General features: G+C 45.8%; 3 protein-coding genes, 1 long non-coding RNA gene and 1 other non-coding gene across 16 annotated transcripts; 2 read left to right on the forward strand and 3 right to left on the reverse strand.

Moving 5' to 3' along the window:
• The first annotated feature begins 1,550 nt into the window (after positions 1 to 1,550).
• FBXW4 (F-box and WD repeat domain containing 4) lies at positions 1,551 to 82,047 on the forward strand. Of its 2 annotated transcripts, XM_045568568.1 has the most exons (9): positions 1,551 to 2,406; positions 20,803 to 20,898; positions 23,657 to 23,842; positions 24,292 to 24,424; positions 29,460 to 29,554; positions 67,642 to 67,707; positions 80,205 to 80,345; positions 80,922 to 81,063; positions 81,281 to 82,047. In XM_045568568.1, the coding sequence occupies exons 1-9, from the start codon at positions 1,580 to 1,582 to the stop codon at positions 81,398 to 81,400; spliced, it is 1,806 nt and encodes a 601-aa protein (XP_045424524.1). In that variant the 5' UTR covers positions 1,551 to 1,579; the 3' UTR covers positions 81,401 to 82,047. The 2 variants fall into 2 exon arrangements, with proteins under 2 accessions (XP_045424524.1, XP_045424525.1); XM_045568569.1 differs by lacking the exon at positions 20,803 to 20,898 and having other exon boundaries at positions 1,633 to 2,406.
• Positions 69,452 to 69,561, reverse strand: LOC123650487. The gene has a single exon (XR_006739357.1). It is a non-coding gene; the product is annotated as a U6 spliceosomal RNA (small nuclear RNA).
• LOC123650107 lies at positions 70,046 to 76,433 on the reverse strand. Its single transcript, XR_006739260.1, has 3 exons — positions 76,314 to 76,433; positions 73,024 to 73,150; positions 70,046 to 70,563 (listed from the first exon to the last, which is right to left on the reverse strand). It is a non-coding gene; the product is annotated as an uncharacterized LOC123650107 (long non-coding RNA).
• A 695-nt stretch (positions 82,048 to 82,742) lies between the features above and the next one.
• On the reverse strand, positions 82,743 to 102,398 carry DPCD (deleted in primary ciliary dyskinesia homolog (mouse)). Of its 3 annotated transcripts, XM_045568580.1 has the most exons (6): positions 102,271 to 102,387; positions 97,453 to 97,533; positions 91,061 to 91,185; positions 90,597 to 90,730; positions 83,453 to 83,555; positions 82,743 to 83,035 (listed from the first exon to the last, which is right to left on the reverse strand). In XM_045568580.1, the coding sequence occupies exons 1-6, from the start codon at positions 102,332 to 102,334 to the stop codon at positions 82,931 to 82,933; spliced, it is 612 nt and encodes a 203-aa protein (XP_045424536.1). In that variant the 5' UTR covers positions 102,335 to 102,387; the 3' UTR covers positions 82,743 to 82,930. The 3 variants fall into 3 exon arrangements, with proteins under 3 accessions (XP_045424536.1, XP_045424537.1, XP_045424538.1); XM_045568581.1 differs by lacking the exon at positions 97,453 to 97,533 and having other exon boundaries at positions 102,271 to 102,388; XM_045568582.1 differs by lacking the exons at positions 82,743 to 83,035; positions 83,453 to 83,555; positions 90,597 to 90,730; positions 91,061 to 91,185 and adding an exon at positions 94,217 to 95,616 and having other exon boundaries at positions 102,271 to 102,398.
• A 33-nt stretch (positions 102,399 to 102,431) lies between these two features.
• Positions 102,432 to 111,009, forward strand: POLL (DNA polymerase lambda). Of its 9 annotated transcripts, none has more exons than XM_045568570.1 (9): positions 102,432 to 102,475; positions 103,242 to 103,451; positions 104,239 to 104,533; positions 104,722 to 104,881; positions 105,244 to 105,561; positions 106,313 to 106,486; positions 107,079 to 107,207; positions 109,532 to 109,700; positions 110,109 to 111,009. In XM_045568570.1, exons 2-9 carry the CDS (start codon positions 103,337 to 103,339, stop codon positions 110,471 to 110,473), a joined length of 1,725 nt encoding a protein of 574 aa, XP_045424526.1. In that variant the 5' UTR covers positions 102,432 to 102,475; positions 103,242 to 103,336; the 3' UTR covers positions 110,474 to 111,009. The 9 variants fall into 9 exon arrangements, with proteins under 9 accessions (XP_045424526.1, XP_045424528.1, XP_045424534.1 ...); XM_045568572.1 differs by having other exon boundaries at positions 102,438 to 102,475; positions 103,315 to 103,451; XM_045568571.1 differs by lacking the exon at positions 102,432 to 102,475 and adding an exon at positions 102,496 to 102,554 and having other exon boundaries at positions 103,315 to 103,451.
• The last annotated feature ends 350 nt before the right edge of the window (positions 111,010 to 111,359 follow it).

Below are 111,359 nucleotides of genomic sequence, written 5' to 3' on the forward strand. Positions count from 1 at the left end.
TGACATCACCTCAATTTGCAGTATTCCTATGTCAGTAGTATCTTAACAGTATGATACCTGTGAATAAGTAAATTTCTTGTTAATGATCTCTAAAAGATGATCTAAATTCTTTGGTTGTACTGTATCGAATATTGCTTTTAATAAACCACTGTCTGGAGTTTAGAAATTGTTTTCTACACAATTTAAGCCTTTGTTGCATTTTTTTTGGGGGGGAGTATTTTTTTGTAACAGGATTTGACCTGTAACTATTATTGAGAATTTTCTTAGAGGAGTTCAAAGCATTTTACAGGGATCATCTCATTTATCCCTCAAAAGTAAGGCAGAGGCATTAGCTCCACTACAGACTGAGAACACTAAAAGGCCAAGATAGGTGGGGTTTTTGTTGCTGTTTTTCTAAGATCAAAAAGTAATTCCAGGGCAAAGCCAGATTCCGGTCTGACCTTGTTACATGATGCTTCTGCAGCACCATAATACAATGTCGTTGCTTTCCTAGATCTCTCCTTGGGTATGCTAGGTGTTGAATGAGTTCTTATTCATTGCTCCCTGAAAATGGGTATTAAGATGCAGATGAATATAAATGGAAACCCCCAATTCCTTCCTATCTGGATTTGGGGTATAGGATAAGCAGACAGGGATAGGCATCTTCTTCCCCTCCTCCAAATCTTACTGCCTAGCCCAGTACTGTCTAATAAAAAAATAATACGAAGCACAAATGCAAGTCACATGTATAATTTAAAATTTTCTGGTAGTTACATTAAAATATATAGTATTTAGCCCAATACAATATATCCAAAATATTATCACTTCAACATACACTCAATATAAAATTATTAATGATGTATTTTGCATTCTTTTTCTTGTATAAATCTTCAAAATCTGGTATTTCTCACTAATAGCATACATACATCAATTTGGACTAGCCACATTTCAAATGCTCAGCAGCCACATGTGATTGGGGGGACGCTGTTGGACAGCACAGGTCTAGAGCACAGCAGCTCTCCTTTCAGACTGGTGCCATGTGAATTGAATGGGTGGTAGTATAGGGAAATGATCTTGGGTGACCTTGAAGAATCAACTTGTACTTGGGTAGTGACTAATAATAAGTACTAGCTTTGCCATTTCCTGATACATGCCTGTTTTGGGAGTTATGGACTCAGGATCTAGAAGACAGCAACCTCTCCAAATGTGTAATGTACAAGCTCACTGCCAGGACAGTGGTTCCATGCCCTGTGTGAGAACCAGGCGTACAGAAACTGTCAACTTCTAGGGCTGGTTTGAGGGGCCCTGGTATGTGGCCTGTGGCATCACGGGAGTAGGAGAAAGGGGGAACGCTCTGAGAGGGGGAAGAGAGCCCAACTAGGCGCTTCTTGAGGGCAGGGGCTCCAATGAGAAGCTTCAGAAGGCAAAGGGTCCTCTTGTGGCCTTAGGCGGGGCCCTTTAGCCAGCCTCACAACACGATTGAAGAGTTAATTCGTATGCTTTCACTAAACGGTCCTGGGGATAGGAGGGTGGTGGCAGCGCCAGGGCCCGGCCCGCACCCCAAGGTGGCTCCAAGGCCGCAGGTGTGAGGGGCGGGCCCATGGCTCGGCCCGCGCCGCCCCATGTGACCCGGTCCGACATGGTGTCGCCTCCTCCCGGGGCGGCGGCGGCGGTGGCTCGGGCTCGGCTCCGCGTCGGGCCGGCCCCGCGGCCACTTATGGGCAGTCAGGGCCGCCCAGGGACCCCCGGGAACGGCGGGCCCAGCGAGGGCGAGGGCGGGGAGACAAGGAAACCGCAGGAAGGGAAGGTCGCGAGGGGGAAGCGGAGGAAGGGGAAAGGGAAGGGTAAAGCCGGCGCAGGGCAAAGCGGAAGAGGAAGCGGGGCGGAAGGGAAGCCGGGGCCGCAGAAGGCGAAAGAGGCAGCGGGGCAGGGGGCTGAGGCACGAGCGAAGACAGGCCCGAGGAAGGAAGGAGAGGGCGGAAGCGTGGAGGAAGGGGCAAGAGGCGTCGTAAAGGGAGATGCGGGGAGTGCAGGGGGCGGGAAGGAGGCACAAGAAAGAGATGATGGGAAGAAGGAGGAATGGAGGGTTAGGACTGGGCGGCGGGAAGTCGCTAGGCCGGGGAGATCACAGGGACGAGGGGGTCAGGCTTCGGGCGGCATCGCGGGGACAGGGGCGGCCATGGCGGCGGCGGCTGAGGAGGAGTCGGCGGCTCCGGAGCCGGCCACTCGCCCGGCCGCTGGGCCTGCGCTGTGGCGCCTGCCGGAGGAGCTGCTGCTGCTCATCTGCTCCTACCTGGACATGCGGGCTCTCGGCCGCCTGGCCCAGGTGTGCCGCTGGCTGCGGCGCTTCACCAGCTGCGACCTGCTCTGGCGCCGGATAGCCCGGGCCTCGCTCAACTCCGGCTTCACGCGGCTCGGCACCGACCTGTAAGCGCCCGCTCGCCCTCCCGCTCCCCGCCCCGGGCCGGCCTGCGTCCCGGGAAAGGGCGGGGCGCCGCGGCCTGGTCGGCCCGGGGTCGTGTCGCACTACGAATTCCGAGGCCTACACCTGGCCTCCGCCGAGAGCACTTCCCGAGCATCTTCGGGGATCGCATTGCCTCTGCTCTCCAAGGCCTCCATCTGAGGAAGCCTCCCAAGAGCATCCCTCAGTCAGCACCCTCCCCCGTGGGCGGCCCCTCACAATTAGCCATCTTAAGCACTCCCTTCAGCTTTTAATTGTGTCTTTGCGGACGTTTGAGTGCCCCAGTTCCTTAGCCACTAAGGAGCCAGGCTGTGTTTCCTTCATGCTTTGGACGACTACTCCAGTCCAGGTGTAGGACCCAGGCCCGCTAAGTGGTCTCTCAATGTTTTTGCGGACATGTATCCTCCCCATCTTCTTCTAAAGGTTGCCAAGTTTCAGGGCTCAGATAAAATCAAATGTGGAGAAAAGGGCTCAGACCCTAAATGAAGGCCCTTAGTCCCAGTGTCAGATATAGTATATGACTTGATACAGGCAGAACGACACACAAAAACGGTGTCTGCTTGAGGCAGGAGGCTGGATTAGGCAGGAGGCTGTGTACAAGGCATGGTATTGCAATTTGGCCTGTTTTTGGTAGGGTCTGAGACCTGTGCATGAAAATCTTTCCTAAACCACTGAAGCTGTTAAATAGGGGGAAAATGTATGGAATTGGGGGAGAAAAAGCTTGCAGATGGCACCCTACTCCACCCAATTGGTCTTTTTTAAAGGTAGTTCTAATACAGTATAACAACATTAAAGAAAGTTTTTTAAAACAAAAAGCCATAATACACCTCTAGACTACTGTTTTCATTTTTAAAAACTTTCAGATGCACACTTTTCCCCCTTCATAATTACTGTGCTACTGATCTTAACAGAATAGATGCACAATAAATATTTGTGGACTGTACCATAATGTGATTAAAAAATCTCTCTAATATTAAACTTTCATGTTGTGTTCAGCTTTGCTATTATAGATAACAATTAAATGAATAATTTAATGCATTTTTGGGTAAGAGCTTTATTGAGATATAAGTCACATACCATACTGTATGTATTTCTTGAATTAGTTCCTTAGGATAAAATCTCAAAATGACATTATTGGATCAATGGTTATGGTTTGGAAAGGTGTTGTACCAAGTAATAGTGGCACCAGCAAAGGATGATTGAACAAATTTTATGTGAGAATTAAAAAAATCTTTGCTTCTTTAATGGGCATATAATGGTATTCCAAAGTTGTGTTATTTTGCATCTCTTTTTTACCATAGGCCAGGATAAATATTTTCCCATGTGTTTGTTTCACCTGTGAGATTGTCTTTTCCTACTTTTTGCCCATCTATTATCAGGGTCTTGATGTTTGTCTTATAAATTTGGAATCCTTGTGGGTCATAGATGTTAGAGCCTAGTTTGTCATCTTTGATGCACATATTTTTGTCAGTCAGTTCTTTTTGCTTTACTATTTTTATCCTGTAGAAGTTTTATACTTTAATCTATTAGAATCTGCCAGTATTTTGTGATTTTTTTTCCCCCCAGAGCTGAGAAATCTGTAATTCTTCCACAGACCTGGTAAATCCCTTCTGTTTCCCACTTGTTTTCTTATCATTTGGTTTTTTAATAGTTAACACTTTCATCAATATCACTTTTGTTTTGGTGCAAGAGGTGAATTCAACTTAACCAGTTTTTCCCCCTCAGTGACTACCTAGTTATCACTACAACTTTGTTAAATAATTATTCTTTCCCTTTGTTTTGGGAAGCTTACTTTTTGCCATATATTAAGGTTGTATATATACATTTATGTATATTGGATCTATATCTGAACTCTCCATTTTGTTCCACTGATATATTTCTCTATTTCCATACTATTTTAAATATTGTTGTTTTTTGATAGAGTCTAATATCTCTTAGGGTAATATTAAGGTTGTATATATACATATATGTATATTGGATCTATATCTGAACTCTCCATTTTGTTCCACTGGTATATTTCTCTATTTCCATACTATTTTAAATATTGTTGTTTTTTGATAGAGTCTAATATCTCTTAGGGTAATATTAAGGTTGTATATATACATATATGTATATTGGATCTATATCTGAACTCTCCATTTTGTTCCACTGGTATATTTCTCTATTTCCATACTATTTTAAATATTGTTGTTTTTTGACAGAGTCTAATATCTCTTAGGGTAAGATTAAACCTATTGGATTTATGTGTGTGTGTCATGTCTACATTTCTCAGCTCCCTACCAAAAAACATTCTGTGCCTATATGAGGACTTTTGTGGTTTTCATTATAAAGTTCTCACATATCTGTTGTTGCACTTACTCCTAGGTATTTCTAACTATGTTACGCACTTCATTTTTATTGCAAATGTCATCTCTTTCAGTATGTTTTCTGGCTGGGTATTACTGGTACATACGATTGCTATAATCTTTTGTAAATTTTGAACTTGATCATTTTGCTTAACTATAAATTTTAGTATGATTTTGTTGATGATAATGATTCCTTGGGACTTTGGGCTTGCAGTCTTGTCACCTACAAAAATAGTATTTTTTTTCTTTCTTGCAAGAATAATCTTTCAAAGGATGTTACTAGTTGACCTATAAGAGAAGTTGGCCAAAATGACTGGAACCCAAGCCAGCCAAGGCAAAGTTTGGCTTCTTTCTCTTCCCATAGAGATTGAATGAATGAATGAAAGAATTGATGTTTCTTTTTGTTTCCCTTTTAAATGCTCTAAAAGAGAGCTAGTGGGAATGAGTTCTGTAGCAATAATAACAACAAATGAAAATGAGTTTATAGTGTAAAATGATTTGAGACTGCCAAATGAAATTATGGCTTTATTATTTATTAGACACGTGTGTTTTGATTTCTTGCCTGTGTCTGGGTGAGGTGCCTCCGGCCTTCTAGGGAAGTTGTTTTACCATAGCACTCGATAAAGAGCAGGGTCACTGCTCAGGTTTTCTGGGTTGAGGGGAGAAGTTATGTGCATTACAGCAGGTGGAGAGAGTGTTTACCAGTGTGGTCTGTTTCTGGACAGCTGCAGAGACTTAATAAGCCACTAAGAGAGGTGGCTGTCATCCCTGAAGGGAGAAGTCATGCACCCTAGTCCTGTTAAGGCGGCATCAGGGAGCCTGGGCCCAAAGTACAGCAAGAGTATGGCTGCTTGGAGGGTAGCAGGGTTACTGTTCATGCTTCGGGTTAATTAACTGCAGACTGGATAAGCAGGATAAGTTTTTTTAAGCACTACACAAAACTTGATTTTATCAGAAGCCACATAATCTCACTGGCCCTAGTTTTATTATCTATAAAGAATGCGAATAACATTGCCTACTAAAATGAGGCTCACATGTAGAGTGTAGCTAGCACAGTGTTTAGCACATGATAACCACTCAATAAATCGTTGTAACATGGAACTTTTTAATTGCTTGGCTTCTCCTCTAGCCAGCCTGTATATAGCAAAAAAAGTGGGGATGGCTTGACTCAGAGGTGCTGCCTAAAGACAGAAGGAGGAATAAAGAAACTTCTCTGTCTCTGTCTCTGTCTCTGTCTCTCTCTCTCTCTTCCCCTCCCTCTCTCTCTCTCTCTCTCTCTCACCCTCACCCTCACCCTTTCACCCTCTCCTTCTCCCCCTCGCCTGTTAGTTTCTCTCACCTGTCCTGAATGTTTTTGGAAACATGACAGCAGAACCTGTGGGCTTAGGGCCTGTGCTCCCTGCTGAAGAGCCTCTTGATTCTCAGAAACACAAACTGCTAAGGTTTACTGACCTTCCGGCCTAGGGCAAGCCCCTTCAGTTGGCCTGTTCCTAACTGATCATAGCTTTGTTGAGTAAGATGAACTGCTTTGGTTCCTTGTGATTTGCTAATGGTCTTATACTTGTGCTTGAAGGCATTTTGGCCACTTTAAAACCACAAACAAATAATTTGCTTCCCTTTAGGCCTCTTGCCCAAACGGTGAACACTACTAGGTATCCTGAGCAGTTTTTTTTAAAGGGGACACAAAAATATTAATAGTTTGAGTCAGTCATCTGATTTAAAATAAGTTTTGTTTGAAGGTTTTATGAAGCCTGATGGAATGGTAATAGCTTGGTTATAACAATAAAAGTCAAGGAAATGTTTCATACAGTAATCTTTTAAATTTTCCCTAAAGAGTAGGGAGGAAAACTAACCTGGTTCAGTTGAGAAGAACAAAACAGTGAAATTCAGCTATCAGTTTATAATGTAAGCTTCATGCAAGAAGTAGACAGTATGATGAGGGAAGAACAGAGGTTTTGTCTGCAAATTCTGGTACTGAAAATTAACAAGAGCAACAATGGAAAGAAAAAAGTATCTCTGCATGTAAACCTATTTTTAAAAAAATATTTTTGCCAGTCTTATGTTAAAGCTTACTTGCTCTCCTTCCTCCCAAATTAAATGCTATATATTTTCAAACAGGAATTTTATTTTAAATATCCTTTGAGTAGTACCAGGGTGCTCTCTTGCATATATGCCTGTGATAGATTTGCCTAGAATTAACAATAGGTGTTTAGGGAGTGAGGCTCCTGAGGTGTTTGCCCTGGCATGTACATTCATTCCTCTGGCGGGGTCCTGTAGCCTTGGAGCTCTTTGAGGTTGGGGGACTAGGGTATCTATTTCAGTGATGATTAACGTCCAGAGTGGTGAGATAGACACAGATAAGCAGAGTGTGTTTGTTTGTTTTAAAATGATTGCGCTTAAGAGCATTTTTTTTTGGTCCAGAAAGCATAAAGTTTCCTTTCCTAACTCTGAATGGAGAAGGCATTGCAGACTGGTTACATTTAAGGTCTAAACTGATTTTCTGAAGACAGTTAACAACTCCAAGCAGCTTAGGCTTTCTCCTTTACCTTTCTGCTTTACCTAGAGAAGAGAGTCACATGTTTTCCAGTTCCTTAAAAAGTTTTGTATGTGGATGTATTTAATGTCTTAGCTGTTTTGGGAATGGTTTTCTGTGAGTTAATAAAAGTATAATTTAGTTTACAAGCTCATAATGAATAAAACAATACACTTGTGGAAGCAGGAAATGGTCTAGTGCAGTCACTACCTCCAAATGCAAACTGGAAGAATTCAAGAGGCATTCTCTTCTAAGACCGTGAGAATTATAGAAGCTGCTTATATCCTTCACAGTCTTGTAAAACTTGAATGGTAGGGGATGAATTTTCTAGCTGTCAAGGCAGAAACATGGAGAAACCCAAAGTTTTCATGATCCGCAAGATGAGCAGTCTGTAGTATGAATTCATACTGGAATGAGAACTCTGAAAATATTTCAATACTATATATACTTTCAATTTTTTGTGTCTAGAACCTTGACCATGGGTAAAGATTGGGCGTAAGCTGCTAAAATCCAACTGACAGTGAGGTTACTGAGAAGACATACAGCTTTTTAAAAACAATTATATTTGAGTGTTTAACATACAAAAGAATTACCTTTGTGTGACAACCTTAGCTCTGGGTTGACCTTTGCATTGGATTAGTTTCTAGTACTGACCTACAACCATGAAACAGGGAGAAATTCAGATAGATTTTTCTTGAGGCCAGGCTCCAGTAAATTTTGAGAATTAAGGTGAGATCAAATGTTTGAAAAAAGGAGGAGAAAATTGGGTTTTGAATTTTCAGTGAAAATTGGTGTGCCCTCTCCCTCCCTTGATCTGTAGAAACTGATTTTTGCTAAGCTTATGCCAGGTGCGTCAACCATCAGATGAGGCTGAGAATCCAAAGATTTGGTTTACTCTTGAATATCGTTTCTATTCAGCAGTCTTGCTCAGATTTGAATGGATTCAGGGGGAACTCCAATTGTGATCAAAAGAAGCAAGATGGTTGTGCTAATTAAGAATATGTTTATGAATCCTGAATTGTGACTACTTGAGCTATATCTAAAACTGAGTATAAGACTATCTGGAGAAAATCTCGTTTACGTCTTGTTAGAGGTTTGGCTGCCTTGTCTCAACTTTGAATCAGCTCTTCATTTTATCCAACCTGTTCACATTGCCCTCCCTGGAAGTCTGGGCCACCCAATGGGCCCCTTGCCTACCCCTCTTTAGCCCACAATTAATTGCCAACACATTCTTTCTTCTTCCCCTTCTTTTTTGGTATTTGACATGAGCTCAAATTGCTGAGAAAGGTGACAACTGTGAAATGAAGACAGGGCTTGGAGACACCTTAAAAAATACATGTGAAGGCCACTAAATGACAAGAGCAGACTGCCAGGCTCTTTCAAAACATCACCATGTCTGTTGACTTTCCATTCCTTGTCCACAGCACAAAATTGGAGGTCAAAGAATCATAGGAGTTAGAGATGGAAAAGACATTTGGGGTCAGCCAGTTCATTCCTCTGCCTTCCCCTGCCCCTTATTTCAAATCATTCCTTACATTATATTTTCTCTCCTAGCTCTTGTACAGTTTTCACGGTCTTCACTCAACCCAGGCTGTCACCTTTGGGGAATGATGCTGGAGGTTCTGTCCAGTTTCTCCTCAGCAAAGAGAGATGTTGCCTCTGCCCCTAGTTGACATTCGTGAACTTCTTTGTTGGTGGTCTCAGCTGAGAGACTGAAGGCTAACTGGATGTCTCTCTGTTGCCTGGTGATGGGCTTTTCTAGACAGAATTGAAGAGCATTTAGTGTATGATGATATTGGGCAAGGGATAAAGGGCTGGGGTACAAGGTAGCCATTGTTGAATTTGTTCCTAGACTTTTGTTTTTCAAGTATCTTGATCTGGAAAGGGATTTGTGTGTGTATGAGGTATGTGGTATTGGGACAGGTGGGAAGAGACAGGAAATAACATTGAATAGGAGTTTGATAAGAGCCCTAACTTGGAGACTGGTGGATTAAACGAACAAACAGACAAATAAGAAATACTAGTCCTGTGAAGCAGTAGAGGGTTGTTTTAAGCATTACGGGTTAGGGAATAAACAGAGTGGTGGGTTACTGTACAGAGCTTCAGCTTAGAGTCAAAGTGAGGGGAACAGATGGGCTGGAGGCAAGTATTTTGGGCTAGGCGATACTTGCCTTTGTGGTCTCCCTTTGCTTTAAGAAAGTAGAAAAAAGTATTATGCTCACTGGCTTGGAAGGGGGAATGGTCATTTTTAGAGGCAGCTTTGTAGGGATACCCCCAGCTCCCCCTTCTTGTTCTAGCAGCTGTTGGGAGCAGTCCGAAGGGGGTATTATATTTCTTCTGGTAACTCTGCCAAGAATGAGAGGAAATCCATAATCTGTGGGGTTTTTTGGGGGGGGGATGAGGATGGGGTGGCAGGTGATGGGACAGGGAAATTAAATTGTTTTATAGTAAATATGTTGAGATGCTTTTCCTGGAAAGCTGTTTCACTGAAAGGAATGATATTTCCCCTGCTCACTAACTCTGTAATGAGTTCCTTCTCTTTAGAGAAAGGGAAATAGTCATTGAGTACTTCTTTTTCTTTCCTCCCTGTAGTTCCAGCTTTGACCTCCCATGTTTCTTTGAATTTTCCTTTAGAAAGTCCATATTGAAAGGGTGAATCAAGATTCACATATGGGTAGTGTGTGTGCTTAAGAGAGGACTCCCTCCAAAAGTGAGTTCCTGAGGAGAACTTCTCACTCATCTCTTATCTCGGATACAGTTTGACTTTATCATACTGGCCTAGAAACTGGAGATGTAAAAACTTTCTGGGTGGTGTCTGGTTCATATTCTCTCCATCCCTTTATCCAGGCTGGGAGGGCACCAGGGATTTTGAAGTCTGGCCACTTGGGTTGAGAACCGGTTTTGGTGACTAATATGGAACAGTTTCAAGATTAAAAACAATAAAAAACAACCCTAGGAAGCAGAGCAGTGTAATTATGTCTCACATTTCAGATGGGAAGTCCAGGGAAAAGTCATTTTAAAGGTATATAAACAAAGTTCACCTCTTTGTCTGCTAGTGCCTAATTCATGACTCACTTAGAGGAAGGCCTGTTCACAAAAAAAATGGTGGCATCTTTCTTGCTGTTGTTTATTTTTAGAAAGTGCTAGGTCAGCCTTTCTAAAAGTAGTATTGTGGGAGTCTTGAAAAACTAATTATGTAATCAAAATGAGTGTGGGAAATGCAGTACACCACATCCCCTCTCTTGGGGATTGCAATGTCCATTGGTGAATTAAAGGCACTGAGAAGTCCTGTGATCGAGAGATGTTTAATTTTGTTTTAGCTAGCGTTGTCCAAAATGTTTTCATCATAAAATTCTTTTTTCCCTGCTTAATATCTCATAACGTCTTGTAGAACACACATACCATTAAGTGCTCTGCAAATGCAGAACCTGACCAATGGCAGGAGGAAAAGGATGTGAACATGGCCAAACTCAAAATCTTAAGCTCATGCATGTAAAGGATCAGGGTTATGCTCAGTGCTTCCGAAACTGCTTTGGACAGCACTGATGTGGGTGCCACATTGAGATACTTTATCTGTAGCTGGGCATAGTGGCACGTGCCTGTAGTCCCAGCTACTCAGGAGGCTGAGGCAGAAGGATTGCTTGAGCCCAGGAGTTTGAGGTTGCAGTGAGCTATGATGATGTCACTGCACTCTACCTGGGGCAACAACAACGACAAAAAAAGATACTTTATCTGCTCAAATTACTTTCCTGACCCTCTCTAGCATAAGAATTTGGAGACTTCAGTTGAATTCTTAAAGATGTGGTATGTTATACATTTTTAGGAAGGGCCTTTGGAGCTACAGGTTGACAACGTAACTTGCCAAAGGGAGAAACATACCATTCAGAACTCTTGCTTAAGCAGTTGCTAAGCAATGTCTATCAAAATACCTATCATGCTAGGACCACAGTTCTCTCTTTTTGTGTCAAAGACATACTTTTGTATGATGTCAGAATTTTTGATAGTACATTAAAAGATTAAAGGCAGGATGTCCTTTTTTTAAAAAAGCAAGTTTCAGAAAATTGAAAAACCTGTCCATGGTTATTTACACTATTCATGCTCTCGCGTGTTATTATTTGAATAGAAGTGTTTACTGCCCTGACCTTGTTCGCTTATATCCTTTGAGGTAAAGTTTATACATGTTCCTCTGAACATGTAATCTTCCTCTTATTTGTAGTAAGTTGTATCATGGGCCACACTGTGGCTTAGTGTCAGAAATCCTTATAAAAGTATGGATCATTAGTTGGACAACAATAAATTCTATAAATTGTTAAAATTTGGCCGGGCGCGGTGGCTCACACCTGTAATCCTAGCACTCTGGGAGGCCGAGGCAGGTGGATCGTTTGAGCTCAGGAGTTCGAGACCAGCCTGAGCAAGAGCGAGACCCCATCTCTACTAAAATAGAAAGAAATTATATGGACAACTAAAAACATATATAGAAAAAATTAGCCAGGCATGGTGGCGCCTGCCTGTAGTCCCAGCTGCTCGGGAGGCTGAGGCAGAAGGATTTCTTGAGCCCAGGAGTTTGAGGTTGCTGTGGGCTAGGCTGACGCCACGGCACTCTAGCCTGGGCAACAGAGTGAGACTCTGTCTCAAAAAAAAAAAAAATTGTTAAAATTTGATGGGGTACTTATTCTGTTATACCACTTGTCTGCAGAATGCTGGTTGAGAGCCACTTTTAGAAGCACTAAGAGGTTTAAGACTTGATCCTTTGGATTTTATGACCATATTGGACAAACAAGATATATAGCTATGAAAAGCTAGGTTTTGCAATGCCTAGATTTATGGTAGGTTCAGTCTAAGAGTTCAGATGACATGGGGAGGAATGTCTGGAGGAGTCAAGGAAATAGAGGCTTAACCTGGATCTTAAAGAACAGGTGAATTTGACTAGTCCCCAAAAGAGGGGAGCGAGCATTCGTCAGGGACAAAGGTAGGCTGGTGTTGGCAGCAAAGGTGAAGGTATGGGTATACGAGTGAGAGTAGAAGCGATGGGCTTGGCTCTCTCCAGTTACATGGTGTGCATAGTGTGGAGCATGGAAGGAGAAGTTGAATGGGTGGGCAAAGTGGGTGGGCAATCGGGGGCCTTTCAAGAGAGATGTGGGTCAGCTTTGGCAGCTCCATGCGCTCCTTGTGCATGGTCCTATCCTCATCCTGGCATGTTTCCTACAATCTCTCTTCATCCTGAGTGTTTATTCCCTGTTCCCTGGCTAGAAAGGTAAGCAATTTGACATGTTATAATGATTTTTCATTGGATTTTTTTTTTAACCTAAATTATAGAACTCTGCCGCTGAGGCTATTGAAGGATTCGGTATAATCTAAGTATAAATGAAGAGTTAGAAGTTTCTTATCTTGGGCTGCTTAAATACTTGTACACTAAAGCCAGATTCTTAGTATTGGTGGAAGAACTGGTGGGTACAGGCAATATGGGGGAATATCTGCTTTCTGAAGAGGAAGAAGATCAAAGAAATAAAAGAGACAGTGTTAATTTAAAATTCTAAGCCCTCAGCATCATTTGGCATAGTCCTGTCCCTCACTTCTTGGCCCAGTGCCCCTCTACATGGCCTTGTTTTACACTTGTGGACAAACACCTTCCTTCTCTGGGTTTCCAGGTCAGCAGGATGTTATGCTTATGGAAATCATTCCAGCCATGCAGTTAGACAGCACTGGCAGCATCAAGGTGAATCAGGCTTGGAGATGGGGCAGAGAGGGAAATTGATCTGTGTTCCAGGAGTTTTCTGATTTTAGAGATCATATAGATTTCAGACCTTTCTGATATACCTACACTTCCACTTCCTTCCCCCAAGCCATTTTTCAGACTAGGTTTATTTATTTGCTTTTGGTTTTGAGGTGTGAGCAAGAAGAGGGGAAATGAAAGGGCATTCTAGATAACTGCCTAGATTAATTTCTGTGCCTCTGGACTCACTTGCCAAGATTTTAAGGGGCCAGATAGCTTACTGTGGGTGCATGTTGTATTGTTTTTGTTTAAAATAGGTCATGCGCCCAGGAATGCAAACTCTAATGGTTACTAAGTGCCGGAAAGCTGAGAGGAGGGGGCCAAGTGGAAAACTGAGCCTGAGGCAAGAGAATGACGCTGGGAAAATAGCAGTTCAGCCAGGCCCACGTATTGCCAGTCATGGAGAGATTTATTGACAGGGCACTAATCTTTTTTTTGAGGGGAGCACCCTCACTTTACATCAGTAACCATGTGGGAGAAATGGCTGGCCATAGGCCATTTCAAGAGTGGTGGCAAGGGTCCTTGTCAGATTCCAAGGGGCACCTGCTCCTGTCTTCTCAGGTACTTTTCTTCTCTTGGCTTGCTCTACCGACCCCCTTTGAATGGACAGTGACAAGTCCCTACAGAGTGGGAGGGACACTTGTTGTTAAAAATTCCTTTTGATTTTTCAGGTGTTGAAGCCAATAAAAATAAAGATATGCTTTGGCCACCAGCTAGGGAAACCGTAACATCAAAGATGATTGGACAGAAGAGATGAAAATGCTAAATTGTTAAGTTTCTTTTAACAAAGTGGTGCTTTCTCAAGTCAAAGCCACATGGAATAGTTTTTATTAAAGTTGAAATTTGATTTGAAGGACCACAGCCAAGTATTTAGATTATAGTATTCATCTTGGGAGAGGATGCCTGCACCTGCTGTTTAGTAGCAGCTTTTAAAGTTCAACTTTGAAAGTTTCTTGCTGCTGTGATCAAGCCCTCAGGGGAGTGCTTTGACCCTTAGTAAAGTGTCACCAAGTGGCAGTTAAGTGACCAGGGAGATGAGAGAAATGTTGTCCTTATCCCGATTCAGTAAATATGTTGATTCTTTTCCCCTTTTTCTTCCTGCTGTGATTCAGAATATTCCATTTTTAGTTTCACTTCTACCCAGTTAATTTTAAACCTAATTCAAGAGGAGAGGTGTACCTACAAATGATCTCTTCTTTTATGTTTGGGAGAGATTTGTAGGTAAGAGTTTACAGGGAAGTCAATTTTTTTTTTTCATTTAGAGTTCAGTTCTTTTGGTCTGTCCTGTTAACAATCTTTTACTGTCTTCAGTTTTTTATATATCTGGTAGTGTAGATTGCTCTCTAGTAATGTGAAACCAGGGACCACATTCACCCAATGGAAGAATTCATTAAAAGATTTTAGCCTTAACATGTGCATACCCAAATCCTAATCATTCAGCCTGAAAGATAACCTATGTTTGATATTAGAGGAACAATTTCTAGTAGTTATAACCAAACTAATTAGAAGAAAAATAAATGATTGTTAGATTAGTATTAGTGATGATACCATTAGTGGATAATAACTAGTACACATATTTATATTTATGTAAAAATAAATAATCTTTTTTTAGTGATTTATAACTTACTATGTTTTAGATGTCATCTTTAAAACACCACAATTGTATGAAATATTATCCTCACTTCATATGTGAAGAAATGGACAATTAGAAAAGTTAGTTACCTGGGGTATATAATTAGCAAGAGGCAGGACTGGGATATAGATCCCAGTTAGCTGAGTCTGCCTTCTGTGCTTTTTGTATAACTTTATAGATTACTGCTGTTTTGTTAAAGATAAATAGAAAGGCATAACAACAATTATGTGGTATATTAAATTGCTCACTTCGTAAAGCATCATCTGTGTGTATCTTCTGACCTGTTATTTATGAAGACATAATTTTGTACAGTGTCTTCCCACCTCTATGTTTATAAATTTGGCTTAGTTTTAAAATTACCATTATTTGCTATAGTTATTTACAAAATCTTTTGCTGTCCTCACTCACATTTGTCATTTCTAATGGCAGTACATTCCATTGTATTAGTATACCTTTCTCCCCCACAGACAGACATTTGGACTATTTCCAGATTTTAGCTCTAATATATACCTGCAGCTATAAATGTCTTTGTAAAAATATTTTTTCTTTTGAATTATTTCTTTGTGAAATAGGACTCAAAGTTGGAATGCTAGATCAGAAGCTATCACTTAATGACTTTTATCTTAACAGAGGGAATTCCTTTCTGAAAGACTGTGCCAGTTAAATGTGCTACTAGCAATATGTAACCAAACCCAAATCCTCTATGAAACTAAAAGCTATTAATGTTGGTTTTTTCCACTCAATAGATGTGAGGTGTTACTTTAAAAATTGTTTTAAGGTGCATGTCTGTAACCTATTATTGTGGGATGTTTCCCCCAGTGTTTTGTTTGTTTGTTTTGAGATGAGATCTCTCTCTGTTGCTACCAGCTAGAGTGCAGTGGCATCATCTTAGCTCTCTGCAACCTCAAACTCCTGGGCTCAAGCAATCCTCCTGCCTCAGCCTCCCCAATAGCTGGGACTACCAACCTGTGCCACAACCCCCAGCTAATTTTTCTATTTTTGGTAGAGACTAGGGTCTTTTTCTTATTCAGGCTGGTCTACAACTCCTGACCTCAAGTAGTCCTTCCGCCTCAGTGTCCCAAAGTGCTGGGATTACAGGTATGAGCCAGCACGCAGGGCCTCCCCAGTGTTTTACTGTGTGAACACTGTGTGTTAATACCCTGTCAAGGGTGTTTTCTTGATAGATTTTTATCAGCTCCCTAAAAGTGTTAGAGATAAAACTTGTATATGTAGTGTTAATTGTTCATTTTCACTTGTTGCTTTCATTTTATTTTCTTTTTTCTTCTGTGCAGTATTTCAAATTTAATGGGATCAAACTTGAATACTTTATAATCGATATGTTTCTATTTTTATAATCTGGAAATGTTCTCTGCTCTTCATTGGTATATGTATATATTTAGTTTCTTCTAGTTATACTATTTTAAGTTCACTCTTTGATATTTTGGGAATTTATTATATTTTGGTATGAGATAGCAATCTAAGTGTTTTGCTCTATTGATATCCAGTTTTATCAACAGCATTTATTATTATTTTGATATGTATTTTCCTCTTTACCAAAATATTACATTGTAGAAAAATTGGAAAATATATAAAAGCACAAAAAAGAAAATAGAGACACCCCAAGTTGGCTACCCATATTTAACTATGGGTATTTTTATTTTATCTTTCCAGTGTTCTTTCTAGGCATGTATATTCTTTTTTCCTCTCTCTCTTCCTTCTAATAAAACCAGGAACATGCTATACAAACTCAATAGGAATAATTAATTGGTAATTTCTTTCCTTAGTTTAAAATTCTGCTATTTGTTATATACTAAATTCATATTAGTTTGAATCATTTCTTGCTTTTTAAAAATCAGGTTAAAAAATTTATTTCCAGTGTCTTCTAATTGAACAGAACTAGTAATATAGGAAGTATAATTGCTTTATCAATAAACATTGTTATGCATAAGGCACTGGGTAAATGAAAGCAGTGCCTGGCATGTTGTAAGCACCACATTAAATGTTGGTTAAATAAATAACATTTGGAATCGTAATCCAGAGAGATTATAATGTTCTCTCTATATATTTTTTTCTGTTATCTAGGCTGGAGTGTGGTGGCACAATCATAGCTCACTGTAGCCTTGATCCTGGGCTCAACCCATCTTTCTACCTCAGCCTCCAGAGTAGCTGGGATTATAGGTGGCACCACCATGTCTGGCTAATTAAAAAAATTTTTTTTAGAGACAGAGCCTCACTATATTGCCCAGGCTGGTCTCAAGTGATCCTCCTGCCTCAGCCTCCCAAGTAGGTGGGATTATAGGCATGAACCACCATGCCTGGCTTCTATATCATTTTTAAATAGTATTGATTTTAAATTCTACTTACTATGTTGAAAAGATTTTCAGTAGTAGCGTTTGAAATAGAATATATTTAAGGTTAACCTTCTTTTAGGCAGAAAATTATAGCAGGAAAACCTTTCCTGAGCATTTACACTCTTTGAAGTGTTTAAAAGATTGACGTGAAATCATGGATATAACAATTTTAAATGTCTACATGGATAAAATACTATAAACAAGTGAAAAGAAAATGATAAATTGGAAAATAATTTACAACACATTATTTGAAGAGCCTTTACAAACTCACAAGAGAAAGACCATGAACCTAATAGGAAGTTGGGACAAAAGGCATGAACAAGCATTTCTTAGAAGAAATACTAATGGCTTTTAAACATATGACCAGATATTCAATCTTATTTACAATTTTGAAAAATATACGTTTAGACAATAGGGAGGAAGCATTTTTTTTTACTTCTTAGACTTCAAAAGATAAAAAGAATTTAAAAAGTATCAAGATCATGAAAAATAAGGAAATAATGAGATATTGACATGATGACTAAATATAATATAGTATCTAGGATTGGATCCTAGGACAGAAAAAGACATTAGTAGAGAAATTGGTGAAGTCTGAATAAAATCTGGAGTTTGTTAATGTACCAGTGTTAATTTCTTAGTTTTGACACATGTACCATGATTATGGTATAAGATGTTAACATTAGGAGAAGTTGAAAAAAGGATATATGGGAACTCTCTGTATAATATTTACAACTTTTCTGGAAATCTAAAATTATTCCAAAATTTTAAAAAAATGTTAAGGAAAAAAAGAAAATCACAGATACTCAAAAATAAATACCCTAATATGGTATTGGAAATGGAAGTTGGTATCCTCTTTTGGATGACAATTTGGCAGTATCTATCAAAAAAGGTACAATTTCTTTTGACCTATTCGATATCATTTCTAATTTTTTCTCCCCACATAAATAGAGGTACAAAGGTATTTATGGCAGCATTGTTTGTAATGGCAAAAGTATGGAAACTGCTTACATGTCAATCAGTAGATGACTGATTAAATTATGATGGAGTCACACAATGAAATTCTATGCAGCTGTTAAAGAGAATGAAATGGATTAAATATTGATATGGAATAATTCCCAAGGTGTATTGTTAAGTGAAGAAAGCAATGAGTAGAATAGTGTACTCCTATTTTTTTAATTAAAAGGAATATGTGTAGGAATACACACACAAACAGTATTCTATGTGCATCTACTATATATATATATATATATATATATATATATATATATATATATATATATATATATATATATATATATAAAATTGTGTTTAGGAAGGAACAGTCTTGGCCAGGATTAGGAGAATGACTCACATTTTCATTGTTGACCTTTCATACTATCTGTGTTCTTTTTTTTAACCTTGTGCATATATTACTTTATTAACCAAAAATAATTGTACATTAAGTGAAATAAGGCCAGGAGGTAGGGTATTATTTATCTAGAAATGGATGAGGTATCTTCTCTCTCTGCCTGCCAAAACCATCCTTTCTAAACTGTGTCTGTCAGAATCTTGAAAGTGACACTTGCTGGCTTTTGGTAAAGGTTGGTAAATGTGAAGGTGTTAAGTAGAGGCTGGAAGAAATGTGTGCCTCTCTCCTTGGCCAGTGAGTTTCTAGGTAGACATAGCAGTTATCACTCTGTGTCCCAGGGGGTGTATCTTTTATTGTGTAGTGGAGGAAGCCAATAGAGGGGAGATGTTGGGACCTGAAATGGAATTTTCAAATTCTTGCTCATGATTTCAAAATTCTGTCCATAGGTATACTCTTTAAGGAGCTTTGAGCTCCTCTTCCTTTCCTCTACCAACCTGCCCCTGAACTATGCCACTCCTACAGCTGGTGTACCCTTATCTCTTACTGCTGTTATCTTCCTCATCCAGAAAGTACTAATGACACTCCTCTAACAATATTTTTTTAAAATGAACAATTTAAAACATAGAAAAGTTGAATGAACTGTACCATGAATGCTCATATACTCACCACCTACCTAGATTTCACAGTTAACATTTGGCTGTATTTCTTTATGCATTTCAAAATAAGTTACAGATATCAGTACACTTTACCCCTAAACACTTCAGCATGCATGTATATCATTGACTAGAGTATATTAGTTTATAGTTCTTTTTTTTTTTTTTTTAAGAAAAACGTATAGGGCTAGGCATGGTAGCTCATGCCTATAATTCCAGCACTTTGGGAGGCCCAGGGAGTGCAATCACTTGAGGCCACAAGTTTGAGACCAGCCATGGCAACATAATGGAATTCCATCTCTATAGGTGTGTGCCTGCAGTCCCAGCTACTCGTGAAGCTGAGGTGGGAGGATCGCTTGAGCCTGGGAGTTAGAGGTTGCAGTGAGCTATGATTACGTCATAGCACTCCAGTCCGGGTAACAGAGTGAGACCCTGTCTCAAAAAAAAAGAAAGAAAAATGTATCATATAGACAGTGAATTTATATTTGAGTGAAATGTTCAAATGTTCAAATCTTAAGTGTATCATTTGATGCATTTTGGATTGTGTAACCCAATCCCCTTTAAGATTCAGATACAGAATATCACCCCAGAAGGTTTCCACATACATGTTCCTTCCCAGTCGATCCCCATCCCCACCCTGTTGGTAATCACTGTTCTGATTTTTTTCATCATTGATTAGCTATCCTTTCTCCTCAAACTTCATGTAAATGAAATCATACAGTATGAACTCTTTTGTGTAAGATTTCTTTCATTCAGCATAATGTTTTTGTGATTCATCCGCATTAATGTGTGTATCAGTACTCCTTTCGTTTTTCTGCTTAGTAGTAATCATTGTATGAATCTATCACAGTGTGTTTATCCACTCTGCAGTTGATGAGTGCCTAGGCTGTTTATGACTTTTAGCTATTATGACTAAAGTTCCTATGAACATTCTTGTATAAGTCTTTTTGTGGACATACGCTTTTATTTCTCTTGGATAATTGCTAAGTCATAGAGTAGGTGTATGTTTAGATTTATAACAAACTACCAGAAGCTTTCTCCCAAAATGGCTATACCATTTTGCTTTCCCACTAACAATGTAGGGGAGTTCCTTATTTGTCTTCAAAAAACATATATGTACATATACAGAGAAGATTTCTTTATCTGGATACAAGCCCTTTGTCAGATGTTCATTTTGTGAATATTTTCTCACAGACTGTGGCTTGTGTATTCATTTTGGTGAGCAGACATTTTTAATTTGATAAAGTCTAATTTATTGGATTTTTTTTCTTTTATTTTATTGCTTTCTGTGTCCTAAGAAACCTTTGCCCATCTCCTTAGATGTTTTTATATATTTTCTTCTAACAGCGTTATAGTTTTAGATTTTTATGTTTAGGTTTATGATCTATTTTGAATTACTTTTCCTGTATGGTGTGAGGTAGGGGTCAGGGCTCATTTTTTTTTTTTCATATTGATATCCGGTGGTTCCAACACTATTTGTTATCTGTTCTTAATTAGATTGTTTTGGCATCATGATAGATGCTTTTAATAGCTTAAAAGACAGGCTTTTCTCCTTGCTTTTCTTGGTTATTCAGGTATGGAGAGAGGAGAGTTATGCCTTCCTGGTCTCCTAATCCCTTTAGTTATATTCAGTTATATTCTGGATGCTCCTGAGTCCTGACTTCAGGACTTTCTCAGGTTGGCAGTGAATTATAGTGACTGGATTATCTGTTCTGTCTGGACATAGGATGACCAGTGTCCCTGTGAAGGATCGGGTGAAGGTATCTCAGAACTGGAGGCTAGGGCGCTGCCGAGAGGGGATTCTGCTGAAGTGGAGATGCAGGCAAGTAACCTCTTGACTCTTTTAGAACTACCTGGGAAGGAAAAGCATAATAGAAAGTGGCTATGATAATATAATAGCATGCTGGCTAGAATGTAAGTGAGGCTATCTTGAGTGGGACATCACTGGTGATCCTTTAATCACCACAAAGGGGGCATCAGAGGGACAATGTTTTTCACATTAAGAAAAAGAAATATAAGAAATGTTCTTTGTTTTTAACAAATTCCATATTTTTGTGATCATAAAGAAATGTTTATTGTAGACATTTGGAAAAAATAGAATATTCTAAAGAAGAAAATAAAACTTACCTATAATTTTGCCACTCAGGGGTAAACTCTGTTGACTTACCTCATCAAAAGAAATAAATGAAATCTATGTTTTAACTTACCTTATTTTACAATTATTTTTCTTTATTTTATTATTATTATTATTTTTTTGAGACAGGTCTTGCTCTTTCTTCTGGGCTAGAGTGCAGTGGTGTCGTCATAGTTCACTGCAACCTCAAACTCCTAGGCTCACCCATGCTCCTGCCTCAGCCTCCCAAGTAGCTGGGACTATAGGCACATGCCACCACACCTGGCTAATTTTTCTGTTTTTGTAGAGATGGGGTCTCACTCTTGCTCAGGCTGGTCTCAAACTCCTGGCCTCAAGCAGTCCTCCTGCCTTGGCCTCCCAGAGTGCTAAGATTACAGGCATGAGCCACTGCGCCCAGAAGATTATTTTTCTTTAATCTTCCACTCTGTGGAGTTACTGCGTCACTCTTGACTTCCTTTAGCCCTCTCCCCTACTTTATTAAAAGGTAAGGCAGGATCTAAAGGTTTGGATATATATGTTACAGGAGGTAGAGCTTAGAAAAAGTACCAAGAAATATAGATAATGGCTGTGGCACTGCTAATGCCACAAATGTTATACTTCAACAATTCTAAATTATTTTATAGTTATTATTTGACTTCCTACCAAAAAAAGTGCTCCTTATTGATTGGTTGCAGTAGATATGGAACATCATGATTCCCCATTACAGGTTGACCTGTACCTGTATTGGTACAGGCGCTTTATCTGATTAACTTTTTCTCTCTTGCTAGTGTCCAGTTTCCACTGGTTTCACTGACATCAGTTGCTGTGAATTATGTGGTGGTGGTAATGATGGTGGTGATGGTAAAGAAACTACAGGAGAGAAAGACGGATTTTTATGACGAAGAACTTTACTCTCTGTTTCTCACTTCTGCCTTTTAATACCAAAGAGTAGAGTTTATTTCTCTATCAAGGTTTTGTCCCTGGTGTTGTCTCTTTGGGCTAGTTTCAAGCAGTTTGGTGAATAAACACCCAGGACCATTAATGAGGCTGCCCTGTGATTCTCCACTGTTCACCTGGCATGAACCTGGTTTCTTGTCGTAGGCAAATGGCTGTTTACCAGATGGCTCAAAACACAAGAATTCCAACCCCCTCTGTTTGCTGCCTGCTTGAGTGTGCCACATACCCTTGCAAGGGGATGTTGAAGAGGAATGTGCATAATGAGTGAGAATTCAGGCATCTGTACACACTCTACACATGTTCCATATAATATATGCACACACTTGTAAAATCCTCTTGAGCAGAAACTCAGTTACTACAAAGTCTAAGCTGCATTTAATGGCCCGTCAAGTCAATTTGCAGAACTTTTCCACATTCCCATGACGCTTGTATTAAGGAGTCTGGGGAAGAAACACAGCCCAGTTTGCTCAGACTGGCTTGGCAGTGGGAGATAGTGTCTCTGTACATGGGGATGAATCAGACGTCCCTATTCTTTTCTTGGGACCTGGTAGCTTTAGGACCCCTACATAGATTAGGACAGGTAGACTACCCTTTTCCACCTTGGAAAAGGGGCTTAGTCCTCACTAGAGAGCCTAGTGTCTGGCAGAGTCTTCTTCCTTAAGGCTCACTCCCTGCCATGGGACTGGCCTGTGGCTTCTAACCTTTCTTCCTCCTGCCAGATTATAGAGGAATCTTTAACTATGTGTGGATTTCTCTTATCAGTTGCCTGTGAGAACTGATTTTCTCTGTAGCCCCTGAACTGTAGCACACTGCTCTAGAGTTGTATTTTTCCATTGTCGCACTTACCCTTTAATACAGAAATGTAGATATCCCTGTGAGGATCTAGGTATCTAATCAGTACATTAGCATCCCTTCCTAAATGGCTTTATTCCTTTCACTTATAAATGGCCCCTTTGCTCTAATGGACAAGGGAATGGGGCTTCTCAGGGCTTACTCTTCTCTTTTCCATCACACCCTAACCGATCTATTGGGAAAGAGATATGTACGGGAGTCTTGGAACCTTGAAACTTATCACTTACACTTCAAATCAATGAAGATGCAGAATGAAAGAAAAAATTACTTCACCTGGCTGGAAGATTTCTTTTTGATCCTTTCCACCTCTCAACCATTGGATTTTATAAGGTATTTCTACCCACAATAAGTCCAGATAGGTAGGAATTCAAATATTAAGCATTCTCTAATTAAAAGTGACATTTAGTCAGTCTTTTAATTCTGACTCTATTTTAGAAAGTCCAAAGAAGATTAGATCACTGCAAAGCTCAGTCATTCTAGTTTTCTGAGGGTAGCTGAGAGGTAAGTAATTTGGAAGGAGAGGATCAAAGTATAGACTGTTAGGCTTGCAGGTTGTTCTTGCTAAGTTGGGGATTGGTCAGCCTCCTCAAAGATTGGGGTTCAACATACAACATGCTGTATGTTGTTGATCCTTAAATTTTCTTTTCTATCTCTGCAGTCAGATGCCGTGGATGCAGCTAGAGAATGATTCTCTGTACATATCCCAGGCTAATTTCATCCTGGCCTACCAGTTTCGCCCAGATGGTGCCAGCTTGAACCGTCGGCCTCTAGGAGTCTTCGCTGGGCATGATGAGGACGTTTGCCACTTCGTGCTGGCCAACTCACATATTATCAGTGCAGGAGGGTAAATGCTGCAGGTTTCTCCTTCCACCTTCTTCCTTCCTGTTCTTCAGGGACCTTCTGCCTGCTTCTGACTTTTCTGTCTCAACTCCAAAGGGATGAGGAGGGAGACCAGAAGGGGTAGTGGATTTTTCCCATTTAAAGCAAAGAGATTTTACCAAAAGCAGTTAAATGGGGTTAGTTGGAGAAGGAAACAGGAAGAGACTTCTTTGAAAAGTGAAGCTGGTTATGATACTCTCCAGAAGGAAATTTATTTTGTCTCTCAGCTCTGTTCAGCCCAAGTGTGCAGAAAAAGTAAAGGTATCTAGAAACTCAGCACCTTATTGGGCTGAATTGCGTAATGCTTAGCAAATCTGGATGTCATTGTAGATGTGGGCTGTTTCTGTAGACTTGTTCTCATCCTACAGAGAGAATAATTGGCTTTTGGGGGTGGGCTCCTTATTTCTCTTCTAGAGATGGGAAGATTGGCGTTCATAAGATTCACAGCACCTTCACTGTCAAGTATTCAGCTCATGAACAGGAGGTGAACTGTGTGGATTGCAAAGGGGGCATCATTGTGAGTGGCTCAAGGGACAGGACAGCCAAGGTGAGGTGGTCTCCCCCTTACACACTGTTATTCCCTCCTGTCTATAGGGAGTGGGGTGGGAGAGGGTGGATAGGGCCTTGAGTCCCAGGATTGGCTGAGAGCATTGGCTGGAGCATGGGGGGAAAACGACACAATAAAGGACTCACTTATGTGATTCTGGCATGCAGCTTGCCATGCCAGGATGTGTCCCTGCCAGCTGGACTGGGAAAGGAGTGGACAGTGGCTGGGAAGCTTGCCACTCACTTGAAATGTGGCGTGAACTCAAAAACAGAGGGCCTGGCCAGCTTTTCCTCCCTGAGCTAAGTTTCCTCAAGTTTGTGGGTTGAGTTCTAACCCCAATATTTTATTTTAAAATTTCCCTCCTTTTGCTTACGCTCTGTTTAGGGAGGTTAATTTTTCACCACCTTGTTTATAAGCCATCAAGCTGATAATTGAAATGTGTTTTTACTGCTTCTCTGGAGAGTGATGTGGTCAGTAAGCAGTAGAGATGATGATGAGAGGGGGTGTTATTTGTTGCGTCATTGCCAAATTTCCTAGTCCACAGACATCTGCCAAGGCATGAAAGAATGAGGCTGATAAATAGCGTGACCCTTGCTTCATGGACTCAGCTTTCATCCATGTCTGGGTCAAATAGGCTCCCACCTATGAGACAGAGAAGAAATTCATGCTCCAGGCCTGTGTCCAACAGCCTAGCCAGGGCCTAGACAGGCTTGGTCCTTTGGGGCTGCTGTGGGAACTTTGCTGACAATTCAGTTGATAGTATAGGAGGCCCAGTAGTATCTTGCTTGTATATTTCCCAGCATCTGCAGGCTCCATAGTGCTAACAGGAGCAAAATGCTTGTTGGTGTCAGCAAATGGGCCTCTAAGATACATCGGGAAAAGACTCAGGAGACGGAAATTACAATCTTTACTCAGTAACTTTTCTGACTCCATATACCCTCTGGTGATTTCTCCTTCAAGTAGAAATGTTGCTAATTTATGTAAAAAGAAGGGCTAAATATGCTCCCTTCTATTTATGGAAGTTTCTCCTCCCTTAGCTGTTTTCTTCCTTACACTTTGTATTTGTCAAGAGAGAATGCATACCAGCACAGGAAGCCTGAGAAAAATCTAGCAAATCTTTTAAACCAACATGGAAACTGAATTTCCCATCACTTGCTTCCTATTCCCTTATCCTATACATATTTCAAGTTTCCACTTAGTCACTGTCTTTGTACCGTTCTTTGCAAAGATCCTGGCTTTAACTTGCTATACTGCTCAAAAGTCAATTTGCATAGAAACATTTTTGTGGCATGTGTGACCTAGATATTCCCATCTTATTCTGGCATTTTCCTTTCATGGCTTCAGGCTTCCCCTGTTTCCTCCTTTTTAGTGACATCTCTTTCTTCTATCCTATTCTGAGGTCTGATGCCCAAAGCAGTATAAAACTAAGCTTTACAACCACAGATAGCAATCTGAGGGTATGGACTGCTTACAGTTGAAGAATAGTAGCAATTTTATTTGAGGTATTGAGTTAGATTTATGTTTAAATACGGACAGCCCTATTTAGTGGCTTAGATTTTCTAAAGATTTAAAATAGATACTTCCTTCTTATAAAATTGTCACTATAGTCCACCCTCTTCCTTCTGAGGATTTCTTTTAGGTCTGTGACAGAATTCTCTTCTCTGGTTCTTCTTCAACTCCCGAAAGCTGGTGTGCCATTTCTGGGCTCCCCAGTGATCTCTCCGCCACTTATCTTTTCTGGCCTTCTGCATGCTGCTTGGGTTTCCCGCCTTTCCGTTGTCGTCTTTGCATCCAACCACCTTCATTATCTTGGCCCATTTCCACATTACTGTACTCACGGTTTGTCTCTTGTAACCGAGACATCATTTCTTTTCAGTGACATCTGCAATTCTACAGCTGCTTCTACAGGCTTCACTACACCTGAACCTACTTAAGAATTTACAGTGATGTTTGCCTATAACTATCAGTAGCCTGTTCTTTGGGAGTTCCCAAAATATGTACTGTATTTTAGGAAAGAGATTTGTTTTATGGGTGAGAGGAACCAAAACATTCTCTTTGCAAGACTTCTGAGCTAGAGACTGCCCAAAGAGCCCTCTTCCTTCCCATAAATCTTCAACCCTGTTTTCAGGTTTACTGTTACTTAGCTTGGTTTGCCTCTCTGGGCTTTAATGGAGCCAGTCCCATCTCCTGAGATGTGAACAGATGGTAACTTATGTTCTTCGTGGGCCTGGGCTGGTACTGACCATTCTTTCATTTCCTCCTTTATTTCTCTATTCTTCCTTAGTGCCTACTGTAGGTGAGGCTTGCTATACGAGGTACCTGGGCTTTTCAAAGGTGAGAAAAATACAGCCTCTATCCTTAAGGGGAGATGAGACATGTGTATACCTGGCTATGAAGCTGATTGGAAGTGGCTAGGACTGTGAAGTATAAGGTTCTAGGGAAAGGGCCAGAAAGTTCAAAGAGTAGAGAGATCACATCTGGCTTGGAAGAGAAGACTTTATTATGAAGCAGGAAGAAGCATTTGAGCTGGTTGGTTTTTTTTTTTCTTTTAGTCATTTTTCAAAGCATAGATTTGCTTGTTTGTTTTGTAACAATATGGAATATATCTAGGCACTGTGCTCAGCACTTTATTCATTTTCTCTTTTAGGGTAAGTTTTTCCCACATAATTGTCCTGTTACATATTTTGGATATCTAGTATACCCTACTGTACCTACTTTATTTTATAAGATTTTCCATTATTATTAATATAAATTATTCATGTCATCTTTAATGGTTTCATAATGGACTTACCACAGTTGACTTACCATTTTTCCTATTGGTGGATGTTTGTATCCATTTTTTTCCTGTAGTAATAAGAACCACTGTTGTCGATTGTTTAATAGCTGCTAAATACAGTGCTGCTGTGCTAGGATATACTTATTTTCACTTTTCTACAGTACAAGCCTGAGAGATAGGCATTATTTCCTATCTGATACATGAGAAGACTGAGGCTAAGAAGTTATGAAACATCCCTGAGATCAAAGATAATAAGTAACAACTATGGCTCAAACCCAGATTGTTCAGATTCTACAGCCTATGGGTGTTTTTTCTATTAATACAACCACAGGCTGCAGTTTTAGAAAAACTTGTTAGCATTTGGGTTTTTCTTTGTTTTAGGATTATTTTCTTAGATTTTTAGCAATAGAATTACTGAGGCTTGGTCATTTTAAGGGTCTTGATGCATATCACCAATCTGCTTTTTTTAAAGGCCTGTGTAAATGTCCACCCTCACTGAGTCTTTTCCCAGAATGGTTCTGTTTTGAATTTGGCTGTGGAGAGCAAAGATATGATCAGCATTTTGTTGTCAACTCAACTCCTGTTGCTCAGGTGCCAGGGTACTCATGTTTCTGGAGGATAGTGTGCTGCTGGGGCAGTCTGGGAGCATGAACTTTCCTAAGATTGTGCTCAGAATTGGCAACATGCTTCCTGAGCCACTCCTGGAGACCAGGAACCTTGTTCTGTGCTTTGTAGAATCTAGGAATCCACCAGCCCTTTCCATAGAGGACACTAGTGAGTTGAGGCCTAGGCTGTTCCCACAGAGTTTGTACTCAGAGTCTTTAGTTTCTCCCTGCTTCCGAAACAAGAACCTGCTTCCCCAGGAGTTTGTGTCAGGGAAAAGGCAAAGCTTTCTTCTGGGGCTATCTAAAAGAGGACATTAGAAGTACATCTAGTTATTACCAAAGGAGGCTAACTATAGAGTCCAAAAAGTAAGCCAAAATCATGGCACTCCAAGACAAGTTGTGGTATTTACCTTTGTTTTATGCCTACCTCGTTCAGTATCTTCTTGTCAAATTTGTTTTCTTTTCCCTGTTTTGGAAAAAGTTATACAATCATCCCATCCCCCACCCCCATCATACACATACAAACTCTAAGAAACACTTTCTCCTTTTATAGGAAAGAGATAATCATGTGACCCTAAGAAGGCAGGACCCACCCCCACTCCATCACCTACTCCTTAAACTCAAGGAATGTTTCCTTTAAAGTTCTTCCATCTAAGGTCCTGCCTGAGTTTTGCACGTTCCCCTTATAGCACTGCGGGGACCTTGAGAGGTCATTGGTCCATCCGGCGGCCGCAGGATCCATCCGTGGCTGCTGTCTGGGGACAGCCCTGAACATTTGAGGTTTTCTTTCTGTTTGGTTAGAGACTTACGTCGCGTGTCATCTGGGATAGGGTGAGGTGAGGGGGGAGCCCTGGGCTTAATGGGAGATGTCTAAATGCACTGACTGCTGAGAGGGCTCTGTGAGTGTTGATTAGAGTTAAGCTCAGAGTGGCTGCTAATGTACATTCCTGACTGATAGGGACCAGATAATGTGCTCCAAGCAATATTTTTAACCTGTAGGAGATATGGTAGCTTAAAAGAGTTAAGCTTTTCTGCTACTTTTGGTTACACTAGGTGCTAAATTCCCTGCTGATGTGAATAGCATTGGATCCTGGGCATTATCAACAAACAAACAACAACACACCGCCTTCCTTCTTTGAAGTCTCTCTTTTTCCATTCTTTCCTTTGCTTGCATCTTTCTTTTTACTCCTCTTTCTAATTCTATCACTGCCCCTTTATACTGCACCTTGATCTTCCTCCCTCTCCCTATTTCCCCAAAGTAAAATCTTGGTGAGAGATAGGAGAAAGGAAATCCACAAACATGGGAAAGTTGCTGAGAGAGGCAAGCCCCGTTTGCCCAGTTCTTCTCAGTTAAGTCTCAGCTGAGGAATGTGGAACATCTGATTCCCTGGTATGAATTGGCTGGTAAGTAAGGGCTGTTGGGTGGAATAGAAGAGGGTAGTTAGAACAGGGAGCTAGGGTCTATCTGGGTGGTAGGTGAGCCAGAGCTGGAGAGGCCCCTCTGCTGATACCCTGAACTCTGTGTGTGCAGAGCAGAAAGGATTCTCCACTCCCTTATTGCCCCTTGTCCCCCCAGCAGTTACCCCTCCTGGTGCACTTGCTCCTCCCCACTAATCCCAGGCAATTCCAACAAGAGCATTTCTCCTATTTCCAGGTATGGCCTTTGGCCTCAGGCCGGCTGGGGCAGTGCTTACATACCATCCAGACTGAAGATCGAGTCTGGTCCATTGCTATCAGCCCATTACTCAGGTAAGGGAGACATTTTTGGATATGGTTTTGTCCTGTATAATAATGCTTTTATTTTACTAGATTAGGTGAGCTAGAAAATCTTCTACTTGTATATTCTTTTCTTTTCTTTCTTTTTTGAGACATAGTCTTGCTCTGTTGCCCCAGGTAGAATGCAGTGGTGTCATCATAGCTTGCTGCAACTTCAAACTCCTGGGCCCAAGCGATCCTGCCTCAGCCTCCCGAGTAGCTAGGACTACAGGTGTGCGCCACTGCGCCCGGCTAATTTTTTCTATTTTTGGTAGAGACAGGGTCTTGCTCTTGCTCAGGCTGGTCTCAAACTCCTGACTTCAAGCGATCCTCCCACCTTGGCTTGCTAGGATTATACATGTGAGACACCATACCTGGCCCTTTCTACTTATATATTCCAGGTTGCTTTGAGCTGCTTTCCTGGAGAATTTAAAATCCTGCACAGAGATTTGAGGTCTTTGGGTCACTTCACATGTGTTTGAGGTTGAGAGAACCTTCTAAGGGCTAATTTTCAAGTATCTAACCCCAGAAATGTTAAGGAAAGTATACTATATTAGAATGTAACTAAGAGTATAGCTGTTAACAGAGGTGTCCCTTCTGGACCAGATGCCCTCTGGGGTTGCTCCCAAAGCAGAGGCCACTCAGCATCTCTGGGAGGTGACAACACCAGCCAGCCTGCTCTCACAACTCACATCTCTGCTTTGTTCCCCTTGGAAAATGTCCTCTGGAGTATCCCTTATAGACTTGAGTCATTAGGAGAGGCTTGGGGCCTATATCCAACTGGGCCCTTAAACAAAGACATATATGTGGAGTAGAGACACTGACAATTGTAGCAGAAGTGTGAAATTTTTGATGATGGCTTTACCCTACCCTTTGGCCTGACTTGTATTTCTCTAGCTTTACCTATGAACATGTGAGCTTTGAATCCCCACTTCTGCTTTTTAAATTCTCTGGAACCAAGGCAAAGTCTCTTTCCTCCCCAGCAGGATATATAGACTCCCTCTCCTATACCTCTTCTGCCACAATATTTGCCTAGGGTCTTCCCCCACTTCTTTCACCCCTCACTCCCCACCCAAATGGAAATGGGAAAGCTGTGTGGCTGCTGCCTTCCAATATTGAGTTTAAGTTAGTCACTTGTTTTATGAGAGAGTTGGTCCCCCCTCTTTGCTCGGCCCCTTCAGCCTTTTTCCTTACCCCATGGAGCCTGCAGCCCTCCTCCTGCTCCCTTCCACAACTCCCTTTCAGATTTTTTTCTCCCTAAGAATTAGAGCCGATTAGCCACGTCATTAATTCTTCAATTTGACGGCTGATATAGCAGGACCCGAAACACGTTGCTGACCCCGGAGAATGGAGACCCGTTCCTTAGCATATTGACGATGGGAGAAGTTAATTAAAATTCCACAGAGCAAAGGTGTCAGCTAACCTATAAACCTGTCGCTGTTCAGAACAAATCATTCTAGCAATCCTAGGAAAAAGGGAAGGAAAGACCAGCAGGGAGTGGAGAGGCTAAGTGTGTGGGAGCAGAGTGGAAAATGGAGCCATCGAGCTTTGTCCCCTCCTCAGTTTCTTCCTAATGCTACCCTCCTTAAAGCCAATTAGCTGGACTTGGGGGTCTGTGGGCTGGATATGTGTAAGGATTGAAGGAAGACGAGATGGCCTATGGGAGGTGACAGGTGTGCTGGGGACTTTGTCTTAGTGGTTGCTTGTGGATATCTGCTGGCTTCAGGAGACTGGAGTGGGCTGGTGCCAGAGGGAAGCAGCTCAGAGCTGGAGATGGTCCATGTGCTTCCTGCATATGGATTGAGGCCAAAGAACACAGACAGACTCTCCCCTGCACCCCACCCCTGTATTTCTCTACTCCAGCCACTGCCTCTGGAATGTTTTAAGCTACCTCTTAACAGAATAGAACACAGCAACTCTTGAAGATGGCATCAATAAAAGAGGTTGAGGGCAGGGCCAGAGTCTTCCCTCATCATTAAGAAACATGTGAGATCACAATAAATTGAGTTTTGGTTTTTTGGCCACAACTGGGAGACTGGCTTTGGGGAAGGATCTAGCTTTCTGCCATTACTATTACTACTGCTTATATGACTGCCACTACTACTAGCAGCTAACATTTATTAGTCATTTGGTTTGTGCTAGACCCTCTGTTAAGTCCTTGACATGTCTCATCTTTGGTGAAGACCTGGGTCTTGTGTTTTCTTTGCATTCTTCTTCAGAGTCTTCCTGTCCTCTTGGTATATTTTCTAGGCCTGGGATGATTGTTTCACTCGTAGTTGGCTGGCTGTTCAGCTCCTGACCCACAGTTATTTGAGATGGCTTTTTCCCCAACTCCATAGATGATGTCTGGGACTCCTTTTAAGAATAGTTTGCATTTGAGATTTTGTCTTTATACTAGATGACCAGAATATATGCTAGTATTATCTCTGTCTCTGTTTCTCTTACCCAAAGAATATCCTGGGATAGGATCTTTTTACCTTATTATTAGATCCATTTCTTCTCACTATGACCATGAGTTTGAACCTTTCAATAAACTCATCCATTTTCTCAATCTTGGGAGACACTACCTCCCAGCCTCAGGGTCTGTTCTTTAGAGCAGTCTGGGAGATGAGTTCTGCTATGGCACCAACTAGCAGAGTGGCCTCAAATAATTCATTCCCTCTCCTAGCCTCAGTTTCCTCATCTATTAAATATGAATCCTATTTCCTTTATAGACCTTACTAGATTATTGTGAAGATGACCTGAAATAATTTATATGAAAATACTCTGAAAACCTAAAAGGGCTATAGTATTATGTCAGCCAGAATCCTTTCTTATCTGGTGTAAACATTTGCTTACTGGCTTCAACTACTTTCACGTTTCTACCCTTTGCCTGAGCTCTTCTTGGCCCCCAGGGAGTTATGCTGCTCTTTTATAGTCTTCTTGATGTGGAACCTCAGTAGGAATCTCTCTTCCTTCTTCTTTTCCCACTATAGTGTCCCTGCCCTTGATGGCTGCCTTCTGTTTCCCTTCCTGCCACCATTCCTGTTTAGTGTATCACTGATGTGACGTGACCCTGGACCCCTCCTAGAGAATATGAGGGGATGAGGGCAGCGGCTGTCCTCTAGGGCAAGTACTGCTGCTTTGTCTGACAATTTGTCAGCCTCTTTTTGTCCCTTATATAGCTAGAAGGAACCTGGATGGTTAGGAGACCTAGCACAGCTCTTTTCTCAATCTCTTTCTTCTATGTAAAATAATTTGTCAGACCTGTTCATCTTACTTATCTTTGATGCCAGGGCTTTTCTGCCTTCTTGTGTATATACTCAGGCACTTGTAGTATGAAACCTGAAACTTCAAACCTTAGGCTTAATTCAGTTGCTCATGACTGGGAGAAAGTCGGTATTCTGTTCTGTGTCCAAATGTTCCCTTCCCTTGCTTCCATGACCTCAAATTTTTGATTTGTAAACAGTTGTGGAGGATGATATCTAATACTAGTTATGTGCTTAGAGCCGTGTTTAGATACTCAAAAAATACAGAAGGAAAACCAGTAGGCTCCAAAGGAAGGTGGCAGGCAAGGACCTTTTCCTCTGCCTCCTGCTTAACCTCCCACCTATCTTCTTGTCCCGAAACCAATAATCCTGTTTTTAAGGTTCATGACTTACAATTGAAGCCCTCTTCCTGTGGAGGAGGTCCCACCTGGAGCTATTGGATGAGTGAAAGGACAGGTTGAGATGGCTCAGGAGTGAGATGCTGGAGGTGTGTGTGGGGTGGAGAGAGGAGTGTATGTCCCCTACCCCAGGACTGTAATTGTATGGTAGGAATATCTTCAGCCTGCTAGTCTCAGAGATACAACCTCTTGATGTCACATGGAATTCTGAGCACTTTCCCATGAGTAACACAGAACATCAGATTTTTAGGAGTAATATGTTTTATTTTCATTTAAAAATTATTTGCAGCTAAATAAAGATAGTAAATACTCAAGAGTGAGGAAATGCAGAACTGTTAGCCAGGCATAGTGGCTCATGCCTGTATTCCTAGCACTTTGGGAGGCCAAGGTGGGAGGATGGCTTGAGGCCAGGAGTTCGAGACCAGCCTGAGCAACACAGTGAGGACCTGAATGTACAAAAAATAGAAAATTTAGCCAGGTGTGGTGGCGCTCACCTGTAGTCCAGTTACTCAGATGGCTGAGGCAGGAGGGTTGCTTGAGCCCTAAAGTTTGAGGTTACAGTGAGCTATCATGACACCACTGAACTCTAGCCTGGATGACAGAATGAGACCCTGTCTCAAAAAAAAACACAAAAACAACACCAAAAACAAACAAAAAAAAGGAATTGCAGAACTGTTAAAGGCTTAATTTCCTTCCCTTTGTCTTTTCATCTCTTCCATTCTCATTTCCTTTACACCTTACTCCTTGGGTATTTACTGAGCACTTGCAATGTGGCAGCTTCCCCAGTGATCTTATTCAGTGGTGGGGATAAGACAGGTATTTAACTGTAATGATTGCCAGACTATGCTAGGGGCCTTGACCTAGGCTGTCTCTGGTTGGGGGGAAAAAGGGAATTGTCATTCTCTTCTGGGAAAAGGCAGAAATTGAGGCCTTTGGGAAGGGAAGATCAATGCAGGGCCATATGTGGGATGTGGCAGAAGAGGCAGTAGTCTGTGCCCAGGTCTCCCCCAGCCTATTGCCATATCCTATGTGCTGAGGGAGTGTCATGAGGCAGGCCTCTAGGTCATTGCTCTGCCTTACTCATCAATATCTTGGATAGTAGCTGTGGCTCTTAAAATGCTCTGTGGGGACCTGGGAACATTCTCTCTTCCTGGAGGCCAGAGTTGAGATAGAGAGGAGTGGGGGAAGGCAGCATGTGATTGAGGCCTGGGCTCACTCAGGTAGCTGTGAATGCTTGCACTATTCCAGGAGTGCAAACGCACATAGATCTTCAGTTTCAGGCCCCCTCCAAGCGAGCCATGGGGGACTTGTGGTGAAATGAATCTGTAGACCTATCTACCCTGTTTGCCTGGGAGGGGAAGGGAGGGGAGCCCATAGTTGCTCCTTCTTCTGCAGACACCACATTTATTGCCCTCCAAGAAAAAGAAGGTGCTCAGCAGAACCCTTTCCCCATCTCTGAATAACACTGTCGTGTGAGTGAGTGTGGTCAGGAAGGCTTCCCAGGACACTTGGGTTTTAATCCCTTCTCTCCTGCTTCTGTCATTAGGGAAATATATGAGTGGTATAGGTGTAGAAATTTGACTTAGCTGTGTTATTAAATATACAATATAATTTTGTGTAACTTTGCTCACTGTGGTGGCCTGTTTGTTTTTGGGGAGATTAGTCCAAGTCTGCATGAAATGTACCGATTCAAATTTGTAAAGTGAGTTGCGGCCCCTGGGGGGTTTTGATGGAGGAGCTGCCCCTTCTTGCTTCATTTCTCCCAGAGGTGAGGGAGAGTCTGGAAGGAAAGCAATCACTGTGTACTGTTTGGTAAGCGGGTGGGTTTTTGGGGAAAGCAGGGTGTTTGTTCGCAGTGGCTACAGGGTTTACTGTGTGTTGTGTGTGTGGTAGACACATATTCACCAGCTGGTTGAAATACATCTTTCTTTAGTGAAAGGTAATTGCATCTGGAGTTTTCTCTGACAGAGAGGTTTGAAAGATTGGAAAAAGAAGTAGCCAACTTTCATTTTGGATTCTTTTGGTTCCCAGTAGTTCAGCAATCCTTTGGCCCTAGGCTCCATAACTCACTCAGTGCTTTAGGAGAAGAAGAATCAAAAGTAAATATTGTGCCTCTGAGTTTTTCTTTTTCTGTCTGGCGATGCACAGCTTGATGTGAAGGGGATCCCTAACCTTGATAACCTGAGGACACAGATGGATGACTTTGTAGTGCTTCACACTGTAGCTGGTCCTCCAGATGGCATGGGCCGTGGCTAGCTTGGGGATCTCTCTGTTTTCCTGTCCCAGGGTCAGGGGCAGAGGGGAAGCCTCCTCTGGGGCCTGTCTAGGGAAAGGAGACCTGAAGATCTAGGCAAGGAGTGGCTTTGTGTCCCCCTCTGCAAAACTGTAGGGCACAGCATGGAACTTTCTGCATGTGGTACCCCTAGATGAGAGAGTCAGAGGCACAAAGACACCATAGAGGGGCTAATTGCTGGCATGGCTGGAAGGGGCATCATGACACCTCGAGAAAGATGGAAGCTCTGGGTAATGCTGCTTGGACCCACTGGTCCAGCCTTAAATGAGCTTAAATTGGAAAGGCATCAATGTGGGGATGCCATTGAATTGGAGTGAGGTCCTGCTAAATCTCAGTGCAGTGCCCTCCACCCTAGAGTTCATTGCCTGTGCAAATCCAAGCTTCTCAGGCAGTCATATCCATCAGTAGCAAGGACCAAATACCACAGGGGTGGGTTTCACTTCCTCAGGACCCTGGATTTCTGCCATTACCCAGGGCAAGATGAGCACAGGGAGGCTCATGTGCTGAGCTACTGGCCTGAAACCAGTACCCTCCCAGCCCTGGCTGGCCCAGAACCCATTTGTGGGAGCAACTCCTTCCCTGGGCAGCATGGTTGGCTCACTTGTCAAGAGCTGACTTAAATACAGCACTACAAATAGAAACAGGCTGCTGCAGAGGACTGGATACTGTGGAGACACAGTTGATGCATTGAGACTCTGCCCCCCTGCTAACAGGGATACATCTCTGTCTCAGTCTCAGTGTTTAAATTCATTCTTTCTCCATCTCTGTCACTGTGCCTCTCTTCTTCTCTCTTTCCCTTCCTCTTCTATGCCTTTTCCCTCCCCCCCGCCCCAGTTTCTTTTTCTCTCTCCAGGTACTGCCTAAGCATTACTATGTTCTAGGCACTAGGGACACAACAGTGAACTAGACAGCATAGTCTGATGAGAAAGGTGGACAAGTGGGTAGTACAGTGTGGTAAGTTCTCAGATGAGGTTTAGAGAGAGCCCTGGGAGCACACTGGGGAGATCAGTCTTCTTCCTTCTACTGCCTATGTCCCCTGGCTCCATTCCCCACCTACACCATCCTTTCTTCTACTCTTCGCTCATCAGGAAGAGAGAAGGGAATTTTCCTGCCTTAGTTGCTGCTGACTTTTCTGGGTTGTGGGTGCAATGTGCCTGTGTTTTTCCACCTTTGATCACTGTTCTGCCAACAGATAATTTAGCAATCACATCCCAAGGTGGAAGCATGGAGTTAATGTAAAAATTAGGTTGTTTTTTTTTTCCTCTTTAAACTTCAGTGGGTGATGAGGCAGAGAGGGAGGGAGGCGGGAGGGTGAAGGGGAGCCATAAATTCTGGGGCTGGTGTAGCTGTTCTCTGAGCAGCCGGGAAGCCTCTGATGTCTCCACAGCACTTTCATTAACATTTAAATTAAGGGTTTGTTTTCCAGTCTGTTTTATAGGTAGGGACCTTTCATGGCCTGTCACATGTGCCCCCACCCCCAGCCAGTGTGTAATTGTAGCCACCGCTCTATCCTAACTCTGGGTTGCAGCCATAGGTTCAAAGGGAATTCCTGGAGATGGAGCTTTGGAAGTATGAGATGTAACAGTCAGGATGTGGGTGTTACTCCTCAAATGAAGGTGTTGTGGTAGAAGCTCTTTTCTCCTCTTATCTGACCTGTGCTTTTCTCTGCTCTTCAAGGGACACACACTTCAATCTGATTCTGACCCCTCCTACCCTTCCTACCCTTCATGCCCTTCCTTCCCTTGGGCCATGGGGCAGGTGGGAAAGGGTGCAGTCCATCTGAGTGGTTTTTCCTTGTATCACAAGTTAGGGCCTGGGACATTCTAAGATACAGATCTCCATGCTTATCTTCCTCCTTTTGATTATTACTATTGTTAGCTTTTAGCCTCATGAATACTTCCTCCTACTTCACTTACTCTTGGAGAAGTAATAAAATAAAAGGGATTACCATCCGAGAAGAATTTATAATATAATAGGATCATTTGGTCTTAAAAAAAATGCATTCTAACACAGACAGATATACAAATACACACCATACTTAGTCGCTAGCTCTGAGTGTACCTGTGTTAGAAGCAGCTTACTGATTAGAAGATCATTTGAGGAAGCTGTTCTCCCAGATCTTGGCATTCAGAGGAAGCTCCCCTACAACCTCAAGGAATGTATTTGTTTCTAAGCTTCCTTTCTCATTGGGGTATCTGGCAGCATTTGGGGATGTTTTGAAAAGACATTTCTGCTTTGGTCTCTCTCTTTTCCATCAGCATCCTGTTTATCTGTAGATGATGAGAATGTATGCTAAACACACATGAAGCATCTCATTAGTTCAAACCTCTGAGGGCTTAGTTGACCCACTGCTGGTCTCTAGCTAGCTTTTTACTCTGGGCAGTGATGAGAGAGGCACTGGGACCTTTCTCTCTTTCTGGGCAGAGGCTGAGAGTTTGCTTTCTTTTGGAGCCTGAACTTCATTGCCCGAAGTCACCACATCTTTCCTCTTTCCTCCACTAACCGAATTAAACCATCCATGACACATCTGCAGGGTTGAAGATGGCTGAGTGTCTTGCTCTCCTGTGCCAGGTAACCTTGTGAACAGGTGGACACTCTCATTCCCTGAGGTCTTGCCCAAGGGGAGTGAGGGAGGTGCTGGGGCGACCCCTCTGCAGGTGCTGCTTGGGCTCAGATTCCAGGCTGGTGTTTAGGCCCCGCCTGGTGGTGATTAATCTGGGACACAGGCCGACAGAGGCCCAGCCAGGGCAGCTTTGGTCCCTCACTGTGAAGACCTTTGGCTCGGAGACTGAACTGATCTCTGTAGCCTGCTTCGGCTTGGGGTTTGATCTGTCAAGGCTAAAGAGGAACCTGATGGTAGAGCGGAAACTTCTAGCCCTGTCTGACTTATAGCACTGATCCATTCCAGTGGCCTTGTCATGGTAATACTAGTATATTTAAGATTTCCCCACCTGTTAGCTGTAAACACTCAGATCAGTCAAAAGGGGGCTGTTCATGAAAGATCTGTGCTTTTAGTTTTTTGAGCTACTGGAGCTTATTCTAATAAATAGTCTGGGGGCCACGGTGGGGGTTTCTAGTGGGAATCTGTGAAAAAGGCAACAATGTGGGTGTGGCTAGATCAGTAGCAGAATGTATGTTTTTGTGTGGGGGGGGTCATGTCAAAGGTGGAAGGATCACCCCATCCTCCTGCAATTAGGTGGCCGTCAGGCCATTTGGGACAGATTTCAGTACTTCAGTTTAGAATCAAGTCTTAAGTTCCTTGTTTTCCTTTTCATTTCAAACCAAACTTTTTTTTTGAAAATGCCATACCCTCCTCCTCCCATTTCCATTTATCAGATTCCTGGTTCCTAGGACCTCCATGGTGCCAGTTGTATTTCTTCCCTTCTCTGAGTTCAGGACAATGACACATGGCTCTACTTGGTCATGGGCTTAAGGCCCCAAAATAGGAATTCTGCTTCTAACAGTTTCCCTGTCTCAGTGAGTCTCAGTGAGTTGCATTATTGTAGTAGCTCATTTTGGCAGTTAGGAGCTTGGGATCTAAGAGTTGGAACATTTCCCTTACACCATCAAGAGAGAGAATAGGGGCCGGGTGCAGTGGCTCACGCCTGTAATCCTAGCACTCTGGGAGGCCGAGGCGGGTGGATCGCTCGAGGTCAGGAGTTTGAGACCAGCCTGAGCAAGAGTGAGATCCCGTCTCTACTAAAAATAGAAAGAAATGATCTGGACAACTAAAAATATATATAGAAAAAATTAGCCGGGCATGGTGGCGCATGCCTGTAGTCCCAGCTACTTGGGAGGCTGAGGCAGTAGGATTGCTTAAGCCCAGGAGTTTGAGGTTGCTGTGAGCTAGGCTGACGCTACGGCACTCACTCTAGCCTGGGCAACAGAGCGAGACTCTGTCTCAAAAAAAAAGAAAAAAAGAAAGAGAATAGGTATCTCTGTGTACCCCCAGTGGAATATGCTGCCACCATTGATGTGGGAAACTGGCTGTAATGATGCTGTGAATCATAAAGGTTTGTATTGATTCTGAGTTTTGCTGTGCTAACTAGAATTTCTACGCATGATGACACTAAAGGATGCATTTTGCATCAGCAAACCAATGAATGTATTTGGCTCTTCCTTCAGACTAATACTAAAAGGTCTCACTCAGACTGTGGATTGGACATCTGCTAATCCTTGTGCTTCTCTAGCAGTTTCTTAAACAGGGTTCTTTAGGAGTTTCAGGTAGTGAGCTTTTGGGAGCAGGGGTTGTATTTCCTGTATTGTGTAAGAGTTATGTACCTATGCGTTACAGACAAAACCCTTATGCCTCTGGGGTGCCCTATTAGGCTGATTACTCAAGTCCTTTGCCTCTTTCCAAGCTTGTTCTTGCTTCTCTGTCTGGCCAGCACATTTTCATAGGGTGCAGTGTGTGACTTGGTCTGTGGTACCTTGTCAGATAGGCTTGGCTCAGTCCTGTCTGAGGTGCTGACAGGGGTGGGAGGATTAGAGGGAGGAGAGAAGTAAGTACATGCATGCAGAAGCCATGGTAATTGCAAAGGGAATATTAGTCCAGGAGCTGCTGGCCCAGGAAATTGCTTTCTGCAGAAGCTTTCCTTTTTCATAGTTTGCAATGCAAATTGAAAACATAAATGGTCACAAAAAAGTACAGGGGGGACAGGTAGGATGCCAGTTGAGATGTGATAACATCCAGAATGTTGCAGAAGATAATTCAAGTAATGAGAGAGAACCTTTTAGGAGATTAAAATAATTTTAAATCATGTTTTACTGTGACCCTCACCCCCATCTTTTCCATGTACTCATGTTCAGACTTGTCTCTGGGCCTGCTCAGCTTGCTTTGCTATCTCCTCTTTTACTCCTTCCTGCAGCAAAGGCATAATTCAGCTTTTGGAACAATGGCCATGGTGCCATGGTGTAGTATTCTGATTTTCACAGCAGGCTGGAAAACAGCAGCCCCATCTAAAGTCAGTGCACTTTAGAAAATGTGCACACTGGTCCTGGGACTATGGGCTGAAGAGCATGCATCTTGAAGTCAGGAGCTTGCCTGCTTTGAGAAGGCAGTAAAGCCAAAGCTCTTCATTTTATGCTTTCTCGGATCTTCTTGATCAGTGGGTAGGCTTGATGAAGCAGAATATAAGGCCACCAAGGCCTTTTTCTTCTCTTGATTTCCCATGCTTCATCTGCCCCATCTAGAGAGGTGTGGCTTTCTGCTTCCAGGCTGGAGGCACTGATATCTATGTTGCTGCTGGATGCTTTTGTGATACTGGCAGTGAGGATAGATGGGGGTGGCTACTACTTTCATTATCCTGGCATAGCAAATGTACAGGTGAGAAGCTTCAGAATGGCTTCTTTCTAGCTGCTGAGCTAGACACGAAGATAAAAAGAGAGGCCAGAAGACAGTGGAGACAGTGAAGGGAGAGCTTTTCAAGTATAAATATGCCTCAGTAGTAGAGACACCTTTGTAACTGTGAGGGCTGCTTTGACTCCTTTGTGTGGGGCTTCATGGCACAAGTGATGTGCACTGGCTGAAGGAAAAGCTGAGATGTGCAGGATAAAGTGAAATGTACCCCTTTCTGCCTGTGGCCACCACAGATATCCCCGTCTCCCTTCTTCATTGGTTGAGGAATTTTTTTTTTTTTTTTTTTTTTTGAGACAAGGTCTTGCTCTGTTGCTGGGCTAGAGTGCAGTGGCATCATCGTAGCTCACTGTAGCCTCAAACTCCTGGACTCAAGGGATACTCCTAGCTCAGCCTCCTGAGTAGCTAGGACTACAGGCTTGCGCCACCATGCCCAGCTAATTTTTTTGCTTTTGGAGAGATGGAGTCTCACTATGTTGCCCAGGCTGGTCTTGAACTCCTGGCCTTAAGCCATCCTCCCACTTTAGCCTCCCAAAGTGCTGGGATTGCAGGCATGAGCCACCGCACCCAGCCTGATTGAAGAATTTTGAAAGAGAAATTAGCTCGAGTGTTGCCCAGGGTCAGTCCTGTGGTGCCTGGTCAGAACTCTGGAGTCTCAGGAGCATAGTCTCTCAATAGATGCTGTTCAGGTTTAATCAGCCATTGCTTAGCACATGCTCCTCACCCCAGACTTACTTCACCATGGCCTTTAGGAGAGGGTCTAGCCCAGACTCGTGACCCACTATTTCTTTCTCCTGAAGACTCTACTTGTGCAGGATGTTTCTCCTGCTATTTTCTGCCTTCTTACAGCTGCAGTGCTAGCTGTCCTGGCCAAGCCTGAGTCTTTCCTCCTGTGCCTGAATGGGAGGAGACCAAGTGAGTGATTGGGGTGGGGTCCTATAGTAAATGACTCAAGAGAAGGGTCAGCTGGGCATAAGGGTGAGATTTGTAACATTTGGCAAGGAGGGAGGGACATATGGGTTATTGAGTTTGAAGTGTTCTCCTTTCCCTGCCAGTTTGACTCTTACTAGTACCCAGCATGAGCTGTGGTTGAGAATTAAAAAAAAAAATTAATAAAAAAAAAACTACAGGTTATTTTAAGGATTCTTCCACTTGTTAGAAGTGTGCAGCCAGGAAAATCCTTCTTTGCAGGCTAGTAAGGGCTGGTCCAAGAATAAGGAGAGGAAAAGTTAGAGTTTAAAAATTGCATTAGGTTGGCAGTGAGTATCAAAATAAAACTGTGAAAACTTTTTTTTTTTTCTTTTTTTAAAGAGACGGGGTCTTGCTCTGTGGCCCAGGCTGGAGTGCAGTAGCACAATGATAATTTATTGCAACCTTGAACTTCTAGGCTCAAGGGATCCTCCTGCCTCAGTCTCCCAAGTAGCTAGGACTACAGGCATGTGCCACCGTGCCTGGCTAATTTTTAATTTTTTTTGCAGAAACAGGGCCTGGCTATGTTGATCAGGCTGGTCTCGAACTCCTGGCCTCAGGCAATCCTCCTGCCTCTGCCTCCCAGAGAGCTAGGATTATAGGTATGAGTCACCACGTCTGGCCCATGAAAACCTTTTGACAAAGAAATTCCACTTCTAGGAATTTATCCTAAGGCAGTAACCATACAAATATGCAAGATACATGTACAAAGGCTTACAATTAAGAACACATAAATATCCATTAATGGGGCTTTGATTAAATATTTTATAGTACGTTCATTTAGTAGAATACTATGTAGTCACTAAAAGGATGATATAGATGTATATTTATTGACCCCAAAAGATATCATAGCAGATGTGGAATGAAAAAAGGTCACAAAATAGTGATAGTTTATTTGAATATCTCCTCAGGGTTATTTCTTATGTGATGGATTTCTTTGGACATTTACTTTATTTTTACTTTTTTGTATTTAAACTTTTTTCCAGGCCCCTTCAGCTATGATTAAATTTTTATAATAAGCCTATTTTATAATTAGAAAAAAGCATAAATTACACTTAAACACCTTTTTCAATATCAGACAACTGGAGAGAATACCTTTTTTTCTAATGTAATTATTAAAATTAAGGCTGTATGGACCTACATTTACTTTTTTATTTTAAACACTTTTATTGAAGTATAATTTACATGCCATAAAGTTCACTCATTTAATTTAATTTATTTAGTTTTGAGGCAGGGTCTCACTCTGTTACCCACGCTAGGGTGCAGTGGCATCATCATAGATCACTGCAGCCTCAAACTCCTGAGCTCAAGCCATGCTTTGCCTCAGCCTCCTGAGTAGCTGGGACTATAGGTGTGTACTACTATACCCAGCTAATTTTTTATTTTATTGTTTTAAAGATGGGTTCTTGCTATTGCCCAGGCTGGTCTTGAACTCCTGGACTCAAGCAGTTTTCCTGCCTTGGGCTCCCAAAGTGCTAGGATTACAGGTGAGAGCCACTGTGTCAGGCCAAGTTCACCCATTTTAAATGTACAGTTTAAGCATGCAGTTCCATGATTTTTAGCAAATTTGCAGAGTTGTGCAACCGTCACCACAATTTAGTTTTAGAACATTTCTGTCACTCCCCAAAGATCTTTCTTACATCTACTTTTCCAACTTTCATGCTTGATATCTTTTGGGGGGAAAGACATAAGTTAAAATGATGGAATTTTTAAAAAAAAGACAATGTAAACTCAGAAACCTTTTTCTTTGTAATGCATATCTGAGTGGATATCTTATAGATGTATTGAATCTATACAATTCAATCTGCTGTGTCTAAGATCACATGGGGAATATGAAGCACAAGAAATAGCTTTTAGAATCTAGGAGCTTATAGTATAGTTAGGGAAACAATGTATGTACTCAAAACAACCATTTACTCTAGCATATATGCTGTGTGAGTGCTATCAACTATTGGGGTTATCAACAGGAAACTGGAGGAAAGCAGTAGCCTTCTTATTAAATCAAAGGAGCTTCATGGATGACATGGAATTTAAAGTGGTACTTACATGATGCCCCTATTTAAATTGCAGAAGGGAACTTCAGGCAAGGGGACTGGTATGAGCAAAGGCATAAAAAGGGATAGGGAAGCTCAAAGCAGATTTGGGGGTTCAGTGGACAAGTTTCGCTGGCTGGAGGGCAAGTTTGGGGCCCAATTTTGAAGGGTTTTGAAGAGTAGAGTTTCACTTTAACCTAAGGAAAATAGGGAACCATGGACATTTTTGGGCCAGATTGAAGCAGTTAAATGATTTAGGTGGTGGCACGTTATATAGGATACTTTGGAGGGGGTGAGACTAAAGCTGTTTGGGTACTTTTCCAGGAGAACACTTCGTTAGCAGGAAGAGGTTGGGCTCCTAGGGACAGTGGGAAGACAACCTTGCATTCAGGAGAACTATGTAGGAATAAATCAGTAGGCAGGCATGACTATGGGGGAGAGAGGGAAGAGACCTTTAAGAGCCTGAAGACAGAGGGAGCCCTGGGTTTGAGAAGACTTAGGTCTGTTTTATAGGACATTCGGGTGGCAATGGCCAGAGACAGGAATGGTGGCCTGGAGCTCAGACTTGAGGTTGAGATGTGGAAGACATAGGCATGGAGACAACAGTTGAAATAGTGTGAGGGATTAACACCAAAGGAAAACTCAGAGAGAAATAAAGACAGCAGACAAGGAGAAACAAAGAGGCAAAGGGTACAATCGGAGGCAGAAGGAAAACTAGGAGCCAAGAGAAGAGCGGGTCACCCGGCTGGAGTAGATGGTGGGCAACTAAATCAAATTAATCATTGCCTTGTTTGTTATGCCTCCTTCCTATTCTAATTGATAGGTACCATAGGTAGGTAAAAATGAAAAGCTTTGATACTGGTGTGTGATATGCATTTTGTTTTCCTTTTTTGATGTAAGCATTTTGTTTTCAAACTGTAATAAATTTGCCTTTTTTCAAGTTCTTTCCTTTGTCTCTTGTTCTATTCTCTGTTGTTGCACCCTATGGTTATTTATTTTCATTGGGGGTTGCCTACTTTGGGCTTGGTGATTTTTTTCCCCTCAGCTTACAAAACCACTCAGTATCAGATGGAATCTGGAGGGTCAGCAACTGAGCTAGAGATGCTAAGTGACAAAGTGAGGGCACATCATGAATCCCAATTATTTCCTCCATGTTTACTGGTATCCCAGGCAGAGCAAGAGAGCCTGCTTTGGAGTGAGACAAAGACCACCAACCACATTGCCCTTTGGAGAGATTTGGCATCAGAGCCATAGGGGCTGCCCAAGTTCTGGGCTTGCTTGGGCAATTATGCCTATCTGAAAACTTTTTCTTTAAAGAGAATTAAATAAAAACTTTCAAGTCCTCCTCAGATTTTGGGGTAGTAATTGCACAGGGCTTGTCATTTGTGCTTGAAGCTAGCAGTGAGGAGGGTGGAGTGAGGAGAAGCGAGGAGGTGGAGATGGGAAGCAAAGAAGGAATCAGAGAGAGAAATTTTATTGAGGGAGAGTTTGCTGGGTTTATGGGAGGGAATCTCTCCCCTCCTCCCCATTCGGATTTGAAAGGGCCGGTGAATCTTTGATTAGGTGCAGGTCAAAAGAATTTACACATTGTGACCTTAATAACTAGAGGTGATTGGCAGGCGGGCTGTGGGGAGGGGGCCGCGGGCCCCTTTCATCTCACTTAGCACAGAGGAGAGACAATGGGCCAGCCGATTTTCCTTGTTGTCCCTTGTTTGAAAAGGTCTGGTGTCTCTACTAGGTACCTGTGACATGGGGGTCTTGATTGGGGTCTCATAAAGGCCCCTGTCAGTATGTCCAAAGGCCAAGAGTACAAAAGCAAGCAGTGGGTGGGGGTCTCAGCTGACCACTGAAGAAGGGAGGGGAGGGCCCGGGAGGCAGTGGAGGGAGAAGCAACCCCCGATGGGAGCCCTTATAGAGGGAGGGGAGGAGGGGGGCAGAGAAGGGCCATTTTTGTCCCTAACTCATCAAGCACATCTGCAGAATTGTCCAAGCTGCTGCCTCCCAGTTTCAAAAGAAAAAAATGATCGTTTGATAAACCGTCCCCGATTCACCACTTTCTCACAAGGGTGGGAGACCCAGCCCTGACCTCTGTATGATTTCACGTCAGGACCAGGCTTTCTTTCCCTACCCCCAAATTGCTAGAGAAACTTTGAAATGTATCCTGTGGCTTTCTCTCTCCCTTCTTTCACCCCCCCCCCCCAATTTCCCACCCTCGCTACCCCACTGGCCTCTGTTTTCTCCCTGGGCCCTCCAGAGTGTAGGCGAGTAATTAGTCCCCTCTTTCTGGGGCACAATGAAGCCAGGGTGTTTGGCGGGCCCCTTCCCACCGCTCACAGAGCTGGGGGCCTGGAGGGAAGGACCAGGTGGCATGTGCAGTGTGTTCCAGCCCTGTACAATCGCTGGGGGACAGAGCCGGGGGCTCAGGGACTGGTGTGCTCCTGTTTCTCGAAGGAATGTGCAGAGGCTCATGCATTAATGGTCCCCACACAATGCTTGCATTTTTTTCCAGGCAGAGGCATCTTTCCTGTGAAAAGGCTGCCGAACTCGGGGCCCAGGCGGGAGCTTTCGCTGCCACAGTGGCGTTATTTCCCACCCTGCGCTTAGTCACTTGGAGCTAACATGGGAGACCAACAGGCCGCGTCTCCCGAGAGCCCGATCTTTGTATCTGGTGTGTGCTCCCCCTCTGCCCTGTCAGTTTTGTGTGTTCACGGAGTGTTGATTTTAATGTGGGCCTGTGTTGGTCTGGGAGGCCAGGCTGAGGGGGGCCTCAGGTCTTTGTCTTGCAGGGCCTTTTCTTCTTGGAGGGTCTTCGGCCCTAGAGGCTAGTGGCAGATTTGAGAGGTAGGGTGAGATGCCAACTCTGGCTGGCAAAGGATTCCCCCGTTCATGCGTCTGTTACAGACCACCATGGGGTGCCTAGAAAACAAGAGCACCTTGGGATGCTCGGGCACACGCTTGCTTGGCACCCTACCACCCCTTGAGGGGGGTGGTTAGTTCTACCCCGTAGGACTGCCAGCTTGAAGTAAGTTAAACCCCCCTTGTGACTGAGTCTGGCAGGAACACAGATTGTGAACCTCAGGGAGCCAGGGCAGGGCCTTGTTTGCAGGGGTTTGGGGGAGGCAGGGGCAGGCAGGAGGGGTGCTGGGAGAGCAGAAGTCAGCTGCAGAGACTACCCTGCAATTGTGAGAGTCAGGAGAGAATAGCACCAGGCAGAAAAGAGGCAAAGCGTCTGGGGGAGCTTGGGGAAATCGCAGATGCTCATCTCAGGCAGTTGAGGGGAGAGTCCCTAGAAACTAGGGGTTGAATGGGAGGCATTTTCCCCAATGAGGAGAACTGGGCACAGTTACAGGTACAACCACTAGGGACCACTGAGCAGGATGTCTTCTGTCTTTACCATTCGCCTTGCTGCAGTGTAGCCTTGTGCCAGGAGCTGGGGGACCAGGTCTGTACCCCAGGTCTTACTGGCAGACAGTGTGCATGTGCACGACTTGAGGAGGAGACTCCGGGGAGCCTCAGCCTGGGTGTGGCCTGCTCTGCTTCTGGGGAGAGCGAAACCTCCAAGTACCTCAGAGTCAGGGAGCCAGTAGATGAGGTCTCCATCCCCCAACCATGGCCAGGCCACAGTTTGGCATCTCTTGTGGTTCTAGGATTGGGGGCCTTCATCTAAGAAACCAGATTTTCAGGAAGGGGCTGTGTCCTCACTTTCCATATGGATTAGAAGACAGAGATGTGGGCTGGCCACAGAGATGAGGTGGCCCTAGGGAGGCATCCCGCCAAGGTTCACCAAGCACAGCAGCTCCTCTGTGCTGCTGTTGGCACCCTTCAGACTGTCTCAGGAATTGGTGCCAGTCATACTGCCACGCCTGATGAGGGGAAAGAAGCTGGAGCTCCAAGGCCCTTGAGGGGCCTAAGTCCCAAAGGGGCTCACAAGTAAGAAACAGCTCCTGCTTTGGGTCACTCTGTTTCAGAGAACATTTCTTTCATTGAGAAGTAGGCACTCCCAGCAATACCCACCTCTGCATTTTTCCTTTTACTGTTCTTTTCCCTTTATTTTTCCAAATGCTGTTTCTCCCCTCCCTTCTCTTCCTTATTTTGGATTGCTCATTAAAAGCCAGGGAGAGACAGAGCTCGTGTGTATGGATGTGATGATGGGAATTGGGGGTGCAGAGATGGTGAGGCTGAGGCTCCAAGATTATAGAAAGCCTGTTTATTCCCCCTTGGCTGCGAGGGCACCAACACATCATAACCTTTAAATGCAAACTTGATGGAGGAGAGAGATGAAAGCATGGAAACAAATTAGATATATCTATAGGGGGTGTTCAACTGGAGAAAATGAGCATTTCTAACTAATTGGAGTACAGGACATTTCATTATTAAGCTTCATTACAAGGGAAGAGTGCAGCAGGCCTCTTTGGGGATTCCCTGGGCTGCTTTTTGCCTTTTAAAAGTATAATTGTATTTAGGGTGGAGAAAGAAGCAGGAGTTGCTCTTGGTAACTTTGCAGAACACCCAGGGATTTAAAGCAGAGTTTGGAGCAAGGGAGAGGAGGAGAGATGGGCTGGTGGGAGGGTGCTTAGAGGCCTCATCCCCTGACAACACAAAGGAGGTGGGAAAAGCTCTACTGGGGGTGGAAACCTCACTTCTGAAACCAAGGTTAAAGAATTTGGAATGATAGGAGCAATGTTGATCAGAAAACCTGACTTCCTAGGAGACCTGATGTCTATTTTAACTTTTATATTAAAAGGACAAAATGGTGGAATGCAGATTCAGTGCAATGGTCTGACAAAACTCTTGTTTCCCAGCATATGTGGGACCTTCTTTTATGGGCCAGGGAAGGGCTAGTGATGGTGGTGGGCCTTTAACTGGGCCTGGTGGATGCATATTAACTTCCATCCATGAAGGGGCAGTCTGATGCTGTCCATGGAAGATAACGAACTTGGCTGTACAGTTCTGACTCCTTTTCCTGCTGCTGCTAACCCAGGGCTCATGTCCAAAGTACAATAAGTCCCCCCAGAAAACTCTGATCCAGGGTGTTGCTTCAAAGAAATGACTTGTCTACGTTCTGTCTAGTCAATCAGATTATCTGGTATTTAGTGTTCTCAAGAAAGCTAAGAAAAGGTATTATTTTGTCATAGAGAGTTCGTACCCAAGAGCAGGGGTACAAAATCTGTCATTTCAAATCAGTGTTTCTTGTGATGTCATCAAAGATCCAGAATTTTTGCTTTTTCCCACCCAAACTATCCTTTGCTTTTTACTAAAAGTCTGTGCTTAGTTCCACCTCTCTGAGGTACCTGGGACTTTAAATATGTAGGATATCTTCCTATGGTTGGTAAACCTCTTCCCTAATGGAGGTCTGATCCCTTTCTTTAGTGGATAGGGACCTCCTTGGTGATTGGGTAAACCTAGGATTTATGAGCTCATTGAGTACCTGTAGGAGGCAGCTCATTTCTATTTCCCTCTTTTCCTCTTTTTTCCTCTTTCTTCCCACAAAGAAGGGAAGTGCACTTTCTACCTCCCCAGAGAAAAGCAGAAGAGATGAGCAGAGGAAGCAGTTAGCACCTCATGAAAATTAACTGAGCAATAGATAGCCAACACTATTACTTAATTTGCAGACACAGGTCCTGTACCCTTCTCTCAGCTCAGTTTGTATATCTGTCACTTGTTTCTGGGCCTGTGTTCCTATAAGTACATCAGGGTGGCGGGCAGTCCCTTAGTCTCTGGTGCCCTCCCGCCAAGCTATAGCAGCCTCTTCTGAGATGAACCACATGCAGTCCTGACACCATTTCTTCTGGGTCAGAGTCACCTCCAGAAAACACCTTGAAATCAGTGAGAGTGTCCTGTGTGTATTCCATCGTTTCCGTTTCTCTCGAGCATGGAGAGGTAGTTAGGAACCTACTTATTGAGTTTTTGGCAATTACTGTGTTTCTTGAATTTATTTTATCCTGTTCTCCTCTGGGTTATCTCCTGCCCAATCTTCTTGTCATGGCTCCCCTTCCCTGTGAATCCTCATTCTGTTAGTGACAGAGTACATGGAAATGTTGTTTGTTGTGTTGAAGTTGTGTGTTTCTCAAGCGAGTCGTAATGGGCAGTTGTGGTTGTATGGGAGACTACAGAGCTGAGTGTGGTAGAGGGCAAGCTCTGTGAAGCTGGCAGAGGCCCAGGCCCATACTGGTGGCAGGTGACCTGCGGATTCTGCACAGGGTATCATCAGGGTGTAAGCTCCTTGGCTATTTCACAGAGGGATAGCAGAATACTGGGGCAGGATGGGAAGTTGGTTTTCTCTAGAAACTTTAGACTTGAGGGTACCTCAAGTCAGCAACTAGAAGTGTCCAGCACCTGGCACAAGTACTGTGTAGAAATGAAAGCCTTAGTGATGTAGTGATGTGGGTCACACAGCCATTAAGTCAGGAACCCATATGACTGCCAAGCATGGCTGCATATTTGTGTCATTTCTCATCATTCTTCTGAAAGATTTGTATCCCATCTCAAGCGACTTAGTGGGAAAGAAAGGAAGCTTCCAATCAAGCTTCCTTTCTTTGGTGTCCTACTATTTTTCCAAAGAGAAAACCCCATAATTTTATAGTTTGGGATTTCAGAAATGCATGACAAAAACATGCCATCAGAAAAAAAAAAAAATCTGTTCCAAAGCAGTTTTCTCTGTGGTGTGAGTGGGTTGAGCTAAACTTGAGGAATTGGATGGGATGGGCAGGCAGCTGCTTAGGGAAGGATTTCCAGGCTCAGCAAGTGCTTACACTCCTATATGAAACCCTCTCCTACTTCAGAGACCCAGTGAGAATGCTTCCTTCCCTCATCCTCTCTAAGGTGCAGAGTCAGCACTCTGGGAACCACTAGAAAGGAGCCAATGGACGCAAAATGACCTGTGGATGAGAACTCCGTTCCCTGGAAATAATGAGGGGAACAGATAAGGTCACCACTGGAATCTCCTCCTAACATTGTAGGAGTCCCTGCCCAGGCCTGGGGCCAGGAGGACATGATTCCTGGGAATAAGTGGGCTCTGGCAGCCCCTTGCTGGATGTTAAGCCTCCATTTGGAAAGCCATGCGTACCTACAACTAGCAGTACTGCATGGGCGTGTATGGATGTGGAGAGCTTGAGGTCCCAGAGTTTTGCAGCAGGGCTGACTGAAGCCATGCTTATGCCCCATCCCTAACCACCACCATCCCACCCTTGCCAAGAGATAGAAAACTTCCCTCCAGGCCTCTTGGGACCAACTCTGGTTCCACTGGGCCTTTAAATCTCAGAAAAGAGCTAATAGGTATTAGGTGCTGTGGGATCACTGTAGGCTGTTTATGATCTAAGTCCTGGGTTTGAAATTAATTGGATTGCAGAAACAACTTCCTTTTATTATTTTTTCAAACCAACTAAATACCCCAAAACCAAATTTTAAAACCCCCAACCTTTCATCCTTCTCCCTCTCCCTGTGGCTTTATTTGCTGGGTATTGAAAAGTGCTTTCCCCAGCCTCCTCTGGGTTGCCATGCCGAACAAAGTGAGAAACCCAGGGAAGGAGGAAGCTGGTGCCAAAAGGACTGGCCGGCTGTCTCTCCTAGTTCTGCGTCCTGTGGCCTGCCCCAGCCGCCTCAGTCTGGGCCACAGCCCAAGCAAGCAAAGGCGCCTTGACTAACAACAAGCCCCAGCTTTGTTGCACCTAGAGGGGAAATGCTTTATGGAGCCCAGGGATCTCCTCTGAGAACACCTGTGCCTCTCGGCCTTCTGCCTAGCCAGGGCCTTCTGGCGTGGGGGCCCTGCGTTCCAGCCAACAGGCTGATCCTAGGGAGTTGAGCTAAGGGGGCTGTGGTCAGTTTCAGGGGCTCAAATTCCAGTTTGCCCCTTTAAGGGATCTCCTGAGGCCCTGGCCAGGTTAAATTTGTCTTGTCTGTCATCAGCATTGACAGTGGCTTTCTGAAGTGGTCTGCAGAATATATAGGGAACCTGAAGTCTCACTTCTTACCCCAGTTCCTCGTGCTTCAGGAGGGGAAGCATATAGGAGGGGATGGTGCAGGTCCCCTTTGCTAGGCCACTACCTTGATCAAGAATCCCAAGTGACACTCTTTTGCCTAGCCAGTGACGATGATAATGATGAGACTGACTTAGCACTTACAGAGTGCCAACTCAATGCCAAGCACTATGCTGAACACTTTATATCTCATTTAATCCTCCCAGATAGGTCCTGTTGTATCCTCAGCTACATGTGAGGAAACTGAGGCCATGTTAACTAACATGGCTGGAGTCACATCTCTTATAACTGAGACACCCAGAGTTTGAGTCCTGGCACCTGACCCCAGAGTTCGTGCTTTTTAATCGCGGTGCTGCACTTTCTGCTTCCCCATCCCATGCTGCACTCTCCCATTTGAGATTAGAACTTGTTGGTTATCTTGAATTGTTTCTACTTTTAAAAAAAATATATGAATTCAAGACTTGATTCTCTGGCTGGACCTTATACTGCCTAAGGACAAGCCTACGTGGATTTTGTTTTTCTTGAACACCCCAGCACCTATCACAGGGCTGGCTTGGAAAGCCCTCAGGTACTTTTTGAAGGAATGAAGCCCCTGTCTTTGCCTGCCTCCAGCTTAGGAATTGCCCAGGCAAGGCCTTGTTTTGTGAGAGAGGTGGCCATTCCCAGAGCAGGATCTTCTGTTTGTCCTGCGGAGGCAGCCTCTGAGTGTCTGAGGAAAAGGTGAGTGGGAGAGGGTGTCCTATATAGGCAGGACACAAGGTTGATGCAGGGGCAGCAGGAAGATGGAGAGACAGAATCCAAGCCAGATGTAACTGGGAACCAGTTGTTCTGAGCAACCTGTTTCATGCACCTTCATGGGCCTCCCGTCTTGCAGGCCTGCTTGTCTCTTGCAAGCTGTTGGATTACTGGCAAGGGTGTGAGGGCAGAGTTTGGTCTCACATCTCTGAACTGTAAGCGTTGGGACTAGCCACCCTTTGCTTTGTAGATTCTTTTATAGAGAATCACTTTGAAACTCTTTTGTGAGGGCTTGGGGTGGGAGTGAGGGTGGGAACAGTGGTTCCTAGCAGCCTGCCCAGGCCAGCGAAAGAGTGAGATGGGGTAGCACATCATAGCGTAGCAGTTTTCATGGCTAGATCTCAGTGTTGGATAAACAGGCAAAAAGTTTGACCTGCCCACCACCTACAAACCATATGCCAAACTGCTCCAAGTGTCCACCGACATAGTTTGCCCTGGATATAGTTCATCTGGGCTGTCAGAGAGTCTATTGCATGTGGTGAGGTTTTGGCATGGTCCCATTTCTGTTGGCATGACTGGAGGGCAGCCTGGGCGGCAGGGCTGTAGAGCAGCAGCCTGTGCTGTGGGCAGCTCAGCTTTGTTTCTTTTCATCAGTCCCGGGTTCTGCTGGATTATAATGTTATTAGCAGAGTAGCCTTTGGAGAGTATCTGGTTCTGGGGTTTCTAGACAGGGCTCTAAAAGTTTGTGTCAAGGGCAGGAGGGTAGGAAGTCACATGGGTGATGACTCTGTTCATCTGAAATAGCTCCCCTGGTACTGTCTTAGAAATCTAAATGCTAGCTCACAGAAGTGTTTTTGTTGTTCTTTTTATAGTTGAAAAATATTGTTCTAGTGTAACTGTTTCCCATTTTACAGACAAGAAATTTGAGATCCCAGGAGATTGATTATAGGCTTGCCCAAGGTTAGGCAGCTTGTGAGCAGCTGAGTTGTCACTAAATGCAAGCCTGCCAAGCCCCAGCCCTCTGCCCTTTAGTGTACCATGGTCCTGCTTGTCTTGGGCCCTGCCCTGGTCTGGGTTTTGGGTGTCTTCACCTGGCAGTTATCCCAAGTCCTCATTCTTTCTCTCACCTGTGCACAACTCATTTGTCAAACAGCCCTTCTGTTCTGTTTATCATTTTTGCATTTTTTTCAAGGAGAACTGCTGCTTTCTCTCCTGGGTCTGGGGTCAGGGCTCTTCTAGGGCTGGTTGTGAAAGGCTGGCAGGCCTGCTTGCTGCTGGCTCTGCAGTTACTTCTGCTATTGAAGGCATGTACCAGCCTTTGCACACCTTGTCACTGACCCCAGATAAGCCACATGCTGCTCCCACCTTGTGCCTCCCTAGCATTGAAGCCACTTCTAAGTAGAGGACTCTCTTTCCTCTGCTCAGCACTGGTTAGTAGGGCTACTATGGTGGTAACAGTAGAGTTAAGTGTCACAGGAGTCTCCTGAGTCTGTCTCTGTGTTCCCAGGAGAATCTCTTTCCCTCACAATTCCTGACTCTGGGGTGTCCATGAAGGCCCAAAACATGATGTGAGCTCCAGCCCCAGGCCCTCTGAGGAGAGCTGAGCAGATACAGCACTGTGGCCACTCTGCCTCATAGCCACCTCTCTTGTCCCACGCTGGCCTGGGCTCAATTCACCATCCTTTCCCTATCTTTGCTTCAGAAATGCAGGGCTGTGGTGCTAAGTACAGGTCAAGTCTCTTGAGGGCTGCCATCTCCCAGAAAGCTATTTGGGGTGCCAACCCTGATTGGAAGACACAGATGGGGAGGGTGAAGGTAACGGATGGCAGCACCTTCTTTCCCTTGTCCAGGCCACAGTCCCAGCAGCCCCCACTGGCCCTGGTCTGGCTCACCACAGGGCCCAATTCAGAGGCCTCTTTTGTTTGGCCTGCACAGAGCAGCCCCAACTCACCATTCCCACATGCCAGAGTTTCCCCACCATTCACTGGGAACGCTGAAAAGCCTTCAGCTAATTGCGTTGGGCTGAAAATTACCACTTCCCTGCGTTCCCCTGCTGCTGAGGACATTTGTGTCACTGCTGTATTTAGGGGGAACAAAGGCCGCCTGTGGGGAGAGCCCAGGTACTAATGTGGGATGGGGGGAATAATTGTGGTCTCTCCAGGTGAAAGCCCCTGTTAAACTTCAATAAGTCAATTAGGCTTGGGGGGAGGGCAGAGACCCCCACAATAAACTGTTCCCACCAAGCAATTAAAGAAAATCATTTTAGCTTTGAGGAGAGAGACTGCTTATTAGAAATTTGTGGTTCCCCCCCTACTTTCCTACCACAGCCCCCCCTAGGGATGAAACAACAAAACGCCTTCCTCAATAGAAGTGTTTCTCCTCCTTCTACTCATTGTGTGGCCTGAAAGCACTTACCATGGGAGGGCAGAGGGAGGGACAGAGACAGACCAAAAGGGAGAAAAATCACAGGGGCTTAACACCTGGGCTGGTGCAAAATCACAACTGCCCAGTAGGGTTGGGTAAAGAGACCCCATGGGCACAGTGTGTCCCCAGGATGTGTGTGGACTTGCTGTGTGGGACATACATGTATTCATGGGCTGCTATCTGTTCCTCAGAACAGAGACATTATGCAGTGCCTGCGTATATGTGGGGCATCCTGTGTGCCCCCTTACCCAAGGGAGCAAACACAAGGCTGTATGTGTGTGTGCGTGTGTGCGCACACAATCCTCAGCAAAGGGTGGCAAGGCCAAGACAACCCAGCTGGGCATGCACCTCTTCCCAAGGCTGTGACTGGGCCCATGTTCTCTCTCCTCCCAGGAGCCAAATCCCAGCACCTGGGAGTTAAGCCACAGCATAGCTTTCTGCCTCAGACAGTCAGCAACTGAGGGCTGAATGGCCAGCAGCCACCTCCTGGCCCTGGGCTAGGAATGGTTTGCAGGGAGTAAGGGGTGGACGTGCTAATCTCTACAGTCTTACTCTCCGTGTTGCTTGGGTGGGGTGAAATGTGGAGACTCAGCAGGAAAGAAATCAGTGGCCCAGGCTGGCACATGCTTTCTTGGTATCTAGCTCGCCTGATATGGCTTACGGGAGTCTCCAGTTGGCAACCCCCCACCCCCAGTTTCTGAGGAGAAGCACAAATTGGAAAGATAAGGTGATCTGATTTCTTATCTGGGGAGGATGGCAGGGAGGGAGGTCGACTTGTGCATCAGCAGTCTATAATTTGGTAATGTACAGGTACGTATACACATGTGTCCTCAGAGATCACAGGTAGTGTAGGCACACCCCACTCTGTCCTAAATCTTGGCACTTTAGAGAAGGGCCTGGTGGCGCTGATGGTGGTCATGGCATTGAGTCAGGCACTGCCCTGGCCCCAGTGCTTCCCTGTGGCTCATGATGTGTTTGGCCTTTATGCCAATGTTCCAAAGAGGTGAAATTAAACATCGAGGGGTAGACTTTTCCCAGAAAGCAAATATGTCAAGTTGTTTGCCTACCAAGGGGCCATAGGAGGTAGAATTTGGTGTCTACAGGCTGGTAGTAGGGAGGCAAGGGCGGTTGACAAAGTCCTGAGCAGGAGTGTGGAGGGGAGTGTCTATGGAGACCAAGCGCTGGTTGGAATCTGGGGGTCTTCGAGGGGTGGCGTAGTTGAGAGAGCAGGCAGCTCACTAAGGCAGGCTCCCCATGGTGGCGACCCGTGAGGGGCTGCATCTTCAGAGAAACCTGAGCCTCAGGTACTTGCCATGTTTTGCTTCAATTTTTTATTGTATATATATTCATAGATATATACCCCTAAACACATATACAAGTGTGTTTATATACTATATAGTAACATTTACAGAGTTTTTATATGGCATGTATCATTTATTATTTTTATATACCACAATGTGATTTTCCATCAGTGGGCTTTGGTTTCCGCATACCTAATTTCTGACTTAGACTTCAAATATCTTTCTGATCTGGGGCCAGGTTCATTTAAAAAAAGAGAGTGAGAGGGTGTTTTGGGGACTATTTTAAGTGTGTGTTTTGTGTTTTTTTGTTGTTTTTTAAGAAAAACAAAATCTTATGTGCATTGTGTGAGTTTTCTGCTTGGTTCCTCTTGCATTTTTTGTATGTGTGTTTGTGTATGTCACTCAGAGGGATTCAGAAATAGAATATTTGAGTTTGCTCCTGTAGTCAGATTTATTTTTCCCTAGGTTTTTGGGTCATTTATACCAGGTCAGGGTGGGGAAGAGATAAAAGAAATTGTAACAAAGGAGTTGCTTGGGGTTACAAAGAAAGATCACAGTCAATTGGTTTTAATTGTGTATGTTAATTTTTTTAAACTTTTAATTCTGAAAAATTTCAAACATACACAAAGTGAAAATAGTAAAATTAACTCTTATGTTTTCCATCAGCATCTTAATTCTTTTGTGCATGCTTTTATCAAATTAGATGAATACCTGGAAAGTATCTTTAAATTGTCTATCTTTTAGATGCCTAGCACTATAGTTGTTGAAAGTGGAAGGGTCTGAGAGTAGCCCAAACTCAGTCCCATCAGAATGAGGCTTGTATCATTTATTATTTTTCCAGTAGAACTTTCAGTTTCATCAGTCCATAAAAAGTGATTCAAGGGGCCAAATCTCTGAAAATCAGGGCTTTGTCCCTTGGGAACTATACACCCATCCCTCAAACAGCATCCTTGTTATCTGTTGTTGTCCAGACCACCTCCCCACCTCCTACTGGGAGTGGAAGGGAAGATTTTTTCCTGGCACTGTTTTTAGGCCTCATTATAAGACAATATCTCATCTCCTTTCTGGAGTTCCAGGCCAGCCTGTGCTGCTCTGTTTTATCTGCTCTCATAGCAGACCCCCCCAGCTATTGATTTTGTGGTTGGGGTATTTGTTCTTAGGCCCCAAGGTGTCCAGTAGATTGGCACAGCCAGGTATCTGCCATCCAAGTACTAACCAGGCCCAACCCTGCTTAGCTTCAGAGATCAGACGAGATTAGGCACGTTCAGGGTGGTATGGCCCTAGACAAATCAGTTATCTGAGGCTTCAGTTGGGTCTCAGTGAGGACATTCAGTTGGGTGAGAAGCCCAGCAGCTACTGAACAGAGGCTCTATATTATTCAGGACAAATTGGTTGTAGGTGACAGAAACCAAATTCAAATTAACATAAATAAAAGAGAATATTTGGCTCATGAAATCCAAGGGAAAAGCTGAACAACCAGGACAAAAGAAGAATTCAAATACAACAGGCTTCAGGAATAGCTGGACTCAGAGGCCACAGTGCTGCCAGGACTTCTGGGGTACTCATCTCTGTTTCTTCTTGGATCTTTATTCCTTCCTTTCTCCCAGCTGACCAGCTTATTCCACAAGGCTGCCAAGAGCTCCTGAGTTTGGCAACTCATTGCTTAAGTCATAGGGAGTGACTGGCTTCCAAAAATCCCAGGGCAGAGACTCACTGGCCTAGCTTGGCTCAGCTGCCCATCCCTTGATTAACTAATGTGTCTAGGGAGGAAGAGTCATGTAAGAACATGGCAGATCTCTCAGGAATTGTATGTATCAAAGGAGAGTGTAGGGCAGACAGAACAATAGGTATCTACTATTTTTATAAAAATTAAGTTACTCCATGATATCCTGTACCAAAATGTCCATGTGAATGGTGACCAAGCTCAAAGACCTTGGCTACCAGCTCTCAAAGTTAAGAGTCTGGAAGGAACTGTTGCACTACAGCCTTTGATGTCTTCCTCCTCACTTCATTACTAGTTAGCTGATTAGGGATTCTTCCTTTGTAAGGTGTTGATGGTGTCCTTAGAAAAATCTGCCATCTTCCTAATGTGACATGCATAAGGGAAAGAACCTGGGCTGCAGACACAAGGTTGGATCAATAAGCAGTGGCCTAGCACCCTCCCAGTGGGGAAGAGAGAGACTGGAGCCAAGTCCTGTGATGTCAAAGGCCTGACCTGTCTAGGCCTCCCCCAAAGGAAAATGACTAGCAGGCTGCATGATTTGGAATTAGACTGCAGGAATACAGTTTACCTCCCAGATTAGTGTGGAAGACAAGAACTCCTTCCTTTTCCCCTCTTTAGTACCATTGTCAAGAGGACAGGAAATCTTGAGTAGGAACAAAGTTCAAGGTCAAGATTCCTGGTGCTGCTAACTAATTTGGACACAAGGAAGCTGCTCAGACCCTTGCCTTCCTGAAAGGCCCTGCAGTGGAAATCTTGCAGAGAAAGACCTCTGCTACTATCTCCAGCCTTATGAGTTTTCTGCTTCTCCAGTAATGTAAGTCTCATTGTATGTGGCCAATGTGAAGACTCTGGGGACCTTGTTGTCTCTGATCACAAAGAAGGAGTTGACATATACACCAGAGTTTACTGCTGGCACTCCTCTGCAAATGGAGCACTCCTTTCTTGAGGAATAGACTTTACTTGCTAGGTCTTACTGTCATAGCTCCTTCTTCTGCAGCCCTGCTGTGTATAATTTATGATGTATAACAAGCCCTGCTGGCCTATCAACCTCCATGACACCCACTTCCTTCTCCTTGTGCTGCCCTTGCCCCCACCCATAGCCTTCAGGGTAATGGTGGAACATGCCACAGCAATCAGATCAGGTTCAAAAGTGTAGAGCTTCATCTCCCCTCCTACTACCTCTGTCCTGATGGAAAGAAGTGGTTCAAGGGTGCACATGGTGGTGGTGAATCCATAGGTTGACACTCTCCCTTCTGCCTCTCTTTTTTCAGTTTGCTAGATGTTACTGTGGGACTCTTTGCCATTGGTTGGTGATCTTCTTTTAAGCCCTGCCATAGTTATGAGGCCCTTGGATGGGGAAAGCCATGTGGTAGATAGTGTGAATGGACTCTCCTGCCCTTTGTTTCCTCCAAGAAAACCTTTTTCTAGAAGATCTTGATTGTGCGTTTATGCTTGTCATATGAAAATGACTTTCCTAGGTTGGTGTTTATTCCTCTGTATTCCTCAGTTTCCTTGCCTATAAAATGGGGCTAATATTGGTAGTACATTCCTCATAGTGACTTCTTAAACAGTTTTTTATTATGGAAAGTTTCAAAATATACAGAAATAGAATAATTACCAACTCTTGAATAATCTTGCTTCATCAATACTCCCCACACATTTTCCCCTCCCATATTATTTTGAAGCAAATGTTAGACATATAATTCTATCCATAAATATTTCAGCATGTACTCTGAAACTGTGGTCCCCAATCCCCAGTCCACGTCCTGTTGGGGACCAGGCTGCAGAGCCCCCCCCTCCCCCCCGCCCCCGGCAAATCCCCATCGCATGGAAAAATTGTCTTCCATGAAACCAGTCCCTGGTGCCAAAAGGGTTGGGGACTACTGCTCTAAAAGATAGTGATACTTTTAAAATGTTGTCACAGTACCATTATTATACCTAGAAAAATATTATCAAATATGTAGGAATGTTCTGAGGGTTAAATGAACTAATCTATGTAAACTGATCAGAACAGCACCTGGCACATAGTAAATACTGTGTGTTTGTAATTATTTTTATTGTTTTTCTAATTTGCAGTTCTTTGCTTACTAGAGGTTTAACGTTATTTTATGTTTTTTGGCCAGATATATTTTTTCCATAAATTACTTATTCAAATTTGTGCTCATTTACCTACTTTCCCCTCTGTGATTTATAAGATCTCTTTATATATTCTGGGTGTTAATCTTTTGACTATACGTGGTAATTCCTTTCAGCTTGTTGTTTATGATGTCTTCTGTTGTATCCAGTGGTCTCTGTGCCATGTATTGATTAGTTCATACTACTCTCTTTAAAGGCCACGCTTAAGATCTACTGATTCTCTACAAATACATGGGTGTGGCTTTAGATTCTTTGTTCTGATCCATTGATCTATTCTAGTGTGAATAGCATACTACAGTTTTATAGTGTATTTTGATCTGGTAGAGCAAATTCTTTCTCATTGTTCTTTTTCAGATATTCTTGGGTTATTCTTGTGCATTTCCCCTCTTGGATGAATTTTAGAATCGATTGAGTGAAAAATCTTGTTTAGATGGGACTGTATTGAATTTACAGATTAATTAGAGGAGAAATGACAGTTTTATAATCTTGAGACTTTATCCAGAAACATGATATATTTCTCCACTTATTTAATGATTCTATGTCCTTTTGTAAAGTTTTATGTTTTTTTCATATAGGTCTTTGCTGAGTTTATTCTGTTTGTTTGTTTTCTCTTGTTTTTTTTTTTTTGTTAGGTTTATTCTTGGATATTTTACAGTTTTTGAATTCTTTTGGAGAGTGGATTTTTAATTATGTTTTCAATTGGTTATTGCTGGTATATAATAACAGCTAACATCCATGGATGTTTGCTACATACCATACGCTATTCTAAGCATCTTATCCCATATAATTTTTACAACAAGCCTATGCCTAGGTACTATTATTATTTCTGTTTTACAGATAAAGAAACTGGGCTTTAGAGAGGTTAAATAACTCACCCAGGATCACACGATTACTGGGTGGCAGGGCCAGGAGTCCACGCCTGCTCTCCTTTCCACTGCTGTATGCAGCATGCCCATGACCTCATCCCACCCTGGTATTAGTTGGAATAGTTCTTTAGTTGAGTCTTTCAGATTTTCTAGGTAGACCATCATATTGTCTGCAAATAATGACCATGTATAGCTCATCTTTTTCCATGCATCCTATTGGGTGCCTAGTTTTATGAATGTTGTATTATCATTTCTCAGAAGTCTGACCCAGTCAGTTTTTCTTTTAGCACTGGAACTTGTTGCCATTTCGTTCTTTCAGTAGCACATGGAGCAGTTGCTTATGTGTGCTTTATCATTTTAGTATGTTTTCTTCCACTTTTTCCTTTTCTCTGCATAGGCTCTTTTTAAAGTAGTTGTAATAATGCTATTTATACCCTACTTTCTTCTCTTGTAATGGTATATCATAAGCATCTTGCCTGTATTTTTGGGAACATCATTTTAAATGACTGTATAATAGTCCATTGAGTAAATGGATCATCATTTATTTAACATGTTTTGGTCTTGACCCCTTGAAGGCAAGGCATATCCTCCTTTTCCAGTTAACCCATTGTGGTTCAGTCATCCATGAAGTTGGCTATACTTTTGAATTTATATTTTCTATCCTCACCATCTCTATGAGGTAAAGGCATTCCAGTTGCTGTGTGAAATGGAACTTTTAAAAATTTGCCTTAAACTTAGTAAAGCTTCAGATAAGCCTCTTGGTCTTATTATCCTTTAGTTTGATGAACACTGTTGTATTTACCTTCCCCTGCCTGGTCTTACAGTTTTAGTCCTAGGGACCCACCTCCCCATGTCTAGACAGTCACTGCTCTGGATTGTAGCCCCAACAAGCATGTCCCTGTCCCCTATCACAGATGTGACCCAGGCAGCTTTCTAGTTCCATGTACAGCATTAAGGTGGATGTTTCCCCAGCTACAAAGCGGATATTTGCTGGAGAGAGAATAAGATTTGCCTCTTTTTTCCCCCCTTCCCAAACACATCTATTTCTCTACCCCTTTGGTGACCCAGGGTGCCCTGTTGGCTCTATCTTAGAAGCTGACTGTCTCACACTTTCATCTGCCCCCTGCCTGTGTCTTTCCCCTTCCTGACTTCTGTTGACCTCCTGTTCCCACTCCACTGGTCACTCCCTCACAGTGCTGTCACTGCAGCTATGCTCGTGGCTTCCCCGCACCAAGTGAGTTTGTGTGACCTTCGCACTGTATTCATGCTTCGGGACTTAGTGCTGTAATGATGTCAGTGGCGGAGGTTAGCAGATGGCGGCAGCAGCAATGAGACCTGACATGTTCTAATGACTCCCTCCTTCCCACCCTTGCTGTTTGAGCTGATGGAGGGGCAGGGGTTTCCTTGAGGTATTTAAGGAGGGACCAAGGGAAATCGGGGGGCCCCCAGGTGCCGATGAGGACTGTGACCTTTGCTGCTATAATATCAGTGTTTCACATGCAGGGCGGTTCGGGAGCCCACTTGCAGCCCATCAAAAATTGATTTAATTGCAATTTTTCTTCCAATTAGGAGCACTGGAGCCTGACTAATTGGAGTAATAGAGAGTAATAAGGCTCAGATAAAAAGCCTTCCTCGGCCGCCTTTGTATCTCGTGTCAGTGCCTGTCAGAGGTCAGAGAGCTTGCATATTCTATTAGGCAGCCTGGCCTTCATTTGTACAAATTAGTTTACCCAACAGTAATTAAAATGCCAATGCGGGTTGAAGAGAACTGAATACACTTGATGGGCATGTTGGTGAATGATGTGACAGCTCTGGTGGCCTCCCTTGCCAAAGTGTGTCAGCCCAGGCTCAGAGGCTGCTGGGGCCTGGGCCAGCTGGGCGGCTCCGGGCCAGCCACGGGGCACAGCTGCTGAGCACGCCACTTCTGCCCCACCTCAGAGCCACTCGGTCTCTGCTTTCTTCTTCCAGGTGGAGTCATTTGTCAATTCATTCATTCATTCATTTATTCAGTAAGCATTTGCATTTTCAATATGTGTCAGGCATTATACTATGTACTGGGGATACAAACAAGACTAACTGTTGAAATGTAGCCCAGATGAGAGTTATGGGGGTGAGGAGTGGTAAATAACTAGGGCTCTGGAATCAAGACTGGCTGGGTTCCAATTCCAGTCCACTAATTGCTATCTATGTGAGCTAGAGCAAGTTACGTTACCTCTCTGAGCCTCAGTTTCCTGATCTGTGTAACAGGGAAAGTGGTACCTACTACATAGTGTTATGATGATTAGATGGGATAATGCTTTTGAAACACTTGCTCAGCATCTGGCATGTAGTAAGTGCTCAATAAATTACTAGTGTTATTAAGAGGGCCTAAATTAATGCAGAAACAGCAAGAATCTCTCTTCCTGCCCATGCCCAATGAATTTCCCTTACCTTCCTCTCCTCTTTTCTATGTCTTATTATTTTCTATTTCTCAACTTGAGTGTAGAACCCCAATTCCCCTGGGATCTTTCTCTGATGTGAAACACCTGTGTCTACTTCTTGGGCCTGATGATGATCTCTGTGATGCCAGGTTTGCCTGAGCTAGGGCCACAGTGCAAGTAGGGTAGGTTGAGGGTCTGGACAAGGTCTGTGACAGAATGAGAAATTGTAGAAGGCTGGCTTCTGGTGAGGGCTTTCTGGTCCAAAAAGAGTTGAGCTTACAGAGTCAAAATGACTTTTAGACCCTCTAGCTAAGAGACAGTGTGTGTACCTCTATGAGCGTGCATGAGAGAAAGAGAGAGAGAGTGTGTGTGTTGACATTAATTTTTAGGTACTGTTGGTACTTCTATCTTTTATCTGGTTGTGGTGTTTACGAGGGACTTCTCACTCCCTCAACAATGTGTGACTGTGTCTTGTGTCATTCTTTGAGTGTTTGGTGATCTGAGACTTGTTTCTTTAAGAAGCAGATGGACCATCTTCATAACCCACATGACTAGGTTTCCCAGCTGTGTTGGCTTTGGGCTCTGGAAGGCACTTTTGGTTCAGTTCCACAAATTTGTATTGAGTGCCTCCTCTGGGCCAGCCACTGTGCTGGGCATTGGAGTACCTGGGAGCCATAAGATGGTTCATGATCTCAAAGGGAAGATGAGAAGATAAACAAAAATGCCATTTGTCCCATGAGCATGGTAGGGACTCAGAGGAAGGATGGCCAACCTACCTGGGGAGCCACCAGCTCCTGCCTCTGCCTGTGCAGCACAGGTTTGATGTCCTTATTCCTGGGATACCTCTGAGGGAAGAGAGGTGACTGAGGGCAAAAGCCATTTGAGTTTTCTTTCTTTTCTGAGGGGAGCTAGCTTTTTAAGTATTTTCAAACCCTAAATTGAAGTTGTAGCAAAGGCCTTTAGTGGGGAAAATTTTTTGAGTAGTTAGTCCCTTAGGAGGAGCCATCCAAGGAATGGTGCATGTTTTCATCTAGTTGATCTCCAGCTATTACTGAGAACCTTTGACGTGCTTAGCATGTGAGCCAGCACGGTGAGGGACGTGGAGAGAATCTGGTTTAAGACATGGGGCTGATGCACGTTGAACAGGCGATCAGAGCACAGCATTACGTTTGAGCTAAGTTGCCTTGGAGGTTAGAGAACTAAGGTGAGGAAACTGCCTGTGATGCACAAATCCAACCCCACTCACCCCTTTTCACAGCACTATATCTGGTGAGTCTCGGGGGAGGGTCTGAGTGTGTGTGCAGCTGCAGCATTTTGAGTAAATTCGCAGAAGCATGGCCTTTGCTTTATTTTCACTTTCTGTACAATGGGAATGATAATTTCTATCTTGTGGACTTGTGGGATGTGGAGCATCCTTTGTGTGTTCCAGAGTAGTAAATTCCTTTTCCTTCCCTGCTCCATGTGTCTGCTGTATACTCTGAGGAGGTTGACTTGGGCATACCATTTTCAATCTTCTGACTTTGAATATGGCTGGTCTGTGGCTTTTGCCTCATTCTTCCTGATGACCATGGGAATTGGGGTATGGGTTGGGGGGCAAGGATGGCCACAAGTGGTGGGGAGTAGTTTGAGGTGTGCAGGAGTATGTCTGAAGCCAGCCTGAGCCCCAAGCATCTTGGGAAGTACCATTGGTTTGGGGGTGTGTGTCCTGGTGAGTGTCCCCTCAGCAGGACCTAGATCAAAATCTGCTTGACTGTTGTTCAGATGGTTTTTTACTGAGTGTTAAATTTGATTAAACTCTTAGGGCCTTGTAAGTGCCAGGAAGACACTCTGCTTTCCCTCCGTCTCTTCCTTCCCACTTCACAGTGGCTAGGAAAGGGAAAACGGCAGCTTTTGGAAAGAAATATTTATGGGTTTCATGTTCAGGCTATTAAGAAAGCCCTTCATAGGGTAGGAAGGTGAGGGGCATTCCTCTTGGTGGCAGATGATCAGGGCCAGAGGTGGGTGGGCCAGAAGAGAAGAGGACAGGAGTCCCTGGGAAGGGCGTTTTCATCCCCCACCTGGCCTGCTGGGAGGTGAGAGCTGTGGGAGTGGCAGGGATTAAAGTTCCGTGTTCCTCCTCTTTCTCTCTATTGACTTACGTTGATGCTAATTTAGGCCTGTGGCCAGTCGGAGGCCTGCCGTAGGCCTCCTTAAGAGATGTCTGTGTGTCTGTGCTGGCGCCCTTCACCTGGCCCCCACTCCTCAAAAGTCTGGAGAGTCCAATTGCCTGCTCGAATGATTTCCAAGTGGCTATTATGTTTCCAACCCAAGGTAATTGGCTTTACCAGTTATTAATGGATTACCCTAAAAAGAAAAATGTTGTGGGAGGGGGGAGAGGGTAACACCTCCTAACTGTGTAGTTTGGTTCTTCAGTGTCCAGTGGAGTGGCTGCTTCCCAGGCTGGGAGTCACTTGGGGCATGGCAGGAGTGGCTGTTTTGGCACTACCACTCTATGGTGTAGTGGTTACTGGCAATCCCATGGGTCTAGAGGAAGCGGAGATGGTGGAGTATATCCCTGGAGGAAGTCTTGGCTTGAAGCATGGGGACCCAGCCTGGGCTTGAAAAGCAGACACCTGCCCTGCAATTTCGATTGTAAATCAGTGGCCTGGCCAATACCTACCCTGATATCTCCCCTGTCAGTAACTGGTGGGCCAGCTCCCCACCCCAGACAAAGCTATTGGCTTCTCCAGAACCTTCTCTATGGAAATCCATCTCCCCACTGAGACACTTGGGATCAGAGAACCACCATACTGAGCAGGGCCAGGGGGGTTGGGCTGTTGCCCCCAAATTGCTAACGTGTCATTAGTATGTCCAGCCTCCCTTCCCCGCATGCAAGACATGTAGGGACATGGCCTATCCTTGCCCCAGGGCTCCTGAGTGACACAGCTGCTTTCAGCTCTCTTGCTTGCCCCTACGTTTTCAAGCCCAGGTTTCCTGAAGGCTTCTCCTTTCCACCCTGCCAAATCCTCTAGCAAACAAGTGGTCTGGCTCATAGGTTCAAGTTCTAGTCCTACCACTATGGCCAACCTGGCTAATTGCACTGATCCTTCACAATGGGCTTGTGCCTCCACTTAAAATGAAGCTGTGCAGATTGTGTATGTTGAGGGTTTTAGGACTCTAAGAGATCCTCCGGGAAGTATGCTCAGCCTGCTCCTCACCTGCCTCTTGGCAGCATTTGTCATTGTCCTTAGAGGATTCTGCCTGCTCCCCTCTCATTCCCCAGCAGCCCTGGCTGCCTGGCCTCTCCCATTCTCTACTCTCCCCACCCCCATATACCCATCCAGAGGATTGACTCACTTTTCATATTTTTCCTTTTCTCAGTTTGATGCCTCTACACTTGCCATGTGCTTATACCACATTACCAGATTTCCCCAGCTCTTAAAGCCTTTGATAATGCCCCCCAGCTACCCTCACCTCTAACCAGGGCATCATCTTCTAGCCCCCACAGCCTGTCCTCAGGAGACCTTTTCTGTGCCTTGGCCTTGTGCTCTCAGTGTTCATACAATTGAAGCCTGACAGACTCGCTGTTCCTTGGGCTCAGACTTGCACATTTAGAGATCTGTTTTTTTGGTTTTTTTGAGACAAAGTCTTACTCTGTTGCCCAGGCTAGAGTGCCGTGGCGTCAGCCTAGCTCACAGCAACCTCAGACTCCCGGGCTCAAGCGCTCCTTCTGCCTCAGCCTCCCGAGTAGCTGGGACTACAGGCATGTACCACCATGCCCGGCTGATTTTTTCTATATATTTTTAGCTGTCCATATAATTTCTTTCTATTTTTAGTAGATACGGGGTCTTGCTCTTGCTCAGGCTGGTCTCAAACTCCTGACCTTGAGCAATCCTCCTGCTTCAGCCTCCCAGAGTGCTAGGATTACAGGCATGAGCCACTGCGCCCGGCTAGAGATCTGTTTTTATGGTGGGCAGAGACCAGAACAACAGAGCTCAGCTCTTATTGAACTTGTGGGGCCTCTGGCCAGGCAGCTCGAGGAGGCTACAGCCCTCACAGTGCTCCAAGTTGTCTTCTACAATTCTGATGGCTCTCGGCTGCTTCTCTCATTCTGGCTTAACCCCACGATCCCCTGAAGAACAAGCAGGCGTTTCTAATTGTAATCCATTTCTACCACAAGTTCTGACAAGCCAGATCTGACTCTGCTCTCCTTTTGTTTGGCAGCTCTTTTGTGACAGGGACGGCTTGTTGTGGGCACTTCTCACCCCTGAGAATCTGGGACCTCAACAGGTAAGAGATTCCTGAGCCCACTGTGGCTTCCAGTAGGGGCGGGGCTGGGGCAGCAGGAGGCAGAGGAAAGAACTAGCTGAGCCAGGCCCGGCCTCAGTGGGCCACATGGTCCAGAAAGAGGCCGGGAATGACCCTTCCCCAGGATCCACTGACAGCCTCCACTGCGGTGCCTTCTCGCATGGAATCATTCAAGGTTAGCTTGAGGAGACTGTTGAAGTAATTTATAATAAGTAAATAGTTTTGTGTAGAATTTTTATGATAACAACAACAATTTGGATTTATGATACTCCTTCTCTGAGGAGTGGCTATGTGGCTACATAAAATCCATCTATCCTCAGAGATGATTTTTCTAAAATAAAGGAATTTTGAAGGTGGTCTGAAGACCCATAAAAAGAATCATACAAACAGTTAAAATACATTTCGGTTTTATTCATAATTCCTGGCCTCGTCAGGCTTGACATATTTCCATCTGATTATCTGCTGTTCTGTTGTTTTTTGTTTTAACTTTTTATTTTGAAGTAATTGTAGATTCACAGGAAGTTACAAAAATAGGATGGAGAAGTGCTCATGTAACATCTTATAATATAGTATACTGTCAATACCAGGAAATAGACATTAGTACAGTCCACAGACCTTTATTGAGAATGAGACTACAAAGGGGTGTATGAGGGATCTTTGGGCCGATGGAACTTGTCGTGTATCTTGATTGTGGTGGTGGTTACCTGAATCTGCACACGGGATAAAACGGCACAGAACTAGACATACACACACACTCCTCTTATCTCCAACTCCTGGCAACCACTTATGTATTTTCCATCTCTGTAATTTTTTAATTTTGAAAATGTTAAATAAATGGAATCATACAGTATGTCACTTTTCAAGATTGGCTTTTTAAAAAACTCAGCGTATTTCCCTTGAGACCCATAGAAGTTGTTGCATGTATCAATAGCTTGTTTGTTTTTATTGCTGAGTAATATTCCATGGTATGGATATGCCAGAGTTTCTTTTTTTGAGACAGAGTCTCGCTCTGTTCCCCAGGATAGAGTGTCGCGGCATCAGCCTAGCTCACAGCAACCTCAAACTCCTGGGCTCAAGCGGTCCTCCTGCCTCAGCTCCGGGACTACAGGCATACATTAGGATGCCTGGCTAATTTTTTCTATTTTTAGTTGCCCAGCTAATTTCTTTCTATTTCTAGTAGAGACGGGGTCTTGCTCTTCCTCAGGCTGGTCTCCAACTCCTGACCTCCAGCGATCCTCCTGCCTGGGCCTCCCAGAGTGCTAGGGTTACAGGCGTGAGCCACCATGCCCAGCCGTTTTCAATTTTTTGACTATTGGAAATAGAGCTGTTGTGAACATTTGTGTACAGGTTTTTGTGTGGGCATATGTTTTCATTTCTCTAGGATAAATGCCAACAAGTATAATTGCTGGGTTATTTGTAAGTGTATATTTAGTTTTTTACCTGCCAAACAATTTTTCAGAATATCTTTAGCATTTTACATTCCCACCAGCAATGTATTAAGATATAATTTCTTCACATCCTCACCAGCAGTTGGTATTGTCACTGTCTTTTATTTTAGCTATTCTAATGGGTGTTACATCTCATCATGGTTTTAATTTGAATTTCCCCTAACAGCTAATGATGTCGCACATATTTTCATGTGTTTATTTGCCATATATTTCCTGTATATCTTCTTTGGCAAAATGTCTATTCATGTCTTTTGCCCATTGGATTGTTTGCTTTTTTTTTCCTAATGGAATGCTTCATGAATTTACATGTCATCCTTGTGCACGGGCCATGCCAATAATCTTCTCTATATCCTTTCAGTTTTGGTATCTGTGCTGCTAAGGCAAGCACTGTTTGCTTTTTTTACCATTGAGTTTTGAGAGTCCTTTATATATTCTAGATATTAATCCTTTGTCATATATATGGCTTGCTAATACCTACTCTCCAAATCTGTACCTTGTCTTTTTATCCTCTCAGTAGGATCTTCTGCAGAACAAAATTTTGATGCAGTCCAAATTATTGACTTTTTCTTTTAATCAATCATGCTTTTGGTATCAAGTTTAAGAACTCTTCACATAGCCCTAGGTCCCCACATTCTGTTTTTAAATGCCAAATTTTATAGTAGTAGTGAAGCTGTGTTTGTCCTGCCTGCCTCCTACCTTAGTTGCTCTAGCCTTCTCTTCTCCTTTTTTTCTCCATCTCCATAGGAAAGCATTAGCCATATCTTTTTGCTGAAAAATCCAGTCTATAGTCAGTCTTTCCAAAAGATTTTTTTTTATAACACAAAATGTTTTAATTAAACGTGGTTTTTTTAACAACATTCTCTTTTGATGATCATCCAAGAACAGGGATAGGAAACTCATTACTTGCTAAAACAACACATTTCATCTTTGGATAGCCCTGAGAGTTAGAATGCCCACCCTTTATCACAGGTTCATTTGCTTCCTAGAGCTGTGATCCTGGACAGGAAGCAAGTTGAAGGGCTGAAGGAAAGGCCTTTAAATATCAGAAAACTTTGGTTCTGCTCCTCCAGGGTCTTCTCTTTTCCAGGCCAAAAGTTGTAGGTGTTTCAGTTGTTCCTCATAAACATGGTAGATCAGTTAGCCATGGCTTTTGGCTATAAGTAATGAACACCTAATTCAAAGTAGCTCAAACAATAATGGGATTATCACTATCTCAGATGACAAGGAGCCCAGAAGTTAGGTGGTTGGGTGATTCCAGGGTTGATGGTTCAGTAGCTCAGTGAGACCATGAGGTCCCGTATTCTCTTAGCTTTCTGCTTTGCCACCCTAGTCAAAGTGGCTTTTGCTCTCAGGCTTGTTTAGGGCAACTCCACCAACTCACAAGGCAACACTAAAAGGGAAGAAGGAAAGAAGAGAATATGTCCTTGCCTGGGGTCCCTTTTTAAAATTAGGAGACCTTCCCTATTCAACCCCTAAGCAGATTTCTCCACACATCTAATAGCCAAAATTGTATCCAGTGCTCACCCTACACAAAACCCTGTCAAGGGGAATGGAATGGCCAGTCAAAATTCAGGCCTCCTCCTGGGCCTGGGGAAGAGCCCAGCTTTCCTCCTCTTACACGTTAGCAGCAGCAGGAAGGGGGAATAGGGTGGCACAGAAACAGGGTTTGGTCAGCAAGTGAGAATGGGAGGAATGGCTGGATGGGTGGCCTATAGTGTTGGTCTTACACTGGTTTCAGGACCATTTTCACCTGAAAGTTTCTCTAATTTATCTGGTGTGATCTTGAGAATGGTGTGTTCATAACTGAGTACTGAACAGACCAGGTGTGGTCTGATGAGTGATAGGTGCTGTCACCTCCCTCATTTTAAATCTTCTACTTTTGTTAATGTAGCCAATGGTTGCATCACACTATTGCCAGCCTAGCTAGAACTTCCCAGGGCTCCTTTTTTCTTTAACTCAGGGATGTTACAGAGTTTCTGCAAGCTATGAAATTTGTTCCCATGAGTTCACCCTGACAAACTGTTACCACTGGCCCTTCTCCCTTCTGAGTGGAGCTGGGGCAGGCGGAGCCCCTGCCCTGGTGAGGAAGAAGCATGCCAGGGCAAGTGTGTTGGGTGGCTGTGAGCAGCTATGGAGGGAGCACCAGCTATGTGTCCAGACAGACCTGGGTTCCAGATCTACTCTGCTGCTTATTAGCTCTGTGATCTGGGGCTTCTTGGGGCTTCAGTTTCCACATGTGTAAAGTGGGAATTAATTATCCCTACCTAACAGAGCTAGTATGAACAAAATTATTATGAAAAAGTCCCCCCCACAGTGCCTGTAACATCAAGCAAGCTGTCTCCTCCTTCCCTCTCATCCTCCCCACTCATAGTTGTTTTCTACACTAGTACTTGGAATTTTTGGAGGCTCAACCTTTTAATCTTCAAGATACCTATAGCCTGGTGACCAGGGGACCGGGAGGTGAGCCTGATGACCTCGTGGTATAGGAGAGGCTTTTTTGACAGTAAGTTGCAGATCACAGAGGTGGGAATTTCTGCTGGAAGTCAGTTTTACTTAGTCATGGAGCTGGGCCTTGTGGTTGGCACCTCACCTCCCTGGGCCCAGGATGACACACAAGCTGGAGGGTAGTCTGCGTGAACTACCATGGCCCAGCTTCATCTCGAAGGTTGGGTAATCTTTGAGTGGCCCTTCTGCCTGTGGTGAAAGGGTACTCTTGGGCACAGATTTATGGTCAGGATGGAGTTCTAAGGCACCAAGTCTTTGAATGTCATTCTCTTATGAAATCCCTAGACCTCACTAACCCCAACCACTGGATCTTTACTGAAACCAGAATGAACCCAAATGACAGCTATGACTGCGATTCTTACTGGAGCCAGATGAGACACAGACACTGCATCCTCTGGCCAGCCTGTGGGCTCTACTGCTTGTGGTGTCACTTGGCATTGCCTTCTCTAGCCCCCAGGCTGCCGTCCTTACCACTGGGAGGAGCCAGGCCTTATTTAAAAATCTATCCTATCCTCAGAGAAGTGTGGAGGACTGAGCGGTGCAGGGATTGAGGAAGGACGCCCTGGTGGAAGCATCTGTTTTTTGTGGGAGGAAATGGATGGACAGGATGACTCTCTGGAGCCGTCTTGCCCAGGGAAGCCCAAGCAGATAATAAAGCCATGTAGAAAATAGGATTAAGGTAATGAACAGGCAGGACAGAGTTTGATCTTTCAATATCACCAAAGCCTGAGTGACAGGCCGATCCGTGAGGTGGAGCAGCATCGCTGGCAGGACTCGGGGCTGGGCGGTGTGCATGCTGGATGGATTCTTTGCTTTTAACCTGTCACCACTGAAACTTGAGGAGCTCCTGGATTTTCTCTTTTATGTGTGTGCTGTGACTTGGGTGGAGGGGGGAGTACTGGAGGGCAGTTTCCCCCGGAGCTTCGCCCCTCCAGGGGCTGCCCTCAGGATGATGGTGGGGGCAGGACACACGCAGAGCTGTAGCTGCCCCCTGGGCACCAGCGCTCCATGGGGGACCACTGCTGATGTCTATCTATGTGTCTCTTAGCTACCCGTCCTCAGCCCGTGCTACTTCTCACAATGCCTGGGGACCCTTGTCAGGGTCACCATGGCTCCCTCAGCCCCTCTTTCCAGCAAGACCTCTAGAAACCCTATTCTCCCTGCAGGCTAGGCTGGGGCAGGGATGGGGGTTGCTGGCTGGAGCACACAGGTCGGAAGGCAGCTGTGGGTACCCAGGTGCTGCCTAAGTGGCAAGGAGCTTGGCTATCTCCCTCCGCCTTCCTCCTTTTCTCTCTCCTAGAGCTGGGCACCATGGGGTTAGGCTCAAGGACAGGGGATTTCTAACCTGTCTCAACAAGAAAGACGCAGTCCTTCAGCCAAGCTCAGGGTGCCAGAGTATTCCTCCTTCCAACAGTAGATGGTCTTCAAGCCCATTCCCCAACTCCCAAGTACAAGGAACTTGTACCTCCATCCTTTAAAAAAATAAATAATTTCTTTGAGATGGGATCCGACCATGTTGCTCAAGCTGGTCTTGAACTCCTGGGCTCAAACGATCCTCCTGTCTTGGCCTTCCAAGTAGCTGGGACTACAGGTACACCCCACCCCACCACGCCCTGCTCCCCTGGATGTCCATCTCTGCAGACCAACCACTGAAGTATCCCTGGTTAGGGCCTGTGGTCCTGTCAGTCTCCAGGGAACGGTCTGAAGGAATCAAGGTTCATCTAGTGTTTTCTGTCTGCATTTGAGCAGAGCCCTTGGCTAGGCCCAAGGGAAGGTGCCAAGTGTTGGCTGTGTGGGACATGCACCCTCAGCCCCTGGGAGGCCCAGGTGGGTCTGACTGGCCTGATATCACACCCTCATCCTCCAGGCTTTACTTGCTGTGAGTTTTAGTTTTTCTGCCAAGGAGCATTGGAGTTGGATGTAGCATTAGTACCTTGAGAAGAGGGCACAGCTGGGCCCCTGGTGGCTGTGAGCAGGTGGACTTCAGGATGGAGAGGCTGTGATCCTAGACACAGTGGGTCCAGCTATAGCCTTAAGCCACCTTGGGTACTGTGAGTGGGAAGTGGGGGGGGGATTTTGGTGACCTGGCTGCTTCTAGGGCATCGAGTCATTGGCTGCCCTGCATGTGTATGACCACATGCATGCCTCTGCACACATCTTATCTCTCCTTCCCCTTTGGCCAGGGTCATCCCTGGTTCCCCATTATACTTCCATCTCAAAGCCCCTAAGCCTCCTCTTTCTCAACAAAGGCAGGGGCAGAATAGGCTTTTCACCCATTCTGACAGGTGCCCTATATTTTTCCCCTCTGTGCCTTTGCTCAAGCCAACCCCATGCCTAGAATACCCCATCTGTGCCTAAGGAAACCTGCTCACCCTTCAGCATAAATAGCACCTTCTTCACAAAGCCCTCCCTGACCCTTACCCCTGTGGCTGAAGCTGGTGGCCTTTTCCACTGAACACTGTGTTAGAGTGCTCATAAAGGCCACCTGGTCAGCCACAGGTGTGGCCTGGTATAGCGCTCCTCTGAGCTGGGAGCTTACCTTGTATCCCTGCACTGAGCACAGGATATGAGTATTAGGGCATCTAATAACATTTGGGATGGCAAGGGACACCTGGCTGGAGCCCTTTTTGACCATCTGGAGAAGGAAACAGTGTCCCGAGCACTGGCTGGACCACTCTGAGGGCACTACTAGTGCCCATCCCGCCCAGGTGTGGCTTTGTCTCTGCCCCTGGCCCTCTGCCCCCACCCCATGCAGGGGGCCTGGCCCACAGTCAGGGTGATTACGGAATTGCCCCCTTTAAAGTACCTGCCTTCTCCTTTGAAAGTATTACTGACAGCTTTTCCATTCTCTTTTTTCTTTACCTCTTTAAGGAACCCTGTAATTTCTTTCTCTCTTTCTCCCCCCTTTCCTTTTTCTTTCTTGTCCCCTCTGTCCCCCTGAACTCTTTGAAATTGGCTCTCTGCCTGCTGACACCAAACTGATACTTTGCGTTTCACTTCTCCTTATCCCTTTATGGCAACAGATGTTGAAATTTTGTATCCTTTTATCTGCCCGGCTGCCCCTTCCTGTAATTACGGTCCCCTTGTTAGCAGTACAAAGTAGGCTGCCCGGCTGCCTGGCCTTTGAGCCATTGTGTCTGAACACGTGTGCGCGGGCGGGTGCTGGGGGTGTGTGCACACACACGCATGTGAGAGGCTGTGTGCTGGCGAAGCCCTTCTCTCTCACCTGATGGGCCGGGCAAGTGAGGCTCCCATGGGTTTCTCACCTCCACTCCTCTCTCCTTACATTTAGAACCTATCTGTGCCCTTGATTCTCTCACCTGCCCGCCAAAGGGCCAGCCTTGGGCACCTGGGAGGTGGAAAGGTCCGCAAAGAATAGGTAAGGGTGGGAGGTGGCCCTGGGTGTCTGTTGGGGCAAGTCCAATTGTGCAGCTGGACAGAGGATGTTGAGGGGGCAGTGACCAAGTGGCTGCGTTGTCTGTGAAGGCGGGGAGTGCGAGTACTCAGGAGCGTATGGACCTGACTTTAGTGTAGTAGGTATGCCACCCAAGCCTTCGTTTTCTCATTGGTAAATGGGGTTAAGAAACTTACCTCATAGGCCTGTTGTGAGGATTAAATGAGCTGGTATGTGTAAAGCATTCAGCACAGCGCCTGGCGCACAGTAGAGACTCGTGTGAGCTGCGGCTGTGGTGGCTACTCCACCGCCAGGTAACCCGCATATCCGTCTCATCCGGCCCCAGCAGACTCATAGAGAACAGGCCCTTCAATTCATTTCCCCTGTTCCTGTCAGCCCGAATGCTGCCACCAGACTGGTTTTCTAGGCGTTCAGCCTTTATCATGAATTCAGGCTCTCCCTTTCTTGTTAAATGATTTTAAGAAAGTCACTTTTCCTCTGCGGCACTCAGTTTCCTTACCTGCAACCAAGAGGCCAAACTAGGACAGTCACTTCCTACTCAAAAGTCTCATGGCTTTCTGCTACTCATGGAGTTCATGCAAGGTGAGGGGTCGGCACCCTGAGGCCCACCATGGTCCGGAGGCCAGATCCTGCCAGCTGCTTCCCCGCACACTCCCCAGCCTCCAGCCACTGCCCACCAGCCTGGCTGCCCTGCCTCTGCACCTTTGTTTTTGCTGTTTCTTCCACCTGGGCCATCCCTCTCCTGTCATTGCCTGTCACAGACCTCTTCCTCCATGAAGAATCAGTCAATATCCCCAGCCAGCCAAAAGTGTTCTTTTTTCTTATCTGGCCCCTTATAGAACTTTCTTTTTTTTTTTTTTTTTTTTTGAGACAGAGTCTCACTTTGTTGCCCGGGCTAGAGTGAGTGCCGTGGCGTCAGCCTAGCTCACAGCAACCTCAAACTCCTGGGCTTAAGCGATCCTACTGCCTCAGCCTCCCGAGTAGCTGGGACCACAGGCATGAGCCACCATGCCCGGCTAATTTTTTCTATATATATTTTTAGTTGGCCAGATAATTTTATTTCTATTTTTAGTAGAGACGGGGTCTCGCTCAGGCTGGTCTCGAACTCCTGACCTGGAGCGATCCACCCGCCTCGGCCTCCCAGAGGGCTAGGATTACAGGCGTGAGCCACCGCGCCCGGCCCCTTATAGAACTTTCTTTTATCTCTCCACAGTACCTACCGAGTCACACTTTGTATTGTTAGTTGGATACATGATTCACTCTTCTCTCCCTTGCTGGATTGAAAATTCCTTGAAAGCAGGGATAATGTCTTCTTCATAGTCACAGCTCACATCTCCCTGTATCTTCTGTTAAGCACAATGCCTTGTGTACAGAAGGTTCTCAATTAATGGTTGTTGATTGAAGGAAGGAGGAAGTGGAAGGAAGGGAGGAAAAACCTCCCATTCTTTTAGCGACCATGTTGGCCCCAGCTTATACCTTCAGGCCATCTGTCTCCTTGGGAGCAGAGGAGATGGAAGAAGGTAAACTGTTTGTCACCCTTCCATCCTTTCTCTCTATAAAAGCCACTATTGCATTTCAGGATAGCCCATGCCAGATGGGGTGTCCTCACACCCAGACAGTTGCAGGAGACCCACGGAGTCTCCAAGGAACATCATCAGGAACCCAGTATGTTAAAAATGACTGGAGAATGGTATGGGAGCCATGGGCATCCTGAGATGTGGGCTGGGAGGTAGGAGCCAGTGGTGACTCAGGAGCACTCTAGTACAGGATGGTTGGGGGGGAGGCTGGGAGAAGAGTCCACAGGGCACCAGGCTTCCCAGCTCTGCAGGGCCCACACTTGGGGAGCAGGTACCAGGGACTGCCCCTGTGCCCATTCTAGCTTAGTGCCCAGCGTCTCTCCCAGATGGGCCATCCAGGTCTTTAGGGCCAGCACCTACCTGCAGTGATGGGTGTCAGATGTGATGTCAGGGTTTCACTTAAATTTCCCTCCTCTGTGACTGGCAGGGAGTTCCTGTCTTCCCTCCAGCTGCAGCAGGATTACCTGGGCAGCAGGAGGGGTTGGGCCAGGGAGACCTATTTCCCTTTTTAAGGGACCACTCAAGGATGTGGCCACACTCTGCTTGCTTCTCCCTGCCCAGGCACTGGGGGCTCCCGAGAGAAGCCCACACCGCCAGGGCCAAGGGAACAAGTCTCTGTCAGGATGCCCCTCCCCGGCCTATGTCTCATTCATCAGGCTCACGTGGGCGGCCCCATCTGTCTTTATCTTTCCCTGGGTCGAGAGAATTGCTGGAGTCAGGCTTGGGGGAGGCTGGGGTATGGAGGCCCCGCCAGCCCTCAGCGGCTCCTGGAGGCCTGGGCTTTGTCCACAGGAGTTAGAAGGGAATGGACTTTTTGTCTGGCCCTCTATAGTGACAGACTGGCCCTTGCTTCTGTCTTGGCCCAGGGCTCTGAGTAGCAGCCCTGTTCCCACACAAGTTGTGCCACAGCCAAGGCTCTGCACCCCCAACCCCCCACAGTGAGAGGCCGAGAAGCATTCTTAACATTCTTTCCAGAGAAAAGGGGTGAAATGTCTGAATTTGGGGGTCACCATGTTATACAAATTGCAATCTAATCATTTTTACAAGAACACACTTGCAACAAGAAAAGGAGCCCAGGAGGAGGGGATGAGGAGACAGACAGCTTGTTTTGTCCCCCTTCCCCCCAAGTTTGGGGCTATTGTCAGGCCAATCTCTCCCTCCACCAGAGCAGTTGAGCTAGAGTTTTCTAGTTAAATAGGTCTTAGGGTGGGGGCCTTGAAGGGCCTATGGTGCCATTTCTGTTTGTTTTCCCAAATCAAAGCCCCAGCAGGGCTTCTATGGCACTGCTGGGCCGCTATTTGAAGAGACGGGCCATTTCCCAGAGCCTGGTGTGTCAGTTTATGCTCTGAACTTAACCTCACGGGCACTGCACAACAGAGCCTCGAGGGTCCTGGGCCTAGAGGTAAAAGAAATTGTATCTTTTTATTGGCCCATTTAAATTGTGTGTGGCCATTTCAGAGAACCAGAGAACAGCGCAGCAGAAAAGAAACTCCTCAGCTCCTGGCCAGACTAGGCTGGCAGATGAGGGGCTCTCAGGACTTGTGCTAGCGCCCAGGCTGGCGCTCACTTGGGCCCTTGGAGAGGACAGGGGCCCCTTGGGCTGTTCTGTATTTCTTATTGCAGATACTTAAGGCCAAGCCATTTTCCAGTGGTGGCCTGGATGCCAAGTTGGCAGCCCAGTCTGGGTGTGCCTCTTACACTGCTGTCCCTGCCCAGCTGCATGGGTGCCAGCTCTCCTTCCCTCTGAACCCTAGGACCAGGGGTGGGCAGGTAGAGCCATGCTGGGCTTCACTCCTCCCAGCTCCCACTGCCTTTCATCTTCTATTTCAAACAGACAAACATGAAATTACTTCTGTAGATTAAAGGGGAGAGCTCCTCAATCATTCCTTAAGGCCTCACTAATGGAGGGGGCAGGGCCCCCAAATCTGGAAGGAGAGGAAGAGCTGTGGAGCAAAACAGCCCTTACCCGGTGTACCTTAAGAGAGAGAGACAGACACTCTCATACAGTGGCTGAGTCGTGGCTGGTGGCCCATCTGAGAAGCAGGGCTTCTCTGGGAGCCAAGGTCAGTGGCCTGTATGGGACATTGATCTGGGGAGATGGCCTTCTGCCTGATGCTCCTCAGCAGACAGAGGCTTGTCATCTCCTCCCCCCAGGCCCAGCACTGGGCTACTGAGAGGAAGATAAGAACTTCCCTGGGAAGAAGGCTGGGGACAGGGGTGGTGACTTGGGGCTTACCGCCCACTGGACAGCAGCTGTGCTCCTTCCTGGGGCTTACTGCTCAGAGTGGGCAGAAAGAAACCCCCTGCCTCCTCCTTTGATTCCTTTAGTCTTCAGGGAAGATGTCAGCTCCATTGGGAAGAAGGAAGGTTGAGGGTCACAATCTGAGCAAGGTGGAAAGACTGGAGCTGCAGTCTGCATTCAGACATGTGGCTGGCAGCCTCGCCTGCCTCAGATCTTTTGTTGAAATGCTGCTTGAGCCAAAACTGGGCTGGTGAGGCTATGAAGTCCTCTCCACCTCATGCCAGGGCCTCTTACCTGGATGTCCTTGTGAAGTGTCCATGGCCTTGTTTCTCCTCACGCCATGGAGGAGAGCCCAGCATCTCATGGGTGAAAGAAGCTGAGGCATCGGGCCTGGAAGGTAACCCTTCTCCTTCATTCCCCTCAATCTTTCTGCAAAAACTCAATACTTCCACCCGTTCCCTAGCCACAGGGATTAGCGGGTGCACTTGATGTTGAGGGGTAGTTGCTAGGGCCAGGAGGCCCCCCTACATGGTTGCTAGGGGTCTGGCATCAGGGCAAGGGGTCTGCCCACTGCCGCGGTCACGGAGGGAATTACACAGTCACAAAGAAATTGTTCTTCTCAGTAATCTGCTCTCGGCCACCGGGTGGGGTGAGGGTGGGGGGAGCAGGTTGGAACCCAGCAGGCTGGGGGCTGTGATCACAGAGGCGTGCTAGCCCCAGGCTGGGGGCCAGCCAGGCCAGGAACACCAGGGACAGCCTGCTAAGCTGCTTTCTCAGCGATTTCTCTCCCCAGACACAAAGGTGTTTACTTGTTTTAACATCTCCTGGGACTCCCCTTCTCCCTTTGTGTGGTCTTTATCCCCAACGAGGTTTGAGCCCCAGATTACAGGCGGGAATTAAGGCATTGGACTCAGGCAGCTCAGAACTGCATGACCTGCAGGATCAAGGAGTATAAAGTAACCAAGTGTGTGTGTGTGAGGGGGGCCGACCCCTTCAGCAAGGCCCATTCATCGTCCTGAGGAGGAGTGGCTGGGCTGGGGGCAGCTGTGCGCAGGTGTGATGGAAGGGCTGCTGGGGGAGGGGTGGGGGCTGGGACTGGCTGGAGTGGCCTCATGGTGGGGCTGAGGGGGCTAGGAGTCGGCGTCTCCTCCCTTGGCCCCCTTCTGCAGGGAGTCTAATTCTAGCTGAGTTGGAAGGAGAGCTGCATTTCCCCAGGGTCTAATGCCATCTGAAAGTTGAAAGAGTGGGCCAAGGTGGGGCAGCTTTTCACCCTCTGCCTTTCCTCTCCCCAGTGGGCAGCTGGTGACACACCTGGGCAGTGACTTTCCCCCAGGGGCGGGGGTGCTAGACGTCATGTATGAGTCCCCTTCCACGCTGCTGTCCTGTGGCTATGACACCTACGTGCGCTACTGGGACCTCCGCACCAGTGTCCGGTGAGTGTGCTGCGCAGGGAGGACAGGTGGTGGGAGTCCCCATGCAATCCTGGTCCTCCCTCTAGGCTCAGGTTGGCCCATGGGAGAGGACACAGAGACTCCACGTGACCTGGGAAGGAAGGGGCATCCAAGGTCATTCAAGCTTAGACTCCCTACCCTGGGGCAACCCTGGTCCTGGTGGCCTGGGAGACTGTAGCCAGCAGGCCCTGGTAAGGGCAGGCACTTCTCGGAGCCTCTGGAGCTGTCAGGGTACTGCCCCTCAGCATTCTGTCCCAGCCTTTCTTGAGGCCTTTATCACTTCTCCCTCTCATGAGTCCTACGACAAGTAGCCAGCCATGTGGAAACACAAGTGCAGGCATAATCTGCTGTGTGGTCTGGGGCTTGGTGAGAATCCTTTACAGCGGATGCCTTTCCCATTAAGTTCGGTTTATAAAGAATCTGATGATTCAGGCTTCTCTCGCCCCCAGCCTAGAATAGCTCCCTAACCCTCCCCCCAGTTCCTCAAGGCCCCAGAGGAAGCTGAGGTAGAGGTGGAGGGCACCCGAACTTCCCTCTGTATCTCCCCTTCCTGGACAGGAAATGCGTCATGGAATGGGAAGAGCCCCACGACAGCACCCTGTACTGCCTGCAGACAGACGGCAACCACCTGCTGGCCACAGGTTCCTCCTACTACGGCGTGGTGCGGCTGTGGGACCGGCGCCAAAGGGCCTGCCTGCACGTGAGTATCTTGCCGCCTCACACCTCCAGGATGCCAGGACTCTCGTTATGGGTTGCATCTGGGAGAGGGTGATATGGCCAAGGATGTGCCTGGAGACGGCTGGAGGAAGCCTACAGTGGCACATGTCCCTGTTTCACTGGGCCTGGGGATCTTGGGTTAAGGTACCCCCATGTCCCACTGGGAAAGCTCTTACCACTTCTTGTGTCCTCCCTTCCAGGCCTTCCCGCTGACGTCGACCCCCCTCAGCAGCCCTGTGTACTGCCTGCGTCTCACCACCAAGCATCTCTATGCTGCGCTGTCTTACAACCTCCATGTCCTGGATTTTCAGAACCCGTGACTGGCAGGGCCACCCCTGCCTGTGGGCCAGAGAAGCCAGCTACTCAGGGACCACTCTTGCCTGGAGGGTGCAGTGATAGCTCCTCCCCGCTGCTCCCGCTGTGCTCCTAGACCTGTGTGACCCCAGTGCTTGGGCACCTTAAACTAGAGGCTTCTGATTCCTGGGGCTCTGGGGCTTACCCAGAGATGCAGTCCCTCCCAGGAACCTGTTGGAGAGACAAGACCTGCTGCTTTGGCAAAGTGAAACTGAACCTGGGCCTGGTGTCCCTGTTTGACCAGAGCAAAGATCTGGCCTAAAGAGGCCCACCCTGCACCCCACCCCTTCTTAGAGCCATAACAGCCTACAGAGTGAGGTGAGGGGCACCCACCTTCATGGTCCCTTTATGCCCCTTCCTGGAAGAAGAGGTGAGGCTGCCAGTACCCCCCTGCTGGCATTGGCCACCTCAGTCTCAGTCAGACCCCGCCCTTGACCAACCTCTTAGGGCTGGGGGTTCATTCCTGGGCCACTTGGTTTTGCTCTGAAACCAAGAAAGGACAAAGGGAACGCAGTAGTTTTGAGTGAGTTCTGAGCCAGCCCTACCTCAGGCCGGCTATTGAGACATGCTACAGTTTTCATTTTTGTAAAAATAAAGCTTGATTGTTCATAAATCTGGCTCCTCACTGGCTGGGTAGTTCTAGGAGGCCCCAGGAAAAGAGAAGAATAGACTCAAACTCAGGGTTGTGCATGCTGGGGAAAGACTAAGATCAGCCTCATGGCTCTGTTTCCCAAAGAACACGGGTGTCTTTTGTTTCCATTAACCACCTACCCCTTTAGCTGTGTGTGTGTGTGTTTGTGTGTGTGGGGGGGGGGAACGGTCACCTGTGAGGTATGGAGGGGGACTGCTGGAAGGGCTCCAGGCTGTTGAGGGGCTAAGCTGCTATCATCTGTGGTGATTCTTCTTCAGGCCCCCCCCCCCCTTAGTGACACTCTGACCCTTATTCTGGCTTTCCACCTGCAGCACATCCTGTGCTCTGTTTCCAAGGTTTCTGCATTTTTAAAATTTCTCCCTTGCCCATACCTATCTTAGGGAGTTTCCTCTGAGCCCCTTCTGTAAGCTAAGGTAGCACAGGGTCCCTTCCAGCCTAGTCTTAAGTTTATGCGGACAGGCTGGAGGGATGCCCAGCCCTGCCCTGCTGGGGTCACATGCTTCCACCCTCTTCTCCTCCCTTTATTCAGAAGGTTTTATGTTGAAGGTCCCCAGGATGGAGGAGAAGAGAATGTTGTCACCAGCACTCTCCCTAAGCGGGGCCAACGGGGCCTGGGGGGAGGCAGAATACAGAGGTGAACATGAGGATAGTTCCTGTGCAGTGACTCAGAATGACTTTACTCAGGAAATAAGATCATGACTCAGGGGCAAGCAGTGCCCCACAGTCCAGTTCTTACAGACTCCGGAAAGCTCTCAGAAGAGTGGAGGCTGCCATGGGCTGGAAAGGCCCAAGCCTCAAGTCTCACAGCACCCTCCATGCTGGAGGTACTAGACTCAGTGGACAACTACTGGGTCTTGCAGTCCCCATCGCTGCTGTGGGCCGTCTTCACTTTCTTTAGCTCCTTCTGTAGCTCTGACTCAGCCTCTACCACCTCCTTTGGCTTCTGGTACTGTGGATGGAGCCAGGAAGAAGACATACTCGGTCACTATCTCTCCTCCCTCCACACAACACTTGGGGCCTCTTCTGTGCACGTGAGGAAATTGAGGCCTATAGGCCTCAGTGATCTGCTCAAGGTCATGTGGTTGGGTAGGAACAGACCTTGGAGCAGAACTCAAGTCCTGCAATTTCCACTACTTCCCCATCATCCTTTATCCTCTTCCAGCTGTGAATTATATGGCCAGGCTCCTCCCTGAGCAACCGCCCCCCCCCCCCCGCCCCGCCATGCTGAATTAGAGATGCCTGTTTTCTAGCAAGCACATCCTAGGGGTTGGGGTGAGAACTGCGGACTCCTATGGGATTGGAAGTGGGCAGGGAAAGAGGAAGCCTCTCCCTGATGCAGTATCCAAGAAGTCTGGGTGAATCTTACAGAGATTATCAAGGTGCAGTTGGCATGAGCAAAACTCAGCGAGGAATCATCCAGAGGTAGCTGGTATCTGTCTAGGTCAGGAATGGAGAACTTCTTGTAGTACCTGTGGGGATACCAAGAGGCCATTGAGAAACCCAGCAAGGTGATGCCAACAGTTGGGCATCAGGCCCTCTGCCACCAAGCTTCTACACAGTTCTCCCACACCTTCCACACTGCCAGAGAGGAAGAAGGGAAACCGGAACACCAGTATTACAGAGCTCAGTGGCCCTGGAAAGAAAAGGATGACAGCATTATGTCTGGACATATATCCAACGGTAGAAGAGCAGAAGCAGCCATAATTCCACAATTAGACCAGAAGTTAGAGGAACTCACACTTTAGATGAGGTCTTCCAAAGACAGGTAGAAGCCTCCTGGAATAAACATAGCTCAGGCAGCTTGGGCCTCCTCTGCACCCAAAGCCTCATGAGGACACCAGAAGATGGGACATATGTTCTAGCAAAGGACAGAGTTAAAGACGTCTAGGGCTGTCCCCCAAAGCTGAGGCCCTACAGCTGCCATTTATTAATACATGGGACTTCCACTGAAGACCTTAGCTACCTTTTCCTCTTTTGAGGTCTTTTAAGACTTTGTTAGCCTGACTCTACTTGCAGGTCAAAGAGAAAAGTACATCTCCCCCAGGAGAAATCTCCCTGAGAGGACAAACCACATTACTCAGCACAGAAACTGGCTCTCTGGACTACTTTGCTGGCCCCAAGACCCTACTCCTCCACTTTCACACACCACACATGGTCCCTATCATGCAGGTACCAGTCCAGAGATTAATGATCCCTTTTAGTAAACAAAACCAAAACCCCCAAAACCAGATAGCAACACCCAGCCCATAATGTATATAACTGGACTTTGTTTTGCAGGAAACTTGAGCCCCTTTACCAAAGAGGAAACTGTGGCTCAGAGAGATGAAATGTCTTGCCTGGTTCCATAGCCAGTAGGGAGTCAGGATTTAGGTTCCTTGTCCCTGCTTGGACGCTTATTACACCAGAGCACAAAGAATGGTCTCCTCTCTCTAACAACAGGCCCATTTGGCATTTTCCTTGCAAGTGTAGCCTAGGCCTGGCCAACAACAGCTGCCAGACTGCTTACCTGGGCAAGGCATCACAGTCTGCTGCAGAGGTTGTGTGGGCTATGAAGGGAAATGCCTCAGGCAGGTACAAACAAACTCAAGTGAGGGGCCTAGAGAGGACAGGGCTTTTAATACTTCAGAGGGGCCTGGTTCTTGCGGTGACAGCTACCCCGAGTCCACTTCAAAAGCCCCGATGCCCTGGGGACTCAGAGAGTTGACATCAATGTAGCACTTCTGCCCCCTTCCTCCCTGCCCAAATCCCTCCGTTCAGCAGAGGCTCTCAGGGCCCCTCTCCTCCCAAGTTCTCCACTCCCCACTAAGGTGCTGGGACCCATGGCAGGAAAAGAATGTTTACTTAAAGGCTGACAGTTCAAAAGGAGTGGGGGCTGGGGGATCCTAATGGCACTGCAAGTTGCTTTATTTTCCAAAGCTCTGCCCCAGGGAAACGCGATCCATCTGCCTGCAGACCGGGATGGAATGCCTGCCTCATCCTCTTCCTAGCCAGCCCGGGCTGAGGGCTCTTCCTGGGGCCCTTGGTCTGGCCAGCAAAGGTGGCAGACACTGATAATAGAGGAGAGTCAAAGGTTAAACAGCAGAGATTAGATGAACACAAAGGCTTGTTAGGAAGTGTTAACATCTTCCCTGCAAATATACACAAAAAGCAGAACCAGGAAAGCAGCAGCCAGGCTGGAGCAGTGTGACTGGAAAAAGAGTCCCAGGGCTTGGCCTCAGTGGCAAGGATGCAAGGACAGGATCAGAGAGAATTTGAGGTACATGGCCTGCCCCGCTTCCTTGTCCTACTCCCACCAGGCTAGGGGAATGGAGGCAGAGCAGGTCTGGAGGCTCAGCCTTATTTTAAGTCTATTATAATGGATTTAATTAATTGGTTGAGGTTAAACAACTACCGAGACACGCTACTGACAGGCAGTGCTCAAGGGAGTATGGGACATCTGCCTTCTCTCCTCAGGGGCCAGCAGGCTCCCTTCTCACCTCCATTCCCCTAGCCTTGGGTTTGCCATGATGAGTACTGCATTTGACTTTTTCACCAGCACATGGAAAAGAGAGACCCACTGTGCTTCTAAAAAAGTCAGAATGTTCAGCCTCAGGCAGCTCTAGGTAGACAGCAAACATTTATTGGGCATCAAATGTGTCCAGGCCTTGAGCTGTGATTTCAGCATAAAGAAATAAGGACATATTCCTGCCTGAGTAGACCTTGCTTTGTTTCTCCTAAAAGTTAAACCCTTACAGCAGGGTAGTTATCTGGCTTCCTGCAGATGCCCAACCCTCCCCCATTCCCACCTCCCTTTACTCTTCTCAGTCTCAGCTAAATTAATCCTTATTCTGTGCCAGGCACTGTTCTAACCACGTTTAATTCCCAAAACAACTTTCTCAGGTTGGTTAATTCTATTATTCTCTCTTACAAAAGAGGAAACTGAGGCATGGAAAACTTGGGACTTTGTGCCCAAGTCACAAAGCTGGTAAATGGAGAAGCCCCTGTTATAAGAGATAATTCCCCAAATCTCCTGATGCCTCTATCTTTCCACATTGTCACCACAAAGTAATAGACCACTTGGTCTAGATTCCCTGAATTTGTCCAAGGATGGGGCAGATACTGGGACAGGGGGTGGGGGTATTCAGCAGTGAACAAGTTGTCCCCCCTGGGATCCAACCTGGGTACTCCAACATATCAGTGGAGCCTTCCTTTCTGAATGTCAAAAGTCTCCAGAAGACTTATGTGGAAGTAAATGTTTGTAATAGGACTCCTGGCCCTGCCCTGTGGCCCTGGGCAGGCTGCTTAAATTCTGGGCCACAGTTTCTTCCTCCAAATTCCTTCCTTAAATAAGGCAGCTGCACTAGATGAACTTTAAGACTTTGTCAAAGGGCCTAGAACAGGCCAACTCTGTACCTCTCTTCTCTGTGTCCCAAACAGATGACAACTTCACTTCAGCTATTTCAGAAGTGACCTACTGCCTCCCTTCACTCTCTACTGTATCCCCTCACCAATTCCCAGCCCTTCCCCAAACCCATTCTCCCTTGCAGTGAACTGAGAAAGGGCACCAGAGGCCAGGCCCTGAGAGAGAGACAGACAGACAGACATGCTGAGGGCAGAAGCAGAGCTGCTACGGACCATCGCTCAGGCCATGCCCCACACACCTCAAGAGCGGCACCCCGCACACTGGCATGGCCAGAGGGGTCCAGAGAAACCTCCAGCCTGTCCCACCCTTAGAAAATCAGCAGGCAAATCTTCTTAAACATCAAGGCTCTGGGCAAACTCATCACCCCCCCCCCCAATATTAGCTCCCTACTAGAGTCACAGTGTGCATGCACACACTAAAGGTGCTCAGAGTCCTACTGCATAGAAGTCTGTTTAATCCCAAGTTTCCTAAACTTATTTGATCACAGAATCCTTTTTCTACTGAAGTCTATTAACACCTCCCACAGTGTTAGTACCACTGATGTCAAATCAGCCAAGCTCTCTTCACATTTCAGTTTCCAAAGAATAGTTGAAGACCTGCTTCAGGCCAGCTGTTGTGCTGGGTGCTTGCACTCACATGATTTCATCAAATTGCCCAAACAATCTGTGAGGTAGGTTTAAGTATTCTCTTGTGACAGATAAGGAAACCTTGCCCATACTACAGCTAATATGTGACAAAGGCCAGATTTGCCCAACATCTTCTCCACTCTGGCACCCCAGCACATTCCAGTTACAGCTGCCACTTCTAGGCCAAGGCTAAGAAACTTCTTTCGGCACAAACTTTCTTATGAACTGATGGTCCAGTACTGGGATCCTGGAATAGTACTTTCTCCCTTCCTTAATCTATCCCTCACTAATACCCTAGGCCAAGGACATAATACACTAGAATCAATTCCTTCAAGTAAAGTGGCCAACCCAATTCTTTAGGGTCAACACAGGTATGGACAAAGGAATTCTGACTTCGGTCAGTAACTACATTCCAGAATATTAGACCTGGGGCAGGTGTGGAAACTCCAGGTGAAGGAAGAGGTCAAATCAGAGAGAAATGCCACGGTGTAGTAGAAACTGCAGATGCCAGGATATCAAGAGAGGTCATTGACTTTTCTTTTGGCAGGTCAATTCATTATGCTGACTTTATATATACATTTATATAATCATTAATATATGACACAAGAAGAAAAATGTGTATCCTGCCCGCCTCCAGATAGTGTGATGATCAGAAAACAAAGTTTAAGGCCGGGTGTGGTAGCTCACGCTGGTAATCCTAGCACTTTGGGAAGCCAAAGCAGGAAGATCACTTGAGGCCAGGAGTTCAAGACCAGCCTGGGCAACTTATTGAGACCCTGTATCTCTATAAAAAATAAGAAAAATTAGCCAGGTGTGGAACATGCCTGTAGTCCCTACTTGGAAGGCTGAGGCAGGAGGATCACTTGAGCCTAGGAGCTAGATGCTGTAATAAGCTATGATGACACCACTGCACTGTAGCCTGGGGAATAGAGTAAGACCCTGTCTCAGAGAAAAACAAACTAACAAACAAATAGATTTTAGAAGTACTATATCCTGGCTGGGTGCAGTGGCTCACGCCTGTAATCCTAGCACTCTGGGAGGCCGAGGCGGGTGGATTGCTTGAGGTCAGCAGTTCGAGACCAGCCTGAGCAAGAGCGAGACCCCGTCTCTACTAAAAATAGAAAGAAATTATCTGGACAACTAAAAATATATATAGAAAAAATTAGCTGGGCATGGTGGCGCATGCCTGTAGTCCCAGCTACTCGGGAGGCTGAGGCAGGAGGATTGCTTGAGCCCAAGAGTTTAAGGTTGCTGTGAGCTAGGCTGATGCCACGGCACTCACTCTAGCCTGGGCAACAGAGTGAGACTCTGTCTCAAAAAAAAAAAAAAAAAAAAAAAAAGTACTGTATCCTGACAAAGTTAAACACTCTTCAAAGGAATAGCTATGAGCTCTGTTTAAGTAATGGGAGTAAAGGTAAGGAACACATCACTCCAGGTAGAAAGTAAAAATGTCACTAGGTTCAGGAAAGATTTGGTTAAGTGTTTAGCAGCCTCTCTAGCCTACCTCCCAGAAGAGGGACCTGAGGAGGTCAGGGCTGAGCCAGGCTGGGACACTGGACCAGAGACTCAGTGAGGGCTCTAGAGTGGGCCCTGAAATACTCCTCTCCCCTCTGTGGGAATCCAACCCCTAGCTCTGCCCCTCCTGGGGCACCACTCCCATCCCACCTGGCCTCACCCATCATTTCAAAACTATCCAATATCCCCCCTATACCCCACCCCCGTTGCCTTGAACGCCAGAATGGCCTCTAGCCATGGAGCTCCTGGCCAACAGCGCCACCTACGGCTGGATGCGTGCAGGAGATGGGACCCAGAGGATTTGCCCGCCAATGAATTTTTTGGTGAGCTAGCTAGCCTCTCTTCTCACTCCCTGGTAATCACATTTCTGCCTGATATTTGTATTCGACAGTGACCTCTGGGGGACAAAAAGGAGGCAGCAGCCAGCTTCACAAAGTGCTAGGCTGCAGATTCAAGTGCTGTCAGAAGCACTTTTGTTCCCAGTTTGGGCCCAGGGCCTCTTACGCCAGGGAATGCTTGCTGAAGCACGGAGTTTGTTTTCCTACAGGCAATTTCTCTGTTGTCTGAAATTGCTAAATTCCACTTTGGGCACTGACTCCTGTTAATGATGAGAACAATAACAAAAATAAACTGCCTTTTATATGAGGGCTTCAAAGTGCTTTGTAAACGCAAACCCTTATTATTATGACTTTATATTTATAGACAAGGCCCACTGCAGGGGCTGCTGGCTGCATGTACAGCAATAATCCTGAAATTAATTCATTCATCTCCACCCCTTCCCTTGTCCCCTTAACCCTGCCAAAGTGATGGGCTATGGGGGTCATTAAGAGGATGGTAGTAGAGCTCAGTGCTGCACCGGGGGAGTCTGGGAGGTCCCTTGCTCCCCTGTGGGCCTCACAGGGCTGAGGGAGATGAATGGGGAGGCTGGCACCACACCGCCTGAGAAGACGGACAAGGAGCCAGGTCCTCCTTACTGCATGTTAAGCAGTGGATGGGTAGAGGCATCTTTGGGTTAGGCTTAGCACCTCGTGAGGCATGTTGAATGGCTTCACAGCTTGCAGACAGCTAACTCATAAAACCTTCCATCTTGCCCAAACCTATTTCATGGGTGTTGGCCCTACACTGTAATCCCTCTGGCCCAGGGCAAGACCAGTTCATTTCAAGGCCATTCTCTTCATGCCTCAAACAGGGCACTTCTCCTCTCCTATGATCCATCAGAACCCCAGAAACCCAAATGGGATCAATGCACTTCCAAGATGGAAATGCACCTCGGCCACCTTCTGTCCTTCCAACCCCCAGTTTCCCTCCCCTCTAGCAGACCACAGAGGGAAGTTGAGTATCCCTTTTGAAACACAATGCAAGAGACTTCCAAGAGGCTAAAGCATCTGCCTACTGTCACTCACTCCAGGGAGGGACCAGGTCTACTGCTGGTCAGTCCAGTACTTGAAAGTCCCGTAACTGCCACCTAACACAGGTGTGCCTTCCAGGCCATGGCTCCTTGCCAGCTCTGACAGTGATGTCACTAGGCCAACACTGTGGACTAGATCCAGCCAGGAGGTCAAGGTCATAATAACCTAATAGCAGAACCACCCGAGACCACAAGTTAATGGCCATGTGATTCCCTCATCCCCTCATTCAACAAATATTTATTGAGCCCCAGTATGTGCCATGTACTGTACTAGACACTTGTTCAACTTTCCCTGTCCAGACGGAGCTGATTACATTATTCAAGCTGGACCTGCAAAGAGGAAGCCCTTGTACTTACAGTGACTCCTGGGTTTTAGTTCAGCCAGCCAGCCTGCCTGCCTGCCTGCCTTCCTTCCTTCCTCAGAGATAGAGGAAAGACGCTTCTCTGTCTTCTGGGGTAGGGAGTAATCTGAGACCTAACCCCAGATCAAACCCCAGATCAAACCCCACCCCACACTGTGCTCATACACAAGCAGGCAGGTACCCTCCATACCACTTACTTTTTGTTGGTCGTTCTGACAATGATGCAGCGCTCCTTCTGGTCCACACAGACACTATAGATATCCTTAGGGTAGGGGAGGTTTCGAATCCGCCACTGGAAATTCATCTTGGTGTCCTTGCGCATGAAGATAGGCTACAAAAGGCAAATCCAACTCAAGGACTATTCATAGGAAAGGGATGGCTCCCACCCTCCTCAAAGCTCTACCCAGAGGCATAATAGGAGACCCTCAGCTCTTCTCAACAGCTCCCCTCTGACGCTGCTATTGCTGTGACATCCCAGGCCTGGAGCCTTCATCCTGGGATGATCAAGCCAGTGTTTCTATTCATTCAAACATTTATAGAGTGCTGTGTTCAGGTGGACATGCTGGAGACGAGGAGGTGAACAAAACATGCTCCCTGCTCTCAAGGGCCAGCAGCCCACCCCCACTTTAGCCCAACAAGACACCTGGATGGATGGACGTACATTAGCATTGCTTTCCTTGATGAGTTCGGGGCCCAGGCTCCCTGCTCCTGGGGGTGCTGGCTCTCCCACCTCAAGCTGCCACTGGCCCAAGGCTCCCAGAGCACTTTTCACACGCCACTTTCTCACTGGGGAGAGAAGCAATGGGATGATAGTGAAGAAAGGGTCTCTGTTCTTTTCTGCTGGGTCACCAACACCATGTTTGGTAACTAGAACAAGATAAAACTGTGAGTTTTGGGCCTTTACACCAGACTTAGTTCATCTGAGCAGGAAGCTCACAGCCTCTGAAATCTCAGTAGGACATTTCAATTTTAGACAACTTGCAAAGCCCATCTCATGGGTGCCCAGACAAAAGGAACTAGAATGAAGCTCTGAGAGGAACCAAGTGGAGTCAAGAAACCCTTAGAAGTGGCTTCAAGCAAGAATATGAGAGGGTTAGAAAAAGGGTGGTTTCTGGTAATGGGGGAAATTTGGAACCCCAAAATGGGAGTTCAGATGCATTTTTTTCCTCTTAAAAAATATGCAAAGGAAAAAAGAATTAAGAGGGTAAAAGCTGAAGGGCAGGTTTGTTTCATGATTCAGAAAGTCCAAATATAGAAATTCACTCATTTCAGGTACACTTGGCTTTAAAAAACAACCCAAAAGCTGTATTTAAACAAAATCCTAGGCCGGGCACCATGGTGCATGCCTGTACTCCTAGCACTCTGGGAGGCCAAGGCGGGAGGATCGCTCAAGGTCAGGAGTTCGAGACCAGCCTGAGCAAGAGCGAGACCCCGTCTTTACTAAAGATAGAAAGAAATTATCTGGACAACTAAAAAATATATATAGGAAAAATTAGCCGGGCATGGTGGTACATGCCTGTGGTCCCAGCTACTTGGGAGGCTGAGGCGGAAGGATAGCTTGAGCCCGGGAGTTTGAAGTTGCTGTGAGCTAGGCTGACGCCACGGCACTCTAGCCCGGTTAACACAGTGAGACTCTGTCTCAAAAAATAAAAAATTAAAATAAAAATAAACAAAATCTTAGGCACATACCATATTTCAAATATACTATTTATAGAAGATCTAATGTGAATTTTTTGTAAGATGGAATCCTTTTATAATGCAAATAACCATCTCTATTTTACCTTGTTTCACAATCCAGATGTTTGCCTAAGATTTTTTAAAAATAAGGCATATATATTATGGAAATTATAAATCAAGAAACTAGTTCAGTGGACATTACCTGGAAACCCCTGCTGAGATTTTTCAGGAACCCTGCTCAGCCATGTTGTAGTGACTGCTGTTGTGCCGTCTCTGCCCCCAAACCCCCAACCTTTCTTTTCCTTTCCTGATGCATTTGGAATCACAGGGGCTGCTGCCTCTGGTATCCTCCAGCCTGAGCAGCCTTCTGTAGCTGCATAAGGAGCTAAACAACTCAAAAAGTGCATGGTACTCAGCCACAGTTGTTTCCATTTACTCCTTTTTCCAGGTGGGGAGATGATAGCTAAAGTCTGATTCTCAGAGTCAAGCGAGCAGGTGGTTTTCCTCTGTGCCAAATCCAAACACCCTCACTGCTATAAGTAAGGCACACAAGCTGAACATAGACGCATGCTGTAAAATTAGAATTTTCTCTTGAATATGTGCTTTTATAAGGTCTGCTGCATTCTGCAGTGTGATTTTATTACATCTTAGGGCCAAAAATCCTCCCTAGGAACACATTTCCAAGTTTATAATGAAAATTAATAAGGAAGAGTAAAACTTGGAAATATGCTTTATAGGCAACATTTTTTTTCACAAATACTTCTCTCTTAAGTGAATGGACTGTGACCAGGAGTATATCCAAATCTATTCACTGTAATACCTCACTTCACTGGAAGCCAGCCTTCTGGGGATCTCTGTCACAGTCACAAACGCAGAAGTGACAAATGCCTCCAAGTAGCAGCTTATTGTGACAAGATCCATGTAACCTCCTCTATACTCTAGGAAAGATCACTCCCAGATTCTCACTCAGACTGTGTATAAAATGCTATGTGTAGAATAAGGCAGGAAATTACTTTTTTCCCAGGACAACAGTATCAGGGGACAACTTACATTGGAGGGCAGTGTCAGAAACACACAAACACTTGGGACCATTTAGTATGAGGGCAAACAAGTACCCTTAGACATTGATGGTATTGCTATATAATAGAACACAATCATCACAAATTTTAAAGGTGGAAGTTCCTTTAGAAAGCATCTAGTTTGATATCTGTATTTTTTAAAATGAGAAATAGCATTTTTTTCCTCTTTTCATTGTCCATAGAGAAATAGCATTTCTTCCATTTCAACTCTTGCCACTGCTTTCCAGGGGACAGAGTATGAGGAGTTACTGAGGCTCAGAAAGACTAACTTACACATGCCACAACTAAACTACAGGTCTCCTAACTCTAAATCCAGAATTTGAATCATTAATAAAAGGTTAACCTTTATTCCATAAGTGTTCAATAAGCATATATAACATTTAGAAAGTTTTCTTTTATAAAAAAGTATTGTAGCTCTATTTCTGTTTGTTTGTTTTAAGAGATAAGAATCTCGCTCTGTTGCCCAGGCTGGAGTGCAGTGGCATGATCATAGCTCACTGTAACCTCCAAATCCTGGGCTCAGGTGATCCTCCCACCTCAGCCCCTCAAGTAGCTGAGACTACAGGCTCACAGCATGACACCCAGCTAAGTTTTTTATTTTTTGTAGAGATGGGGTCTCACTATGTTGCCCACCCTGGTCTCTAACTCCTGGTCTCAAGCAATCCTCCCACCTTGGCCTCCCACAGTGCTGGGATTACAGGTGTGAGCCACTGTGTCTAGCCATATTTGTTTTTTATACGTGGCCTTTAAAGGCTAAGCTTCGATCACCTGAAAAAGTAAATTATGAGGAATACCTAACTATCTACAGCTGGATAAGTGAGGTGCCCCTGTAATCATGGACCTTGTTAAAGTGTGTGTTCTCAGACATACATAATACAGTACTAGTGTGGCCTGAGAGGCAATAACCACCCAGGATTTTCTGTCCACTCTTTTAATGCAAGAAATGTTGGGTTTTGCACAGAAACTTTCCCAAGAAGTACTCAAAGAAGGAACAAAGCCAGTTGCTGGTTTCCTTACTTCTGACCTTAAAAGCCACTCAGGTCACAGGAAATTGGCACCCTTGGCTGCTTCACCTTTTTTTTTTTTTTTTTTAACAACTTAGGAATTAAATTCTTTGTTAGATTGCAGAAGAAAGTTTCCCTTCCCATTCCCTCAAGAGATAAGATCCAATAAAGGATATTGGCAAAGTCCTTATTTTTCTAATGCACGTGGCATGAACGCACATGTACAAACTTTGTCTTTTCTTGTTCCTGTCTTTGTTCCTGAACTCAAGGACAGCTCCTGCGGCAACAGAAGACTGTTTCCACCTGCTGTCACTCTGATTTGATTATATGTTAAACCCAAACTGGTGCGTGCGAGGCAGTTCCCTGGGATGCTGTCATATCTTCCCGGCTGAGCCAGGGCCAGTCCTTGGAAAGGAGACTTTCAACGACCCTGTAAAGAGTCTGATAGGGAATATGTGAAGGAGGCAGCACCTGGGGGCTTTTTCCTAAATCACCAGGAAGCAGGCTGACGTCCCAGACTGCTGAAAGGAGGCCCCATCTTTCAGGTGGGCTGGAAAGTGGAAGTCCTAAAGGCTGCTTTCCCCAAAGCTCCAAGCCCTGGCCCACTTCCAATGTGGATAATTACATTCCCCTTCCTAAATACTCCCTGCAGCTTAAACTGGATGCAGGATTCTTCTTTTCTGCCCTAAAACACTGCAACATTGCTATGTGGCTATTAAACAGCTGCCACGTCCCATCCCAGAGGAGGCTGAAGGGAATCGAGTGGGTCATTTATAAAGCCAGTGAAGTGCTTGGGGATGAAAGTGCTCAATATCCTCCAAATGCAGCCTGGGGTGGTTAGGCTGGCGGTCAAATACCAAAGCAGATTAAGCCAGTAATCCGAATGTAATCGCTGGGGGATGGCCTGCCCTTCAGCCTTGGCCCCCCTGGACATGCTGTGTTCTTCTCAGGCTGGTTTGATGTTCCGATCATTGTTACGGGCCTTCAGTTTTTTCCTCTATGAATACATACAGCAGTCATTGTGGAGGGTGGGAATGAATAGCACTGAGAGGGTAGGAAAAAAATATGACACTAACATGCTTATTAACATCAACTGGAAGAACTCTGTCCCAGACAGATGCACACCTATTGGCAATTCTTCTTCTGCAAATTACTTTCTAGGTTTTTCTAACAGAAAACCAGTTTGGCCAATTATCAAATTTGTACAATTAGCTGGAAAAATGGAAATTATTCCTATTTTCTGACACAAAAACCATGTCCATATTTTACTTTAAGAAAAGTGCAAGCAAAAGACAGCTCCGACCCTGGGATTATTTATACTTAAAAATTAATAATGAACAGTATTTTGCAAGGGCAGCTGGGGGTGGCAGAATAAGAAAAAGATTTGTTCTATAGTGGGGGCCCAGGGGTTCAAGTGGGGTGCTCCTCTCTGCCCATCAGTCCCCATTCAGGCCATTCTGGGGAAAGAAAAATTTAGTAAGAAAAGAAGGTTGGATTTAAATATTCTCAACTCCTAATACTATGTTGTTGTGGATTAAAGGATGGGCTCTTAATCCGACAGAACTAGGCTTACAATCTGGCTCAGAAACTAACTAGTTCTGTGATTCTGAACAAGGTGCTTGACCTCTTTGAGCTTCTGTTTTTTTTCAACTGTAAAATGGGGACAACAGTACCTACCTCATAGGGTTCTAATGGGGATGACTAAATGAGATAATTCACATGACACACTTAGCATGGTACTCAATAAGAGTTATGGTATTAATATCATTATTAAGCAAATTTTAGCCAAACAATTTTCCTATGAAGAGTGTTCTCCATTTCTGCTTTAAAAAAAAAGGAGTTTGGAGGCCATAGTCTGTTCCCCACCTGCCACCAGAAGTGACAGGTTAATGTGAGACATTGCGGCATGAAGTGCTACAACTGAAGAAACCTGGATTTGTTTTTAATTTTAATTTCATGTCCAAGCACAACAAAGAAGCCTGGGTTTTATTTGTTTGTTTTTACAGCTACAGCAGCTATAGTTGGTTTATTTGCTCTGTGTGGTGGGGAAGAGGGGTGGCACTGGGGGCTGGGGGTGCAGAGCTGCGGCTAGTCTCTGGCCTGGTTATGGTGGTGGTGAGCCCACGTGACCTCTGCTTTCATAAGTTCTCCCCTGTTAGGCATTCCAAGGCTGTCATCCCCTGGGAGCACTATAAATTACAATGCATTGTAAGGATATTACTACTGTATTGGTTTCCACCGAATCAGTGTCATATGCTAAACACATCAAGATTTTTAATAGCACCAGACTAAACCAATTGGGATTGGAGCCCAAGCAGCTCATAATAAGGAGGGATCAACACTTCACTCTGCGACTGAACATGCGCAGGACACACATTTTAAGACTGGAGACTAAAGAATGCAAGCCAGTGTAATCCATGTTGTCGGTTCTAGACATTTATGAGCTGTCAGAAAAAGGGAAAAAGAAATTCCCTCGCCAATACTACCTGTCGATCAGGCCCAGGAAGAAATTAAAGTCAAGAATAATGACAAGAAAATAACCCAGCCCATGATTCCATCATTGGTCTTAGCATTTCAGATGGAACTTAATAAAGAGACCAACTCCCACTGCTGACAGCCTTGGGCCCTGGGTCAAAGAGCCAGCCACCTAGCTCTAGGGAGCTGGTTAATGCTGGTGTGCATACCTGGGAACAGAGAGAGGGCAAATCAAACAATTCTCAGAAATCCAAGCTGGAAGCCCTATCCATGAGCCTATTCTTAGGGGAAAGGAGCTGCAGGAATGAAACTGGCAATGCTGCCAAATCACCATTTGATTCAGACATTTTTCAAGATGAGGGTTATATTTTATAGTGTCGCCTTGGAGGCAAGGTCAGAAGCTGTGCCTCTGAGACTCGCTTGTTCCTGATGTGGCTTCAGAAAACAAAGCAAAAAAATTGCAGTGAAAGCGTGTCCTTACCTATTCTCAGCCTACAAGGCTCACTTCCAATACCACGTCCTCTGAAGAGCTTTTTCTCAACTGTTTCTCTATATCCCCATTCCCATCTTGGAATTACCAACTCTCCCATTTGTCTGAGGGTAGGGGTGGGGATGAGTTTTACTGGTCAAAAGGACTCCTGCTCAACTTTTGTTGTCCAGATTATCCTCAAGAATAATCTTGCCTCAAGGGCTTTGGTCTCCTCTAGCTTCTACCTTGGTCTGGGCTCCTCCTTCAAGCCTAATGCTAGGAGTGTTCACCTGTGTGTAGGTCAGCCCCAAGTGTTTGTGAGGACCCACTGGGAGCCTCTGTCACTTACCAAGTAGTTCACTTGTCTTCTCATCATATTCTTCGGCCATTTCCTTCCCATCTGGAAACAAATAGTGCACCTTCCTTCTCCCTACGCACAAAGCAGAGAGTGCCTTATCTCAAAGCCTCCTCTTGCCTTGGCCTTTGCAAATGAAGGGGCCTACATGGGAAACAGCAGAAGCCTTGGGAATACTCAGAAACCCTGCCAGGGCCTCCCCCGAACTCCTTGCCAAACAACACTCACCATTACTTTAAGACACATCCTGGGACTCACTTCCTTTCTTAAGCTTTCTCTGAACATGTCTTTGCTCTGCTGTTTCCTCTACCAGCAATAGTGCCATACTTCTTCCCACGGGTGGAACTCTTCCTTGCCCTTCAAAATCCAGCTCAAATGCCACTTCCACTGGGAAGTCTTTCTTAACTATCACCTCCAGCCACCTTGGCAGAATTAATCACTTCCCATTTGTGTTTCCCTAATGCTTTAGTCAGATCCATAGTAGAGCATTTTTCATATACTATGATACTTTTAAAAGCATCTGTCTCTTCATGAATGATATCATATTTATCTTTCTCTCCCCAAGTTCCTAAAACCAAGCCTATATGGTCAGGATATTGAACAGGTTTCTTGACCAAGCACTCCCTCCAGCCATGTCATTGCTCTGCTTTCTTCTGTACATCTCTAGGTCATTCCTATCACATAGCCACATGATGTTAGTCCTCACGTATTTTTTTAATGGCACTTACTTTGGTTAAGATTTTACATCTGTTTGTGTGATTCTTTAATTTCGTTACCTGTCTGTTCTACTAGATAGGGTTTTATTCCCCATGCCTATGGTTTCCCAAAGACCAAGCATTGCAGCTGGCATATATTAGGAGCTCAACTAAATACTGATCAAAAGAATGAACAAACATTGATATACTATCTATTGAAAGAAAAGAACCCAAGGGAGTCCCCTAGCCCAACTCCTCTACCTATGTAATATAATCATAAGCATTTGCTTAACAGTGGCTATGTAATTTCCCCTTTCTCTTTATACCTAGATAAATAGATACAGGCAGGCTCCTCAGCAAGACTAGTAACAGGGCACTAATGCCCAGTAGACAAGTACCCTACATATGTTTGATGAATGAGAGCCCCAAGGTGCCTTTTTCCTGTCCAATTTACTCCTCTGGGACATAGTTCTCTTGAGTCATTTCTAATCTGTATTCCACAGAAACTCACCCCCCCAAATTTACAGGGCCTCTCAGCAGACCCCTAGGTTACACCACCCTTAATCATTTAGATGGCTCATAGGAGCTGGAAAGAGTTTTCCTATCAGGAATGGAATACAAGATGCTGCCTTTGAGTGGCTGAGGGCATCTAGCCTTGAGTCCAGACAAGATGCAATGCTTACTATCAACCCACCAGGTACTTTACACATTGTATTGAATTTAATTCTCACAATAATCCTGTGTCTCTATTACTTGTATTTCACAGATGAGGAAAATTGAGGCTTAAAGGTCATGCAATGTATCCAAGATCATAAAGCTAAGAAATGACAGAACTGGGCTTAAACTCACTTAAGGTCAAAATCCATGCTCTAATAACTATACTAGGATAATTTGTATGGCTCTAAATATTTGTAAGATTAAACATTATTCCAAGGGTTAATTGGTCATTTTTCTAGTGAATTACTTATTTATGTCTTAGCCTATTTTGTTTGGGTATTCATCTTTGCCTTATTGATCTGATTGAGCTTTGTATATATTAACCATGCGTCATACATGTTGCAAATGTTCTGTTTCAACTGCCTTTTAACTTTGTTTAAAGTGGATTTTCCCAAACAAGTGTTTAACTTTTTTTTTTTTTTTTAAAGAGATGGCATCTCGATATGTTGCCCAAGCTGGAGTGTAGTGGCTATTCACAGGTACGATCATAACATAGAGCAGCCTTGAACTCCTGGGCTCAAGTAATCCTCCTACCTCAGTCTCCTGAGTAGCTGGGACTATAGGGACAGGCCCCTGCACATAGCACACTGTTTAGTTTTTATACAGTCAATTACCTATTTTTTCCTTTGTGGTTACTGTCCTAGAAGTTGTGCTTAGAACATCCTTCCTACCCAATGATTATATAATACTTATCTATACTTTAATACTATATTTATTCTGACAATATATGTGTGGATATAAAAAATTTTAAGTATATTAGTATAGTATTTTGGTAAAAGAAAAAATACATGTGTATGTATTCATGGAAAAATATAGAAGTTTATGTATGAAATGTAAATTATGATTATTTTTGGGTGGTAGTCTTATGTGTGACTTATTTATTTTTCATATTTTCAAAATGAACATAGTTTCTAAAAAAAAAAAACCTAAAGTATATTAGATTCTCATTATCAACAGCCATGATTATTGATGGGAGGGTAGTAACACCCCCACTCCTCACACCCTCTCTGCCAAAACCAGGAGGGTAACTCTACAGGTTTGACAAGGCATATCCATATATTCAATATTATATGATTTTTTGGTTTGGGGGAGGAAAACCCTAACAACGTCATTTTGTGATGCTACCATCAAAAGAACTTAAAATCCTGGCTGATGAAATATTTCTTTAAACACTGTCCAGTGACTAAAGGAAGTGACAGCAGAGACTACAATCGGTATTTGTACACTCATGTCCAGAGCAGCATTATTCACAATAGCCAAAAGGTGGAATCAACCCAAGTATCCATCGAGAGATGAACAGATAAACAAAATGTAGTATACACATACAATGGGATATCACTAAGCCTTGAAAAGGAAATGTTGACACATGCTACAACATGGATGAATCTTGAGGACATTATACTAAGTGAAAGAAATCAGTCACAAAAGAATAAACATTATATGATTCCACTTAGATGAGATTCCTAGAGTAGTCAAATTCATAGAAACAGAAAGGAGAAAGGTTGTTGTCAGCAGCTGGGGGGAGGAAGGAATGAGGAGTTGGTGTTTTTTGGGTACAGAGTTTCAGTTGAGGAAGATAAAAAAGTTATGGAGATGGACGGTGGTGATGGTTGCACAAAAATGTGATTGTACTTAATGCCACAAAACTATACACTTAAAAATGATTAAAATGGCCAGGTAGGGTGGCTCACGCCTGTAATCCTAGCACTTTGGGAGGCCAAGGCAGGAGGATTCCTTGAGACCAGGAGTTGGGGACCAGCCCGGGCAACAGTGAGGCCCTGTCACTACAAAAAATAAAAAACAAAAAATTAGCCAGGCAAGGTAGTAACATGCCAGTAGTCCCCGCTACTTGGGAGACTGAGGCAGGAGGATCGCTTGAGCCCAGGAGTTTGAGGTTGCATTTTGAGAGCTATGATGAGACCACTGCACTGTAGACTCTAGTCTGGGCAACAGAGTGAGACCCTGTCTCAAAAAAAAAAAAAAAAAGATTAAAATGGTAAATTTTATGTCATATTTTTTTTACAATAAAAACAAAAACAAAACCACTGTCCTATGAGATAATGACCAAATCTTTAGTGTAGCATAAGAGATATATCACAATGTGTCCCAATTTATCTGTAATCTCTCTTCATTTTCTATCATTTCCCCTCATTACTCCTTTAGGGAACTTTTTATTCACTCTTGTATCCCAGCACCTAGAATAATACCTGACACAGTGTAGGGGGTTTGTCCTGACTGACTGGGTGACTGCTTTAGCATTACTAAACATTTTGCTATTCCCCTAGTAATCAGCCACATACCTTAACACTTCGCTCTTGACTAGCCATCCCCTCTTCTCCACTTAGCAAATACCTATTAATTCATTGGGATTTGGAAACATCACCTCTTCTGTTGGGTCTTCCTCCAAAGAGATGATCATTTCCACCCTCATGCTTTCATAGCATTTCATACAAGATTCTAACCTCTGTTTCACACACATTACTTATTTACATGTGCTTTTCCTGACCACTCTGTGAACTTGTCTTTATCTGTTCTAGTGCAAAGCGTGGCACGTAGTATAAGCCTCCCTAAATGTTGCATGAAAGAGAGAATGAGCCTCTGATTTTAATTTCCACAAATTCCAGGCTTCCTTGATTGACCTCTGCCTGTAGATGTGAGCCCTCAGCTGTTATCTTGAAAGTCTCAGGAATTCACATCTAATTCATCCTGGCTACCAAGTGGGTCCAGGAAAGGGCCCTGAAGCACAGGGAACCTACATAGGCCAATCCTAGGGTGGGGAAAGTCAGGACTCCAAACCCCTCCCTGAGCCCACCTCTTCCAGGCACAGCCCTTGGCCCTTGCTCCATCTCCCCTAAAGACGCAGGGAACATTTAGAGATTCACTTTACAAACAGCATTGCAGCTGGACAGGATCTCGGCAATAACAATGGTCGCCCATCCACCTCATTTTACAGATGAGGGAAGTGAAGTCGAAACGAGTAAAGAGGCCGACTGGACAGCTCATTGAGAATTAATGGCAGAGTGGGAACTACAGCCCAGGTCTCCGGCCTCTCTAAAGTCTAAACGTTCTTGGGTTTCAGTTTCCTGTTCTGTAAAACGGGGTGGAAAATGATCAGCCTCTCAGGGCAGCGGTGAGGAGCAAACGTGATAATGAATGTGAAAGGAATTATTATTTATTAGCAACCAAAAATCAGATGGTGTAGGGGAAACTAGGTGTCCAGAGACGTGTGTTATAGTCACGTCATCTCTCTGGGCCTCAGTTTCCTCATCTGCAAATGAAGGACCTGGCCTGACTGACGGCCGCGACCCTTACAGCTCTGAGGCCCTTCCCGGAGGCGCCAGCGTGGAGAGCCGGAACTGGGGGGTAAGGACGAGGGAACTCGCGGGGAGCGTCGAGTTACCGTCCTGCAGCAGCGCCGTCTTCTCGGCAGCCCGCAGACTCTCCAACCAGCCCGTCACCGCCATCTTCCCTCAGCCCAGCAGCGCGCCCGGCCGCTGCCATGGCAACCGTTCCGCTGAGGGTCACTTCCGGCTGACTCGGAAGCTATTCTGGGCATTTGCCCTTCCCCCACCCCTCCCTTTCGTCCGCTTTCATTGGCTCCCGTGGTAAGTGGTTTGTTCCTGCCCTTCCCAGGGTGACTATCCTGGCCAGTTGTCGACCCCTCCCGGGGACCGACTCTGGAAGGTGAGGAGGCCCTCCTAGGGCCGGGGCAGGGCACCCCAGCTCTCCTCTGGCCCCCAGCTGGGAGTCTAGCTCGCGCAGATGCGCACGCGGCGGTGCACCACATCTGCTCGGGTCTTCTCCACTTGCAGCTGTGAGGCCGAGACTTCCCCAGTTCGGGAGGGCGACCCACACCTGCTGCGGCGTGCCCCATCTCCTTACAGCTGCGGGATTGAGCACCCTCATGCTGAGAGGCCCGCGACCAGGGCAGGTGCAGGGCGTTACCACTGCTCCCCCAAAAACCTCCCCTCCCCGGGTTTCTCTCTGCTACTCTGTTGCGGGTAGAGAAAAATAATGTAAGGTTTATGTGTGGGTTCCTCCCAGTCTCCACTTCCTAAAGAGATTGCTCCATTTTCTAACCTACCATCCCCTCTTGGTAAAGCCCTTTGGAAGTGGGATGCAGCAGGGGCAGACTGCGCTGAATGTTTAGAGCAACACCTCCAAGCAATGATAAATGATATCATTTCCTAACCCTCAAAAGTCCCCCCAGTAGTCCCAGTCTTTCTTTCATTTCCCCTTATACTGTAACTTGAAAGGTTGGGGACTGTAGAGCTAGGGTAAACCACTGAAGTTTAATTGGCTTTTGGGAGACCCCTAGGAATGGGGCTGTTGCCCCCAAGGCCTGGTCAGTAAGAGACCCTACCTCCATAGGCACAGGGATTTAGGGAGCCTCAGTTCTGGATTTCCATATGACAGCTGCCCTTTCCAACCCTGAAACATAAAGGCCAAGATCCAGCCATACTTTAATGGATCCCAAAGGCATCTTGAAGGCATTTCCCAAGCGGAAGAAAATTCATGCCAATTCATCATCAAAAGCACTTGCAAAGATTCCCAAGAGGGAAGAGGGAGAAGAAGCAGGAGGTGAGCTGACCTACCCTCAGGACCCCCATCTGCCCGATCCCTCAGCCTTCCTGTTGTTCAGTCCTACATTGTTCATGTCCGGAATCAGATATTGCAGCTGAGTCCGCCTGTCCAGGGCCTGCAGGGCTGTTTTACCTGCCTTGTACTAGGCTTGGTCCCTGGTCATTGACAGGCCAGTTGCTGTGTTCTTTCCCACTGCAAGACCTACATCAATCAGAAAATACTCCTTGGTCCCTCAGGAAATGACCAGCAGAATCCTTTGCTTTCTAGGAGGCTGACGGGGCTGACGGGGTGGGCGGGGCGGGCGGGGTTGCCAAACAGAAATCTCCCTTCAGTCCCCAGGCTTGTTGTAAGTTGTTTTGCAGCCAAATTGACAAATAGAGGCAGAGACTTTGGGGCCAGAGTGTCAGGTCTGCTAGACTGAAAGGGCAAGAAACATGTAATAGTAAGAAACATATGTGCTTTGCTGAAAGAATAAATGATAAAATGAAGGGATTCAAAGCAGGGAGGGAGGAGGCATTTATTTGTTTGTTCAACATATATTTATAGGTTACCTACAATGTGCCAGACACTATTCTAGGTTGAAACAGGGAACAAGGTGTATAAAAATCCTTTCCCCTTACATTCAAGTGATAACCTACAAGGAAACTTGCTGTATGCTTGTGGTAGGATCCCCAGAAGGAAGGATGTCTGGATAGAAGGAAAATGATTGTTTTGGGGAAGGGGACTGTGAACAGTTCATTCAGAGCATAATCTGAAAGTAGGCATCTGGATATCCCCTCTACAGAGTGGCTGAGCTCGCTTCGGGCCCATGTTGTGCCCACTGGCATTGGACGAGCTCGAGCAGAACTCTTCGAGAAGCAGATTGTCCAGCATGGTGGCCAGATTTGCCCTGTGCAGGCCCCAGGTGTCACTCACATTGTGGTGGATGAAGGCATGGACTATGAGCGGGCCCTTCGCCTCCTTAGACTGCCCCGGCTGCCCCTGGGTTCTCAGCTGGTGAAGTCAGCCTGGCTGAGCTTGTGCCTACAGGAAAAAAGGCTGGTGGATGTGGCTGGATTCAGCATCTCCATCCCCAACAGGTGGGCTGGTCCTGGTCTTTTTTCCAATGTTTTCTGGCAGCATCTTGAAATTTATTCTTGAGTTATTAAACAGCACTGTCATTTTCTTAATTGGACACATTGGGAAACCAGGGTTTCAGAGGAGAAGATTGGGGACAGAGATAGAGTAAGACCTTTGGTATCTTCACCTCCCATCACCATCGCTGCAGGTATTTGGATCAACCACAGCCCAGCAAGGCAGACCAACATTCTTCTACTCATCCTGGTGCCCATGAGGCTCTGCTTAGGACAGCCGTTTCTCCTCCTTCTCCCTCTAGACCTGTATCTCCTCCCCAAAAGGCGGAAGAGGCACCAAGCACCCAAGCCCAGGTCAGGAGCTTCCCAGCCCATAGCTCCCTTCCCCTGGGAACCAGATCACAGAAATGGGGAGGGCCTGGTGGTTGTTCAGAAGTTCGAGGCACCTGAGAGAGGAGGGCTGTCTTGTCCTTTTAGCTCTTCCCAATGCTCATCACTCTCCTGGGCCATACTACCACATACACTGAGTATCCTCAGGCTGGGCACTAGGGGAGTCAAGTGGGACATGGCCCCACACTTCAGGAGACTGGTATAGAAGGCCCAGCCTCGTTCTTGGGCCTGACTAGGAGACTCCTCCCATGAAGACAACCCTCATCTTTGAGAACCCTCCTCATGGCAACAAAAATTTATTGTCTCTTTTCCTTTTCTACCTCCAGCCCATCTCTGATGATGAAAACAGTGATGAGGAAGAAACCCGGGTCAGCACAGCTGATCTGGAAGCCCTGATCAGTGGCCACTACCCCACTCCCCTTGAGGGAGATTGTGAGCCTAGCCCAGCACCTGGGCCCCTGAGTAAGTGGGTCTGTGCACAGCCCTCAAGCCAGAAGGCCACCAACCACAACCTCCACATCACAGAGAAGCTGGAAGTGCTGGCCAAAGCCTACACTGTTCAGGGAGACAAGTGGAGGGCTCTGGGCTATGCCAAGGCCATCAATGCTCTCAAGAGCTTCCACAAGCCTGTAACCTCCTACCAGGTACCTGGGGGCTAGGGCCACAGTGGTGGTGGGGTCTTTTCTTTACTAACCAAGGGTTAGTGGGGGCACCAGTTACTAGTGGGGTTCAGGTATAGTGGTTAAGATTTTATAATGTCTAAGATTTGCACAAAAGGAAAAAATGGGAGATTAATAAAAGCAGATTGGCAAAATCCTGATAATTATTGAAGCTGGATGATGGGTACTTAGGAGTTCATTATACTTTAACATTTTTTTTAACATAAAAAACATTTTTTTTTTTAAAGTTTAGACTCTGGATCCCAACAGAATCTATGGACTCTGTGCAAGTTACTTAAACTCTCTGAGCATCAGTTTTCTCATCAGTAAAAAGTGACTAATAATTGTAACCATTTACAGTGTTCTTGTGAGGCTTAAATGAGACGGTCCCTGTAGCACAGGGCCTGACACGCAGTAAGCCCTCAGTAAGTGTCAGCTCTCGCCATTGTGATGATGATGATGGAGGTGATGATGGTGACTAGTATCATCATTCTCTCTCCTCATTGCTGGTCTCCATCCCTCTGGGAACCAAAAGACGAATGACCCAGCCCTCATTGCATCCAAACTTCTCATCTTCAATGGTGCCTGAGCTTGACACAGCCACACAGCTGCCACGCAGTTGCCCACCAGCCAGGCTAGCTGTACGCAGACATCTGCTGGAGGAGTCAACTTCCCTACTGCTGGCTCTGCCCCCCATCTCCTCACTCTTCTTTTTTGCCTCTGTCTCCTCCTTCAGGAGGCCTGCAGCATCCCCGGGATTGGGAAGCGGATGGCTGAGAAGATCATAGAGATTCTGGAAAGCGGGCATCTGCGAAAGCTGGACCACATCAGTGAAAGCGTGCCTGTCCTAGAGCTCTTCTCCAACATCTGGGGAGCTGGGACCAAGACTGCCCTGATGTGGTACCATCAGGTCACACCCTGGCCCAGCCCCACTTCAGTTTTGCTGTGTCTCAGAGCTCCTGCCCCAGAGTTCTCTTACCCTGTGCTCTGATGGGAATGAACCCAGACTAGGGAGACCACTTTTCAAGGGTACCAAAGCTCATATAGAGCCCTCTCCCAGCTCCCAGAACAGACTTGTTGCTTGGTATCCTTGAGGTGTAGGTGGGGACAAGAAGTACATTTCTCTGTCCCTAGACCAGCTAGGGCCTTCCTGAGATCAGGCCTCAGGGCGACATGTCCAGAGCAGTGGTTCCCAAACCTGGCTGTGCCCAGAATCACCTGGGGAGCTTAGGAACAGTGAAGGTGCCCAGGCCCATCCCCAGACTGACGGAATCATGACCAGTATTTTAGGATTGTGGCAGGGCTGGATTGTGGCATGTCTTCCATACCCCCTGCCTTTCCCAAGTCCTGCTGCGTACAAACCCAAGTGCCCCAAAGTTGGTTCTGCCTCATCCCTTCCCTAGAAAGTCTGGGGACCGTGGAAGCCTCACGTGTGTGCTCGTTCATGCCTCTTTATTGGTCCTGGATCCTCACAGCCTCCCCTTCTGTCTGCTTTTTTCCAGGGCTTCCGAAGCCTGGAAGATATCCGGAACCAGGCCTCCCTGACTACCCAGCAGGCCATTGGCTTGAAGCATTACGATGATTTCCTAGATCGCATGCCCAAGGAAGAGGCTGCAGAGATTGAGCAGACAGTAAGCAGGTGTCCCAGAGCAGTGAGGAGAGCCAGGCCCTGCTCTAAGGTCCTGACCCCTCAGCTGGGGAGCCCAGCAGGTAGAGGAGGCTGTGGGTCACCAGAGGTTGAGGAAAGAGCATGTCGAGACTACAGCTGCCCAGAAGTGTCGGGGTGCGGGGGTGGCTTTGGGAGAGAAGAGCTATAACACCAGCTCTCTGGATTAGAGTTCTCAGTAGCCAAGCGTAGTTAGGATTGAGTTAGATGTTAGACTGGTGTTAGGACTGGGTTAATGTTAGGGTGAGTAGAGGCAGATTATGGTCTAGATTACTTGAGGATATTGGAATTTGAACTGGACTAGTTTAGAGTGAGTCAGGGCAGGGGCTCTTAATGTTTTTTTGATTTACCAATTTCTTTGAGAACCTGATGAAAACTATGGACTCTTTTCCCTCCAGAATGCACAAATGTGCAAAGTTTTATATCTCGCTCCATATGTATGGACTGTCTGGAGCCTGCCCAAGGCTGGTTTAGGATTTGGATTAGAGCTGGTTTAGGAGTACAGTGCCAGCAGGATTAGGATCGGGGTTAGAAGCAAGCTCAGTGAAGATTGAGTTAAGGTTAGGCCTCCATTAGGAGTAGGGTTTTCTTAGTGTTGGTTGCTTTTGAGTTAAGGTTTGTAGTTGTCCAAGAAATAAGGTTTGGCCAAGATTAGGGTTTGTTTGAATTAGGTTAGAGATTATGTTCATATAAAACCTAGATTAGGGCCAGCCACAGTGGCTCACCCCTATAATCTCAGAGTTTTGGAAGGCCAAGACAGGAGGATGCCTGAGGCCAGGAGTTTGAGACCAGCCTGGGTAACATAGCAAGATCCCCTCTTTAAAAAAAAAATTAAAAATTAGCCAGATGTGTTGGTATACATCTGTAGTCCCAGCTACTTGGGAGGCTGAGGTGGGAGGATTGCTTGATCTCAAGGCTTTGAAGTTGCTGTGAGCTATGATCATGCCACTGCACTCTAGCCTGGGTGACAAAGAAAGGCCTTGTCTCTAAAATAAGTAAATTAAAAAAACCTAGATTAGAGAGAGACTGCGGTACATTTAGGGCTAGATGTATCATTTGTTCAACTGACATCAGGATTGGGGCTGCTTGTTATAGGCAAATGTTGCCCACTTTGGTCAGGATTCTGATGGGACAGGGCCCCCTGGAGACTCTGGCCCAGTTTAGTTGAGATCAGCCTCCACCTCCTTTGCAGGCCATGGGACTATGAGACCAGCACAGGATGGATGGACAGGCCCCTTTGTCCACCCATCACCAGGCCTTGGTGTTAGTGATGACACTGTCACTCAGCCACGGTATCCGGGCAGGGAGAATGCCCTAGTCACCCTCTCCCCTCCCCCCTGCCCGCTGGAACAGAAGAGGCTTCCCACCTGGCCTCCCATGCCCCCCATTGAAGGACTCCAGCCTTAGGAGTTTTGATGGGATTACTCATCTGGGCCTCCTCCTCCCATTCTCTTGGGAGGCTCAAGAAGGGGATGAGGGGATTAGCACAGCCTGCCTGTCAGAAGAATTGAGGTGTCCAGGGCCCCAGAAATCTCAGTGCCCTGGGGTGGAGGCGGGGAGGTCATCTGCATGTGAAAGGCCTACGTGTCTCTGGGGTGGAGGCTAATGGGTTTATTTCTCCTCAGTGAGGGATCAGCCTTCAGCTGACAGTCCCCTCTGTCTCAGCTCCCTCCCCACCAGGAAAGGATGTGGGCACTGCCTCAGAATCGCCCCCCTCTTTGCTTTCTTCTCTTTCCTTTCCCACAGGTGCAGTGATATTTCTGTGTTCCATTTTCTCCCAGGCCTGGGCCCAGGGCATGCTGCCAGCCACCTGCTCAGGCCTCAAGCCCCAACTCTCATGCCACCGTTAGCTCCAAATCCATAGATTTCTGGGGCTGCTGAGACCTGACTGAGGGCTTCCAGGCACCTGGGCCCTTGTCCTAAGTGGCATTTCACAGATCTGGGCATGTGGGTTGGGGCAGGGGCCAAGAGAGAGTGTGTCTCTTTGCTCTTAAAGAGCTCCAGAGGGCAAGCTTGGTGCCCTCCCTCAGAAGCAGAGAGCTTCTTCTTATATCTGTCCTCAGGCGCCCTGCAGTGTGAGCTTTCTCTTCTCTTCCGTCCAAGTGGAGCTAGAGAGCACAGCCCCCAGAGTGGGCTCCCTCAGGCTGGCCGTGGGCATCTGGGCTTGGCTCCGGGCACACACTGAGGGTGTCAGTCTGTGGGTCAGGGAAGGCCCTGGTGCTGCCATGGAAGAGGAACTCCCCGTTGGCCGCAGCCCCTCACCCCTCACCCCTCACTGTTCTTTCCTAGGTCAGGGAAGCAGCGCGGGCCTTCAACCCTGGGCTGCTGTGTGTGGCCTGTGGTTCATACCGACGGGGGAAGGTGACCTGTGGTGATGTGGATGTGCTCATCACTCACCCTGATGGCCGATCCCACCAGGGCATCTTTAGCCGCCTCCTTGACAGCCTGAGGCAGCGAGGTATGCGCTCCATCTCTGGGAGAGCGGGTTGGTAGGGGAGAAGGAGAACCTGAAATCTGTAGGCAGGAAGGAGGGGAAAGGTGCTTTGTGAGAATCCCACCTCTCTCGTGGCCAGAGTCCTCCCAAAGAAGAGATGAGACAGCTCCCCGACACCTCTGTGGCAGTATTCGATAATGCCTGCGGGCTGAGTGTCTCCTCTGACCTTTCTGTGACACTGGGAGGTATGGGGAAGAATTACTAACCACACTTTCCAGATAAGGAGATGGGCCCAGCAAGGGCAGGATCACCTGGCAAATAAATGGGCAAGCTGAGAATAGAGGACCCAGGTGATTAGGAGAGACCTGGGAGGATGGGACAGCCCAGGGCCTGGCCCCCTGCCCTCCCAGCAATCCCCCTGTCTTGGGCCAGGATTCCTCACGGATGACTTGGTGAGCCACGAGGAGAACGGCCAGCAACAGAAGTACCTGGGTGTGTGCCAGCTCCCAGGGCCAGGGCGGCGGCACCGGCGACTGGACATCATCATCGTGCCCTACAGTGAATTTGCCTGTGCCTTGCTCTACTTCACCGGCTCTGCCCACTTCAACCGTTCCATGCGGGCCCTGGCCAAGACCAAGGGCATGAGCTTGTCGGAGCATGCCCTCAGCACAGGTGTTGTCCGGAACACCCAAGGCGTCAAGGTGGGGCTTGGCCAAGTGCTGCCCACACCCACGGAGAAGGATGTCTTCAGGCTCTTAGGCCTGCCCTACCGAGAACCAGCCGAGCGGGACTGGTAGGGGGAGCTGAGCTGGACTGGCTGGCCCACCTGGCCAGCGAGCATTCCCCTCCAGCCTCAGCTGGCTGAACCTCACTACTTCAACCACCAGCTGTCCTCAGCGAGCCCGAGCCCAGGGCTCTGGGCCATAGGGAAAGCCAACCTCTCTCCCAGGGTCTGCCCAGCCCTCTCCCAGGCAGGAGCAGGCTGCTGTCCCTTCTACCTCACCACTGCCCCTGGGAGAGTTTTGCAAATGGCCCCTTGCCCCATTTTAAGCAGGAACAGGGGGCTGGTTTGAAGCCCCCAGGCACCCCTTTCCCCACCCTGGGAAAAGTCTAGCTGCTGGGGTGGCATAGGAGCTGCACGGGGAGAGGCAAGCAGCTGTGCTCCCAGCGCCATCCACAACCCGCTGGAGTAGGAGAATGAGCCACTCCACACGTATTCCCTCTGCCCAGCCACTTCCTGTGCAGCTGGCTGTGCTGGGAAGGGGACGCCCCAGGCTCAGTGAGGACAACATTTGGAGGTCCAGGGGCCCAGTAAAGTGCATTTGACATTCAACCTGCCTGGTTTGTGAGATGCTGCAGCCCTGCCTGCCTCCTTCCATCCGGCAGGGACAGAGATGGGGGCCGAATAGGGGAGCCCAGAAAGGCTGCATGAGCTGCCCTCTAGACAGGCCTGGCCTGACTCAGCTTCTGAACTCAGGATGGGGCAGGGGTGGATGTTAAAAGGGAGAGTCTTGGAATCAGGCAGTAGGAGCGCCTCTCTTTCTACCCATGAGCATCTCTTGTGCCCTGCTCTAGGCCAGGCTGTCAGGGGACATAAACAAAAGTGACAAGGTTCATAGGAAATGATTAGGAACAACTAAATGGTGACCTGTGTACTACTGACAGGAATAGGGTGGTCAGGGA

Source organism: Lemur catta, chromosome 14, assembly GCF_020740605.2.
Source record: "Lemur catta isolate mLemCat1 chromosome 14, mLemCat1.pri, whole genome shotgun sequence".
Lineage (NCBI taxonomy): Eukaryota > Metazoa > Chordata > Mammalia > Primates > Lemuridae > Lemur > Lemur catta.

Coding starts and splice junctions, on each gene's coding strand:
- FBXW4 (XM_045568568.1), top strand. CDS start 1,580: ATGGCTCGGCCCGCGCCGCCCCATGTGACCCGGTCCGACATGGTGTCG. Junction 23,843..24,291: donor CATATTATCAGTGCAGGAGG/GTAAATGCTGCA, acceptor TTTCTCTTCTAG/AGATGGGAAGATTGGCGTTC. Junction 80,346..80,921: donor GACCTCCGCACCAGTGTCCG/GTGAGTGTGCTG, acceptor CTTCCTGGACAG/GAAATGCGTCATGGAATGGG.
- DPCD (XM_045568580.1), bottom strand. CDS start 102,334: ATGGCGGTGACGGGCTGGTTGGAGAGTCTGCGGGCTGCCGAGAAGACG. Junction 91,186..97,452: donor GAAGACAAGTGAACTACTTG/GTAAGTGACAGA, acceptor TTCTCTCCCCAG/TGAGAAAGTGGCGTGTGAAA. Junction 90,731..91,060: donor TCAAGGAAAGCAATGCTAAT/GTACGTCCATCC, acceptor TGCCTTTTGTAG/CCTATCTTCATGCGCAAGGA.
- POLL (XM_045568570.1), top strand. CDS start 103,337: ATGGATCCCAAAGGCATCTTGAAGGCATTTCCCAAGCGGAAGAAAATT. Junction 105,562..106,312: donor AGCCTGTAACCTCCTACCAG/GTACCTGGGGGC, acceptor CTCCTCCTTCAG/GAGGCCTGCAGCATCCCCGG. Junction 107,208..109,531: donor CTGCAGAGATTGAGCAGACA/GTAAGCAGGTGT, acceptor GTTCTTTCCTAG/GTCAGGGAAGCAGCGCGGGC.